General features: G+C 44.3%; 3 protein-coding genes, 1 long non-coding RNA gene and 1 pseudogene across 11 annotated transcripts; 2 read left to right on the top strand and 3 right to left on the bottom strand.

The window, feature by feature from the left end:
- Positions 1 to 33525: 33525 nt before the first annotated feature.
- LOC136480862 (uncharacterized) lies at positions 33526 to 71364 on the top strand. The gene is made up of 12 exons (XM_066478297.1): positions 33526 to 33593; positions 33904 to 33968; positions 36007 to 36196; positions 36285 to 36483; positions 41506 to 41565; positions 42047 to 42285; positions 44648 to 44723; positions 50633 to 50738; positions 51290 to 52627; positions 52829 to 53358; positions 70617 to 70915; positions 71343 to 71364. The coding sequence occupies exons 3-12, from the start codon at positions 36021 to 36023 to the stop codon at positions 71362 to 71364; spliced, it is 3045 nt and encodes a 1014-aa protein (XP_066334394.1). The 5' UTR covers positions 33526 to 33593; positions 33904 to 33968; positions 36007 to 36020.
- LOC136484233 (uncharacterized) lies at positions 62770 to 73776 on the bottom strand. Of its 2 annotated transcripts, XM_066481457.1 has the most exons (4): positions 73737 to 73776; positions 73375 to 73628; positions 65209 to 65280; positions 62770 to 63761 (listed from the first exon to the last, which is right to left on the bottom strand). In XM_066481457.1, the coding sequence occupies exon 4, from the start codon at positions 63759 to 63761 to the stop codon at positions 62913 to 62915; it is 849 nt and encodes a 282-aa protein (XP_066337554.1). In that variant the 5' UTR covers positions 65209 to 65280; positions 73375 to 73628; positions 73737 to 73776; the 3' UTR covers positions 62770 to 62912. The 2 variants fall into 2 exon arrangements, with proteins under 2 accessions (XP_066337554.1, XP_066337553.1); XM_066481456.1 differs by lacking the exon at positions 73737 to 73776 and having other exon boundaries at positions 73375 to 73691.
- An 11510-nt stretch (positions 73777 to 85286) lies between these two features.
- On the bottom strand, positions 85287 to 88368 carry LOC136480861 (uncharacterized; annotated as a pseudogene).
- Positions 88369 to 92399: 4031 nt separating this feature from the next.
- Positions 92400 to 92987, bottom strand: LOC136483181 (uncharacterized). Its single transcript, XM_066480255.1, has 2 exons — positions 92735 to 92987; positions 92400 to 92663 (listed from the first exon to the last, which is right to left on the bottom strand). The coding sequence occupies exons 1-2, from the start codon at positions 92873 to 92875 to the stop codon at positions 92400 to 92402; spliced, it is 405 nt and encodes a 134-aa protein (XP_066336352.1). The 5' UTR covers positions 92876 to 92987.
- A 19412-nt stretch (positions 92988 to 112399) lies between these two features.
- Positions 112400 to 116440, top strand: LOC136484234 (uncharacterized). Of its 7 annotated transcripts, XR_010765839.1 has the most exons (6): positions 112400 to 112539; positions 112621 to 113855; positions 114481 to 115443; positions 115595 to 115653; positions 115870 to 115967; positions 116090 to 116440. It is a non-coding gene; the product is annotated as an uncharacterized lncRNA (long non-coding RNA). The 7 variants fall into 7 exon arrangements; XR_010765838.1 differs by having other exon boundaries at positions 114481 to 115113; positions 115323 to 115967; XR_010765835.1 differs by having other exon boundaries at positions 115595 to 115967.
- The last annotated feature ends 27739 nt before the right edge of the window (positions 116441 to 144179 follow it).

The raw sequence follows: 144179 nt of genomic DNA, 5'->3' as shown, positions 1-144179 counted from the left end.
CTGTCTTGTGAAGACAGATTTCTGTTGTTAAGTGATTTCGACCTGGTAAAAGTTGGAATCATGCCTTGAGGTCTGAAAATGAATTTTATCCAATTTCATAATCTTTCCAAATTGTCTTGTTGTATGTCATTTGGATTTGTAAATCTCCAGTTATGATTAGTTTACTATGCTGCTGTTGCTCTCTTACTACTGCTACTACTCTGTACTATACTTCATTCCTCTCTTTTGCTTGCTTTGTTGTGCAGCTACTACTACCTAATTACTACTACTCTGCTTTACTATATTTACTACTCTGTTATGAGTTGTCTTTTTTTTAGTTTGGGGGAGGACCTAGTAGTCCTGGGCCAACTAAGAATGCAACCTGAGATTTTTCTGGAACCTTCCTCCCTCTCTCTCTCTCTCATGTGATGAATAATGTGACTTGAAATTTGAGGCAAAGGGCTTTCGTGCTATGATGCCTTGATGCTGATGATCAAGAACTTGTGAGGAACTTGGCATCATTAGCAGCCGCCCCTACATTACCTTCTCCTCTCTTCTCTGTTATGATGCCTTGACGCTCCAAGTTCAATATCAGATGATGATTGACATGTTTCCGAGGCCTCTACTACTGCTACGACTCATTTTTTGATATATTGTTGTTTTGTAGGACTACTTTGGTTTATAGACCTTTTTTATTTCTTATACCTTCTCGCGTACCTAAAGCACACTATCTTGCATCTATTAGAACAAAGAGCAAAATAATATCGCGGACACCAGACAGTGCAGCCCAATGCTCCAAGCATGATGAGCAACCAACCTATGAGGAGCAAGCACTAGAGGACTAGCTTACTTAGGAGCAGTTCGATAACGAGTTAGAAAAGGATCTAGAAGTGATGCTTACTCAGGAGCAGTGTGACGAGGAGGAATGGAAAGCAGAAGGAAGAGCAGGAGAGGCTGATGAAGGCGAAGAAGAAGAGGATGATGATGATGATGACTCAGAAGAGGGATATGTAAGTCCCAAGGATCCTTTCCCACATGAAGCCAGAAGGAGGCCAACGGAGGAAGATTTGGACAAGGATTTTGACCCGAACGAGGAGGTTGGGAAAAAGCCTTAGCTTGTAAATTTTGCAAAAGCTTTGGCTGTGTTACCTCTGCTAACACTTTGACCTGTCGTATATACAGGTCCCTCTTGAAACTCAGAAAAGACGACATCGACATCTGCAACATCTCGCTGGACAAGACAGAGTAGAGGAAAGGAGACCAGAAGCAACAGCCACAGAGACAGATCACGATGCCCTTGCTCCACAACCTCAAGACACAACCACGACTACCAAGCCTAAGAGGAAACAAGGGGATAGAAAAGGAAATTTATATCTAGATAAGGCATGCTATGTGATAACGGAGGTAGGGCCAGCAGGGGAGATCCTTAAGCCGAAGGAATTAAGAGGACGATTCCATAATATGATTGGGGCCCTAGTAAGAGATAAATTGAACCCAGTAATCCCTAACTAGAAAGAGATACCAGAGAACAAAAATAATGAACTATGGGATAGGCAGCTGAAGCTCAATTTTAGATTTCTGGAGGGTAAGCACGAACTAGTAAAAAAATGCTTTCAGGATGATGGGAGAGTCATTCCGACGTTGGAGGTCGGAGCTCAACATGAAGTATATCTAAAGGGGTTAACTCCCTTCAACGAGTTTGGCAAAATAACTCCTAGTCAATGGGAGGAGCTCATGGCTCAAAAGACTTCACCGGAGGCATTGGAGCTCAGTGCCCGTAACACCGAGCTGGCGAAGAGGAACAAACACCACCATTATCTAGGCCTCGGTGGCTACAATGCCAAGGAAGAGGAGTTTAGGAAGATGGACGAAGAGGTCGCATTTGCTGGGAATATCGATGTGACGAATTTGAAGGTACGCTCAAGGAATTGGATATATGCGAGGAGTACAGAATCATCCGGCGGTAATCTTAAGTTTGATAAGCCGGAGACCCAAGGATACTGAAATATGCTGAAGACAAGGAGAAGGGCTCATTTAATCCTTCCAGAGAGAGGGACGAGCTTAGCCTTGGCTTGGGAAACAAGGAGCACACATGCCGCACTAGGGGCTAGGGAAAAGGACGACCTAGAAGCAAGGATTCGAAGAGGACAGGCACATGTACAAGAAACATGGTAGAGACCGGGAGACTAATCTTGAGCTCCAAGTGAAAGCTCTAGTTGCGAAGGCACTGGAGGAGCCAGGACTGTCTACGGAGCCACGGATATTAGTGACGCCACTGGAAGAACTGGCATTAGTTGGCAGCCCTCCGAAAGTTCCTAGCAGCCAAGGTTCCACTGCAACCAGAACTCCGTCGATCGCATACGAGAACCAACTAGTTGCACCTTGGTGTATCTCAGCAGCTGGCAGAACACTATGATGGAGGTGGTAATGGGTGTGTCACATCCTCCCAGTGGCTTACACCACAATAATAAGATACCGCCGGACTACACTAGGGTCGAGGTGCATACCGTGAAGCCTGAGTTCATGCAGTGGAGGATAGACTATGCAACTCTCGAGGGGCTGGTGTTACTCGGAGACATTATTGGGCAGTTCATCCTCTGGCACAAACGGGGCATTATATTGACTGCTTCTTCGCTGCATCCTCCTCTCCAAAATTTGGAGCGAGTTGTTGAGGTCGGGAAGATATTTTCACCGTATCATGACCACCACATTCCTGAGATGCCACATTCTTCCCCACCTCCTAGCGAGCATGTGCATAATGAGATGCCACAACCTTCTCCAGCTCATACCGAGCAAGTGCATGATGAGATGCCACAGTCTTCTCAACAAGCACAGCCGATACATGAACAACGAGTGCCTCCTGAAGAAGGTGATGCACAAGAAGATGAGGACGTGCCTGAATGAGAACTTCGAAAGAAGCATCCAATCACCATAAGGCCAGTTTATGTTCTGATGAAAGATGTCTCATCGGTGTCCAAGTGGTAGTCCCATGACCAATTCAAGCCTGAGAACCAAGTTAAAAAAGTCCCATCACGGGGTTCTGAGGAGGCAGTCACTAGCAAACTCCACCAAATTACAAAGCAGTATCCAAATGTTGATGCCATCAAATGGTCAAAGGATTACCCAAAAACATATGAAAGAGGCAAGCCCTTCCTACCAAACTGGGCCATCCAGCGCCTACCACTTGGAATGAGAAGGTTCCATGATTGGTACTTGCGTGTTCTCCCAACGAGCATAGACCCCATACAAGCATGCTTCCCCACCGGCACATTTGGAAGCCCAGCCGAAAAAATTGTCTTTGACTTCAATGACATGCAGACATGCTTTCACCTGGGAGCAATGGAGATGAATCTAATTCGCACATGGTGCCTGTAAGTCCTTGTCCTTCCGATATGATATGAATGTAATCTTTGAATTTTGTTGTAACTAACCCACGCCATAATTTGTAGAATGCAAGTGCACATTATCAAACAAATGCCAAGTGTGAAAGCCAGGTATATAGACCCTCAAGCTATAGCCCAAACAAATTTTAATTACCCTAAACAGTGGAAACTGGATGCCAAAAAGCTAGCTGTTGCAAAGACTCTTCGGGAGAAAGAGCACATCCGTACGGCGAAACTAAGGGAAGAGTCCCTTAAGGTTGCAGCATACATTGCCCTGGTTTTCAAAATTCTCCAACAACACTCTACTATATGGCTACCATACAACTTCGAGTAAGTTCAACTCTATACTTAAAGCTTTGTTCGATATATTTTATTCGATGCAAAAGAGCTTATCTAGTTCTATGATTAAATCCATGCAGCAACCACTGGATTTGTATAGCCATCGATGTCGGGAGGAGCATGGCATGGGTCTTTGATTCAATAGATAGGGACCTGGTGACATACAAAGACTTCATATCGATTCTCAAGACGTATACATATCGACAATCCTCATTAGCTTATATGTTTGTATACATACTTGTAACGTTCACTTTTGGATACTAACAAGTTGTATTTGCTAAAATAATTCGAACAGGGCATTTAGGTTCTATGTCACTACACATCACGGAAGGCATGATCCAGCAAGGAAGGAAAAGCTGGCTATAAAAACACTATGTGCGGTAAGTGTAACTTACTTCTTCAGTACTCCATTACATGACTGTTAAAAGCATTACTTAACATTTTCATATGCAAAACACACAGTGCCCCAAGAAGAAGCCTGGGAGTGTACATTGTGGATACTATATATGTTCTATGATGAGTAACACCGGTGCCTATAGGAGACACCCCTTAAGGGTAAGTTTGAACCTCTTCACTCGTAGTATAAAAACTTCATACATGGTATGAAATACTAAACTAAAACTTAATCTCTTGTAGTGGAAAGAAGAGAGAGAAATGAAAAGAGACCCATACAAGGATGACCAACTCTTAGAGCTCGTCGGTGACCTTTGCAACTTCATATTGGACCAGATTGTATACGTCAAAGGCGTCTACCATGACCGAGAGTCTGACTTAGGTAGTAATCCTCAGTACCAACATCTTCGTGAGACTGAAATGCTAGCTCTAGGACGTTGATAACAATGTGTATATAATTTGACAATGGTTTTACCTTGTGAATTATGTCTATTTAATGATGGATTGTATATATTCTTGTGAATTAGACTTATAATTGTAGTTTATATAATACTCTTGTGCTTGTAGTCTAAGGGGTTCAGAACGCTGGTCACGGGGCGTTCGGCAACGTGAACGCAGTTTGGAACGTTGGTCACGGGGCGTTCGGCAACGTGAATGCGGTTCAGAACGTTGGTCGCGGGGCGTTCGGCAACACGAACGATGGATGGAATACATGGAAACAAACAATGTTCTCATCAAATTTGAATTGTAAATTTGAATTTTTTTATGGGAAAACGTACTGTAGGGGCGGTTTTAGACTGAACCGCCCCTACAAACAGATATTGTAGGGGCGGCTAGTACTACAGCCGCCCCTACAAATTGATTTATAAGGGCGGTCTGAGAACCGCCCCTACAAATGCATGATTTGTAGAGACGGTTTGGTAGGGGCGGTTGGCCAAACCGCCCCTACAAAGGGTTTCGAGCCGCCCTTAAAAAACGTTTTTGTAGTAGTGGAACATGGTAAAACCTCCCACATGCGTCTGACATCAATAGTGTTATGGGCACCTACAATCATCTTGTTCCCGACGATATGGGCAACAAGACCTAGTAGCATACGTATACACTCTCTCTCTTGTAAGGTTGTCCCCTTCATCTATAAAAGGGGATGCCTCTCTCCCAATAAGGATGATTCAGACGATTCGAACAACCAACGATGGATTCACTCTCTGCTAGCTTTAGACACTCTAAAGCTGCACAGAGCACACGCTCGAATACTTAGCGCACGCAGGAGCTCCCGTCACTCTCGGCCCTTCAGTCCAGAGTCCGACCGGATCTCTTGTACCCCACTGCAAACTTCGAGCACCTGGGCTCAGGAATAAAGTCACCGATCAACTCAAACTGGACGTATGGCACGTTGCCTGAACCAGTATAAACCCTGTGTCATTGAGTGTTAGGCCACATCCGATCACAACGTACGGCAAAACTACAAATATTTACTTGTTGGTCACTTTTCGCACCGACAAATGCGTATAGGACTCATATATATAATTTTTATTAGAATTTAGACATGTTTTGACAGTAATAAAGATAAAACAAAAAATATATTAAACTGAAGTTGTAGTCCAAAACATTTGATCGGCCCAGTATTGGCCGCCCATATGTTCATCCGATGGTTCAAATCTTCCTTGCTTCGCATATAAGCATCTGTCTCGCTAACCCTAACCACAATTCTCCTTTTCCCCTGCCTTCCTCTCTCGGCACTCAGCCGCCGCCGCCAGCTCCCTCCCTCTCCCCGGCGTGCCTGGCTGCATTGGTTCCCCTCCCTCTATGCCGACCGCCGACGGCAAGCACTACTGCCCGGCACACATGCCAAGGCCGGCGAATCTCGGCCTCGCATGCAGGGGGCAGATCTCGCCCGCCCGGGCCCGGACAACCCCTGGACGTGCCCACAACGAGAGGGAGGCACAGAGGCGGGCAGTGAGGGAGATGGAGAAAGGCACAACTCAGCTCCCTCGGTATGCTCTCGCAGCCATGGAGGGGTGAGGACTGAAGTCGCCATTCTCTTCCCAGCGCCATTCCGGTTGGTTTCAACGGCAGATTGGCCTGGCCCCTTGGAGCGATTCTTGGGTCGCAGCCGAAGAGGCACGCTCCGCGGGATTCAAACCTGCGATGGTTTCTTGCAACATGCCAGGTACGTCGTAATTCAGAGTTCTTCAGCACGGTACTGCGTACTGACTGCTAAAACAATTTTTAGGTACACATCTAGGTACGATGTGTAGTACTCTGTGTTTTTTTTGGTAGCCACAATACTGTTGCAGTAAAGAGAATGCACTGGAATTGCACTTTTTGTTAGTAGTAGTAGTTGAGCATTTCGAATTTCTACAAACTATGCGGCCACTATTACCTTAGGTTTATTGGTGTGCTACTGATTTCTGAAGTATACTGTACTAGAACTATTGATTTTGTACTTACGTTCACTGTCAAATAAACAAACAGCAACTTGAAAATCATGCAATGCAGTAGGTCAGGCATGTATAGCAACATGAAAATAGTATGTCACATTATTTGTGTTCGCCTGCCCTTCTTTTCCATGCGTGATTTTCCGCTGTTGTCATCGTCTCCATCACTGATGGGAGAATATTAATTTTCTGCTGTTCCAGTGCAAGGAGGAGCAACGTCAGATCAGAGGCGCTGCTCTCAAGGAGGAAGCCGACGGAGGCCCTGCTGTCGCAGCTCATCATTAAAGTTTTAATGACGCATTTTTCTGTGTTGTTGTTTGCCATCCAGCCACTTAGTTATATTTTGCTGCAGATGTTACGTTAGTAGTTTTAATAGAATATGATCATGCATCTGTTACTTTTGGTTTGGTCATTAGTGAATGTACTTGGATATATGTTAAGAATGCATGTCCTAATATTTAGTTTATTTGTTTTCAAATAGTATTGCTTGGAAGGCGAATCTGAAAATGAAATTGTGTCTTCTGGTTCTGTATAAGTAATGGTAATGTCATGTTTGGGCTAGCTTAATAAAATAGGCCCTAAAAAAAGTGGCGTAGGCTGGTCTAACTAAAATCTGTGTGGACCGGCCCAAATAAATTTTGCATGGGCTCAGCCTCAACAACGCATAAAAAATGTGGGCTAGCCCATTAACGTGGGCTGGTCCTAAAATATTTGTGGGCTCAGCATAAATAGGCTGGATTTGCCAAAATAAATATAATTGAGAAATAGGCTGAAAAAGCGTTGAAATAAGAAATGGGCCAGGCTAAAAGTGAGCTACAACAATGGGCTTGGCCCATTATAAGCCTAGCATGGTGTAACGAATTGTGACTTAAAATCAAATGTCATAAAATTTTTTGACTTCAAAACCAACGTCATAAATTTGTGACACCAACATCTAAACGACGTAAAACATGGTTTAAGACGCATGGTTTTTGACGCAAGCTTTTTCGTCAACCTGGTGTCATAAATGTTAACCTATGATATAAATTATAGATATTATGACATCAACAAAATGACATAAACCAAAACATCTCTTGTAGTGATTGGCTATCAAGGAGAGAGATCAAATAGCTAGCGACTCCTAAATAGCTAGTCTAGCTAGCACGATCTCCCATAAACAACTTTCTCACAGCTCACATAACTCTCCACTACAGTATTCTTTGTTTAATATTTCTGAGCCTCATCTAACTAGCTATTTGTTGTTGTAAAAAAACTAGCTATTTGTAATTTGCCATTGAGGACGCCCTAAGAGACTGAGACTACAAACATGTTGCACTAAATTAATACATGTTGCACTAAATTAATGCACATTTCCTGTACTTCAGTCGCCTGAATTTTGTATCTGATGTTCAGGCGATGTTCTATGATGTATTTTTCGATATTCACGTAGTATACATATGATGTTCTATGATATATTTTGTAATATTCATGTACATACGACAGTCGTCTGAATTTGTGTTTGTGTAACACCTCTGGTGTTACGAGCTCGCTATGCACTGGGATTATGGCCTAAGAGGTAGATATATAAATATAGTAAGTTAGTTACTTTAATGTGCTAATGAAAACATAACAAGGAAATAGGAAATGTAGTTTTAATGGTTCGGCACGAAAAGTAATTTTTATAAACAAGAATAAAACATAACTCGTATTTAGTACTTAAATAAAAATTGAAGTACAAGTTTAGTAGATGGAAATGCAACATTAACTTTTGGAAAATAGATGTTGTTAACTATTGTTGTGGGAGCTCTAAAATCTAACTTAACGTAAGATAAGCTCTTTTTGTTAAATCGGCAAACGCTTGAATTTATGTTGAAAGTACCATTTTTGGTGAATTATATGGAGCGAGTTAGTTAAATGGTGCTTAAATATTTTGCTCCCACGGGTTAGTATAAGGTATGGACTATGGCATGAAGTATTTGTTGGTTGAGGTTAGCAAGGTTTAGAGCAATTAAAAATTGCGACAAAAGAGTTAATGGTTACTTAGTCCTAACTGAATACCTTAACGTTTCTAAGTATGAAGGGTGGTAGACAATGCTATTTTGGCATTTAGTTTCTAACAAAAATGCCTAAACACTAACTTTATGTTTCCGCACAGTTGGTTGCACCAAGGTGATTACATGAGCATGGTGTAGGTCGGCATTGTGTTGAATGTCACGTGATCCGCTCTAAAATTACCCTAACATCGCTAGAACGCGTTGTGATCAGGTTTTGGCGCTCTGTTCGCGAACAGGCGTTCGGCGCGACGAGCTCATATTAGCATCCATCTATCTCCTTCCCTGGTTGCTCTCTGGTCATGACGATGGTGTTCCTAGGATGTTGGCAATGTGGACTTCACCATAGGAGAGTTATAGTTGGACTTCAACTGTGCTCGTTAGCAACTTTTGCTACACTTTAAAACATGTGCACGTCACCTAAGGCAGTCGTTCGGATGGTGTTTGCTATCACCGCGCGTGTGGGCACTGCTAGCACCGAGCTAAGGCCCTGGCCAGCTTGCGCGCTCAGGTGATGCCGCGCAGCGCCTACGGCCTGGCATTGGTAGGTCCCAACTGGCTGCGGCTGGTCCCACGCTGCACGCACGCCGCACTCGCACGGCTGGCCGCTGGCCGCATAGTGGATGCGACTATGTCGCGCGACGGACGTGGTGCTTGCCCCACCCCTCGTTCTACCTGCCCCGCCTGGTCCTCAGGCCAGAGCCTTGCCGATGTGACGAGTCAAGGGTCGAACACAGCGATGATGGACGTTTTCCCTGCCTCGCCCTGTTCCGCTAGCTGACGCCGGTGAGCTTCTCGGGTGTTGCCGCTTCATTCAAGCGCATCACGACAGGCCACCTGATCGCATCACCCATGTGCACGTGCTCTTAATACAACTATCGGTTGAAGCCACCGTCTTAACCCACTCGAGCTCACTCACGTACCTCTCCATGACACAACCTTGGCCAGAACACCGTGCCATCGCCAAGTGGTTCACCTAGTTTAGGTCCCCACAGTCCAATTCCTCACACCAGTAAGAGGCATAGGAGGTCAATTAGGTGCCCCATCTTCCCCATGCCTGGCCAGGCGTTCCCGACCGCCAATTTAGCATTTTGCCCGTCTGAAAGCTCTAGTTTGGTTTTGGTTAATTGATGAAACCCTAAGTGCTAACCTAGTTTATCAAAGTGATTATGAGATAGGTAGCACTATTCCAAGTAAGGAAGCAAAGGTGAAGATCATGATAATGGTGATGGCATGGTGATGATCAAATGCTTAAAACTTGGAAAAGAAGAAAGAGAAAAACAAAAGGCTCAAGGCAAAGGTATAAATTGTAGTAGCCATTTTGTTTTAGTGATCAAGACACTTAGTGAGTGTGATCACATTTAGGATAGATAGCCGTACTATTAAGAGGAGTGAAACTCGTATTGAAATGTGGTTATCAAAGTGCCACTAGATGCTCTAACTCATTGCATATGCATGTAGGATCTAGTGGAGTGCTAACACCCTTGAAAATATTTGTGAATATATGCTAACACATGTGCACAAAGTGATACACTTGGTGGTTGGCACATTTGAGCAAGGGTGAAGAAGATAAAGGAGAAATGGGGTCAGTACTACTGATTATACAGTGACCGGACGCTGGTCACAGGAGGATCGGAGCGTCCGGTGATAGGCAACAGTGAAGACGCCAGCGTCGGTCTTCGACCGGATGCTGGGTCACAAACTGACCGGACGCTGGCTAGCTACGTCCGGTCATGTCTAACATGGCAGCACAATGGTCAGGGTTACTGACCGAACACTGGCTGTGTCCGGTCAAGGTCGACCAGACATGTTCGATCAAGATTTGCGTCTCTAGGAGCTTACTGTAAACAACCAGACGCTGGGGGTTCAGCGTCCGATCACTTTTGCCGCAGCGTCCAGTCGTGTCTCGACCATTGAGATCGGCTGGCTGTGGTTGAACACAGAGGGACACATGGTCGTCATCGGGCGACCGGACGCTGAGGTCCAGCGTCCAGTCAGTATGACCAGAGCATCCGGTCACCCCGATAAGTGCCCAGTGAAGGGGTACAATGGCTCTATTTCATGGGGACTTCTATTTAAGGCCCATGGCCGGTTCAAGCTCTCGGTCTTGCACATTTTCATTGACAAAGCAACCTTGTGAGCTTAACCAAACACCTCCCACTCATCTTCATCATTGATTCATCATCATTGTCAGATTGAGAGAGAATCCAAGTGCATTGCTTGAGTGATTGCATCTAGAGGCACTTGGTATTCGTGTTTTGCTATGGATTTCGCTTGTTGGTCTTGGTGGTTGCCACCACCTAGATGGCTTGGTGCAGCGGTGGAGGCTCGGCACGAGTTGGTGATTGTTCATGGCCGTCTCCGATGATTATGAGGGGAGTTGTACCTTCCCCGGCAGAGTGTCGAAAGGTAACTCTAGTAAATTGCTCGTGTCATTGAGTTACCCCACTTGTGGGTAGGTTCTTGCGGTGTCCAATTGTGTGGATGAGGTTTGTGAAACACCTCTTAGCCATTGAACCATCAAGTGTTGGTCGACACAACAGGGACGTAGCGTGTTGGCAAGCACGTGAACCTCGGGAGAAAATTGGTTGTCTCTTGCCATTGGTATTTTCTCGGTGATTGGTTTTATATTCATCTTGTGATTGGTTCAATCCTCTACACAGCGGTATAACCATCCTACTCACTCATTTATATTCTTGCAAACTAGTTGTAGCAAGCTCTTTAGTGTAAATAGAATTGAGAGCTTGCTTTGCTATTTAAGTTCTTTTAGTGAAGCTCTTTAGAGTAGCAAGATTGAGAGCTCTTAGTGAGTAGTATCATAGCAAGTTGTATGTTTAGCAATCATCGCAACTAGAATTGTTAAATAGGTGGCTTGCAACCCTTGTAGAGCTAGAGCAAGTTTGCATTTAGCTATTTGTCATACTAATCAAATTGCTCTAGTTGATTTGTAGATTTTAAATAGGCTATTCACCCCCCTCTAGCCATATTAGGACCTTTCAAGTGGTATCAAAGCCGTGGTCACCGTTTGATTAAAGCCTTAACAACCTCGGTGTCAAACTATGGCTCAAGTTGTGTTCAACCATGTTGGGGGCAAACCACCGTTCTTTGATGGCACATGCTATGATTATTGGAAGAGAAAGATGAGGATGTATCTTGGTTCAATCAATAATCAAGAATGGGAAGTGACAGAGAATGACTATGCTATCATTGATCCCGATGATCCCACCAACCAAGACAAGATCAACAAGCAATGCAACACAATGCTCTCAACACTATATACAGTGCCATTGATTCCAAGGTGTTTGAGCAAATCAAGGATTGTGAAAGAGAAAATGAGGTGTAGAAGAGATTAGAGGAAACATATGAAGGCACACCGGCAGTGAAGAGTGCCAAGTTGTATATCCGCAAGGATAAATTGACAAGCTTTAAGATGAAGGAAGATGAGAGCATTCCGGAGATGTTCCATCGATTGCAAGTGATTGTCAATGATTTGAAGGCATTGGGAGAGAAGATCAAGGATGATGATGTCTCACATTGGTTCTTGATGTGCCTACCTCCAAGGTTTGAGATGTTGAGATTGCTTATCATAAGAGGAGGATTGAAGGAGATTACCCCCAACCAAGTACTAGGTGATGTCATGACCCAAGAGACATACCGTGTGGAAATGGAGGGGGATGACAAGGATGACAAGAAGGAAGAAGAAGAAAAGAAGAAGAAAAGCATAGCATTCAAGGCTAGCTCATCATCATCCAAGAACAAGGGCAAGTCCAAGAAAAAATCAAGTGATGATGATGATCTTAGTGATATTGATGATGAAGCTATGGCCCTCTTTGTCTGCAAAATGGGAAAATTCATGAAGAAGAAGGGCTATGGTGCAAGAAAGAGAAGAGATCACTCCAAGAGCAAGGAGTATGTGAGAAGATGCTACAATTGCAAGAGCCCCGATCATGTTGTAGCAAATTGTCCCTACAATAGTAACAATGATGAGGATGAGAAGAAGATGCACAAGAAGGACAAGAAAGAAAAGAAGGAGAAGGAGAAGAGAATGACCTTCCAAAAGAAGAAGAATGGTGGAGGCTATGTGGTCACTTGGGATAGTGATGGCTCATCAGATAGTGATGACTCTAGTGATGATGACAAGAAATCCATCAAGAGAGCACTAGCAAGCATCGCCATCAATGACAAGCTCTCCATCTTCAACACTCCATTGACATGCCTCATGGCAAAGCCTACAAAGGTAAAATATGATGAGAGTGATGATGATGAATGTGAAAGTGATGCTTGTAGGAATGATGATAATGATGATGATGATGATGATGATGATGATGATGAAGAGTACACCAAGGAGGAACTCTTGGACATGTGTGAGCAAGTGCATGCTTGCAATGAGATGAAGAGAAAGGAGTGCAAAGAATTGTGCAAGAAAGTAAAATTTCTTGAGCAATCCTTTGATGGGCTCAATGCCACTCATGAGAGGCTAATGGAAGCCTGTGAGAAGCTTGGCAAAGCTCACTCTAAGATTGAAAAGGCTCACTCCTCTCTCATTGAGCAAGTCAAAGTGGAGGAAGCCAAGAAGGAGCAAGTGATCATATCATGAGATGTGGGACTAACATGTGATCTTATTGATGAATCTTTTCATAAGTCCATTATAGTTGCTCCCACTAACACTTCTTGTAGCACCACCACTTCTACTTCACCTTTGAGTGATGGTCTCACTTGTGATACCTCACTAATGGTGGAAAATGAGACCCTCAAGAAGGAGGTGAATGAGCTCACTCGTGCCTTAGGCAATGCCTATGGTGGAGATGCCCGCATGCTAAAGTGCTTGGGTAGCCAAAGGTTTTCTCTCAACAAAGAGGGATTAGGCTATATCCCCAAGAAAGACAAGGCAGCCTTTGTCACTCCCAAAGCTAGCTTTGTGAAGGGCAATGGTCGGTTTTGCAATAGATGCAAGCAAGCTGGGCATGTAGAGAAACATTGCAAGATTAACAAGAACAAGCTACCTAATGTATCCTCAATCAAATTTGATTCTTGTTACATGCTTTATAAGGGTGCCAATGGTGTGAAGGCTAAGTTCATTGGTACACCAATTGTGGGCCCAAAGAAGAAGGCCATTTGGGTACCAAAGTCCTTGATAACTAACCTACAATGACCCAAGCAAGTTTGGGTACCTAAAAAGAATTGATCTTCTTTTGTAAGTAAATTATAAAGCCGAAGGAAGGCATTGGGTGCTTGATAGTGGGTGCACACAACACATGACCAGTGATCCAAGAATGTTCAATTCAATCAATGAAAACAAGAGCAATGGGATTGATAGTATCACATTTGGTGACAATGGAAAATGCAAGGTCAATGGGCTTGGTAAGATTACAATATCCAATGATTTGAGCATTTCCAATGTGCTACTTGTAGAGAGCTTGAACTTCAACCTATTGTCGGTAGCTCAATTGTGTGATCTTGGTTTCAAGTGCATATTTGGTGTGGATGATGTAGAAATCATAAGTGTAGATGGCTCTAATTTGATATTCAAAGGATTTAGATATGAGAATCTATACTTAGTTGATTTCAATGCTAGAGAAGCCCAATTGTCAACATGTTTGATCACTAAGTCTAGCATGGGTTGGTTATGGCATAGAAGGCTTGGTCATGTTGGAATGAAACAATTGAACAAGTTGATCAAGCATGACTTAGTTAGAGGCTTGAAAGATGTCACTTTTGAGAAGGATAAGCTATGTAGTGCATGTCAAGCCGGAAAGCAAGTTGATAACACACATCCTAAGAAGAGCATGATGAGCACATCTAAGGCATTTGAGTTGATGCACATGGACTTGTTTGGACCAACCACATACACTAGCATTGGTGGAAATAAATATGGATTTGTGATTGTGGATGACTTCACTAGATACACATGGGTGTTCTTTCTTGTTGGTAAGAGTGATATGTTTGCAACATTCAAATCATTTGTCAAGGGCATTCACAATGAGTTTGAAACAACCATCAAGAAAGTGAGAAGTGATAATGGAAGTGAGTTCAAGAACACAAGAATTGATGAGTTGTGCGATAAATTTGGAATTAGACATTAATTCTCGGCCAAGTATACTCCTCAATCAAATGGCTTAGTTGAAAGAAAGAATAGAACTTTGATTGACATGGCAAGATCAATGTAGAGTGAGTACAATGTGAGCCATTCATTTTGGGCTGAAGCAATCAACACGGCTTGCTATTATAGCAACCGACTCTATTGTCACCCCATGATGGAGAAGACCCCTTATGAGCTATTGAATGGAAGAAAGCCAAATATAGCATACTTTCGGGTCTTTGGTTGTAAATGCTACATATTGAAGAAAGGCACTAGATTGAGCAAGTTTGAAAAGAAATGTGATGAAGGTTTCTTGCTTGGTTACTCCACTACTAGCAAGGCTTATAGAGTTTAGAATGTGGCAAGTGGTACTCTTGAGGAGGTTCATGATGTGGAGTTTGATGAAATAAATGGTTCCCAAGAGGAAGATGAGAATCTAGATGATGTAAAAGGCACTCAATTGGTCAAAGCAATGAGAAACATGGACATTGGTGAGATAAGGCCTAGAGAAGTGATTGATATTGAAGATGACAAGAATCAAGTGGGCTCTAACTCAAATGTGCAAGCTAGTGGTTCTCATGATCAAATTCAAGCCAGTTCTAGTGATGGCAAAGTGCAAGATCAACAACAAATGACTAGTTCATCAACTAAACCAAGTGATCAATCAAATGCTAACAATCAAGTGCAAGTGCTTCAACCAACCAATGTTGTAAGAGATTATCCATTGGACACTATCATTGGTGATATTACAAGAGGTGTGCAAACTAGATCAAGATTGGCTTTATTTTGTGAGCATTTCTCTTTTGTGTCATCCATTGAACCTAAGAAGATAGATGAAGCTTTGAATGAGGTTGATTGGATTAATGCTATGCATGAAGAGCTTAACAACTTCACAAGAAACCAAGTATGGGAGTTAGTTGAGAGGTCTAAGGATCATAATGTGATTAAAACTAAGTGGGTCTTTCGGAACAAGCAAGATCAAGATGGGATAGTAATAAGGAACAAAGCAAGATTAGTGGCTCAAGGTTACACTCAAGTTGAAGGTCTTGACTTTGGAGAAACATATGCCCTAGTTGCAAGATTGGAAGCAATTTGGATCTTGCTAGCCTATGCTTGTGCCCACAACATCAAGTTGTACCAAATGGATGTGAAGAGTGTATTTCTCAATGGATACATCAATGAGCTTGTGTATGTTGAGCAACCTCCCGGTTTTGAAGATGAAAAGAAACCCAACCATGTTTACAAGTTGAGAAAGGCTTTGTATGGACTAAAAAAGCACCTAGAGCATGGTATGAGATTGAGGGATTTCCTACTCTCTAAGGGATTCAAGATGGGAAAGGTTGACACCACTCTCTTCACCAAGAAGCTTGGAAATGACTTGTTTGTAATGCAAATCTATGTTGATGATATTATCTTTGGATCAACAAATCAAGAATTTTGTGAAGAGTTTGGCAAGATGATGGCAAGTGAGTTTGAGATGTCTATGATTGGAGAGCTTAGTTACTTCCTTGGTCTTCAAATCAAGCAAATGAAAAATGACACATTTGTGAGTCAAGGCAAGTATATCAAGGACATGCTCAAGAAGTTTGGAATGGATGATGCTAAAGCTATTAGTACACCTATGGGGTCAAGTGGAAGCTTGGATAGTGATGCTAGTGGCAACATGGTGGATCAAAAGATGTATCGGTCTATGATTGGAAGCCTACTCTATGTGACCGCATCAAGGCCGGATGTGATGTTTAGTGTATGCATGTGTGCTAGATTTTAAGCCTCACCAAGAGAAAGTCACTTGAAAGCAACAAAGAGAATATTGAGGTACTTGAAGCATACACAAAATGTTGGATTGTGGTATCCCAAAGGAGCAAGATTTGAGTTGATTGGATATTCGAACTCCGATTATGCGGGATGCAAAGTTGAGAGAAAGAGCACATCGGACACATGTCAACTATTGGGAAGATCACTTATATCTTGGTCGTCAAAGAAGCAAAATAGTGTAGCACTTTCAACCACTGAAGCGGAGTACATTTTGGCCGGTAGTTGTTGTGCTCAATTACTTTGGATGAAGGCTACCTTGAGTGACTTTGGAATCAAGTTCAAGCAAGTGCCATTGTTATGTGACAATGAAAGTGCCATCAAGCTCACCAACAACCCAGTTCAACACTCAAGAACAAAGCATATTGATGTCTGCCATCATTTTATAAGAGATCACCAACAAAAAGGGGGACATTTGCATAGAGAGTGTGGGCACCGATGATCAACTTGCCGATATCTTCATCAAGCCACTTGATGAGAAGAGGTTTTGCAAGCTAAGGAATGAATTGAACATACTTGACTTCTCCAATATGTATTGATGCACCCCTATTATATGACATGCGCCTCCTTCAAGCAATTCAAGGTAAAATTGATTGGCATGGCATACATCCTTGCTAAGGACATGATTAGTGCATCTAGACATCTTTCACATTTAATAGGTTCATTCATAAAAATCAAATGAATTTGATGCTTGCATGGTACCACTATTGCTTATATGTGTGAAATGATCTAGTGGTAGCATATGACATGTTTGTGGGCTTGTAAACCTAGTGTTTAATCTAGAAAATGAGCTCTAAGTGTTTAACTCAACATGGTACAAGATAACCCTTATTTGGAGGTGTGAAGAAGCTTGTCCTTGGATCAAACTGAGCTAAATATCTTTTGCAAGTGATCTAGATTGAACCAAATTTAGAAAAATGATCCTCACTTCACATGGTTTCACCCCAACCTATCTATAATTTGAGCTCACCTTTTGTGCTAATTATTGACATTGATAATCCTAACTTATCTATACTTTAAGCCTTTGTGGTCATTGATGACAAAGGGGAGAAATTGTGTACAAAGATAGTGAAACGATAACAAAGGGGAGAGATAAGATATGACAAAGGAAGGGGATCAATTAAATATGACAAAGGAAGGGGATCTATTAAAATTTTGAGCACACAAGTAGGGGGAGCAAGCTCATAAACTTGCATGATGCATTTGAATGTGCATTTCATATATTTTCTTGCATGGTACAAGTTTTAAATTCCAATACCCATGCTTGTGTGGTGTATGCTAGTTGTAGACTTGAATAATGAAATGAAAATCTAGCATGCATAGGTTATCTAATGTTTTCATCTCAAGTGTTTCCAAGTGGTATTGAGCTAAAAAAGTAACTAGACTTAATGTTCATCTTATGGAAACTAGACCCTTACTTCTAATGTTGATCTCACGGGTTATTCTAGTTTTTGTGTATGTCTAGTTACTAATGGTGCTAAGGATGGTATATTGGTGCATTCTGATTGGTATCATGCTTCAAAGGTCCACCTCTTATACCTTAGCATCATTTGGTAGAAATTGTCTCCTATATTTCCTATCTAATCATATGTGCAAGCTACAATCCAAACTCTTAGCACATATGTAGGGGGAGCAATTGCTACCATATAGAGTTCATGAAACTTGTCCATATTCCCTTACATATGGTAAATATGCTTGGGCAAGCAACATGGATTCAATTGAACTTTAATTCATATCTTTGTACAAGGGTTGTCATCAATTACCAAAAAGGGGGAGATTGAAAGCTCAAGTCTAGTTTTGGTTAATTGATGAAACCCTAAGTGCTAACCTAGTTTATCAAAGTGATTATGAGATAGGTAGCACTATTCCAAGTAAGGAAGCAAAGGTGAAGATCATGACAATGGTGATGGCATGGTGATGATCAAATGCTTAAAACTTGGAAAAGAAGAAAGAGAAAAACAAAAGGATCAAGGCAAAGCTATAAATTGTAGGAGCCATTTTGTTTTAGTGATCAAGACACTTAGTGAGTGTGATCACATTTTGGATAGATAGCCATAATATTAAGAGGAGTGAAACTCGTATTGAAATGCGGTTATCAAAGTACCACTAGATGCTCTAACTCATTGCATATGCATGTAGGATCTAGTGGAGTGCTAACACCCTTGAAAATATTTGTGAAAATATGCTAACACATGTGCACAAAGTGATACACTTGGTGGTTGGCACATTTGAGCAAGGGTGATGAAGATAGAGGAGAAATGGGGTCAGTCCTGCTGATTATACAGTGACCGGACACTGGTCACAGGAGGACCGGAGCATCCGGTGATAGGCAACAGTGAAGACGTCAGCATCGGTCTTCGACCGGACGCTGGGTCACAAACTGACCGAACGCTGGCTGGCTACATCCGGTCATGTCTGACATGGCAGCACAGTGGTCAGGGTTACTGACCGAACGCTGGCTGCGTCCGGTCACGGTCGATTGGACACGTCTGGTCAAGATTTGCCATCTCTGGGAGCTTACTGTAAATGACCGAACGCTGGGGGTTCAGCGTTCGATCACTTTTGCCGCAGCGTCCGATCGTGTCTCGACCGTTGAGATCGGCTGGCTGAGATTGAATGCAAAGGGACACGTGGCCATCATCGGGCGACCGGACACTGAGGTCTAGCGTCCGGTCAGTATGACTAGAGCGTCTGGTCACCCCTATCAGTGCCCAGTGAAGGGGTACAACGGCTCTATTTCATGGGGGCTTCTATTTAAGCCCCATGGCCAGTTCAAGCTCATAGTCTTGCACATTTTCATTGACATAGCAACCTTGTGAGCTTAACCAAACACCTCCCACTCATCTCCATCATTGATTCATCATCATTGTGAGATTGGGAGAGAATCCAAGTGCATTGCTTGAGTGATTGCATCTAGAGGCACTTGGTATTCGTGTTTTGCTAAGGATTTCGCTTGTTGCTCTTGGTGGTTGCCACCACCTAGACGGCTTGGTGCAGCGGTAGAGGATCGTCACGAGTTGGTGATTGTTCGTGGCCGTCTCCGGTGATTGTGAGGGGAGTTGTACCTTCCCCGGTGGAGTGCCGAAAGGTAACTCTAGTAAATTGCTCATGTCATTGAGTTACCTCACTTGTGGGTAGGTTCTTGTGGTGTCCAATTGTGTGGACAAGGTTTGTGAAACACCTCTTAGCCACCGAACCATCAAGTGTTGGTCGACACAACGGGGACGTAGCGTGTTGGCAAGCACGTGAACGTCGGAAGGAAATTGGTTGTCTCTTTCCATTGGTATTTTCCCGGTGATTGGTTTTATATTCATCTTGTGATTGGTTCAATCCTCTACACGGCGGTATAACCATCCTACTCACTCATTTATATTCTTGCAAACTAGTTGTAGCAAGCTCTTTAGTGTAATTAGAATTGAGAGCTTGCTTTGCTATTTAAGTTCTTTTAGTGAAGCTCTTTAGAGTAGCAAGATTGAGAGCTCTTAGTGAGTAGTATCATAGCAAGTTGTATCTTTAGCAATCATCGCAACTAGAATTGTTAAATAAGTGGCTTGCAACCCTTGTAGAGCTAGAGCAAGTTTGCATTTAGCTATTTGTCATACTAATCAAATTGCTCTAGTTGATTTGTAGATTTTAAATAGGCTATTCACCCCTCCTCTAGTCATATTAGGACCTTTCACCGTCGTCAGCCATGGGCACCGCCGCAGCCCATGGATCGGGGGTAAGTCCTTATCCATGGGGAAAGAGCCCAATTGGTGGCGTTTCTGGACTCGTGTTGATACCCTCTAGCTGGTGCTCATGACAGGTTGGTTTGGTTTCCCGTCGTTGGCGCGGTGGCGCGTCGGTGCCACGCTCGGGGTGCCACCACGCAAATCGAGCGCACGTGGACAGCCTACACCAGCGCTCCCCTGCTTCAACCGTCGTTGGAGTATGCACCTAGGTGAGCTACTGAGCTCCACCGCCACCTCTACCCTTCCAAGAGTGTGTAGGTTCATTGGAATAGGCGTGCCACTGCCGCTGTTAGCCGCTCGCTGCTGCCGCTCCCGGCAGTACATCGCTAAGTTCCTAACCGCCACTCATGCTTGTGGATTTGGCCAGAGATGGTGGTCGGCCCGTTATTCCTATCGCAGCGGGTCTAGCTCGCCTGGCGTAACCTCCGTTGCCGCCAGTGTGCCGCGCTGTCACGCGTGGGTACACCGGGGACCGCCAAGTTGCGAAGGCAACATGTTCCAAGGTCCTTAATGTAAAGTACGTCTCCCGTGCAACAGTGATCTGAGGTGCTGCGTAATAACCGATTAGTCTGGGGTTCTTTTGTCAAATACGAGCACACGCGTGGGCCTTCCGGTCTTGGGCCACGCTGGGCCATCGCAACACGCGCGTGGCCGCACCCACGCTGGGTTGCTGGGCCAAATCGGTTACCGCCGGTCCTTTTCGATTTCTAGAGCATTTTCTAATTTAGCTTATATGGTAAATTTGTAAATTCAATATAAAATTTTGCGGTTAACCAAAAATTATGAAACTAATTTTGTTAGACTCCTAAAATCATAATCTATCTGCTAGTATATTTTGTTCACATAGTTTTATAATATTCTTAGAAGCTATATAATTAATTTGAGATACTTAATATTATCAAAATATAATCTTATAGGAATTGTTGTGGTAAATTTGTGATAGTGTTGGCTCTGAAATTTTTATAGTAGATTGCTAACAATATTAGGTGCTCACCGTATTTTTTGTAGCTCCATATGAATTAGTTTGATAAGGTAACTAAATGAGCCTAGTACAAAAATATATATTTAATCAATCAAATGTAAAAAATAATCGGGGGTTTGTAGAACGAAAACATTTTCCGAGAATGAGTCTTACTTGACGACGTGGATATGTAGACTAGCACGTTAGAGTTATCTCGTTAGCTTGTGAGGCGCGATCGAATTTCTAAGAGTTTCGGTTATCGTTGATTATTTTCATCTATGCGTTGCATCCACGTATATCATAATAGGAACAACGATGGATCGTGGAGATGATTGAAGTAGCAGAAAAGATGGTGCCTTGATGATCGTGTCACCATGATGAAAAGCTAACTTGGTTATATTTTTTCTAGGCAAGCCCCGGTGCATAACCCCTATTATTCTGCACTTTATTTTCTGCATGTGCATTAAGTTTAAGGAGTTGATTGAAATCTACTTGCATATATATATCCTTATCCTATGAGTCTTACTAGTATGACAGCATCATATAGATTGCTATGCTACAGGACTCTGGTAGAAGTCGAGTGATTGCTTGTCACTCGCGAGAGATAGGAAATATATTATTGTTGTTATTATATTACTATCTCAAGGAATATATATATGAATGATAATTGGAGACCGGGCGGAATGGTACTTTGGATCTGACTTGGTTTGGCAATCGAGCGAGGCTCGGAATACACTTGTTCCGCCTGTGTCGATTAAGGACCGATCGTTGCATTGGGTTCTAGGCAGGTCACAGACTTATTATCCTGAGCACATACTTATTTATGGGAGCAGAGAAGGCTCGTTGCTCTCTTATCATGGGTTCCAGCTCTTTTCAGAACGACTGATTGGAGGCGGGGATGGTGGAGGTCTAAGCTGTAGTAGAACCGCCTAATCTAATGCCTCATAGGAGTGCTTGTCTTCCATTAGACACTAAGCACTCGAGGGAGAACACTAAATTACTCAGTTCCGTCGGACACACCCCAGGGGAGAACCCGAAAATCCACATTTTTGCCATCAGGATCACAAATGAGAGAATAAAGCTTACATTATTCGTAACCATTTCTTACATCACTTTTAATACAACATCAGAGTATAATATTTATTAATATAACAGTGGAATGAAATCATATTATCAGAGTTATAAATAATTTAATTGAACAGCGGAATAGAAACATGTGAACAAAGTTACAGCGGAAATAAACATCTATTAATGACATGATGAAGTATTGATATATACACTATGACAACAGATTATGAACTTTCATTTATAAAAGCATTTGGTGAGAGTTATAAATAGCAACTATGATCGCAGCATAAAGGAAATCCTCTCTGAGCCCACCAGGAGGAATCCACACACAAAAGTCAGCTCAAGCCTCCACCTGTTACCTACAAACAGGGGGAATAAAACCCTGGGTACAGCAAGACTTACCCGATAGGAGAAAAGAAAAGACTCCAAGGATATGCAAGGTTATCTGGCTTGTGGGTTTATTGCATTTGCAGGAAGCATTACTAAGCATGTGTCCTTATATTGGATTTTTATTAATAGCCGCATTGGTTCATTAACTAACCATTCTATGTAAGCTCCTGTGCTACTTTCAAGCAGGTGGTAAGCAATCAGACTTCCTTTGTCCATCTTCCATCCTTCATCTTTCAGTTCTTACTACGATGCTAAACCGTAGACAAGCCGTACCGGATCGCCTGGCGATTTGCGAATCAATGCTCCCAGCTGGGTACCCCGAAAACACATGCCCCGCTTGTACCCTAGGCACAAGCAGGACCAACCCATCGCTCTCCTGTCTCGGGTGTCTAGGTCCCTGTCCAAACTAGGACTCCAAGCCCCCGCGCCTGAGTCCCAGACTCAATGCGGTGCAAGGACCTCCTCCACCAAAAACAAACCCTGACAGTCGGTCCGGAAAGAGCCGGATCCGCGACAAGAGAGCAACAAGTCTTCCAAGCGTCCATACACAAGTATGTGCTCGGGATAATAAGTCTGTGACCTGCCTAGAGTCATATGCAGCGATCGGTCCTTAACCGACCAGACAGGGAAAACCGGTGTAACCAAGCTATGACCCGCCTCCACGGTGACACAACTTCTTACACCCACCAATACCCAAACCATATCCCTGCCCGGTCACCATTTTCCTTTTCACCATTTATATTTTCCAAGTGATAATGATATAGTAACATATTTCCTATAGCTCGCGAGTGACAGGCAATCACTCGACTTCTACCGGAGTCCTGTAGCATAGCATTCTACACGATCCTGTCATACTAGTAAGACTCATAGGATAAAGATATATATGCAAGTGGTTTCATTCAACTCCTTAAAACTTAATGCACAATTATAATTTAAACTGCAGAAAAGTAGGGGTTATGCACCGGGGCTTGCCTGGGTAAAATATAATTAGAAGTTAGCTTTCCATCATGGCGACATGATCTCCAAAAGCACCATTTCTCCAGCAACTCCCGATGACTCCGTGATCCATCGACGTCCCTATCATGATATGCAATGTAATGAAATGCAAGGGTATGATCAACTGACTGCAATCGTGACTCGTATAAATACGCTTTACGCCTCTCAAGTGAACGAGCTAGTTTTAACGACGACTCTACTTAGACTACATATCCATGTTGTCGCATAAGACGTTATTTCTCAACCATTCTTTTAGTTATATAAACCAACGGTGTTTCTTTATTCGTAATAGGACATCATTATTTATCTAGCAACTAATTATTCTAGAGCTACAAAAATTACAGTGAGTACCTAATATTGCTAGGAGCCTACTGTAAAGATTTCAGATCCATTACTATTACCCATTTACCATAACAATTCCTACAAGTTTATATTTTTATAATGTCAAGTACCTAAGATTAATTATCTAGCTCCCAAAAATATTATCAAACTATGTGAACAAAATACACTATTAGGTAGATCATAATTTTAGGAACTCAACAAAACTAGCTTCACTATTTTTGGACAGCTACATAATTTTATATTGATTTTACAAATTTGTTCCTGAGCTAAATTAGCTAATCATTTTAGAAATAAAAAGGCCGACGGTCATCAGCTGGCCCAACGGCCCGTTCGGCCAGGCCCATCGGCGACAGGCGGTGGCCCAGGCGGATGGGCACGCGGAGGCCGTGGCCCAAGCGCAGGTCACAGCGTGGGCGGCCCAGTAGCCAGCCCACGCGGCCAATACTGCCTAGGCGGGTGACCAATCGGCCGGCCCAGCGCGGCGCAAGCCGGCCCACGCGCGGCCTGCTCCAAACCAGACTAGCGATTTTTGCAAAACGGACCTCGTGTTTTTCTCAAAAATAATCCGCAGGACCTTGGCACTATTTACTTGAGTCATGTATTTAGCAAAAAGGACCCCGTATAATTCTTTTGCTTGGATATATACCCTCCTCACCTTGCTTCTTCAATCTCAGAATAGAGCATTGTCAGGGGAGGAGCACCGGCCGGCCATGGCGTGCTCGCGTGCGGGCAGCTGGATGCACGGCGCGTGGCAACGGGTAGCAGCGGAACCGAGGGGCACGCGCACCGGGGAGGGCTACAGTACGGTGGCGTGGAGCTCGCGCGGAGGTGGGGTGACGCGGACGGCTCTGGGACGGTGTGGGTCCCGACGGGGCAGTAGATGCCGTGGCGGCTCGGTATCCGGGGCTACAGCACGGTGGCTCCGGCGCGGTACATGACGCGGACCAGGGTGAAGGGGCGCTCTCGCGCGTAGTGCGGCGTTCAAGGCGCGGTACGGCGACGGGCGCAGGCAAGCGGCCACGGTGGCCACGCACAGCCACGGCAGAGGAAGAAGAGGAGGGCTGTGGCGGTGGTGTGGCGCACAACTACGGTACCGAGGGACGTGGGCCAGCGCGGCGGGGCTCGCGCACTCGCGCACGGCGGCGAAAAATGGAGCCGCGCGCGGGCGACAGCTGGACGATCGCGGCGTAAATGGCGGCCATGGCGCCCTACGGTGGCGAACCGCCGAGGAAGAAGAGGACGTGGCCATGAACCGGCCCCCAGCGCAGTCAACCAACGAGGCACCGAGGCACGGTGCGGACGGAAACACGGTGCAAAGTTCTAGGCATGGGACTACGCTCCAGGCGCGGCGTGGAGCCACGGTGGGCACGGCAGGAGAACGAGGTCGGAGAATGGAGGCTCGGGAGTTGCTGCTCGCGCGCGTTGGTAGGGAAGAAGGAGGGGCACCGCAGTGCACCGAGGAGAGAAGGCGAGGCAGAGCCGTGCGCGCACCCGCGAAGAGAAAATGGGAAACGACGGACTGCACGGCTGTAGAAAAAGAAAGAGAAAGAGAGAGGAATCACGTTGCCGACAAGGAGGTGACCTGGCCAGACTTTCATTAGCGCACGGACAGCGCGACGTGTTCGGCAGAGTTGCAGAGCGACGGGACAATGGAGACAGACGGCGGAGAAAAGAACGAGCAAGCAAGAGAGCAGTTGGTCAACTATACAGTCTTGTTCAGAGAGGACAGTGCACTTAACGCCATAGTTACACTCAGAAGCATGTTTTGGCGTATAGTAGCGGAATAGAATACAACTCGCTGACATGACCCAAGGACAGACACCCAATGCACAAATGTTCCAGCTGCTCGGTGGATCACTGTGGCCACTTGCTCATGCATTCATGCGGCCCCTGCATGATGTGACTCTTCATTTCATCCCTACACTCTGGCCTGTTGAAGTACTGGTTACCGTACCCCATATATATATATATATATATATAATGGTTTACTAATTTATACAAATTGTAACATCTAGGCACAGAAAAATTTCAGTAAGTTCGAATTTAAATTTGATTCAAAAGCTATATATATATATATATATATATGTATGTATGTATATCGTGTTGTTTATTAATGGAGTTTATTTTATTTATAAATGTTGCTTTTCATGCTTAATCTAATAGACTGAACCGTTTGCTATCGATTGGCCCGTATTGTCGTTCGACATTCCTAAATATTTCTATGCCCAGCATGATTTAACTTGAGCGTTTACTTAAGTCCGCAAAAACTAAGTCACAGGATTCGTTTATCTTGTCGAGTACTCTTTAAATCAAAAATTCGAGCAACTTGTTTCGTAAATTTTTACTTAGGCCTAAATCACGGTACTAAATAAGCTCGTAACACCAGGGGTGTTACATAAGCACCACTCTAAGTTCGGGACTCAGGTGTGGGGGCTTGGAGTCTAAGTTTGGACGGGGACCTAGACCCCTTGATAGGAGAGTGGTGGGTTGGTCCTGCTTGTGCCTGGGGTACAAGCAGGGCGTGTGTTTCGGCGTACCCAGCTAGGCTCATTGATTCGCGAATCGTTGGGTAATCCAGTCCGACTTGTCTACAATCTGGCACCGTAGTAAGAACTGGAATATGAAAGATGTAAAACTGGTTCTGATTGCTTACCACCTGCTTGAAAGTAGTACAATGCTTACATAGAATGGTTAGTTAATGAATTAATTATGACTACTAATAAAATTGAATATAAGAACGCACGTTTAGTAATGCTCCTGCAGATGTAATAAACCCACAAGCCAGATATCCTTGCATACCATTGGAGTCTTTTGTTTCCTCCTGTCGGGTAAGTCTTGCTGAGTACAATTGAGTACTCAGGGTTTTATTTTCCCCTGTTGCAAGTGACAGGCGGATGCTAGAGCTGACCCTTGTGTGTGGATACGTCCTGGTGGGCTTAGAGAGGATTCCTTTACGCTGCGATCATAGTTTTTATTTATAACTCTCACTAAATATTTTTATAAATAGAAGTTTTATAATCTGTTGTCACAGCTTATATATCAATGCTTCGTCACGTCATGAATAGATATTTATTTCCGATGTAACTCTGATCACATGTTTATATTCCGCTGTTAAATTAAATTGTTCATAACTCTGATGTTGTATTAAAAGTAATGTAGAAAATGGTTAAGAATGATGTACACTTTATCCACTCATTTATGATCCTGGCGGAAAATGTGGATTTTTTGAGTTCTCCCGTTCGGTGTGCTCGACGGAACTGTGTGGTTTATTGTGCTCACTTGGGTACTTAGTGTCTAATAGAAGACGAATACCCTTGAAAGCGCATTAAATTAGGCGGTTCTGCCATAGTTTGCTGTTCAGGCGACGTGTGGTGATGTTCGCGTAGTGTACATGTAATGTTTTATGATGTATTTTGTGATGTACCATCTCCATATGTACTCTCCTAGACCATCATTTGCAGCTCTTTTCAGCAGGACTTATTAGTTCTGATTGATTTGTATGGCTGATTTATTATGAGAGAAAAATCATATTTTCTGACTGACCGATTCTGGTTAATAAACTCAAGCCAACATAGCCGTACACCCGCAGCCGAGGACAATAATGGAGGCATGGAGCCGACCAACAAGGCCCGCTGCCATCAATGGTGTACGGCCCTGTGGCCGAGGAGACCTTGACCTGCGCGACAGCTGAGTCAAGTCGTCGGCCCCCACTCACCAGCGGAGCAGAGTGCGTGGTGCATCTGATGGCACATGTGTTGTCGAATTAAACTCTGCAGTGTCCTCCTGTCCATCTTGTAAACTCATCTATGCAATAAAGATTATGGTCTGCTAATTAATGAGTTGGTAATCTCGTTCATCTGCTTCTGTCTTTGCTCCTCGTTTTGCACGCCTAGCTTTTGATTTTAGGCCATGTTTAGTTCCCTCAAATTCCAGAATTTGTATTGCATCTCAAGTTTTGCATGTATACGTAGATGTTTGCATTCTCTACCCATTTGTATTTTAGATGCAACTTTTTGTGTAACTATGTTAGGTGCTACCTTGTTTGGTGACACGGTAACACCGTATGGGCCGGTAACGTAGGATATGTTTTCGTATCCGTGTAGTGCAACGCATAGACCATTGCTCACCGTGTACTGGGCAGTTGTTTTTTTACTGCTCACGGGTACTAGCAAGGAGCAGCCAAGCAGGAAGGACGGTGGGATCAATCAACGATGGATCCCACTCTTGCCGTTCTGAGGTCTCAGTGTTCATTGTCCAGCTGCACCGCAGCTAGATTGGTGGCAGGACCGACGCGTCGCAGTCAGTTAGCACTACCACGGGAGTGGGGCCGATGCGTCTGCACCACCGAGGCACCGACGCCAAAGACAACTTTCAAGTGCCTGAGCCCCGCACGCCGTCCTGCCTCGTCCCATCGCTGCCCACTCTGTCGCCCACGCCTCTGCGCGGTATTGTAGCCTGACCACGCCATCAGACGAGCCTGACCACGCCGCGGACCGCTAGTGCCAGGGAGATGTATGGGAGAGAGAGAGAGAGGAGTGGAGGATGGCAGGCAGATGCACCAGCACTGCTCGGCCAACCAGTTTTGTGATGAGCACGGGAACCGAGGCAACGCGGCCGCCTAATCTGTCGGTCATCAGTGTGTCCGAGGTCGGCGCCAAGATCTGTGGCGCCGACCTCGGCGCCATGTATTATGACGCCGAGGTACCGGCCACGTAGAATTTTCTTCTGTGCACGGCCAGGTACCTCGGCGCCAAGATCTGTGGCGCCGAGACGTGTTACCTCAGCGCCATGACTCATGGCGCCAACCCTTAGATCTAAAAATGAGTTTAAGTCTCTCAGGGGATCAAATATAAATTTTATTAAAAAAAAGGGGTTAAATAGTAAAAAATTATGTAAAATGGAGCGCACACGGTCACGGCAGTTGCTCCGAGCAAACACAACCACAGCGGTGGCGGTGAGCGTGCGTGACCACATGCGGCAGCTTTGTGGAGGGAAGAACCGGACACTTGCAAGCAATGATGAAGGTGCTAACGATGAGTCCTACACTATTTTCCGATTAATTTGTATGACTAATTGATTACGGAAGAAAAACACTATTTTCTAGCTCTGATTCTGGTTGATAAGCCAACGTAGCCATACACCTGCAGCCGAGGACAATAATGGAGGCATGGAGCCGACCGACAAGGCCCGCTGCCATCAATGGTGTACGGCCTTGTGGCCGAGGAGACCTTGACCCGCGCGACAGCTGAGTCAAGTCGTCGGCCCCCACTCACCAGCGGAGCAGAGTGCGTGGTGCATCTGATGGCACATGTGTTGTCGAATTAAACTCTGCAGTGTCCTCCTGTCCATCTTGTAAACTCATCTATGCAATAAAGATTATGGTCTGCTAATTGATGATCGAGTTGGTAATCTCGTTCATCTGCTTCTGTCTTTGCTCCTCGTTTTGCACGCCTAGCTTTTGATTTTACATTGATTTCTTGTTCTCAAGCGTAGAATTATTTTGATCAATCTAAAATTGTGCTAGGGAATCGTGCTATTGTTCTGAGAAGTTTGACTGATTAATCTTTCATAGATTTTGCATAATCACGATTTTTGGGCTTGCTCCATTCTCATCACTTCCTCGATCAGTAAGCTTGTTATTTTTGTATATCTCGTGTTCTATACCTCCGATTGATGTGATTTCAGTTGGGTTAGTTCACAAATTTCATCTACTTTAATCTGTAAAATTTTGAGGTCACTTAGGGCTACGGTTTTTGGTCGAGATTATCTTTAGTGAAGTTGTAGTGTTCTGTCCAGAACTTTAAACGGGAGCTAATTAGGTTTTGTGTGTTAGGGGGAAGCGTTAAAATTTACTTTTGGCTTCCGCAGTCTTTCAACCCCCCGATTGCCTATCTAAGTGTGGATCAATCCTACAGGGATACTTTCAGTTGTACTCTATATGAGAAACATGTTTTAAAACCAAAAAAGATTGAAACCTGTAAAATGGAGCGCACACGGTCACGGCAGTGGCTCCGAGCAAACACGACCACAGCGGTGGCGGTGAGCGTGCGCGACCACATGCGGCAGCTCTGTGAAGGGAAGAACTGGACACTTGCAAGCAATGATGAAGGTGTTAACGATGAGTCCAACTAAGATCTCTGCCACGTGACGATGGCCACTCCTCAAAAAAGCACGCGTTCCATTTTATATCGATGGAGGAGCGTCTATTGGTTGCGCCATCAGTTTCACATACGTGAATGATGAGCCGTGGTGGTCTGCTGGATGCGCTACTTTCAGTTTGTGTTGGAGGCCATGAGGGTTGTGTCTCTTCTATTCGTTGGCTGGGATGTCTAGGTGCAGGCAGTTCTGGAATATGAAGCGGAGGGGTATGCTAGTGGAGGATCATGGATAATACATGGACGGATAGATTTGAGAGGACATGGATGATCTGTAATGGAAATAGAAGTAACGTGGCTTAACGTGGTTGCATCTTTATAGCAATCGACGGTAGCTAGTGGCCTCCATCTATATTGGTATATAGGATTATCTCGGTGCATCGTGTTGTCACTGCTGTCATGCCTGTTTTTTTTTTACGCAACCTAAAATCAGTGTGAATTTGATAAGATCTGGCGCAATTTCCCGGTATGAGTAGTGGGTATCACATGCGCTCTGAGTGCTCGTCGAATTTCTAGGAAAAAGGCTCACATGTGTACTAATTTAATTAACCAAAGTCGATGCCAATAAGCAGGAAAAAGCTAGGCTGCCGTCATAGTTTACTGTCTTTTAGGCAGTAAGTGCTTGCTACTTTCAAAGTACCCTGCTGCCTACTCCCCTCTGCTCAGCTCCTAGTATGCCGTTGGCAGCGTCTGGCTGTGGGTACTTGTTTCTTTTTGGCTCACATCGAATTAGTTCAAGTTTATCTTGTCTAGCTTTGTACATTTAAATTTTCCTAACATTTGGCAGCGTTTGGCTGTGGGTGCCGTACGTGTACAGTCCAGATTTAATCACTCTCTTTCCGGTATTTTGACTGCTTTCCAGCTGTGTTTGCTTCTTTCTCTTGACTCTAGCACATGGACTTTCTCGGTTACTTACGTTAATTAAATGGCTGCACTTGGCTAAGTGATTTGCCATTGGAAGCTTGTTTTATTTTCATGTTCACTTCGTACAAACAAAAATCAAATTAGAGAATTATGTATTTGGCACTAAAACAAATCGGTCTTTCATATTTGGCACTAGAAAATTTGAACTTCCTTATCTAGCACCGAGTTGAAATTTTCTTTCATAAATGGCACTACCGTCCATTTAGACCAGTAACGGTCTCAAGTGGCTAGCAAAATGACATAAATGCCCTTGATTGTAGCAAAAGTTCATGGTGCTAAATAGGGAAAAAAATAAATAGATAGGTTGTCAAATAAGAAAATTATAAAAATCATAAATATACTTTGAACTAAAATGTGGATTTTTGATAATTGAAGACTGCAAATAAATAATCAATAAATTTTAAATTGGTAATACCAGGTACAGATTATGCCCCTCACTCTTCCTTTCATCTCAGCCAGAGATCAAGGATGCATGGCTCAGGATGGCTGCTGGTTGAAATACGTAACTTATATTTTCAAGGTATTTATCTTTTAGTTTTCTAAAAGAAAAGGAGAGTATATGTCGTCATCATAACATCATGGCTCAAGAGCATAGCACACCGTGCATGGCTCGCCCGGCGTTTGACGCCGAGCGATTCAGCACCGGGCCGCGCGCCCACGAGTGCGCTCGAGTCGTGTTGCGCCATCTGGCATCGCTATCCTGCTCCACACCAGTGCAGGAGAGGCCACATTTTGCACAGCACAGCCGCCGCTCGTCCCACGTCCAGAGCCACATGACCGGTGCCGCGTCGAGCTCCAACGCCATCGCGTCATCTCTGCACAGAGAAGCTGCTCGGCGACCTCCTCCTCCTCGCCGAGATGCACGCTGCGCTGCACATGAACGGTCGTGGCGCATCCACCTCTTCATGGAAACCTGCCTTGAACCTTAACGAACCATACATCCAAGAGTTTCTGTACTCCATCTTTTACAACAACAGCAAAAAATATATATTAAAGAACTACTTATTCAGATATATATAAAAATAAATCAAATTAATAATTACTTAGGAATAATTATATATACTTCAGATATATATGAATATAAATCAAATATAATTACATGAAGCATACAAACATACCATGGTAGAGGAAAATTAATTAATGGCCTATTTATCCATAAATAATTAAAATACATATTTGTTGATTACAATAAACAATTTCAAAGACAATAATTAGCAACAATTAATATTTTACCCAATATCTTTCATGCAAACCCTAGTCCAATTTCATCAAATATAAATTTATAAAAACAAAATTAATAAAAAAAAATCAAACCCTAGATCTAGATCTAGATCTACATGCACATGAAACATCCATAAAACTAACTAATTGTTCACTAAAATCAAGAAACATGGACCAAATAAGAGTATGATCTTGTTTCCGTACCTAATTTACCGTAGTACATTCAAAACTTGGGTTTAATTTGCTTCATAAGTAGCTCAAGCACCATAGAAGAGAGAGAAAAGCAAAACTCTAATTACTCACTAACGAACCATTAAAACTTCAAAAAAAGTGTGGAATAGCATTTTCTTACCTTCTATAACCTCTCCATCAAAGGATTTGAGACCAAAACCTTTTTCCCTTAGTAGAACAATTTTTGAGAGGTGCCCAAGGCCTCTCTACCTTTTTTTCACGAATTGGAGTGAGTGACCCGAGGAGGAAGATGGGGCTGCAGGTTTTTATACGTGAGGCATTTGTAGGGGCGGTTGGTCATTGAGCCGCCTCTACAAATCGCAACACCGGGGGTGGCTGGTGAGTGAGCCGCCTCTATAAATCGACTCATTTGTAGGGGCGGCTCATATCACCAGCCATCTCTACTGTGCCATTTGTAGGGACGGCTGGTCTTATGGATCCCGAGCACGTCCACTATAGGGACGGCTCCATCACCGGTGGTCCCTAAAAAAAATATCCCGTTGCTACAAACGATTTTTTTTTAGTATTGAATGATGTACTTGTCTAAGCTAGTGGTTGCAGCAACAACCTGAACGTGCACAGGAAAGAACGAAGAAAAACAGAAACCCACGGAATGCAGCTTTACCCGTACTGCAAGGGCGGATGCCACCCCACTGAGTGCAGCTTTTCCTGAATTACGGGTAGAGTGCATGTGCCCCATGTTAATCTGGGCCCGGTTTAGTTCCACCAAATTTCCAACTTTGACACTATGCAAAAAGAAGATTCCTCGTCACATCAAATTTGCAGTACATGCATGGAGTACTAAATGTTGATGAAATCAAAAATTAATTGCACAGTTTGGTTGTACTTTCCGAGACGAACGTTTTGAGCCTAATTAGTCAACGATCGGACAATTATTACTAAATAAAAACAAAACGACACTGTAGCTACTAAACAGTGCTACTAAACAAGGGCCTGCTTGTAAAGTGCAAGTCAACCCGCTAAGTCTGCGTGCCATATATTAATTTTTTTTCCATCGGTCGACAGACATCCTACTTAAGGTCCCCCGCCACATCGCTCAAGATCATCCTCTACTACTCCAAGCATCTGGACCGGAGGACACTGATCGCCTTCCAACTAACGTAAGTACTGAAGTTCCCATGCCCATTTAATGCAACAATTTCTGTACATACTAGTCTAATAACCTTTGCTTCTTCTTGAACTATTAGTTTCAAGAGTATTATTAACTATTCAAAGTTTATTGGTAAGTTTTTAAGGCTAGCGACTAATTTAATTACTTACCTTTGCTTTATCTCGTTAGTCTATTTAGACGCTCTGTATACACTCGTGATAGATTTTGGTTGCTTTTCGATCCACATTTATATATACTAGCTAGTGTCTGGCATATGTCTAATTAAAACTTTAGCTTGAGTGTGGTAGCTCTTGTTTCAGCTATGTGTCAAGGCTTCATCTCCTGAGTCTACATTCCAAACTTCGAACCGTACCTACTACTATTTGTAAGAAAAATTGTCCCGCCTGCTAGATACTGAAACAATTGTTCTTGTTATAACTTTTATTCTAGACTCTCTCTCTCTCTCTCTCTCTCTGGATCGTATTAAGAATATATAATATGGATTTTTTGTCCAGGAATAATTACATGAATCATCATTTCAGCGTGCACCATGATGCCCAAGATATCAAATTTCATATATAAAAACAATTTCAGTGTGTAGTAGTATATCTTTAGGGAAAAAATAGGATCCCTAGAATTAAACTATCAGACAACATATATAGATCTACTTTTAGGTTTATCAATGATGGTCCTTAATGTAAATATAATAATGTTAGAGATGAGTAATTTAAATGAAGACTTATTGGTTATTTTACATTCTTTTCAAATGACCTATATGGGTAATTTAGATGCAAGTTTACATATTCTTAGGTTACTACCATAATGGAAAGGCAATTATTTTTTTTGGAAAAGAAGTTTATTCCCGTGTCTGCAAGAGTGTTTCATGTAACCAATTCTTATTACAGAAGTAGATTGGTGCTGTTATTTTTGAAGCTCTCAATAAACGAAACCAAACAAAGGGAAGATTGACTAAAAGCTAGGAAAGGCAATTAATTTAGAAGAAAATTAGATTTGATGGCAATAATCGGTCAGATATTTTACCATCGTTTGATAATCTGTACGATCTCTCTCTTTTCCTTGCATGTATCTTCACAAGAGTTATTAAAATCAGCCCACTCGCTTCTGCTACAAGCGGCTGTAGCTGCAGTTGCACATATACTAAGCTACAGTAGCATCCTGCTATGCAGTTATGCCGCTAGTATCAGCCAGCACGTGGCTTATAAGTCGTACTTTTCAGCCAACGAACAATATTTTTCTCTCATCATAAATCAGTCAACAGTACTTTCAGTCATGGCTTATCAGCCAAGCGAACAGGACAATGAGGGGTAAGGAAAAAACTTAGGGCCTATTTGGTTCCATGGGACTACTCACTAATGGTATGTAGTACAAAGTTATTGTTGATGGCAGCGACGAAGCTAGCGGGGGGGCTACCCGTGCTCCAGCACCCCCCTACGGCCATGATTTACATGGAGCCCGGGCTTAGCCCGGGCTATCGCCATGAGGAGGAAGAAGAAGGCAAGAAGGGGCTGGAGGAAGAAGAAGAGGAAGCCAGCCCTGGCTTCGTCGATTCCTGGCTTCGTCGCTGGTTGATGGATACAGAGTTTGGTCTTGATGAATCTACACTAGGAAACTGTGCATAACTGCATATAATCTGAGTCCCATATCATAGGTTCAATGCATGGAATAATTAACAGATTTGGTATCATATGCCGAACTCTAGTGTCACAGTTAAGATTGGGGTGGTGGCTGGAGAATGGGGACAATGGTGGCACGGGTGATTGGGGTGGCACCAGGGGATGGTGGGGTCGCCGTCGCAGGGGAGGATGCCGATGCGAGCTTTATTATGGTTCTTTTTTGAGCATGGTGTGGGTTTTTGGACTGAGCTATAAGCATCCTACTAGCACAGGGTGCACAAGGGCCAGCTTGACATTTAGCCCCAATTCTTGTGTCATGCGGAAATCGACAAGAAATAAATAGACCCGTTTCGTAAAGACATCAGGTATGTTCAGTTCCGGGTTTGTTTTTTATTTTGCAGGAACAGGGCAATGTTTTCAGGTCGCTTCTCTGTAATTTGTTTGTTGTTTTGCTGAAAACTGACAGACTAATGCTACATTCCCTGTCGATTGATGAATAACCGTAAAATGACTTATCTACGGACAGGGATATTTCATTTTTTTCAATAGTACTAGGTGGGTAAGTTCGAGAAACAGCCAAAATAATAGGAAAAAATAACCAAATTCCGATGAGATATGCTCAGTTCCCGACATACATAAATTTTCCTCTTTTGCAAGGAACATACATACTACTTCACACACACACAGACTATGCCTGTATTTTTTAGACCTTCACTTGGCTTGGAAGAAAGAAGGTATAGTTTTAACTCTGATTTCCCAAGTTCATTCTCGATTACATTGGCATTGCAGGTGGTGCAGCTTCTATGGCTACGACTTGGAGCTACACAAGACCAAATAAGGATTTGGAGTCGCCGTTTTCGGCGAAGCACTGGCACAGGCACCTGCCGTACCTTAGGCCAAACAATTTCAGTTTAGTGGAGGATTTGTATCAGTTGACCACGGATACAGCTAATGACCCTGCTGCGGAATCATCACGGAAGTAAGGCATTAGTACTTGAGCAGTACATATATCATCGTGTTTTTGTTTTATAAAATAAAATAAGTCTTAATAAGTAATCTCTTTGTAGAGAGCTGTGGGTGTTGTGTAATCTCCCGTTTGAACGCGCCTGCTTGAAGCTTCGAGAAATCCAAGACTCGGTGACACTAGGGAGTCCCCTGGGTGTGGACTGCTTCAACTTAGCTGTCAGGAACCTGGTGGCGGAGGATGCCGACAATTTTCGGGACACAAAGTGCATGGGCTGGAGGCACGTATATCAAGTTTGTATGGTGAGTACTTGTCGACTCATGTAAAAGCCTTTCTGCGGTGACTACTGGCGGGCATTGCAGCTAGCAGGACTCAACCGCATATATTTAGAGAATTTGAGGCATCATTCGGTCCAGGGATTCGTCCAATTTTTACGTATCATTGAATAATTCAACAAAAAATTTGGATTTAACTAATCTAGGTTTCGAATAAAGGGGAACAATACTTTCCTAGAAGTACAAGTACCAATCCAAGAACATACGATATGTTCTTTCTGATTTTTAATTTTTGAGAAATTTCTAGGATTTATCAGTTTTCATGTCCCACAAGAACTGACATGGAGGTTTGGTTGGAGACTTGGAATCATATTAACTAGTCCATCAACTCGTGCTCTAGCATAAGCTAGAATCATAGAAGACATAAGCATGAGATGCTTATGTTTAACAACTACAAAATAGTAAAAAATTCGTTCAAAACTTATCAGTCATTGGTATATACCTTTTTTATATATCTATAATTTTTCTCTTTTCACGAATCTTTAATATGCATTAAGTGGAAATCTTAGCTTTAGTTATGGTGGTTGTTTTTTTCTACCAATGTCATATGAGGATGTCATGAATCTAGAATTTTCTTTCCAAATTTTGATCTTATATTAGTGAAAACACTTAGTCTTATTATATATTTTATTAACTTTCTGTTAACTACTTCATTAAGTAGTATGATAGTATAAACGGTCATTTCAGCAACATCATGTTGATTAAAACTAGTGGTAACGCTTGAAGTGAGATTTAAGATGGGTTAGTGGAGCTAACCTCAAAAGGATATATTTGTATTAAAGCCTTATAATCACATCTTTACTCAGGAACCTCAAAGAACATGTAGGTCATAGCCACCTTTGGTCTGCACAAACTTACCCACTTAAAATCATATTTGCAGTAGTACTACTTAATTTATTATAAAAATAGAGTGCTTACCATTATACTATCAATATATAGATATGTCAAATATTTGGGCTAAAATGTATAAATTAGCTAAAATACAAACTTACATAAACTAAAATGTATAAATTAGCAATAGAAAAGTAGAGGCTCCCTACATACTCTAAAGGACTGAGGGTTTGACGGGTGGATTTGAAGGCCTCCTACATTTGAGCACCAGAGTAGTGGGCCTCCTGGAAAGAGCTTTTAACCTATGGCCATTCAAAAGTAGGTTAGAAGATTGAATAGGGGTCCTACTACAGTTGCTCTTAGTATTCAGCCTGTTTGTTTGGGCTTGGCTTGTCGTAAACGATCGTAAATTTCCAGCCGGAACAGTATTTTTCTCTCACATAAACCAGCCAGTAGTACTTCTTCACGAACCATCAACGATACGAACCAGCCAACCGAACAGGCTGATTATCGCTGACCACGGTAAAGGGTTGTCTAATAAAATAGGAATTATTTTGTGCACCAAACAAAATGCGCTGACCACATGAAGTGTTTTCAGAGGTGGGACGCAACATCAATGTTAATTCAAAGTACAGAGGTAGTGTACTCTGTCAACCTCTGAAAATTGAAACAACAGATGCGGACACCTTGAGATGCCTGCCTCCAAAAATAGGAACACTAGAGGCGGGTTTCTTATGTCACCAGCCTCTGTTAATCTATTAAAAAACAAAAAAACAAAATTCTCGTCACGGAGCTTCAGATTCACGCCATTCTCATCCATTCGCCTCCACACCATGCTCATCGTCCTTGCAATCCGCCTCGATGACACCGCCATTCTCAACCACACCCCGTTGTTGGACCTGCAGCGTGCCACCACGCTGACATGGATCTGCAAGAGAGAGGTTGAGAGATAGAGAGAGTAGAGGAGGAATAGAGATGGAGCAGGATCTATCCACCGGTCTTGCCTACCGCCTTGACTACACCCCACCGCCAGATTTGCACAGTCGCCGCCACCGTGGTCTAGGTGGATTTGCAAGAGTGAGAGAGATTGAGAGAGAACCGCGTGGATCTGCAGTGAGAGGTTGAGAGGGACAGCGCGAGTAGAGAGGACACCCGCTGAACCTGCAATGTCAAAGTATCTAGACCGTACGTATACATGCATAGACAAGACATCTGCCCCTCCGTACACAAGGAGACCCATGCACAGTCACCGAACTTGCCGCGACTATTGTGGGCATGGCGTCATGCAGGGTTGGGGGTGGCAGTAAGCAAGGTTAGATGGCGGTGGCGAGTGAGAGCGATGGGCGGTGCCATGAAGGTGAGGGAGAGAGAGATGAGCATCCACACTACGAATGTAAGGGAGAGAGAGATGGGTATCCGCGCCGTCAGGTTGAGGGAGAAGAAGGCAGGAGGTTGGGTAGACTCCGGGGATGGACTGGTTAGGTTCTTTTATGAGCCTTTGTCTTTTTGTGGGCTGATCGTATAAGTGGCCCACCTCTGAAAATTGATTTGGGACTCTTAAATGAGCCACCTCTAAGCTATTGACAAAGGTGGCCCATTTAGAGTCTGTTTGGAATGGAGGAATACAAAACATAGGGGCAGTTTGGCTGGTTTTCACTGTTCACTCTCTCACAAATTCCTCTAGATTCATCCAGATTCCTCCAAATTCCTCTCAGCGAACAGGGCCATAGAGACGGGAAAAAACAAAGGAACAAGAAAACACAAGAATTAATTGAATGGGTAAAACAGAGGATTGGAAAACACAGAAATTTCATAAGAGTTGTGTTTGGAACACAGGAATTGAAATATCTCAAGAATTTGAGGGAGCTAGAAATAAATCTAAGTGCTTAGACTAATGCATAGTATTCTTTCTTATAATTAGAGGTTAGTAGAGATCAAACCAAGTAGGTTCAACATATGGAGTGGACCCACATGCCAGTTGTCGTTTCGTTTGCTCTCATCCACTCATTTCTTGTCTTTTTTTAATGCCTCATTTCTTATCCTCGTGTCTCAGAGATGAGAATGAGATGGCAGCAAGCCAACGGCAAGTCCTTTTACTTCTCCATGATTGCTGCTCCTTTCTTGCATCTCTCTTCCCTTGAGCCTCTTACGCGTGAGTGACTGCTGCTGTTTGCAAGCCGTGGCCGTGGCCACTGCTCCTCCTGGCTTGTCCGTGAGCGGCGGCGGCACTGACGCTGTACAACCAGCGCGGGGAGATAATGTGGTCGGGCATCCAGCCAAGCGCGGGAAGGAGCTGCTGGCGTGCAGCGGTCTGCCGTTGGCTCCGGATGCGATTGGGGAAGAAGATGCAAGCAAACAAGGTACTGCTAATGAGGCTCCTCAAGTGCTATTAGCATGGTCGTAAGTCCATCCTTCACGCGTAGGAAATTTTCCAACGGATCGAGGTGGATGTTTTATTTCCTCTACTTTGCATAGGAAAGGAAGCCATCCCAGAGGAAAGGGATGACAGATTCCTCCATTCCAAACACAGGGTGACGTAAGCAAAATGAAGGTATCTCATTCCTTTGAAATTCCTATGGAAAAACTCCAATCCAAACAGGCCCTTAAGTGGCCCTTATTTTCTGGGCATCTGATCTGTTGAATCATTTACAGAGACAGACAGAGAAAGGTGCCGCCCCTGAAAAATAAAATCTCCTATCTGCTAAAATCATTTTTGTGCTAGTGATAATCTATTGGCCTAAGACCACATTGCGACTCCAAAGGGAGTTCCAGCATTTTGTGGGACTTGAACCTGTAACCTGCCTAGGGTCTCTAGGCATCTTTTTTTCTGAGACCACGACCATCGAATGCGTGAGGACTGGTCCCAGAATTTCAAGATTCAGAATGCAAAGATCACTGAACTGCAGTGGTCGTTGGGCTTTGTCATATTTTAGGAACTTGAGGTAAGCATAAACAATCATAGAGCTTAATGCAATTTTTCTGGGTCGCCACTAGATCAACAACCTCCTTGTCTACGAATCATTTGAATTGTACTAATTCTAAAGCAAGGGAAAAAAAACTGACCACCGAAACTGGTGAGTAGCATGGAATGATATTTATTCACAAACTTGCACCAATCAGGAGAATGCTAAAGAACTAAGACACTGACCGCTACCATTTGCGGGTAGATTCCCACTTACATCTCTAGGTAAGACCATGGAACACAATCTAATATTCTGGAAATATCAATGCAACTAAAGCATTTTAGTACGGACTGAAAGCAAATCCTTGTGCTACACACCTTCTTCATCAATCCATATCCCAAGGCCATTCCCACATCCATGGTCCACGGGCTGATACCATGGTGGCATTTGCTACGGCGCTACGAAATAACTTCAAATCATCGTTGTAGATGGTAATAGAAAAGATATATATTTAATCAGGAAAGCAGAGAAAATATCTTTATGTGGATCTAACTTCTATATTTGTCATATTGGATCTGACTTACAGGCGGTGGAACTTATGAGGTGCGTGACATTATCACACATGTACACATGTTAGACTTTTGTAGGCATGTTAAACTCTTTCTTTTTTTTTACATTGTAAGGTGCTAAAGTTGATCCCCAAATCTGGTCTAGGTCTGGTCTCCACGTGATAAACTAACTGACTTCATCTTTTAACCCTATTTTTTATGTAACAACTTTTTACTTGATAAATTAATTAACTAACGTGATTTCACCTTAAAAACAAGCATACCTTCATCCTATCAGGTGCAACATTTTGTATCTAACAAACTAACCTGGAACTACACGCGACAAACCAATGACTGCAAGTAACCAGTGCTGGGCGGTGAGAAAGGCCATGTGAGATCAGAATGTGTGAGTGGTGGATGCTAGTTTAATTCACGACAAGCGATGTGTATAGGCTGTGGGTAGATTGGCCTAAACGTTGGGCACCTTCGAATTAATAATAAAGAAAACAGATGGAAACATGTCAGGGCGAGGGACAGAACAAAATAGCGGGTTATTTTCTCCTTTATTTGGTTTATTATTATTTACAATTTCAGTTGTTTTAAAATTCAAGGGCTGTTATTTATTTGTAGAGATAGCCAGAATACCGTAGATAGCCCTACAATGGTCAGTCATGTTCTTACTGTGTTTACTTGTATATAAAATGCAGATGGATTCAACTGAGTTAACTACCTCTCGGTTTGCTTGTGATGTTTTTGGAGCACATTTGGTAAGGAAATTATCTACTAGTCCACCGTAGCTGAAACATATCACTAGGTTCTTAACTGGTAGTTATTAGCAAGTCCATAATTTATTTTCTCAGAGATTTCCAAAGTTATGTACTAGGTTCGGAAAAAAAAATGGGACAACAATGTTTATTAAGAAATGTTGAAAATGGTTGAAATGCTGTGGCAAAGTTGTTGAACTAGTTCCTAATTAGAAACCTTGTATGGTTTTCGATCACAACGGTTGATGGAAGTACTCATAACTTGATATTTATCTATTATATAAATTAACAAATGTTCACAGGATACAGAGCCACCAAATGTAATATAATCGTCAGAGGTACTTCTATATATGTACAATGATTTAATTACTATATATCCAATTATCAATTGTTACTGTTCCAGCACATTGTACTCCTGTGAATTATCACAGGCTGGTTACCTATATATTCTTACAGTTATTGTTATGGTATATTTATTTCCCAGGTGTTGATCCCAGTGGTGCATGATGGGGATTGGAGTTTGTATGCTTTCAACATGTGCGATCGGAAGCTCAGTATTCTTGACTCTAGCCCTCATCCCCATCCAGAGGTGCGTCATGGTGAAATTAGGCGCAAAATATCTGGTGTTCTTAATCAAACCTTGGCTACCCTGTCCGATGGATCCCAAAACGATATCTGCAGCTGGAAGTGTCAATTTCCAATGGTGCCTAGGCACCAAAACAGGTAAACAAACTGTGGCTGCTACTTCTTCTCTTGACCTGAGTTTTCCTGCCTGATCCAGTTATTGACTCAGGGTGTGTTTGGCAGTTCGAGCTCTGCTCCAAAACCTTTCAGAGCTGGTCATCCATTGCTCTAGAAATTCTTGAGAGCTTGAGCGCTGCGGCCAAATTTAGGTCTTAATTGATTTGTTTTATTCTTATTTTCTTTTAAATAAGATGCTTAAAAATTTTAATTTATATTACAACATAGCTCTATGTGCATGCATGGATCTCGAAGTTGAAGTTCTATAAAACAAAACATTTAAGTAACACATAACATCCTGAACTTTGTTTATAAGCCTGTTAACATAGACACACATCTCCTATATTTCAAGCGCTTAACTTTTCGTGTTCATAATATCGATGGGTTCAAAAGCTGTGTTTCTGGGCACAATGTGATAAATTATAGTTAGATCAATTCTCCAACTCAATCAATGTTGGATTGATCCAACAATTTCCCATCTGTCACACATTGGTGTCTGTCAGCACTCGACACTGATGACCAGCCCATCACACACACACTCGATCCACCAAGCCTTGGGCCTACACGACCCGTGCTTACTACTTGGAAAACATTGTGGCTGGCTAGTTCCTTTTTATAAAAGTTGTTGACCCAAACACCACCGAGTGTACCTTTCTAAACCTCAAATACTATTCTCACTACCAATGTTGGACTAGTCCAGCATAGTTCACCTATACCTAGGAATGACAAAGGGATAGGTCGGGCTAGATGGAGAGCCTGCACACCTGTAACGGACCGGTAGGAGATCGAGACCCGAGAGAGAGGATGTGAATTGGAACTTCTAAGATTTAACCTGTGGCTTGCTCAAATTATGCTACAAGAAAAACAACAAACTAGCTATCTAGATGTGGAAATGTTGTTTTTCCAGTGCTCTTTACTTAACCAACCCAAAGGAGGTTAGCAACATATAGCTAACTGTAACAACTAGCCTATGCTAAACTAGGAATAAAAATGTCACAACAATCAAGCACAAATGTAAAAGTTTAATGCGGTATGTAAAATATGAGCAAGGGAGGGCAAACTACCATAGATGATAATTTATCCCTTGGTATCGGTTGCCAAAATGCAATACTTAGTCCATGCTGAAATGCTACAACTAATATGCCGATATTCAGACTTGCCCCGGTCACAAGCGAATACTAAATAGGACACACAACACAAACTATATTTCACAGTATATCAATGTTAGAGATGCTGATTTCATGTGATCATTGAGAGAATATGGGATATAAAACACATGCATAATGATAATCAATCCCTTGTAGTGGAAGTCTATATCCAGCCCTAAACCTGATGGGTCCCCAGAACGTATCGTAGGACTCGAACCCCAAGGGTCCTAGGTCTAGAGCAGAGCAATTGGATTAGGGTCGGTGATACACTGACACTGAATGGGATCACTTAGATTGGAAGAGTGGTGAGTGTATCTTTGTATACAAAATAATTAAGGGTTCCTTAGGCCTAATTATTTGGATGCATGTGTATCCACGTTAATCAACATGTGTTGGAGTGGATTGGAATGTAACTTAGTTTAATTCAACAACAATCCAATTTGACACATGTGGATTGAGATTAATACCTGCGCATCCAAACAAGGCCTTATGTTGGCTTGGCAATCCACTTTGTGTCCTCATGTATGGAAGCAGGAGAGAGGGATTCGAAGCACACACCAACCCTAGGCTTTCCTGGTCCTAGGACCCACAACACTATAGGGGCCAATGCATACTTCCTCATGCTGCGTAGGGAACCTCTATATCCTAACTCGTTGCCATCCCTACCTGTGTCATTATTCCTAGGGATTACTGAGTCATGGAACAACTAGTAGTAAATGATGTTTAGTGGGTGCTGCAGATTTTGGGGAAGTAACATAGGTTAGGGCGATCAATGTAGATCCAGCAACGGGAGTGATGAAAATTGAAAGAGGCTAGTTGGGCAAGGAGCATCGGGCTATATATCTTGTGCTGAAGGCCTAAAGAGAAACCATTTTTATATTTGGAGGGGGAAGAAAATGTCATCTAGTAATGTAGATCCAATGAACCACCTTAGTAGACTGAGGGAGGGGTGATTTTTACGACCTTGAAGGGTACTAAATCCCATAGTTTCATGGCAATAATTTGTCTTAACCCTAGGCACGCAAGAGTGTACTCTCGAAACATATGATAGAAAAAGAAACCATCCCACATAACAGTGCTTGGAGTCTCTAGTTCCATCACTTCTAGGGCTGCCACATCAAGAATGTATATCTTGCAAGAGAAAGATGTGAGGTTAGCATGTGATTGACTAGTTTTTCTTTCATGTCCATATGCAGAAATGATTGTGGCTTCTTCGTATTCAATTTCATGCGCTTGTGGGATGGCCATCAACTTGCTCAGTCATTTCCTGAAGTAAGTTCCCTCCATATATTCAATATTTAAATATCAGTAATACTAGGGACACAAATCGATCAAACTTAAAGTTTATCCTAATATCAGTAGTTTTTTACTAGTATTCAATATTTAAATGATGCAAAGATATCCTAATATTAACAACTTTGAACTGCTAATCATTGTCCCTGAAATGTTGGTTTCAATCCCATTCACCTTTGGTTCCGATTATCTTGATGGATGTTTCTACTATGCTTTTTCTCATCATAATGCAATGGTCATAAGTGCCCCCAAAAATTGAAAATGTCAAAGAAAAATTGCGCCAAATCAAATTATGAATAATTAGATCTACAATTCTAAAAACAATACACAATATTAACCTAAGATAAGTAAGAACAAGAACAAATATATTGATTTAGTTTCATTTGTTTTCTATTCCTCGCCATTTTACATATATTTTATACGATAATCTTTGAATGCATATGATACACTACCTGACCAATTGTTTTTCGAGAAGATATTCAAATGGATTGCTTCAATTTATAATAAACTAGCCCATCAACGAGTGCCCTTGGATAGGAGAATACTATATTACTAGGAGATGAAAATATTAGTAATTCATGTTTAGTACACATAACTATTTTTTTTACCTTTGCTCTATCTCTTTTTTGATTTTCTAATTCAGTACTCATATAGATACTTTATATTCTCTATCTCACTGGTTGCAATAGACATATAAACTGCTGTATATCATTTTTGCATCAATATCCATATACTTTCTCCCTCATAATTGCCCTTCTAATGTCCTAAACAAATATTTAGTTGAAACTTCTCATGAAATGTGTTGTCTATAGTCGCAATCTGTATCTTGTAACATGATGAATGTAAAATTTTACCTCGAAATTTTATTTTATTATTTGCTAAAAGTTTTTATCTGCATGTTAAGCTAAGAGTCTTTGTGCCTATAGTACATTTTATTCAAAACTCATCTTTTGTATTTTATTAAATTAAGGAAGTTAGGTTCAAGACTGCACTCTTAATTAATATGATGGTACAATTGGTCAATTAAGGCTATGCCACCCTACTCCAGATCGATGGTGGAGCTTTAAGTTAGGTCTAGGATGGATTAACAAACGCTAACCCCAACAGGATATTACCCGGCCCCCCCCTTCTGCTCCGAATTATAGTTTATTGGTTTTAGCCTAAGTAAAACTTCTTTAATTGTGATCACTTTTTTATAAAAATATATTGATCTCTAAAGGCTTAAATAAAATCCCTATCAAAATAATGCATAAGGAATATATTGAAACAAATTTGATGTTCAAGATGTTGGTGGTTTTTTGTACAAACTTCGTAAATGTTAAAATGTTTGACTTTGGAAAACACCCAAAAGATTTTTTTGATTCAAGAAAACACACAAATTGAATTACAGTGTACAAGCTAGGGAGTATTGTTTAAGCCATATAACTACTACTTACTCCAAAGAAAATTCAAAAAAAATAGGGAGGCCCTGTGCAAAACCAGTTTCCTCCTACAAGCCTATTATTATGGAAAACTAGAAATTTTGGCAGCAACTCATTTGTAAATCGCATGAAGAACCAAACATACATTACGCAAGAGCATGAGAAAAAAAAACACCAACAGCAATATAGATAAATAAAATATAAACTCTGCATGATGGCACAATGAGATTAATAAAATATAAACTCTGCTTGGCACACCACATCCTTATAACATCCCGTTTGGCATAAAAACAAGACTAACATCACCAACATTAATAGAACTTAATCAGAATGCCACACTTCTAAACTGAACTAGTAAAGCATGAAACAAACTACAATTCTGGTGGTGGCCCTAGTGATGCATGCGCACATGCATCTAATTACCATGACCATCATGTTTGACAAAACAAATAAACACATATGAAAGAATTAAAGGGGTGAGACAAAACTCAACAACCAACAGCTACGGACACATAAATATCTCACATATGTCGAGTTATTAAATTTTAGACCATAGTGGATCTGCAATGATAAGAAAATAAATGACCAATTGAAATCCACATCTCCATTATATTGAAATTTCCCACCATTTAACACGGTACCAGTGTACCAAATTCTCCAAATGTTCATACTCTCCAAACAAATGATGTATGCATGCTATGAAGCAACTCCATTGAGAGTTTCATGTCAAATGGTGCCAACCTCTTATACAACTCTATGTACTAGTACTAGTCATACTGTGATACCAGTGACCAGCCTTATCTCCATACCATATGCATATTTATGCATATGAATGATCATGAATGCTAGCCCCATGTTGCGACAAATAGTACAATGAATCGCACTCGTCATCTCAAGGCAAACATGAAGGTACAATATTGTCACACACGATTTTAGGGACAAAATCAAATGTAGAATCCTATGTGTGCCCAGGAATCAGTCACACACATAAGATGAAAAATTACAATGTATCAAGCACAGAGTTTATTACATATCGAATAATGATCCATTCATAGAAGCAAATATTTCTCATAGTAGCGGAAACTCAAATTCTAGTCTTCAAGTGAAGCCTCCAAATGCCACAGGGACGGTTGACTGGTGAACCACAAGTCTAGAAAGCCTCAGGAAACTCAGCATAACCGCCATAATTTGTTATGCATCTGGGATTTTTGTCCAAGTAGTGAAAAGAAACAAGCATAAGTACATCACGTACTTAAGAATTATAACATGGGGTTTATGAGGCTCAAAAACGCTGAGACACATAGGCTTACAATGTTTAGCATTTTAATGAGTCAATTTTAGCATTAGTAGCAGCAAGTTGAGCCATGCCCCAATTAATCACATGAAACTGATAACATGAATGATGAAATAACATTTAAAAACATCGAGGATCATTTGTTATTATTTAATAAGGAATCCAGGCCGCTTGTAACCGTGAGCATAGTTGTTATAACAGTTTTACACTCTCTAGAGGTTGTACAACTTTACCCATGAGCCGTGATTTACCCTTTTGTCTGAGGCAGCCAACCTCTTGACCCACTTCCAAGGAAAGCCAGTAGGGTTCACTATGAAGTCTTTCAAAGGTTTCAAGTTAGTGGCCGCTAGGTTTCAATGACAAGGGGATATACAGCCCCCCTTTCGAATGGCACACTCACGGAGAAGTACTCATTGGAACAGAAGCCGCACTATACCCAGCTCGCGAAACCCCTTTTGCGCATTTCGATAACCACTAACAAGCTATAAAAGGTCCTTCTACTGAACTAAAGCCAGGCCATATAGAACTCATGGTTATACTATAAGTCCTTGGTGATCACTTACAGATAAGTCTTTAGGGAGGACAAGAGCATCATGTATAAGCCAAATGCTCTCACCCTTACGTTGCTAAAAAGCATCTTTTATTTTTCATTGCGTGTTCCATTGGTCAAGTTATAGTTCATGATCATAATTAATTGAGCACTAGCATTAGCTACCCATATGCAAGTTATTCCCAAGGTGACAAGGAATCAGTATATCAAATAACTTGGATAAATTTCTATGGGTATCAAGGTAGATACATGCATATGATTAAAGGTGATTAAGGTGAATAGGAGAACAAGGATGATCATTTGCTATACTTGGCTTGCTCAAAGTTTTCCATATGGTCCTGGTCATCAAAGTACTACTCATGCTCACCAACGAATTGCTCACCGTCAATACTTGATCACAATATAGCACCACACAAGCATCCACATAATCATGCACAGTGGCAGAGCCAGGAATTATATATAGCGTGGGCCGGACAATCAAATACATATAATATAGCATAAATTTCAATATATTAGGAACCCATCTTCCATCTTATTCCGTATCATTGCAAAAAAAGGCATGCTCTGTCGTTGCTGTGGAAACCGATAGAGTTAGCACAAGCCGAATCAACCTGCCAAAGAAAAATATTATCAGCAAATCAGCATGACTATGATTATTTAAAAAAAATCAACTAAATATTGTATAATGCAGACCCGTCGATCAAATAGTAGTCATCTGACTTTCTTGTTTCAGCAAATCGACGACAAAGCTCGGCAATGGTTGTCAATTTCTAAAATCTAGGATTTGTAGGTACATCAATATAAAAAATAGTTTAATTAGCCAATTAGGCATTAGCTCTAAACCGATGGAAATAAAAAATTAGAATAGAACAAAGAACTTAAGAACATACTGGCTACCTGCTGTCGTGTTGCGTGCTGCCTGGATGTGCCGATTGAATCGGAGACGGAGTCACGGATAGCCTGGAGCCCTGGACGGCTGGACCTAGGGACGTCGGACGGTGGTGCGGACTGGCGGACTGGAGAGGTGCCTTTAGGGACGGGCGGCGGGGCGGGTCTGGCGGCAGGATAGTGAATCGCGAATCGCGATCGGCCCTTGGACGGCCAGACTTCAGACGGTTGGGCTCTCTAGTTTGTACCGTATACGTATATACATACATCAGTACATGGGCTTGGACGCTTGGGCCATATGCATCACAGAAGTACTAGTGTTTTGCACCAAACATTGGGTGGGGCCATGGCCCCGGCTGGCCCCTGCCTCCGCCACTAATCATGCACGAAGCAAACAATAACTTTAATTAGAACAGTACACCAATAGTAGAAAAATAAGTTGAAAATCTTGTAAAACTGTTCTAAACATCGCTACGAACACATAGATGTGAGACTCACAGAAATCGGAGCTAAAACGGTGAAGATGTGATGATTTTAGGCTCTTGATGGCAAACCCGAAAATAACATGAACTAAATTATATGCGCCACGGTGTACAGATCTTTGCAAAGATATTGCAAGTATGACATAAGCTTGCACCATACTATGAACGACATAGTCGAATAGTGTAGAAAACCCTAGATGATGATTAAGCAACCACGACAAGAGATTATTAGGATTTTGTCGAAACCAACCGCAAATTTTATTAGCACAACTCTAAAAGAGTACAAGTGATTGTAGCTCTCTCACAACCCTACTTGACCCTCTAGGACCCACTGATTCTTGCGCTATGCAAGAATCTAGTGCAATAGCATTTCTAGCCTAATCCTCTTCAGGGCTCCTGATTTCTCCATGGAAGCCTTAGATGAGACCCTTGTATTGATTTGGTTGATGGCTATGGCCTCGACCACTTGTTTATATAGTACCGTCCAAGGCCCCTATACATATAAGTTGGAGTCCTACTTCATTTTTTCCACACTTCCTTTTTATTTTTTTATTTTTTCGTCTTACCATTACGGAATTAATTTCTAGTAGGATTCTATAATCAAGTCCTAGTAGAATTAGAGGTCCTAGTAGAATTAGATGCCCTAGTAGCACACCTCTATTTTATAAGTAGGATTTGAGTCACCACATAGCACATAAAATTCAGCCATGGCCTAAAGTTTCAACTAAACACATGTCAAACGGGATGAAAAGCATATATATGTGAAGTAATTGAACTCTACCACAACATGATAAATATTAAAAAGTATGCATCATAATATGAACAAACTAGAGGAAGCATAGATAAGCAATTTAAAATGAATGAACATAATAATTGCGGATTACTTTCTTTTTTCTTCCATTTTAAGTTTCCATATTAAATTGTAGTTTTCTTACTTAAATTTAATAATATTAATTTAATATGCCCATCGGTGTTCCAAAAGCAGCTTACGGATTCCAAAAGACGAAGAAGCGACTTGGGTTGAGTCATACAATATTTTGTAACGAGAAAGGACACTTTTTTGAATAGTTGTGTGTGTCAGTCTGACTCATGTTTCTTATAAATACCAGCTTGTAGCTGATAGACTAGCTATATTTTGGATGTAATTGGACCAGCTTTTTATTACTGCATTATGTTATCGCTTGCTTTACTTAATACAAAGAGGCGACATAGAACAAGACTTATTTCAGTTTATTATATGTACTTGTTGCCAGGGATCACGAGAGTTGCGAAAGGATTTCCTGGCATACCTGATGTGTTTCAAGGAAAATGAAGCTGCTCTGCCCCCGCGAGTTGCCACGTGCATCAGTAACCTTTCTGGTTAGTTTCCGTACAATCTGGCATGTTCTTTTAGAAGAGGAATTTCTGTGTTTGCTGGTTGGAAATATAGAAACGTAGAGTAATTCTTATATTATACGTGCAATTTTGTGTAATGTATCTACTCAGGGCCTGTTTGGGTGATGCGGTTTTCGAAAACTGTAGTATCACAAAACTATGGTTTTATAAGTTAAAGAGACACAAAACTATGATTTACAAAAAAGATGTCACGAGTGGAGTTTCTAAAACTCCAAAAAGACTACAGTTTTGACAAAATTGTGGTTTTAGAGACTACCAGATTTGTTGCATCCAAACACCAGTAGCTTTTAGAAACCAAAGTATTTCTCCAATACTTTAAAAATATTTTGCACCCCAAATTTGGGGGTCTGATCTATGTAGTTTGGAATATTATCGGAAGACGACATTCAACAGAGTAGTAGTATATATAATTTAGGATTTCAAGAACAGGGTGGGGGGGTGGGGGGGGGGATTCACTTGGAGCGCCAAAGCCAGAATGGAATCTCTAATTGTTGTTTCGATTGATTTCGATGCAGAGGGAAGGAAGATGGCGGGAAAACACCGTCAGACGTGGGCAATGTATCCAATGGACAGTAGGTTGCTGCAGGCTGCGAAACGTGACAATGTGGAGGAATTTAAGAATCTTCTTGATTCGGAGATAGCACCACGTTCTACTGCAGACGGGAGAGTCGATGTTGTTGTGGTGCCGAACGGTGTAACTGCACATACAACAGCTGGTCATCACGCAGCAGCCACTGACCATGGGGTGGCAGTGGCAAGCAGTGGAGAAGGCAATCAAGCTGGATCGCAGCCTATCCAGGAGGCAAATGAAAATGTGGGGCAAATTCCCATGTTCTTCCGAAGAGTCACTTGTGGAATAATGGATCGTATTGGTGCCAGGCATGGCGGACAGAGAGTTCAACAGCCTCCACAGAACGCAGCCGGAGGAGTGCAGGCAGAGACAACAGAAACACAGCAGCCTACTGAGAATGCAGCACACGGAGGAGTGGAAGCAAATGGGACAGTCACTGTTGTTGTGGTGCCGAACAATGTAGCTGCAGATACAACAGCTTGTCTTCATGCAGTAGCGACTGACCCTGGGGTGGCAACCAGTGGAGAACGAGAAACACGGCAGCCTACTGAGGATGATGAAGCACGAGGAGGAGGGGAGGCAGATACAAGGGTAGCAGAGCAGTCTCCAGTGAACGCAGCAGAAGGAAGAAGGGGGGCAGACACGTGGATAATAGAACTCCCAGCTCCGGACTGCGCTGGAAGTCGAGCCATCCCTCGGCTAAGTTCCATGCTCCTCCGAGGAGTCACATCTGCAGGGGATGGGGTGCTTCATATTGCAGCCAGGCATGGCAATCTAGACCTGGTGATTCAAATCTGCTCGAGGGCTGGAATTAGGGTACAGAGTGTACAACAGCCTCCGGAGAATGCTGCAGGAGGAGCAGGGGAGGCAGACACAGTGGGAGCACGGCAGCCTCCTGAGAATGGAGTACGAGGAGAGGCAGAAGAAACAAGTGAAACGCAACAGAATCCAGAGAACGTTGTGCAAGATACACTGCCATTTGCCGAATTCCTGAGGGCCAGTAACCACAAGGGCGAGACGTGCCTGCATGAGGCGGTCAGGTCGGGATGTACGGAGATGGTGCCCCTGCTCATCGCAGTAGATGCTGCACTGAACGACGAGGCCACCCCTCCGCTGGTGCAAGTTCTGGATGACAACGGCGTATCCCCGCTCTACCTGGCCGCCACGACTTCGCATAATAGCGTCAGGGCCCTTACAGTCAGGGACTACAACTACCAAGTGTCCCACGCTGGACCAGCCGGGAAGACTGCTTTGCATGCTGCCATTCTCTTCTGTAACGTGGGTATGGCCTCTGCCTATTCATGCAAACTATTTGCTGTCTTCATGGGTCACCATTATTTGTTTATTATTGTCTACATTGCCAAGTTTGACTTGTACATTAGCTTTTGTTTGTTATAATTGCCATGCCCCATTAAAATCAAACCAATCAAAAGAAAAAAAAATGGTATTGTACTAACAGTGCATGTGTCATCTTTTGTTGCAGAGAGATGTAAGGTGCTCCTTGATTGGAAAAGTAGCCTTGCAACAAAACAAGATCAATCTGGGAGAACACCACTCCACTATACAGGCATGCTAGGCATAGGTATGACACAACTCATATTGGAGAACGATGCGTCGTCAGGTTACATTGCAGATTCAGAGGGGTCACTGCCCATACACGCTGCAGCCACGATGGGCAGGCTTGATATCATCAAGAAATTACTGGACGTATGCCCAAACTGCGACTCAACATGCGACGGTGCTGGCCGAACCTTCCTCCATGTTGCTGTTGAAAACGGACATGATAATATAGTGAAGTACGTCTGCACCGACCCAAAGTTCAGGACAATTCTAAATATGAGGGATCACAATGGAGATACTGCCCTTCATATGGCCGTACAGAACGGAAGTTGGCTCATCTTTTGCTCGTTGTATAGGAACAATGAAGTATCTTTAGATTCGGTAAACAAGCAGGGTCGAACTCCTCTGGATCTTGCCTTCATAAATAATACAGGGATGCCGAACTTCAAACAGGTATGTTACATTGACTCAGTAATACTGAATCTAAGATCTTATAAACTCCAAACAAGAACTACCTAGAAAATTTCGTTGCTTGTCAAACAAAAAAAAGGGGGGAGGCTATACCGTCTAGGCTTGCAACATTATATTCTTTTTATTTATATTAGGTAGCACCTTATTTGGTTATGCAAATAGGAGTTCATGTATGCTATGAAGAGAGCCCTCAAGAATTCATGGTTTTCTTACAAAGGTTTTCAAAGACATGCATGGATTGAAATCTAGATAATTATTTTTTTGATGGCTTTAGGTAATTACATGTATGTATTCCTGGAATATACAATTTAGTTGGCCCTTTTAGATATTTTCTAATAGAAATAGTGGAAATATCATGAATTGTCCTTAAAGAGCTTATTCACTATTGATATTTTGTGATAGTTGCGTTCTCAATAAGCTTGAAGGCCAATTCAAGTAAAGGCAATAGTGAATAAGCTCTTTAATTATTAGTTAATAACCTTACACCTTGCTAGCGGCAGGGACATTAACCATATATTGATTCGTGCTATCCACATCATTGGAGGTCATGTGGATAGAAGGAACAGGAAGTTCACATGCATACGCAGGGGAGAGCACCAAACTAGCTAGATTGCCCCCACAAATGACTCGGGTTGCTACCTTCCTCCCTATAATACTAGTTTTTTTTACTTGAAAACACCTTTCAGAGCAGTTTAATTTGTTAATTTGTTTGACTGTAACGGTACTATCTCGATGCTTCCCCACCACAACAACCATTTGCACAAACTCGATATACATATCGTTTACCAACTCCTTGACTTGAAGACCTCTCCTCTTTCTTTTTATTCCACTCTTATGTCATTGTTGTGCAATTTCTGGCGAGGCCAGATCAAGCTAGCCTTTAGTTAACTGGTGCACTCCAAAAAGTCAATGTCCTGGTTCCTCACAAAATTTCCAATTCTTTAACCCTGTTCTAAATTTAAATTTTAAATCATCTTGGTACCTACAATTCCCTACGGATCAATGATTTCATTTTTTTGCCCTCATACATCTCCATATTAATCACAATGTTGCTTATCACACCATCTATTGGTGCAAGCCTTCAAAAACAAATTGCGGAGCCACTACCAATACCAATGAGCTACTCATCTCAAGCCTACTACCTATGCCACTCTACCCGCATTACTATGAACCATGCTATGACTGTGTTTGTTTTCACTTATGGCCAGCTTCTTGCCGAAAAAATCAAATTGTGTCCCTTGTGCCTGCTTGTGAGCTTCTCACGCATCCGCACCAAGGAATCGATGGACCAATAGCTCTTAAGACCAAAAGAGGATATGCTTTTCATTATTTTATTATAATCTAGGCCAATTCAACCTGTTTTTCTGTCACACCCAATTTTAAGGATAAAATTGAATGCACTAAACTCGTATGTGCCCAGGAATCAATCACACACACAAGCTGACAAATTACAATAGTATCATCACAGTGTCTCATACATCAGAGTTATAATAGAACATAGTCTCATACATCAGAGCGGAATAATAAAATAGAATGAACTCTCTCGAGGCCGTCATCACAGGGAAGGTCAACTGGTTGACCACAAGCCTAATAATCCTCCGGGAAATCCTCATACCCGTTGTCATCTGTTACCCATCCGGGATTTTTATCCAAGTAAAGAAAATAAACAAGTGTAAGTACATTCCGTACTTAGCAAGCTAACATGGGGTTATGAAGCTCAAAAGGATAGACTCTGGTTTACTGCGGTTAGCATTTTTAATAGGTCAAACTTTTATTCTCAAGTATTATCAAGTTATGCTTAAGCTCCCATTTAATTCCCATAAGAACAAATATCGGGGTCAGGTGTACCATATATCATCATTGAACAACTTTAAATGATCATCAACAATTAACCAGTTATTCTGTGAGTTTTCCGGGCCGCTCGTAACCGTGAGCACGGCTGTTATAACAGTTTGTTACCCTCTGCAGAGGTGGTGCACATTCACCGCGAGTCGTGATCCCCATATGCCCGGGTTAATTACTCCCATGTCACTACCAAGGTGAGCGGGCAGGGTACACTATGAAGCAATTTCATAGGTTTCCCTAACAAGTTAGGGCCGCTAGGTTTCCTTGGCAGGCAGATGTAGGGACCCCCCTTTCCTATGGCACAAATCCATCGCGGCTATACTCATAGGAACAGAGGCAGCCCTATACCCAAAGTGGCAAGCCCCATTTGCGCCAAAAAGGTAACCTCTAACCAGCTAGGAAAGGTCCTATTACTGAGCTAAAGTCAGAGCCATATGACTCTCCCGGTTGCACTGTCAGTCCCAGCTTTTGCCGACAGATAAGTCCTTATGGAGGGCCGGGAGCAACATGAACAAAGGTCATTTGCACTTTCGCCCTATGGAACAGTTGTTATAATTCATGTTACTCACTTTGTTCCATAGTATCATTCATCAATATGTATATCAAGTTCAGTTAGAGCACTAGCAATCTACCCATATGCATTTAACCCATAGGAGACAAGTAACAAGATAACAATCACTAGGATGTCCTTACGGGTATCAAAATTAGACACATGCAAATGAGTAATTGCTTATAGTGAAATAGGACATCAAGGAAGGCCCATGTTATACTTGCCTTGGTTCACAAACTCGTGCTGGTCCTGCTGGTCATCGAAGAGTTCTTGGTCTCCAACGTTTTCCTCACCGTCTGAACGCGACCAACACGGCAACATACAACATTCCAAAAGCATTCATGCGAAGCAAACACTCCTATCATTAGAACAGTACACCAACAGTATTGATATCAAAATAAAACATTTGTAAAACTAATCTATGTTTCGCTATGATCACGTCAACGCGAAGTTCACGAAAAACGGAGCTAAAATGCGAAAGTTATGATTAAAACGGGTTTTCCAATAGCCCTATATTTAATTAATTCTAATCATGAAATTAAAAAGTTCCAAACTTGACTAACAGTAGCTCCAACATGTAGCTTATGAAATTACGAAGCTAACGCGATTTGAATGGATCAATTCGGAGTTAAAACGACAATTATATAAGCGAAACAGTTCGAATGGCATTTCTGTAAATACTGAAAGCGTACTTTTGACTTAAACAGTGAAGTTTACGCTTTCTAAACGGGATTGCGCATTCGGGGAAATACGCTAAGGACGGCGGGTTAGGACTTAGAAAAGTCCAGGGGCTCTTTAGCAAATTTACCCCCGAAGGGGTATCTTCTATTTCGGGCCGTAGATCGCGCGATGGACGGTTCGGATTAGCCTGGGGGGTTTCGGCCGGCCGGAACAGTGACTCCGGCGAGGCATGCCATGGCCGGCGGCGTGAAGCTCACTGGCGCGCGCGGTAAGGGGCCTACGGGCCACGGTTCTAAGAACCAAAAGCACCGGGCGTACGAGGGGAAGCGAGCGAACACGTCCATGCCAAGAAATCGGCCGGAGGGGAAGGCCGGGGCGGCGGACACCATGACCGGCGGCTTGGAGCTCGCGGACGTCTGTGGAAAGGGCGCTAAAAGCCACGAAACGCGAAACGAAATGCATGGGGAGAGAGAGGGGACCACGGCGAGCTCACCACGGGCGAAAATCGGAGGCGGAGACGGCTCGGAGACGACGGCGACGCGGACGGCGAGGACGGTGGTCGGCGGGGCTCCTTCGTGCGGCAGTTGCGGCCGGGACAAGGCGAAATTGGAGCGGGGGCAGCAGGGGGCGCGCGAGAGAGGGCTCGGCTACCTTTTAACGAGGCCGAGGGCAACAGGAGGACGCGCCCACGACGCCAGGGCGCTGAACGGCGGTTCCACCTTGACCGGGAGCGGGCGCGGGATGCGGGAGGTTGGGGGCGGCGCCGACAGGCGGGGCCCGGGCGTCAGCGGCTGGGCGCGGGGCGAAGGCAGTTGCTGGGCCGCTCGTGGCTGGGCCGGCGGTTGCCTGGTGCGGGCGCAGGCTACGGTGCTGGGCTGGGCGCGGCTGGGCCGGCGCGGGGCGCGCGGCTGGGCCGAGCGGGAAAGGGTGGGCTGGGGCGCTGGCTGCGGTGCTGGGCCTCGAGAAAAAAAACAAATGGCCATGGGCCGAATGAGAGGAAGGGGAGGAATGGAAGGAAATTCCCTTTTTCTTTTTATAAATAAAATTTTCAAACTCATTTTCAAAAGGTTTTTAGAATCTTTTAGCATTTGAATAAAACACCCGTCACAGAAATAAATATGCAATAGCATGAATGCATCAACATGTTTCTATTCTTGCATTTTCTTTTAATTTTATAAAAGGAATATTACTTCCTAATTTGAATTGCACATATAATTGCATATTTAAATCAAATTTACTATTTTAAAAAGAATTCAAATTTTTGGGTGTTACAATTCTACCCCCCTTAAGATGAATCTCGTCCTCGAGATTCGGGTGATTGCTTACTCAAACAGTTGGGGATAGGTCTTTCTCAGATCCTCTTCTCTTTCCCAAGTAGCCTCATCCTCTGTGTAACGATTCCACTGCACCTTGCACATCTTTACTGTTCGGCTTCTCGTAACTCTTTCGGCAGTTTCCAAGATCTTTATCGGATACTCCTCATACGTAAGATCTTCCTTGACAACAAGTTCTTCCAAAGGAATTTGTTCTTCTGGTACCCTCAGACACTTTTTCAACTGGGAAACATGGAACACGTCGTGCACACCGGACAAGCTCTCAGGCAGTTCCAACTGATAAGCTACTTCTCCACGTCTCTCTAGGATCTTAAAAGGTCCTATATACCTTGGTGCTAACTTTCCCTTCATATTAAATCTTCTCACACTTCTCATTGGTGACACTTTCAGGTACACATAATCATCAATCTCGAAAGTCAGCTCTCTTCTGCGAGTATCAGCGTAACTCTTCTGTCGAGACTGAGCTACTCTCAAATTGTCTCTAATCATTCTCACTTGTTCTTCCGCGTCTCTAAGGACATCGGGACCAAACACTTGGGTTTCTCCAGTCTGATTCCAGAACAAAGGTGTTCTACACTTACGTCCATACAACGCCTCGAAAGGTGCCATCTTGAGGCTCTTTTGATAACTGTTGTTGTATGAGAACTCTGCGTAAGGCAGACTCTTATCCCAACTATCACCATACTGAAGTGCACAGGCTCTCAACATATCTTCCAAAATCTGGTTGATCCTTTCAGTCTGTCCATCAGTTTGCGGGTGGTAAGCAGAACTGAAATTCAACTTAGTTCCCAAAGATCTATGTACTTTATGCCAGAATTGCGATGTAAATTGGGTGCCTCTATCCGACATAATTTTCTTGGGAACACCATGTAAGCACACTATTCGTTCCATGTATAACTCTGCTAATCTTGCACCATTATATGTAGTCTTGACTGGTAAAAAGTGAGCGACCTTGGTGAGTCGATCCACTATTACCCATATTGAATCATAACCTCTTTGAGTGCGGGGTAATCCTACAATAAAATCCATGCCAACTTCTTCCCATTTCCATTCAGGGATCTTCATTGGTTGTAGTAACCCTGCAGGTCTTTGATGCTCAGCTTTCACTCTTTGACAAGTGTCACACAAAGCCACATATTCTGCCACATCTCTCTTCAAACCATACCACCAATACTTTTCTTTGAGATCCAAGTACATCTTGGTACTTCCGGGATGTATAGAATAAGCAGACTCATGGGCCTCTTGCAGAATTGCATCACGGATAGCTTTCACTTCCGGTACACATATCCTTTTCCCGAACCAAAGAGTTCCATTCTCATCCATTCTGAATCCGGGTGCCTTTCCAAGCACTACATTCTCTGCTATCTCTTTAAGTTTTTCATCCTCCAATTGACCTTTGCGTATCTCCTGTTCCAGTGTAGGCTCTATTACCAATTCCATTGCATTAGTGACCAGGCTCAAGTTGAGATACTCCATTTCAGCACACAACTCTGCTGACATAGGTGTTGTCTGAATTCCATTGGCATAGCTCTTTCTGCTAAGTGCATCAGCTACTACGTTTGCCTTTCCTGGGTGATAATGCACTTCCAAATCATAGTCTTTGATCAATTCCAACCAACGACGTTGTCTTAGATTCAGATCTGATTGGGTGAAGATATACTTCAAACTCTTATGATCAGTATAGATATCACTCTTATGTCCAATCAGATAATGTCTCCAGATCTTCAAAGCATGAACCACAGCTGCCAATTCCAAGTCATGAGTAGGATAATTCAACTCATGCTTCCTTAGTTGTCTGGATGCATATGCAACCACTCTTCCTTCTTGCATAAGCACACATCCCAGACCCAAACGGGATGCATCACAATATATAGAGAAGTTCTTGTTTAAATCGGGCAAAATTAATACTGGAGCTGTAGTCAATCTCTTCTTTAGCTCTTCAAAGTTTGCCTGACATTTATCTGACCATACATACTTAGCATTCTTTTCCAACAAAGCTGTCATAGGCTTGGCTAGCTTGGAAAAGCCTTCAATGAACCTTCGGTAATAACCAGCCAATCCCAAAAAGCTTCGAATCTCACTTACAGTGGTTGGTGGTTTCCAATTCAGTACATCTTGCACTTTGCCTGGATCCACTGCTATTCCACCATTGGAGACAACATGACCCAGAAAAGAGACTTCCTTTAACCAAAACTCACACTTGCTCCGCTTAGCGTACAACTTATGTTCTCTAAGCTTTTGCAAGACCATCCTTATGTGTTCCGCATGTTCTTCTTCAGTCTTGGAGAATATTAGTATGTCATCTATGAATACTACCACAAATTTATCCAGAAACTCCATGAACACCTTATTCATCAAATACATGAAGTATGCAGGTGCATTGGTCAATCCAAAAGACATAACGGTGTACTCCTATAATCCATACCGTGTAGTGAATGCTGTCTTAGGTATATCCGAGTTCCGAATCTTAAGCTGATGATAACCAGATCGGAGATCAATCTTGGAGAACACATGAGCTCCTCTCAACTGATCAAACAAATCATCTATCCTAGGCAAAGGGTATTTATTCTTGATGGTAACCTCATTAAGTGAGCAGTAATCCACACACATCCGTTGACTACCATCCTTCTTATCCACAAAGATCACAGGTGCCCCCCACGGGGAAGAACTGGGGCGTATGAAACCTTTTTCTTGCAACTCTTTTAGTTGTTTCTTAAGCTCTTCTAATTCATTAACTCCCATTCTATATGGACGTTTAGCTATTGGTGCAGTTCCAGGTAATAATTCAATAATGAATTCAATGTCTCGGTCAGGTGGCATACCTGGCAAGTCATCGGGGAAGACATCCGGAAATTCCTCCACGACACGATCTTGTTCATTGATTTCACCATCTAACTGATTCACTGTGGCTGTAGGCTGAGCTTGCACTACTACTTCTACACAGATTCTATCCCCATTGAGTGATGTCACAACCACAGATTTCTCCTGACACTGTATCACTGCCCGGTGTTGTTTCATCCAATCCATTCCCAGGATAAGGTCAATTCCCGCTGTTCTCAACACAATAGGCTTCACCTTGAAGTCTACCCCCCTTAAGGAAATGCTAGTTGAGGGGCTCCAATAAGAAGCGGGCATACTACCTCCCGGGGAATTCACTAGTATTGGGTTTTTCATGGCACACAAAGGTATGCTATGCATTCTAACAAAAGCTTGGGAGATAAAAGAATGCGAAGCACCAGAATCAAAAAGTACGGTAGCAGAAATAGAGTTGACACTGAACGTACCCAACATGACCTCAGGCGTCTCCTGAGCTGCATCAAATGACACATAGTTCACCTTCGCTGTGAGAGGTGGTCGGGCGTTGAACTTCTGATTGTTGGCCTGATTCTGAGGTGCTTGCTGGTTCTGCTTCTTAGGACACTGATGAGCATAGTGACCTACTTCTCCACATCGGTAACAGGCATTGGGATTGTTGGGTGCGCCACTCTTCATAGGAGCATTGTTAGGCGCTCCCTGGCGTGTTGCAGGATTGCTAGTCTGTTGCGGGGGACGCTGATTTCCAAACTGTTGCTGATACTGGGGGCGTTGTTGGAACTGGTTCCGCTGAGGATACTGACCACGGTTTCCCTGATGAGTTGGTCCTTGATTCCTCTGCTGGAAACCTTGCTGGGGATAAGCACGTGGGCGAGTGTTGCTTCCAGAAGCTTGCCCTTGGAGCCTTCTCTTCTTAGCTTCCATCTCCTTGCGCTTATCATCAATCACGATTGCGCGATTCACCAAAGACTGGAAGTTAGGATAAGTATTAGACATCAGCTGGAGCTGCAGTCCATCATAGAGTCCCTTGAGGAAACGGCGTTGCTTATCCTTGTCATCTGCCACATCATTAGGAGCGTAGCGAGATAGTTGTGCGAACTTGTCCCGATATTCCGCCACAGTCATTGATCCTTGCTTGAGAGATCTGAATTCTTCCTGCTTCAGTTCCACTAGTCCATCAGGAATATGGTATGATCTGAAACTGTCCTTAAATTCCTGCCAAGTGATATCAGGAGCATTGTTGGGACGTCCAAACTGGAATGATTCCCACCAATCCTGAGCAGCTCCTTGGAGTTGCCCGGAAGCATACAACACTTTCTCCAGGTCGTTGCATTGTGCTATGTTCAGTTGTTTCTCCACAGCACGCAACCAGTCATCGGCCTCCATAGGGTCTGTGGCATGTGTGAACACCGGTGGACGACCTTTCATAAACTCTCCACGCTTATCTCTAACCTGGACAGGCGGTGGACCTCTTGCAGGTTCATTGTCCAAACGCTGCATCATAGCTTGCATCAGCTGCGCTTGCATACCCAAGATCTGCTCCATGGTCACAGGTGGCGGTGGTGGATTCATAAGAGCATCATGCCCATGACCACGGCCTCTGCCTCTTCCTCCTCTTGCGGCCATCTGTTGTCCAACAAATGTGCAAAATTTAGAGATTTTTCCAATTATAGAGAACTTACAAGAGATATGAAACAATGCTGAAATTTTTCTGGGCAAGACTCAAATTCAGCAGTTCAGTAAAACTGTTATAACTCGAGTTTCAGAGATCCAATAGAGGTGCACCAAGATTAGTTAGAAAGCTTAGGACATCAGCTACAACTTTCATTTTGACCACTTTTACAGATTCGAACTCACACATAGTCAAAAATAGAGCTAAACCGAAACTGTTCTGAGTTCCAGACAGCGCAGGAACTTCAACTTGTGCCAATTAGATCTCCCAAACCTGAATAGCTATTGACGTGATTCCAAAGACACTTGAAAGATACAGAGGTCTAGTTATCTCCACACAAATTTCAGAATTTTTATCATCCCAGATTTCGAGTTACCAGATAAAGAACACAGGCTGCTCCAGAAATCAGCACAGCAGAGATAAGGTAAAATGATACTTCTGCATTAAGATTTCATTCTAAATTTAAAGTTCCAATCTAAAGAAGTTGTGGACATGCCCACAAACTTCCAGCAATCAAGCAAAATACCAACTCAACCAAGTTCACAAATCAAACATCTAATCAACCAAGTTCACAAGACCAACAAGACTAAATAAGGACACGAACTAACGACGTGATAATCTAGATCAAGGCACCTAACACCTATGGAGCGGTGTCAATCATGGTGAAGGAACGGCGCTTCTTCTTGTAGATGGAAGGCTGTCCCAGCTGTGCTCGAAGTTCATCCACTTGTTTCTGAAGACGTCTCTGCGCCCTCTGAGATGCACGTAGTTCTCCTTTGACCTCATCATCCACTCCCTGCATAGCGTGGACATGCTGCACCGTTGCCTCCAAAGTGGGGTCATTCTCTGGTGGAGCCAAAACCTGCCAAACACCCTCATGATCATTTCGAGGAAGGAACCTGAAGCGATCCTCCCTCATGGCCTCGAAGCGACGACCATGGTAGTGGATGTAGGCATTCTGTGCTGCATCCTCCATGCCATCCAAAGCATGGGCTCTCCTAGCAGGGGTACTGTGGACAGTCTCCACCTCATGTCCATTGATGATATCATTCCATGCGGTGACCACCAGCTCTACCTTCCAGAAGGTAGCCTCCAGTGGGTGCTTGTACTCGGCGCAGTGGTAGCTGATGGAGGCGTGCAAGTCGGGGAAGTAGTCGTCCAGCACGTGGGTGAGGAGAGTGTGGTAGTAGGCTGTCTTTGGAGCTGGCTTGAAGTAGTACTTGCACTTCCAGCCAATCTCATCGTCCTCCACAGGGGCAGCTGGGGAGGGTGCAGGTGTAGGGGAAGTAGCCGTCGACTCCTCAGGTGTAGCTACCACAGGGTAGACGGGCACAGCGACTAGTGTAGGAGTAGGTGTAGGCGTCGGTGTAGCCATCTCCTCGTCGTCGGAGATGATCACAATCTCCCTCTCCGCTGGTGGGGCACGCGGGGTGAACATGGCATGATAACCGGCGGTGCTGAGTCGAGCAGTCTTCGGATTATGAGACATCTATAGATTTAAAGTGAGATAGAAATTAGAATCAATAATTTTAAATAATAGATTAAGGTATGAAAAACATAAATGTTTTAATAAAATAACAAGGATAAGTCAGTAAGCAAGAAACCAGAGGAGCAAAGCTGCTAAAACGACCTTTTTCTAACTAGGCTTGCGTCCTATAGTCAACACGGCTCTGATACCAATTTGTCACACCCAATTTTAAGGATAAAATTGAATGCACTAAACTCGTGTGTGCCCAGGAATCAATCACACACACAAGCTGACAAATTACAATAGTATCATCACAGTGTCTCATACATCAGAGTTATAATAGAACATAGTCTCATACATCAGAGCGGAATAATAAAATAGAATGAACTCTCTCGAGGCCGTCATCACAGGGAAGGTCAACTGGTTGACCACAAGCCTAATAATCCTCCGGGAAATCCTCATACCCGTTGTCATCTGTTACCCGTCCGGGATTTTTATCCAAGTAAAGAAAATAAACAAGTGTAAGTACATTCCGTACTTAGCAAGCTAACATGGGGTTATGAAGCTCAAAAGGATAGACTCTGGTTTACTGCGGTTAGCATTTTTAATAGGTCAAACTTTTATTCTCAAGTATTATCAAGTTATGCTTAAGCTCCCATTTAATTCCCATAAGAACAAATATCGGGGTCAGGTGTACCATATATCATCATTGAACAACTTTAAATGATCATCAACAATTAACCAGTTATTCTGTGAGTTTTCCGGGCCGCTCGTAACCGTGAGCACGGCTGTTATAACAGTTTGTTACCCTCTGCAGAGGTGGTGCACATTCACCGCGAGTCGTGATCCCCATATGCCCGGGTTAATTACTCCCATGTCACTACCAAGGTGAGCGGGCAGGGTACACTATGAAGCCATTTCATAGGTTTCCCTAACAAGTTAGGGCCGCTAGGTTTCCTTGGCAGGCAGATGTAGGGACCCCCCTTTCCTATGGCACAAATCCATCGCGGCTATACTCATAGGAACAGAGGCAGCCCTATACCCAAAGTGGCAAGCCCCATTTGCGCCAAAAAGGTAACCTCTAACCAGCTAGGAAAGGTCCTATTACTGAGCTAAAGTCAGAGCCATATGACTCTCCCGGTTGCACTGTCAGTCCCAGCTTTTGCCGACAGATAAGTCCTTATGGAGGGCCGGGAGCAACATGAACAAAGGTCATTTGCACTTTCGCCCTATGGAACAGTTGTTATAATTCATGTTACTCACTTTGTTCCATAGTATCATTCATCAATATGTATATCAAGTTCAGTTAGAGCACTAGCAATCTACCCATATGCATTTAACCCATAGGAGACAAGTAACAAGATAACAATCACTAGGATGTCCTTACGGGTATCAAAATTAGACACATGCAAATGAGTAATTGCTTAAAGTGAAATAGGACATCAAGGAAGGCCCATGTTATACTTGCCTTGGTTCACAAACTCGTGCTGGTCCTGCTGGTCGTCGAAGAGTTCTTGGTCTCCAACGTTTTCCTCACCGTCTGAACGCGACCAACACGGCAACATACAACATTCCAAAAGCATTCATGCGAAGCAAACACTCCTATCATTAGAATAGTACACCAACAGTATTGATATCAAAATAAAACATTTGTAAAACTAATCTACATTTCGCTATGATCACGTCAACGCGAAGTTCACGAAAAACGGAGCTAAAATGCGAAAGTTATGATTAAAACGGGTTTTCCAATAGCCCTATATTTAATTAATTCTAATCATGAAATTAAAAAGTTCCAAACTTGACTAACAGTAGCTCCAACATGTAGCTTATGAAATTACGAAGCTAACGCGATTTGAATGGATCAATTCGGAGTTAAAACGACAATTATATAAGCGAAACAGTTCGAATGGCATTTCTGTAAATACTGAAAGCGTACTTTTGACTTAAACAGTGAAGTTTACGCTTTCTAAACGGGATTGCGCATTCGGGGAAATACGCTAAGGACGGCGGGTTAGGACTTAGAAAAGTCTAGGGGCTCTTTAGCAAATTTACCCCCGAAGGGGTATCTTCTATTTCGGGCCGTAGATCGCGCGATGGACGGTTCGGATTAGCCTGGGGGGTTTCGGCCGGCCGGAACAGTGACTCCGGCGAGGCAAGCCATGGCCGGCGGCGTGAAGCTCACTGGCGCGCGCGGTAAGGGGCCTACGGGCCACGGTTCTAAGAACCAAAAGCACCGGGCGTACGAGGGGAAGCGAGCGAACACGTCCATGCCAAGAAATCGGCCGGAGGGGAAGGCCGGGGCGGCGGACACCATGACCGGCGGCTTGGAGCTCGCGGACGTCTGTGGAAAGGGCGCTAAAAGCCACGAAACGCGAAACGAAACGCATGGGGAGAGAGAGGGGACCACGGCGAGCTCACCACGGGCGAAAATCGGAGGCGGAAACGGCTCGGAGACGACGGCGATGCGGACGGCGAGGACGGTGGTCGGCGGGGCTCCTTCGTGCGGCAGTTGCGGCCGGGACAAGGCGAAATTGGAGCGGGGGCAGCAGGGGGCGCGCGAGAGAGGGCTCGGCTGCCTTTTAACGAGGCCGAGGGCAACAGGAGGACGCGCCCACGACGCCAGGGCGCTGAACGGCGGTTCCACCTTGACCGGGAGCGGGCGCAGGATGCGGGAGGTTGGGGGCGGCGCCGACAGGCGGGGCCCGGGCGTCAGCGGCTGGGCGCGGGGCGAAGGCAGTTGCTGGGCCGCTCGTGGCTGGGCCGGCGGTTGCCTGGTGCGGGCGCAGGCTACGGTGCTGGGCTGGGCGCGGCTGGGCCGGCGCGGGGCGCGCGGCTGGGCCGAGCGGGAAAGGGTGGGCTGGGGCGCTGGCTGCGGTGCTGGGCCTCGGGAAAAAAACAAATGGCCATGGGCCGAATGAGAGGAAGGGGAGGAATGGAAGGAAATTCCCTTTTTCTTTTTATAAATAAAATTTTCAAACTCATTTTCAAAAGGTTTTTAGAATCTTTTAGCATTTGAATAAAACACCCGTCACAGAAATAAATATGCAATAGCATGAATGCATCAACATGTTTATATTCTTGCATTTTCTTTTAATTTTATAAAAGGAATATTACTTCCTAATTTGAATTGCACATATAATTGCATATTTAAATCAAATTTACTATTTTAAAAAGAATTCAAATTTTTGGGTGTTACATTTTCTACAATTGGTCATCTCCACGAAAGACGCCAACTTTTAGCCATGATAGTTGGAATTGACACATTTTAGGCTCTTTTGGTTGGGCTTCCCAACCTGCTTTGGCTTTAAAAAAGCCAAAAGCCAACTAAAGGTGTGGGAACTCATAAGTGCTTTGGCGAAAAAAAAGCTTCTCTCTAGTTCAAAACTCACAGCATCCCTCTCTCTGCTTTAACGGGCTGTGGAGGTGGGTAACTTTAATGAAACTACCCACCTACCATTGGTTAAGAAAAAACGATTCAATCTTTTTGTGCTTCCTTCCCGTCCTTGACCTTCCCACCCGCATTGCCATGACTCGCGAGGGACCACGGCTAGGGTTCCTTCCGTTGGCACAGCTCTAGGGTCGGCCGCCGCCCTCTGCTCAGACGTCGAGGCCGGCCGTAGCCCCAGGTCGCTGCCCCCATGCGGCGCTTACCCGTCCGCTCGTCCCAAGCCATGATAGCCGACCCAGCTCCTAGCGCCGCCAAAGTGGTCTAGTTCCTAGAGTGCATCTGCGACGCATGCGATGCCGTGCCTAGGAAGCCCCTGCATGACAAAGCGGTGGCCCCTGTCGCGCGCCAATTCTATAGGACACTGCAGATAGTGATGAGTTCAAGCTTCGGCATGGCTGACGCGGCACTTCCAAGAGCCTCTCTGCATGTGCAGGAGCCATCCAAACCGCTGTCCGCGAGAGAGCGCGTCGAGAGGGCCAGGGAGGGCGCGAGAGTGCGCTTCGGGGAGTCGTGCTAACAACCGGGGAAGAAGCAGATAGACAAGAAAATGAGAAGGGTGTTCTGGTGATTTCATTCCTTTTGCCTACAATGAGAAACCGTTTTGCCAAACGGGTCACCAAAACGGCTCCAGCTCCATCGATAGAGCTATTTTGTGGAACTGAAGCCAAAAAAAATGGCTTCACATATGTAGTGCAACCGTGCCAAACAGGGCCTTAGTTAGCTATTCCCAATTATCGATATTGATGATTCTAAAACTTTCTGGATAGGAATACATGGATAGATAGAATCAACGATCTTAGGGCTACAGAAGAATGGATAGTTTGAGATAGCGAGGCTTAGAGCAAGCCAGGGGAAGGAATGTCGTGGGGATTTAAAGTACTTAATGATTTTTATGGATGTGCCAAGACATTGATTGATGGATTATTTGGATATCTCTTGAGCATGCATGTTATCCCTCTCATAGAGGGTTCCCTATAGATTTCTTATATTTTATTACTATAGAAAAATATAATTGTGATGCTTTTCTTTACTTTCCATAGTTCATTTTTTATCGGATTCTTTTCCTATTTTGTTAAATATTTTGATAGATATAGACCTATATGATCAATGCTGTAATTTTTATCACTTGATAGTGAAAAGATGACGTTTTGACTTCACTTATAGTAATATGTTCACATTTATTTATAGTTTTTCCACATATCAAAATCAAACTTTAGTTTTCCCACATATGTTCACTTTATAATTTTTGTAATATTCAGTATTTAATTTATATAGTTTCTAGTTATTATTTATGTGGACTTTTTATTCAAGTAAATTTTTTAATTTATTTGGAAATAAAAGTATTCATTTTCATTGTTTTTGCTTGGAATTAACTTTAGTAATTTTGTTTACTTGGACTCTTTATTTAGGTATTTTTTCTTTCCGATCTCGTGTATAAATCTAATTGCCATTTTTTCCTTAATTTATTATTCCAATTTTACTATTTACCAATTGTATTATGGATTCTTTGGTTTAACCTAAGCCATTAATCATCATAATATCCAACAGTTTATGTACCTTTTCAATTAATGAGAGAATTCCTATACCCAGTCGGTGAACGTGTGACTCCTTTAAATAGTAAGATAATAATAAATTCATGTTAATCATGTGTGAAGCCTCCTTTTGACCTTGTGTACTTGGTCTCCTGTTCTTTGGTCCCGCAATCCTTCTAGTATATCATATTGCTTTCATGATTTATCTATGCATTAAATATTTTTGTTGAATACACGTACAATTTAGTTATAACTAGTTCATCAACCCATGCTCCTGCATGGACTAATTTGAATCTTATGAGACATAAGTATTAAAAGTCTACCAACAACTAATCATTATGCTCTCATTTTGGATTGTTCAATTTAGAATACATACTCTCTCATATCTATCCTGCTAGGATAAGCATTCCACTGTCTTTTTCCATTCATATGTATAGTTTTTTTTCTGTATGGCACTTCACATGTTTTAATATGCATAGTGGAATCCTTATCCTAAGTTATATACGGTGGTCTTTGTTGCAACCAGGTCTCCTGATGACAAAAGCCAATATTTTGACTATATATTTCAATCTTATCAGTTGCCATAATCTTTGTGTTGCACATTTTATGTTTCAACTCTTGTGGTCACCGTAACTTTTATTCAAACTCTTATTTTCTATTTCAACAAAAATAAGGATTTTAGGTCCTATACTATATTTTCAGTTACATTTTTAAGCCTAATAATCACTACTGTTTACTCCAAAAGGAGTCTCAAAACCCAGCCATGCCAGGGCCACGTTTGGTCTACACTAAACTCCTCCCTTCTCAAGATGTTGAATTTGATCTATCAAATAATTATATATATGTATAGTAGTGTTTATCTTTAGATAACAAACTACTTAAAATAATATCATCAATAAAGATGTATCATAATTTTTTATCACGATGTCTAAATTTATCTTAAGTGAATAACTTATTACCTTGTAATAATATAATTTTAAATGAATTGCATGTCGTTGGTACATGTATCCTTATATGAATATTTTTCATGCGTGGTTGCTGGAACATAAAAATGTATAAGAGCATGTATACTTTATTTGCATGTTGGCATCATTTACATATTAGTGTAAGTTGTTCTTTATGTTGTGCTAGATGTGGGTCATTTATATGCAAATTTAAGGGGTTACTTATATTAGCTATCATGTCTCGTAAGGATTAACCTGGAGACTCAGGTTCCTATAGGAGCTTCCGGTTACATTTTTTTTATCCGTAGCGCCTACAAATTAATGTGAGGGTACAAGGCTACCGTTGGAACCATTAGCGGTCTGGTTGGGGCGGTGGCAGCAGTCTGACTCTAGGGAAAAGCACCCTGTTGGATGTGAGACTAAGGGCGTCCCCAACGGCTGTCTAGCTAGGAGCAGCATCCTGCCCAATCACAAAGAGAACCAGAAATCACTAGCTAGCGCCGAGGCAAGAGCTCAGCTCGCACATCTCCCAAAAATTTCCATGTCACTGACATGCTTCCTGCTATCTGCCTTTTTATTTTTTAATTATTTTTAGTCTCCACATCAGCTAGCGATTCATAAATGCTGTTGGGGACGCCCTAAAGGATTGTGAGCCACAAGGCGGAATCATGTCAGAACATAATTATGGTGTGTTTTTTAATCTTTTGTGTGCTTATTCTTTCGGCGATTGGAGGCCCAAGGGAAGATGAAATTCTGGATGGTTTTCCAGCACTATCCACTAAATTGAAATCATAAAGTGAATGGATCAGATTCTGGTATAGCGTCAACATAATTAATTAGGCTATGTTACAATGACACTAAGGTTTATTAAGGCAGTGTAATGTTTGTCCTCTTCCATTTTGTTCGCTAGTCAGCACCTTAACGAAACTCATAAGAACGATTATTCGTGCAGGTTCACCGGGCCTGGATGCGTAACGACCTGCTGGCAGCCGGAGCAGGTTGGGGTCCTCGAGAAAGGGATGATTTCCAATTCAGGCGGAACTGCGTCATTTCAGAACTTGACAAGGAGAAAGAATCCAAGAGACTAAGCAGGTCTGCGGGACTCCTGGCTGCGGTCATTTTTCTCATTTTGACCATATCACTACAAGCGCCTTTCGACGTTGCAGAAAATCTTCACTCAGACAAAATTGGCTCAACATACTCAGAAAAAAATGAGAGCAAAAATATTTGGAGATTTTATGGTCAGCGATGGTATGGACCTTGGTTGTACTCAGTGGTGGCTATACTTTGTTTCACGGTCGCTGGATTTCCATACGCTTCCCTCGAGACTCGCAGGTTGTTTCTTATTAGCGGCGGACTCTTGCTCTGGTTCGCCGTCGAGTGGTTCCTTCTCTCCTTCAGAGAGGGGCTGTCAATAGTACTCAGTATATCCCAGGGGTATAGGGATGACCCTATTTCGCGTCATGGTTCCCGTGACCGCGTTATTCGGCTCCATGTTCTTCGCCGTCGCTGCAGGATCATTGCTTTGGCGAGTCCTTGTTCATGCTTTGGCACGATGGTACAGGCTTGGCTTCACAAGATGGCTCCGCAGCTTATTTCGGTGCCACCCTGTAGGATCATTGCTTCCGTTAGTGAGTGTTATTTTACTACTACTCCAATGTTCTCTTTTTCCGTTTAGCGTTATGATGTGCTTCGTCTAGGATTCCCTGTAAGAAATTTATATGCACACATGTGAACATTTGAAATTGTTGTGTTTGAATATTTTGGTTCCTCTAATAAGCAGATTTGTCCGGCTGGACGCAGCCTCATTGATGTCCTCTCTGGCTATATTTTTTCTCTGCATCCTCGCTGTACATCCTAAGGCAATATGTGTGGGTACTGAGTACTCTGTTTGCACATTTGTTGCCGGAGGAACGCTGCTCTACGTCAATTCACCGGTAGAATCTTATATTACTATTAGTAACGGGAGGCCACAACATAGCCTCCACGTTAATTCTCACTGGACACGTAAAAAAATACTATAATTTTTCACATTAATCGTCAACTATCTGACCATCAATTTAAAAGACTCTAACCATTCATAACCATTATGTTTACTAGTTCACCAACCCGTGCTTTCGCACGGGTTAGGATCTTATGAGACACTAACTAATAAGAATTACTTATATTAAATATCTTTTTCTCTTCACTAATGTTCTAAAACAATAGCTATAATAGGTACTCTATAGTCTATATTCAATTGTGATAATCTATCAAATATTGATTTATAAGTTTTTTTTCATCCATATCCATAGGGTTTTTTTTCTTTTCATAGCACCTCTGTGTATCTCCAATATACATTTAGTTGAAACATTTACTTAAACAATGATAGTTTTAGCTGCAGTCTATATTTTGATGAAGTGAACCTAAATTTTGATTCTTTTCCCCAAATTTTAAGCTTATTAATTCCTCAGATACATCAGCTATTATTTACAATGGTGATTATAGTCTACCAATTTGATGGCAAAATGTTTTAGATTTTTGTAAGAATTTTAGGATCTATCTTTTTTATTTCTACTGGTTTCGTGAGTAATAATTTCTACGATTAATCTTTTTTTAGCACCATATGTATTTAGTTGAAACATAAATAAACTTAAAGTGTATAAACTCTTATTTCATCCATTTATGTGATATCATGAAAATCTATACTTTAACCTTTAGCTTTTGATCTAGTTGTTTGTAATATTTTTTGCATGTATTAATTTGAAATTCTAATGCTTATTGTATCATTTATTCAAAATTTTCATGTTTTATTTTACTAAAAGAATATTCTAGGTCCGAGGCTACCCTCTTAGTTTTGACAATGTCATAAATAGTTGTTTCAGCATGCACCATGGCACTCAAGATGTTGAATTTATTGTATCCTATTAGTATTGTGCTATTAAACAAATAATTCTTAAAATTAAGTTACTAATATTCATATGATATAATGTTTCAATCAAAATGTTTGAACTTTTTTCAAGACAACGACTAACAAAATTTATTGTCATGAGTGTTAATATAACTTAAAGTGAGCTGTATGTGTCATTACTATGTGGTTTGCCAAGGATATATTTCCACGCTTGAAAAGCTTATAAAAATAAATATTTATAGTAATGTAAGTTTGAACTTATGGATGTTGAATTATTGTTCGTAATAGCTTATATTAGCATTTACATGTAGATTTGAGAGATTTTTGTTAATTTTTATAACGGTTGAGGTGGATAATTTAGGTACAAATTATATAGGTATATATTACTTTACATTATCTTTCATAATGCTATGTATGGGTAATTTGAATGCAAACTTAGGCGTCAAAGCATTATCTTTCATAATGATAGAGATGGATAATTTATAAAAAATATTATTGGATTTGTTTAATTATCTTTATAATTGTAGAGGTTTGAATTTTGCATATAGGCTTTATTGATAACTCCACGGATCATGGTCCCCTAATTTTTTAGCAACATTAGCATGTAATTCGAAGTAATTCAGTGACATTATTATTAAGTTAATAAAAAAATTATACCTGATGGTCAATAAGGATTATATCAAAACTTATTTGTGCGAAGTAATCCAAGGACATTAAAACTAAAATGTAAATTATACCTAATGGTCAATAAAGATCATATCATGTACGAGGCAGGAGACAAATTAAATTGTAATTATGGGATCTAGCAAGATGGCCATACCTTTAGTCTACAGGTGCGGCCGATGCCAGCATTGATGTAGATGCCGTGGACGCCGGACGTTGTGGCACCTGTGGCCTGCGTGTTCTCGCCTTCCCTTTCTTGACGTAGATCTCGCTCCTCGTTGTCCCCATGATGCTGGCACACGCCCGTCCTTCCGTCCCATCGATGCGGCTGGATCGAACGTCAGTGGTCGGTGCACGGCCGGATGTTGGTGCTTGGTGCATGGCCAGACGCCGGCTTCCTGCATGCGTACGCTGAAGTGCTGGATGGAAATTGTCACCTCGTTTGGTAGTCGATAAATTTTCTCGATGCCTGGATTTTAGGCTATTTTTGTTAGTGGCCGGGGCACAGATGTCGTCCACCTCATCAAGTCGACGCCGGCTGGTGTAGTGTCGAATTAGAAGAAGTAGGTGTGGCGTTGCCTGTCTCGTCGGTGTCCACCGGCACATAGTCGGTGTAGCGTCGCCAGCCTCATTGTTGTCGGCAGGCAGGTAGTCAGTGTCGGCAGCATCGTTGGGTAGGAGCCATTGCAGATGGTGTCCGTACTTGTCTCGACGTCGGCGGGTGCGGTGGTGTTGTTAATGTTGATGTGGAGCCGTTCTCGATGGCGTCCTTGCCGACTCCATGCATCCCGACGCTGATGGATCCTACTGGGAGCCGGGCGTCATCTCCGTCGGCTTGTTGTCCATCCTTACCATGTCGTGGCCAGAGCCACACAATATGAGCCAGCATACATGGAGCTGTGCAAGAATAGGGGGGGAAATCAGATTAGTTTCTCACCCATGGAGGACGACGTGCACGCCATCACCCTCCTCGCTTCTGGAACGCGCCGTCTTCGATCTCTACCGGACGGCGCAGACCGTGCGATGATCCGCGGGAGCTTCGGACGTTGATAGATGAAGTGTAGATGTACGTACGTGCCTGCGCTGTGTTGGCTTCCTCCTTGCTTGCTCTGCCCGGCGACCACAAGTCAGCTGCCCGGCGGCCGGTGCCGCGTGGAGCCGTCTTGAGGCGGCGTCCTCTTTTTTTCTCCTCCGTTGGAACGTCTCCTCAGGCAGGTGAATCGATACCTCGCGAGGATCCCTTCCGGCTTGTGGTAGGGAAAATAATGTATCTCTATCTTTTCCTTCTTTCTTGCTATACGTAGATTTTAAAATAATGGATTTATTTTTTTTCTTCTTTTTATCTATAAAATAATGGCAAATGTGGGTAATTTTCTAGAAAATAAAGTAGATCTAATGGTCACCGATTGCTAGAGTTTATAGATTTGATGGCTATATGTTTCTGATTAATGTGAGAATTTGTAACATTTATCTTTTTTTCTTAACGCGTCTGGTGAGAATTAACATGGAGTCTCCCCGGGCCTTCAATCAGTAATAGTAAGATTATGTACACACTACACAGTATGCTTGTAGTAGTAAAATGTGGCAATTATATATTAATAAACTGTATTCGTAGAATTGTGATGGCTATCAAATATGTAGGCAAAGGGAGCTGCGTATTGCCTTAACAGATAACCTGATGTGAAAATATACTTAGGTACCGTTTGCCTCAACTCCATTTTATGGGTGGAGTTGTTTTTTAGTTAAGCTCCATGAGCAATTCTAATGGGAACGGGGATCCCGATCTTCCGTCAGGTTGAAGATAAACAACGATTTGTTCGGAGAGCGATACACCGATCCGGCTTCAGATCATAAAGACCCAAACCCTGCCACCTTAGCACCACGTCTCCTCTGGTTATCAACCGTGTCACAATCCGGTTGACCTCGCCAAGAAGACTAATCTCTACTGTGAATCGAAGAACACAAGCAAGAACAAGATAAAAAGCAACTCAATTAAAGTGACAATTGCAGATGAATGATTAAGCACTCGAAGTTGGGGTCTTGCAAACCGATAACGGCGACTGTTCAACGACAGATTGATCTAAAACAAAACCCAAAACCTAATGTAGGTGGTGGCTACTGATTATATAGCCTAAGGGATGTCCAAGGATCCCTCTTCACGTCCTAAAGGTGTCCCAACACGTTATAAGGCCCAACGGCCCAAAAGACGACGACGCAGCGTCGTGACAGATTCTGGATGTCAACTTGTTTTGACAATTCCCATTGATTCTGATGGAATTTTGATGTGGGACCACTTCCATTGGTTTCCTTATGAAATTATCTTTCCATCAATATGTGGATCATAAAAAACGGAGTTCGGATGCGTCCTGGGCGTCCGTTTTATTGCAGACTGGTCCTGACGACCGAGGCAGACTCGAACTCGGATTGGACTGGGCCTCTGGCTTGGCTTGGACGTCCTTGCTGGCCTCCTAAGGTGGTGGCCAAGGAGGAGGACGTCCAAGGCCATCTCTTAGGCGTTCTCCATCTTCTTGGGGCGTGCTCCAACTTGGGTCTAGGGTCCCAAGGATGTCTAACAAGCCCATGACGACAGTGTAGCTCCCGCCAGAAATAGCGACAGAATATATTGGTGATTTGGAGCCCCTGCCGACGTGATATTGAGATGGAACCAGATCTATTTGAAAGCTTATCAAACAAGCTTTCCATCAAGTGCTCATTGACCTCGATCGCACTCCGGATGGATGAGTTATGGCCTTCCCAATGAGGCACTGTCGGGCTGCCGACGAACCAAAAGTTCAACTTTGATGAACTTCCATTATGAAACACATTTGAACCTACAATCAAATAGTGACATGTACATGTGGAACCAAGTGAATTATAACCAAAGCCACTATGCAAATGTAGGAACGAGCGCACCTTATAATCATTGTTCGTATCCGAAGGTGCCACGTCCTCATCATCCTCCCCTTCTTGACAACAAACCGTCCTCGGTTTGGGATTAGCTGAAGGAAGCGTTGTTGGTAGTAGCCAACATTGCTCCCCTTCTTGAAATTTAACATGTTTCTTTATAACAAAACTAGGGAAACTCGACATGACAAGATTATAGCAATTGGAATCCTTTGGTTGATCATACTTTTGCACAATATTAGGAGATTTCAGAGTTGAACAAATATAGACATGATGCATCATATACTCTCCTTTACACTTATATTTTCTAATAAAATGATATGTACAAGTAGACAACCATGGCAATTCAACACATTTAAGTTTCTCTTCTATACTACTAAGAGCATATAAAGTATCAAACTCAATATAACCCAAAGTATTTGAAGAATACAATAATTTCTTTTCTTTTTTTTCGGTAGCAATGAGAAGCAAACGTTTACGTTCAGCATAAGTAATTGGTTCCAAAACATGGAAAACTGAAGCATCATCAACTAATTCATCTTTATCACAAGGAACGTCAAGCAAATTATCATGGGACAAAGATAAATTAAGAGAGGGTTCCACTAACAATTGCTCTATGATAACATGGTTTGTAGAAAAATTTAGTACATTAAGACAATTTTCACCTTCCGTGAGTGTAGCACCATGGGCATTACCTGTGTTCTCAGCAGCAGTAATAGGTGCATTGTGAAGTGATGATTCTAAATTTGCATATAAGGTTGTGAGCTCCTCATTTTCTTCCATGTCATCCTCTCGCTTATGGATATTATCCTGCAGAAGGTTAGTCATAGCAAGAGAAATAACAACAGATTCTTCCTCCAAATGGTGCACCTCATCATATGAAATCAAAACAGGAGGTGGATTAACAAAGGTTTCTCGTATAAGAAGTTTTATATCATTCCAAGTTTGAGGTTTATCAGAAGGATTTAAAGACTCCCACCAAGATAAAGCAGAATGTCGCAAAACACTAGCTGTATTTTTTACCTTCCTCCTTAGACACATAAAGCGAGTAGCAAATATGTTGTCGATGGCAATTTCCCACCCCATGTACTCATCAGCACCTATACCATCATAAGTCGATAGATACAAACAACCTGTCATTGTTAGAAGATAGCAAAAGACAATACAAAAATATTATCCCTATCAAATGACTACGTGGTTGCAGTGGTGTCACTTTTGACTACAAGTGGAAGCGTCTTACCAAGCTCTTACAAGTTCTTATCAATGCAAGCAGTGGGCGGTACAACCGGCGGCTGGTTCGTGATACCTATGAGGTAGTGGTACTGAGATTGCAAGGACATTTTTTCTGTACTGATCTGAAGTATATATGTGGAGCTTGGGAGGCACGAAAAAAAACAAATATATATATGTGGCACACAAGTCAGTGACAGACAGCAATATTGAATAAATGTCTAGAGCACTTGTCCTAGTTGCTGGCCTATACGTGTTCCTATCACCAGTTGTGATAAACAAGAGAGGAAACAAGGATGAAAGGAAACAAGTATTAAAGGTAGCAACGGATATGAACAAGGCAAAAGGTACCACAAACAATAGAGCTATTGAGTGTTCCTTATGTGCTCCTTTTCAATATCTTCTATTCTCTTTTACTATTTTTTTCTTTTATTTTTTTTGTCCAATCTTTTTTTTTTTCTTTTGATCTTTTGATATTTTTTTCTCAACAAGGAGCACACAAGAATAAACCACAAAAAATTTGAGCTCAATTGAATAAAAGATGTGACCTATAGAAAATTAGGACTGTGCTCTAAAAAGCATACCAAAACTTGTGGGCCTAGAAACTCAATTTTCCTAATCGAATTTCGCAAATCTAATTTTTGCGAACCCAACAATGCTGGGATGAAATAGATCTAAAATTTTCTGGCGTTCTCCGTAGATATAAAATTTTCCCCGTTTCGAGTTCGGATGCAAAAGTTATGACTGTTTTTAGGAAGCTGCTCGAATAAGGGTTTTAGTGGACACAAGATGCAAACCGATGGTGATACGGAATAGTGGCGGATGGAGGGATCAACACAAACTAGAAAAGAACACAATCTAAACTAGCAACAAGACTTTGACCTAGGACACAAACTCAACAACGGAATCTAAAACTGAAATATGCAAAGGCTATGGCGCGGAAGGTTCTAGGATAGGAAATAAAAGTATGGCACTGGACTATAGAACAAATACGAAACTCTCAAACTAGGGAATAAAAGTGAACCTGACGGTATACCTTAGCTCTGATTACCACTTAATGGGAACGGGGATCCCAATCTTCCGTCAGGTTCAAGATAAACAACGAATTGTTCGAAGAGCGACACACCGATCTGGCTTCAGATCACAAAGACCCAAACCCTGCAACCTTAGCACCACGTCTCCTCTGGTTATCAACCGTGTCACAATCCGGTTGATCTCGCCAAGAAGGCTAATCCCTGCTGCGAATCGAAGAACACAAGCAAGAACAAGATAAAAAGCAACTCAATTAAAGTGACAATTGCAGATGAATGATTAAGCACTCGAAGTTGGGGTCTTGCAAACCGATAACGGCGACTGTTCAATGACAGATTGATCTAAAACAAAATCCAAAACCTAATGTAGGTGGTGGCTACTGATTATATAGCCTAAGGGATGTCCAAGGATCCCTCTTCACGTCCTAAAGGTGTCCCAACACGTTACAAGGTCCAACGGCCCAAAAGACGACGACGCAGCGCCGTGACAGATTCTGGACGTCAACTTATTTTGACAATTCCCATTGATTCTGATGGAATTTTGATGTGGGACCACTTCCATTGGTTTCCTTATGAAATTATCTTTCCATCCATATGTGGATCATAAAAAACAGAGTTCGAATGCGTCCTAGGCGTCCGTTTTATTGCAGACTGGTCCTGACGGCCGAGGCAGACTCGAACTCAGATTGGACTGGGCCTCTGGCTTGGCTTGGACGTCCTTGCTGGCCTCCTAAGGTGGTGGCCAAGGAGGAGGACGTCCAAGGCCATCTCGTAGGCGTTCTCCATCTTCTTGGGGCAGTGCTCCAACTTGGGCCTAGGGTCCCAAGGATGTCTAACAAGACCATGACGACAGTGTAGCTCCCGCTAGAAATAGCGACAGAATATATTGGTGATTTGGAGCCCTTGCTGACGTGATATTGAGATGGAACCAGCTCTATTTGAAAGCTTATCAAATAAGCTTTCCATCAAGTGCTCATTGACCTCGATCGCACTCCGGATAGATGAGTTATGGCCTTCCCAATGAGGCACTGTCGGGCTACCGACGAACCGAAAGTTCAACTTTGATGAACTTCCATTATGAAACACATTTGAACCTACAATCAAATAGTGACATGTACATGTGGAACCAAGTGAATTATAACCAAAGCCACTATGCAAATATAGGAACGAGCGCACCTTATAATCATTGTTCGTATCCGAAGGTGCCATGTCCTCATCAAAGGATCCCTCTTCACGTCCTAAAGGTGTCCCAACACGTTACAAGGCCCAACGGCCCAAAAGACGACGACGCAGCGCCGTGACAGATTCTGGACGTCAACTTATTTTGACAATTCCCATTGATTCTGATGGAATTTTGATGTGGGACCACTTCCATTGGTTTCCTTATGAAATTATCTTTCCATCCATATGTGGATCATAAAAAACAGAGTTCGGATGCGTCCTGGGCGTCCGTTTTATTGCAGACTGGTCCTGACGGCCGAGGCAGACTCGAACTCGGATTGGACTGGGCCTCTGGCTTGCTTGGACGTCCTTGCTGGCCTCCTAAGGTGGTGGCCAAGGAAGGAGGACGTCCAAGGCCATCTCTTAGGTGTTCTCCATCTTCTTGGGGCGTGCTCCAACTTGGGCCTGGGTCCCAAGGATGTCTAACAAGACCTATGACGACAGTGTAGCTCCCGCTAGAAATAGCGACTAGAATATATTGGTAATTTGGAGCCCTTGCCGACGTGATATTGAGATAGGAACCAGCTCTATTTGAAAGCTTATCAAATAAGCTTTCCATCAAGTGCTCATTGACCTCGATCGCACTCCGGATAGATGAGTTATGGCCTTCCCAATGAGGCACTGTCGGGCTACCGACGAACCGAAAGTTCAACTTTGATGAACTTCCATTATGAAACACATTTGAACCTACAATCAAATAGTGACATGTACATGTGGAACCAAGTGAATTATAACCAAAGCCACTATGCAAATATAGGAACGAGCGCACCTTATAATCATTGTTCGTATCCGAAGGTGCCATGTCCTCATCAAAGGATCCCTCTTCACAGTCCTAAAGGTGTCCCAACACGTTACAAGGCCCAACGGCCCAAAAGATGACGACGCAGCGCCGTGACAGATTCTGGACGTCAACTTGTTTCGACGATTCCCATTGATTCTGATGGAATTTTGATGTGGGACCACTTCCATTGGTTTCCTTATGAAATTATCTTTCCATCCATATGTGGATCATAAAAAACGGAGTTCGGATGCGTCCTGGGCGTCCGTTTTATTGCAGACTGGTCCTGACGACCGAGGTAGACTCGAACTCGGATTGGACTGGGCCTCTGGCTTGGCTTGGACGTCCTTGCTAGCCTCCTAAGGTGGTGGCCAAGGAGGAGGACGTCCAAGGCCATCTCTTAGGCGTTCTCCATCTTCTTGGGGCATGCTCCAACTTGGGCCTGGGTCCCAAGGATGTCTAACAAGCCCATGGCGACAGTGTAGCTCCCGCCAGAAATAGCGACATACTCCCTCCATCCCAAATTGTAAGTCATTCCAAGAATCTTGGAGAGTCAAAGCTTCTCAAGTTTGACCAAAATTATAAAAAAATTACAAAGATTTATGACATCAAATAGGTATACTATAAAAATATAATTAACAAAGAATCTATTGGTACTTAGTTGGTATCATAAATGTTATTATCTTATTATATAAACTTGGTTAAACTTGAGATGCTGTGACTCTCCAAGATTCTTGGAATGACTTACAATTTGGGATGGAGGAAGTAATATATTGGTGATTTGGAGGCCTTGCCGACGTGATATTGAGATGAAACCAGATCTATTTGAAAGCTTATCAAACAAGTTTTCCATCAAGTGCTCATTGACCTCGATCGCACTCCGAATGGATGAGTTATGGCCTTCCCAATAAGGCACTGTCGGGCTGCCGACGAACCGAAAGTTCAACTTTGATGAACTTCCATTATGAAACACATTTGAACCTACAATCAAATAGTGGCATGTACATGTGGAACCAAGTGAATTATAACCAAAGCCACTATGCAAATGTAGGAACGAGCGCACCTTATAATCATTGTTCGTATCCGAAGGTGTCATGTCCTCATCAAATTCGATCTATCGATAGAGCTAAAACTGTTTTGGTTAACCGTTTAGCAAAACAACTCATCTTGATGGGAAAAAATGAAATAACCATAATGTCCTTTTCTTAATTTTTTCTTTTCCTTTTCTCTTTTTTATTTCCTTCTTCCCTATCACGCTTGGTCCTTCACGATTCCGGCAGCCATGTGCCCAACCTCTTGCTCACGCCTCAGCAGCCACGTTGCGTGCGCCCGGCCCGGTGACGGCGCTTGCATGCAGCCCGGTGGCTGCGTCACGCATGGCCCAGTGGCCGCGCCCGATCTTTCCCGGCACGCCTTTTCTTCTCCGTGCCGTGTTTTCCTCTCACAACAAACCAGCATCAGCCTAGAAACCAACCAGCGAACACGCCGTATAGCAGCCTGCTACTATCATTCCAAGCATGTACATGTGGAACCAAGTGAATTATAACCAAAGCCACTATGCAAATATAGGAACGAGCGCACCTTATAATCATTGTTCGTATCCGAAGGTGCCATGTCCTCATCAAAGGATCCCTCTTCACGTCCTAAAGGTGTCCCAACACGTTACAAGGCCCAACGGCCCAAAAGACGACGACGCAGCGCCGTGACAGATTCTGGACGTCAACTTATTTTGACAATTCCCATTGATTCTGATGGAATTTTGATGTGGGACCACTTCCATTGGTTTCCTTATGAAATTATCTTTCCATCCATATGTGGATCATAAAAAACAGAGTTCGGATGCGTCCTGGGCGTCCGTTTTATTGCAGACTGGTCCTGACGGCCGAGGCAGACTCGAACTCGGATTGGACTGGGCCTCTGGCTTGGCTTGGACGTCCTTGCTGGCCTCCTAAGGTGGTGGCCAAGGAAGGAGGACGTCCAAGGCCATCTCTTAGGTGTTCTCCATCTTCTTGGGGCGTGCTCCAACTTGGGCCTGGGTCCCAAGGATGTCTAACAAGACCATGACGACAGTGTAGCTCCCGCTAGAAATAGCGACTAGAATATATTGGTAATTTGGAGCCCTTGCCGACGTGATATTGAGATGGAACCAGCTCTATTTGAAAGCTTATCAAATAAGCTTTCCATCAAGTGCTCATTGACCTCGATCGCACTCCGGATAGATGAGTTATGGCCTTCCCAATGAGGCACTGTCGGGCTACCGACGAACCGAAAGTTCAACTTTGATGAACTTCCATTATGAAACACATTTGAACCTACAATCAAATAGTGACATGTACATGTGGAACCAAGTGAATTATAACCAAAGCCACTATGCAAATATAGGAACGAGCGCACCTTATAATCATTGTTCGTATCCGAAGGTGCCATGTCCTCATCAAAGGATCCCTCTTCACGTCCTAAAGGTGTCCCAACACGTTACAAGGCCCAACGGCCCAAAAGATGACGACGCAGCGCCGTGACAGATTCTGGACGTCAACTTGTTTCGACGATTCCCATTGATTCTGATGGAATTTTGATGTGGGACCACTTCCATTGGTTTCCTTATGAAATTATCTTTCCATCCATATGTGGATCATAAAAAACGGAGTTCGGATGCGTCCTGGGCGTCCGTTTTATTGCAGACTGGTCCTGACGACCGAGGTAGACTCGAACTCGGATTGGACTGGGCCTCTGGCTTGGCTTGGACGTCCTTGCTAGCCTCCTAAGGTGGTGGCCAAGGAGGAGGACGTCCAAGGCCATCTCTTAGGCGTTCTCCATCTTCTTGGGGCATGCTCCAACTTGGGCCTGGGTCCCAAGGATGTCTAACAAGCCCATGGCGACAGTGTAGCTCCCGCCAGAAATAGCGACATACTCCCTCCATCCCAAATTGTAAGTCATTCCAAGAATCTTGGAGAGTCAAAGCTTCTCAAGTTTGACCAAAATTATAAAAAAATTACAAAGATTTATGACATCAAATAGGTATACTATAAAAATATAATTAACAAAGAATCTATTGGTACTTAGTTGGTATCATAAATGTTATTATCTTATTATATAAACTTGGTTAAACTTGAGATGCTGTGACTCTCCAAGATTCTTGGAATGACTTACAATTTGGGATGGAGGAAGTAATATATTGGTGATTTGGAGGCCTTGCCGACGTGATATTGAGATGAAACCAGATCTATTTGAAAGCTTATCAAACAAGTTTTCCATCAAGTGCTCATTGACCTCGATCGCACTCCGAATGGATGAGTTATGGCCTTCCCAATAAGGCACTGTCGGGCTGCCGACGAACCGAAAGTTCAACTTTGATGAACTTCCATTATGAAACACATTTGAACCTACAATCAAATAGTGGCATGTACATGTGGAACCAAGTGAATTATAACCAAAGCCACTATGCAAATGTAGGAACGAGCGCACCTTATAATCATTGTTCGTATCCGAAGGTGTCATGTCCTCATCAAATTCGATCTATCGATAGAGCTAAAACTGTTTTGGTTAACCGTTTAGCAAAACAACTCATCTTGATGGGAAAAAATGAAATAACCATAATGTCCTTTTCTTAATTTTTTCTTTTCCTTTTCTCTTTTTTATTTCCTTCTTCCCTATCACGCTTGGTCCTTCACGATTCCGGCAGCCATGTGCCCAACCTCTTGCTCACGCCTCAGCAGCCACGTTGCGTGCGCCCGGCCCGGTGACGGCGCTTGCATGCAGCCCGGTGGCTGCGTCACGCATGGCCCAGTGGCCGCGCCCGATCTTTCCCGGCACGCCTTTTCTTCTCCGTGCCGTGTTTTCCTCTCACAACAAACCAGCATCAGCCTAGAAACCAACCAGCGAACACGCCGTATAGCAGCCTGCTACTATCATTCCAAGGCGTGATTGGTACTTCGTAGCAACTAGGGTGCTCAAAGCATATTTTCCTAGGTAGCCATCAGCAAATTTCAGTATGTCCACGGCATTTTCCATGAGAACATACTTGGGCTTCAAGTACGCCACAATATCCATGAAAGTAACCATTTGCTTGTTTTTCTCATCTTTAAGTGGCTCATCACGGTTTTTGAACCGATTAAACCCACTGATACCTTGACATGGTGGGCCTCCACAAATGACATCAACATCACCCTTTTGAAAGAGTAGATATCACCCAAAAAAAAAATGGGGAGCTAAACAAACAGGGAGGAAAACCACACCCAACTAAATACTCACAGGCAGCGGGAGAATTTTTCTTCTGTGCCCTTCTTGTACAAATTCTCTAATTTTCAGTGGGCAGTCACAGGTTAGCTAGCTCATCTAGAAAGAAAAAAAGAAAGAAAGGTTAGCTCATGGCAGGTTATTGAATTTCTCTGTAAAACTGGATCTAAGTCTAATGGTAAAGCAAAACAAAATTACTTGTTTTTCTCTGCAATTTTTTTCCTAAGTTCAACATAAGAGGCAAATCAAATGCAAAACATGTGCAGAGGAGGGGAACCTTGGCCTTCTGCGATTGGAGCTCGACCGGATCCAGTTCAGAGAGTTCTCCATGGGGACGGGGTGGACGCTGACCTCCAGTCCAGAGAGTTCTCCACGGGGAGTGAGGCATGCTCGATCCATGCGCACGGGTGCTGCGACGACGGCAGGGGCCCAAACAATATGAATTCAATTTGTTTTTTTAATTCAATGCCAAAATCTTAATAAGAGTGTTATTTCAAATTTTGTTCAGTATATCCCGTTTCATTTATACCTGTCTTGTATCAAATTGAAATCATCTTATTCTGAATCTCTGTCAGCAAGGAAGATGGCCTAGTTCTTGCTTTAGTATTTTTCATTCATGTACATTTGTCCTAAAAGATAGAATGTAAACAATCTTATTTGCACAATCGATGACCCGTAATAGTGACATCACTAACTGGAGAAGTTACAGCAAACCAGGCCAACTTTCCTACTTTACTATATCAATGGCCCATAACAGTGGCATCAGTACATAGACGGCACGCCACATTTACTGAAACAACAAAAGCTCCTTCCAATGTGCAAAATTATAAGATATACCGGCATAACATTGCCATGACAAATCTGTAGTGGAATTGGCCACCAAATCTATCTCATTCTGTCGATATGAAGCAAGTGACTCCACAGTGGAAAAGGTGGACATCCTCTGGTTAGAGGTCTGAGAGATGGGAGTAAACATAAATCTGGTAGAAGGAATAAGGCCATCTTCATCTTACAACAAACTGATCGCCTCACAGCCTGGGTGGAATGCTGTTCTGAGTAAACAGAATGAATCTTGTACAGCAACCACTGTGGCCTCTAACTCTTCCCTGTCAGAAAAGACAACCTTCAGGTGCCTCTTTCGCCCCTTCTCACAAAATATGAGGACGCTATCACTGTCACAGCCCCGTCCTTAATTATCACACAACCACTACAGTAGGCATCTTCATCCTTCTTGTCAGCAATGATAACCACTGACTCTCTTAATATCTTAGAAAAATTGTTGACGTCATGTCTGATATCCTTTCCTGCACAAAATTAGAATGGTTTAGTCAAAAAAACAAAAAAGAAGACATTGTCAACCAAGTTACAGACCAGGTAACATGCTCCTAAAATTTGTATGATAAGATTAAGCAATCGAAACCAGTGGTCAGGTTTATGGGATGTGTGCTCATCCGAAATGTGTGTCAAAATCAAACCAGACTAGGTACTACTTGATGGTTAAAACTGGAAGTATGCGCAACTGCGCAGAGATCTTTATAAACTTTATAAGAAATGATCACACTACCAAGTCCACTATTTCACTTTCTGCGTGCTTTTACATTCCTTGACTTTGGTCTGGTTTTTCCATCAGCAATTGTTCGTTTTCAACTGGATTTAGATAAAAGACAGGAAACTTTCACTTGAAAGAAGACGTAAACTAGTCGATCTTAAAATAAGCAGGGGCTCTGCTTCTTTGTTAGATGGGTCAGTGAAGCTATGTTTTGCATAAACAAGGCTTACGGAAAAGACGTAAGTTGGCAACAAGTGATGGTTAGGTTGAGATCCAAAGTAAATATGACAACACAGTGCCAGAAAACTACCGAGTTCCTGAGCATACAGAGAATATGGGAGGCAATACAAAACTGAACGCACAAATTTGAATCTAACACAACATTCAAAGAACAGCAACTGTAGCAACCATTGGACGATCTAAACTTCAAGAAAGGCAGCAGATTCTGTCAAGGGGAAAATCTACTCAAAACACATTATGATACTAAACTTAAATCCAATGCCGCGTTATCAAACTTTCACCAAAAATATCCCTGAAAGCATTCATGCTTCAGAATGACAAAAAGAAAATGGGCGTGCAAAAATTGTACACAAGGAAACAGATTATGGGGCCTTTGCCTAAACAGTTCGACAGTATCTAGTTTCTTCTAACAAAACTAGCTGCAAAACCAAGAAATCAACAGCAAGGCAAATATTAGCAGCAAGTAGCTCTATGTCCTAATAAACTACTAGTCAGATAGCAGCTCCCTTCGTCATTAAAAAGAAAAAGAAAAAAAAAGATCAGATAGCTCCAAACTATGCTATGTCTCTGATTCTCAAAAACAGAGTGTACTGTTTTCAGTAGAACCTGCTAGCAGGGCACAATAATTACAATATGTGAAACAAGCAACCAAACTCGAACCAGTACTCAGTACATCCACAACCACAACCAAGCTGGACTGCTAGACTTAAGATAACCAAAACATCAACGAGGCATTGTAGAATACTCCCTCCATTCCAAATTATAAGTCATTCCAAAAATCTTGGAGAGTCAAAGCATCAAGTTTGACCAAAATTAATTAGAAAATTATAAAGATTTATGACATCAAATTGGTATACTATGAAAATATAATTGATGAAAAATCTAATGATACTTAGTTGGCATCATAAATGTTATTATATTATTATATAAGTTTGGTCAAACTTGAGATGCCTTGACTCTCCAAAATTCTTGGAATAACTTATAATTTGGGATGGAGGAAGTACTAGCAGCCCTAAATCACATATAGATCAGATAACAGGCACATTCAACAAGAGATCATCACAATCACAATAACGATAGAGTATTCTGGCAATAAAATGAAGCAATTGTTGGATAAATTCTCCATCTGCCGAACTCTATGAGCAGTGCATATCACCATCTTTACCCAGCATCGAATCGTACCACAAAACCATAACTAAGTAGATGCATCTGAAATTACTGAAGTAGTTCAATAGGCCACTAAGGCACTAACTAATTAGGGGAAAGAGACGATCCATTCACCGGGCGGCGTTAAGCCCGAGCAGCACTTGACGACGAATGCCGGGAGATGGGAGAAGACTGCGGCGACCCGGCAGCCCCAAGATCTAAAAAAAGACGGTGTAAGGAGAGGTGAAGACAGACCTAGAAGGGCAGGGTGAAGACAGACCTAGAAGGGCAGGGAGATGCGGTGCGCGGAGGTGCTGGCGCCACGGTGGAACTCGATGCGATGAGGAGACGCAGCGGAGGGGACGATGGAGGTGGAGATCCACGGTAGCGGCGGCGGCGGTCCCGGTCTCGTCACGGCAGAGTCGGGGGGAGAGATCGCCGCAGTCTCTGTAGGCCGGGCTGTTTCAGCGGGGAAACCCACCGATGACCGACGAGCGAGGGCGAGGGCGAGGCGGATGCCGCGGCGAGCTAGGGAGAGGGCAGGCCGGCCGCTGCGACGCCGTGCGAGGCCGCCGCCGCCGGCTAGAGCGAGGGAGAGAGCAGGGCAGCGGCGGCGGCGGCTAGTGCGAGGGAGAGAAGCAGCGTCACGTTAGGTGCGCCCATAGTCGCCCCAGACCGCTTCGCGCAATGACCATATTGGGAGGCTTTCAGCCGTGTACCCTTAAAAAAGACGCCACATTCTTGCGTACCTCTCAAAAGTTGGTCATCACCTACATGTCCTCGCTCGAACTTTTCTTTTTCCTCACGCCATTCCATCGGCATTCTGTTAGGTTTTGGCCATTTGGCGGCTCTGACATGTGGGACCAGGCTAGAAAAATATCCTCCTTGCCCTCTGGGTCACTGACATATTAGGCCGCCATCTCCTTCAGTCTCACCCGAGCCTCTCTCTCAGTCTCTCCCCATTCTCGTTCCTCACTCTCTCACCCGAGCGGCGGCGAACCCTAGCGGCGGCGGATCTGGAGACGGCGGCAGTTGGTGTTGGCGGCCCGCCCTCGAAATCCTAGCCCCGTGGAGCAAGACGGTCGGGCGAAGCAGGACATGCCGTGGAACGGACCCGGCGAGAGGCCGGATTGGTTCCGGGAAGGGTGAGTACCGCTCCTCCTCCCTCCTTGACTTCGCCCCTCCTTGTATTGATGTTGATTGCATTAGCGTATTGCGCTACCGGATCGTGTTTAGGGTTTATTGATTACGTGCTCCTTGTTCATCTGTAGGATGGACCTAAACAGTAGTTACAACCTAGAAATGCGGATTGTTGGTCCCAATTGTCGTGCAAAGTGGTTTTCTGTGAATGAAGTGGTGGATGCAGACAGAACTTTGTTAACTTGCCTTATGGAAGATTTGGTTGACAAGTATCCTCCTAGCTATGGTGATGTAGCCACATTGTTTTACTGGTGCATGCATAGTAAAGTTCACATACCTGTGCGCAATGACCAAGAGATGCTAGCAATGTTTAAAAAAATAGGGCAACCAGAACATGCTTGTTGACTGTTGCATATCATAATCCTGGTACTCAGCCTGTGCTTCCTGATTGGGAGTCTGGTAGCCCAAGGAAATCTGCTGAGCCCCCATTCACTCCTTCAATTGTTTCTCCAAGCATAGCAGAACCAAGCCTAGCCATCTATGTCTCAGCCACCCAAACCAAGCCAACTTGAGTTCCTGGCTAACCCAAATCCAATGAATGAGCATATGGGGATTGATGATGAAGGCTTGTATATTGATCTTGGTCCCAACCACCCTCCACCTCCTCCTACCAGTTCTCAGAGCCAAGGGGGGGAGTAAAGAAAGGGAAGAAGAAATAGATGAATCCTCTGATGAGGAAGTTGCTGATAGGGATGAGGAGTGTGCTGAGTCAGGTTCTGATGATGAAACCAGTGACGAGGAAGATGAGGAAGTAGAAATAGATGAATCCTCTGATGAGGAAGATGCTGATAGGGAGCCTGAGCAATTTCCTGATGTTGAATATGACAAAGATGACCCTCCTATGACAGTGGGAACTATCTACCCAGATATGGCTTCTTTTAAGATTGCTTTAGCTAGTCATGCTGTTAAACATGAGTTCAACTATGAAATTGACAAGAGTGATACAGGGAGGTATACGGTGCACTGTTCTCTGAGGAATGAGGGATGCCCGTGGAGACTGCATGCCTCAACTTCAGCTGATGGACATGGCATTCAGGTGATGTGTTAGTTCAATTTGTGGTATTGACTGCTACCTGTTTTCCTTGCATGTACCTAGCTGCTAACATGTGTTTCTTTTCAACTTTTTTCCAGGTGAAGGTGAACCCACATGAGCATGGAAATGGCTGCCAGAGCACTAGGAGACAAGGATCATGTGTTGGACTTAGTCAGTTTTGGGTGTGCAGCAAGGTAATTGATTGGTTGAAAGAGGATGGGAATGTTGGTGCAAAAGAGCTGCAAAGGAGGCTGAAGGATCTGTACAAGGTTCAGATCAGCTATAGGAAAGTGTACAAAGGTAAATACCTTGCAATGGATCAACTTTATGGGCCTTGGGGCAAGAGTTTCCACAATTTGTTTAGGTTTAAGGCCCAGTTAGAACAATCTAGTCCTGGTTCAGTTCTTGTCATTGATCATCACACCATCAATAATAAGGTAAGGTTTAACATGCTATTTTTTGCTCTGAAAGCATGTGTTGATGGATTTCTTAGGGGATGTAGACCATATCTTGCAGTAGATAGTACCTTTTTGATAGGGAGATTTAGGGGACAGTTGTGTGTTGCATGTGCAGTAGATGCCCACAACTAGATGTATCCAGTTGCTATTGGTGTGATTGACTATGAAACCAATGAAAATTGGATCTGGTTCATGGAGAGATTGAAGGAGGCAATAGGCACTCTAGAAGGCATGACATTCCATACAGACTGTGGGCAGGCAGTAATGAATGGAGTCAGTCAAGTTTTTCCAACAACTAAACATAGAGAATGTATGTATCACTTAGTACAAAATTTCAAGAAGATGTATAGTGGTAGAGTGTTTGATGATCACTTATGGGCTTCCTCATATTCATGGAGCCCATACATGTTTAAGAAGCATTATGAAGCAATGGCTACAGCCAAACCAGAAGCAATGAAGTACTTACAAGAGAATCATAAGAAGCTTTGGACCAGGAGCCAGTACACCACACTATCAAAGGTTGACTATGTGACAAATAATTTGGCTGAGTCCTTCAACAACTGGGTCAAACTTGAAAAGTGTAAGCACCTGGATGACTTGCTAGACACTATAAGATAGATGCTTTTGATCAAGTGGAACCATAGGAAGAGGGTAGCTGCTAAGCTCAATGGTAAAATTATGCCCCATATCATGCAGAGGCTTAGGGAAGACACTTACAACTTGGACATAGATGTCATCACAGCCTCACCTGAAGGTGTGGCAGAGCTATGTGCTAAAGGTCTGCAAGGAATTGGGTTCAGGTTTGTGGTCAACCTAGCAGACAGGACCTGTTCTTGTAGGGTTTGGCAGGGGTCAGGAATCCCATGCAAGCATGCCATTGCATACATTACCTCAATTCCTGGCGCAAAGCTTGAAGACTATGATGGATGAGTACTTCTCTATCAACAATTTTAGAGTTGCATATGACAGCTCCATCCCTAGCATACCTGACAAGAGCATGTGGCCAGAGGCAGAACCTAGGCTTTTTCTTGAACCCTCCTCTTCTAAAGTCCACAGGTGGAGGTAGGAGAAAGAATAGGATGAAATCTGCACTTGAGGGAGGCAGCAGCCAGAGGAAGTCAAAGAAACATGAATGCCCCATCTGTCATCAGTTGGGCCATCACTGGTACACTTGTAAGAATGGGAACCCAGAAGACATAGCTGCAATGGAGGACAGCAAGGTAATCTATTGTCCTATGCATATAGCTATCTTTGCATGTACATAGCTTTGCATACATAGAAGCTAATCTATTTCTCTTTGTAGGGGCACACCAAAGAAGAGGTTGAAGAAGGCTGCAGCAAGCAACACAGAGAGGAGTCTTGTGGTGGCCTAGCCATCCCAGATGCAGTTCCCATTCAATGAGGCAGTGGCAAATGCCATCCATAACAAAAGGAAGAGGAAGTCATCCTCTTCTTCAACCTCCTCACAAAAACACAAGGGTGCAGCACCAGCCACCACTAGTTCAACCTCAGCTCCTACTAGTGTGTCTACAAGGTACCTGTTCTTTGCCTCATCCTTTTCATTTCAACTAGGTGGAAATCTAATGCATACTGTTGACTGTCAGGTCTGGAACTGGTTCAAATGATCCTAGTCCCACTCTTATCTGTGCATCTGGTTCCTTTCAATGAGGACTCCATTACAGTGGACACCCAGCCCAGCCAGCCAGTTGATGACCTCCCACTTGAGCCTGTGGATCCACAATGCACACCAAGAAGAAATAAGGGAGCAGTGAAGAAGAAGTTGACACCAAAGAAGCTGCAGTAAGAAACTCTAGTGATGTTCTTTTTTTGGCCCTGACGCATGATCTTTTGGTACTTTGATGTTCTTTTGGGGCTGTCATGAAAAACCTTGTCTGAATTGATGGTTCATGTTAGTGATGTGAACAAACTCTAGTAATTTAGTTTCTATGTGTAAACTGTAAGTGATGTGATCAAACACCGTATGCTGTTGGTGATGAAACACTTTATGCTACCAGTTATGTGATGGATGAGTGAACTGTTAGTTTCTTTGTCTTAATGTTGTTATGAACCATGAGAAGCATTCATTCATTCATCTATTCATTCATGCATTGATTGATCCATACATCCATGAAAACTCACACACACACAACAACAGCCTACTTCTTGAAAATAGCATACAAAGCAAGCACCAAGCACAAATACACAAGTTTTTCAATCCTCCTAAGTTGCTGCTGCACCCTCTTGTCCATTGGTGCATGGCCTTCAACTACAGCTGCTTGGGAACCTTCCTGCAAGATGGCTAGAGGAGGAGCTGTGGGAAAACCACCAGGTGCTGCCACTGCCTGCAGTGGAACTGCTTGGATTGGTGTAGCTGTCTCCCCCATCTCATCCTCCCACTGATAGTACTGACATCCTCCAATCTGAAATCCAACATAGAGACTGAGCAAAGAGGGAAAGACAAACAATGTTGACCAAAGAGAGAAGCACAAACCGCGAAATAAGGGCACTTGTGAAAGGCCCGGTTGGGGTTGGCCCTGGTCGTCGAGATGAAGCGATTGGCGAGCACATTGCAGTTCGGGCAAAGCACACGCCGCCTTGGTGCACCACCATAGCTGCTGCTACCTTGTGACATGGCTGTCAAAGAGAGAGGGCTCAAGAGAGTGGCAACTCCCTGGCCTTTGGCGCCAATATATAGGAGGAGAAGGGCAGGCTCTTTGGCGCCAAATCCCTGTCCTTTGGCGCCAACAGCGGCGTCTCTGCCGCCAAAGCCAATTGGCCTAGCAATGGCACAGGGGAAACGAAAAAGTTCAGACGCCCATACAAGCCCAAGGGCAAATGAGTCATTCTCCAGAGCCGTTACTCACCGTTGGGAGCAAATGCCGACGGAATGGCGTGAGGGAAAAGAAAAGTTCGAGCGAGGGCATGTAGGTGACGACCAACTTTTGAGGGGTACGCAGGAGTGTGGCATCTTTTTTAAGGATACATAGGTAAAAGCCTCCCATATTGGGCTTGGACAAATAAAATCAATGAGAATGGCTATTTTGTGGAGGCGATACGATGCGATCCAAATACCTTGATGTCCGGCTGGACACAGCCTCATCTCCTTCCTCAGGCCTTGCTTAGATGGCAAGTTTTTTCACTATCTCTCCATCACATCAAATCTTTGGACACTATGCATGGAGTATTAAATGTAGATAAAAAAATAACTAATTACACAGTTTAATTGTAAATTACGAGACTGAATCTTTTGAGCCTAGTTAGGCCATGATTGGACAATAATTGTCAAATACAAACGAAAGTGCTACAGTACCTAATACTGATTCCTAACCCCAATCTAAACAAGGCCTCACTTCCTAAGGCAATCTTTGTGAGTACTGAGTACTCTGTTTGCACATTTGTTGTCGGAGAACCCTGCTTTACGTCAGCTCACTGGTAGAATCTTAACTTGCTATTAATAATTGGAGAACTCAACAAAACCTTCGCATTAACTATCACTAGACACGCAAGGAAAGCAACATATTGAAAATTGTCACATTAATTAGAAACTATATGGCCATCAAATAAGTAGACTCTAAGCATCCATGACCATTAGCATTATTTGATTTAATAGGAAATTTCCCAACTCTTCCATTATAGATAAAAAAGCCCTAAATCTCATTATTTGGGAGAAAAAAAATATGGCTAGATGGGAACAAATCTTTATTGGTCGCATCATGGTTAATAAAATACCAGGTCGAGCCTACTAGTCACGTTCGTAGTTTGTGATCACGTTCCTTCCATCTCACTCTCTCTTGTTATACGTTCGTAGTTTGTGATTCTTCAACACTTCATCGCGGTGAATCATCCACAACCGCTTACAACTTGAGTTGGATCATCCACAAGCTCCGTCGGATGATCACCAAACTCCCTAATCACCACCAAGCCATCTAGGTGATGGCGATCACCAAGAGTAACAAGCACGAACTCTCACTTGACCACGACAAGCCTAATGAGAAGAGTGGATGCACACTTTGCTACTCTTGCTTTCACTAATGAGGCCTCTCTCTTGGATTCTCAAATCTCAATCACCTCACTAGGACCTTGCTCTCCTTGGCACTCTAAAGGGTGTTTCTCAGCTGTTGGAATGAGCAAAAGTACTCCCTCACATGAATAGAGGAAGTATTTATACACCCTCATTTAAAACGAACCATTATGTGCCTCTGGTCAGACCCTGACCAGACGCTCTGGTCAGTTCACCCTGCCACCGAGCAGTTAAGTGGTGACCAGACCCTGAGCAGCATCCGGTCGTGAAAACCGCTCTCTGGAACCTTATTGGGGTCGATCGGACTCTGGCGCCCAGCGTCTGGTCACTCACCTCTCAGCGTCCGGTCACACCAGACGGCTTCTCCTTGATCAAATGAACTGATCGGACTCTGTGCCAGCGTCCTGGTCACACCGAAACCAGCGTCCGGTCAACATTTGACCCTCCATTCACTTCCAACTTGAAATCATATATGAATGAAGTTTGCTCCAATTGATCTTAGGGCTACTTAGGAGCTACCTAGTGCAAGATTTGACAAGTGTGCACCACACCTAACCCACTAGACTCACCTAGGTCAAGCTACCCGTCCATACCCCCCTTAATAGTACGGCTAAAGGAAAAACAAAGTCATAAACTACTCTAAGTGTCCCTTCAACACCAAACGACACTTAGAACCAGTCCATCCTTAACCTTAGTCGTCCATCCTTTGAAAACCGAAACTATTTCCATCGTAGGGGCATGACAACCATGATTGCCCAATCAATTTCCATTACCATGACCTAACTTAATTGCCTCTACAAAACACACGTTAGTCATAGTAATCACGTATTGTCATTAATCATCGAAATCCAACTAGGAGCCTAGATGCTTTCAGACCTCTTGGGGGTATAACCGTGAGATTTGGTGGGTCGGAAAAGGTCTTTCCTGATTCTGACCCCTACGGGGGTCTGATTGACCAACCATCGTTCTACGACCGCACGTTCGGTCTACTTGCGAGTCCAACTTTTCTCGAGACCCTGCATGTAGCAGGGGTCCAGTCGAGGGTCGGCTCATCTTTGTGATCATCTTCCCTCAAGCATTTTTTTCGATAAAACGGAGGGATTAAGCCATGCCATGATTTTCCTCTAGGGAAGAATCATGGTGCTCGGTGAGCTGTTAACGGACTAGTCCGAGTGGGGCCCCGACATCCCATTCATGGGGGTCCGGCTTAGGTCAGCTGGTGATCGACCCTAGATTCTCAGCGGCCAATCCATATTGTTCTCAGGGTCTATTCGATCGGTCCCGAGGGCTCTTTGCCTTTCTTCGAGGAAAAACCATGGATTGTATCTGGCCGAGACTCGAAACGCGGACCGGGATGCCTTTCTACCCTCTGACTCTAAGGGTGCCCTAAGTGGTTGTCGAACCCATTGGTGGGCCAACCTTCGAACTCCTGGGCCTAGACGAGCCGTAGGAGCATTTTTGGCTCCGTATCCCTCTTACCTGTGATGGGTCATACCCCGTTCGGGGAGGCCAAACATCTTGCGTGTTTTCTGAGGGGATGGCCAGAGGTTGCGTGCTGCATGCCCCACAATGAGATGTGGTGACAGGTCATGGCGGGCATGGAGATCTAGGCGGGCGGTTGGTTTCCTCGCACCCGTCGCCCCTATAAAACCAAAGGGTTAGCCCTCCGTGTTTCATATGCACGCTTGCATCCTTACCTCCATAGCCATGCTACCACCGCCAACGCTAGTGTTTCCTGCCTCTGCATCTCTACCACTATCAAGATAGGGTTTCCTGCCTCCACATCTCCGTTGTCGTTGAGCTCACATTCATCCGCCCCCGCTTTCAATAGGATCCGTGGTGCCGCTCTGACATCACCTTCTAGTGCATGGAGGTCGTCGTTCATCGCGGTCTTCTCCACACTGCAGACCGTGGTTCAAGGAGTGGTTGCTTCCTGGCAACGAGGATGCGTCGTCGCTACCCAACGGCTATGTGGTGTCATTCGCCCACTTCCACGAGCGCGGGCTCATGACCCCCGCCCACAAATTCCTCTAGGGGCTGCTGCACTTCTACAAGATTGAGTTGCAGCATCTCAATCCTAATGGGATTCAACACATGGCGGCATTCATCGCGCTGTGCGAAGGATTCCTAGGGATCGGCGCTCACTTCGACTTGTGGAGGTATTTCTTCACCGTCAACCTCTAGAAGAAGAGGGAGAAGGGCGACAAGCAGGAGCCGCACATGCCGATGGGGTGCGCCGGCATCTAGCTTTGGAACAATCAGGTCAGCGAGTACCCGCCCATGTGGGTCTCAACGTCCAACAAGGGGTGGCACTCATAGTGGTTCTACCTCAAGAACTGACGCCGCCGCCCCTTTGCCAGAGTTCATCGAGCGCCTGATCAAAGAGGCCCCGGAGCCATGGAGGAAGTGGGGCATCCCTGGAGAAGGATAAGAATAGGATCCGAGACCACATCACCACCATCCACATCCTGAAGGAGAATGGCCTGAAAGGGTCAGGCGTCATTAGGGCTTACGATGTGCGAAGGGTAGCGTCGTTGATGACGCGCGCGCTCCCGCTATAAGCGATGGCGCCCGAGGCATCGTTCGACGAAACGACGCTCGACGAGGGAACGCTCCCTAATTTTGAGATAGCACAACACATCAAGGAGGTGCTGGAGCCTTTGTGTGACGATGCGGGTGCCACCCTTGACTTCTTCTACCCGGTGCTGGGGCATCCCCCGATGCAACCGGATCTAGGCTACATCGTGTTTTATTAAGTTTCCCTTTCTCCTGCCTCTCCTTTAGTTGATTTCTCGACCCCGTGAGACTAACTTTGAGAGGGGCGGGACTAGCCGAGGGACCTCATTCTCATGGATCACCCAGTGCCACTACCGAGGGATTCATCTATGAGGGCGATGAATCGCACCGAGGGCGAGCGGCTAAGGAAGGTGAAGGAGGACAACAAGAGAAAGAAGCAGTGGAAGCTATGGGTGCGTGAACTGACGGGAGGACACTGACGATGATGATGATGGAAATGACGACGAGGTGATGGAGAAAGAAGAAACGGTAGCCGACTGATATCGAGTAGGACAACCTTGAGAACGAGGATGCGCTGACAGGCATCGATTTGTCCTTACAGGCGTTGGGACCCTTCCCATTCCATGAAGGGGAGGGCACATTTAGGGAGCCGACTAGAGGTGGGCTGTTCCAACGGTGCCCCCTAGGAACTGACGGAGGCTGGATGCACTGCTGGCCTACCCCAAGGAGCCAACAGAGGTGGGCGGCTCCATCGTTGCGCCCTAGGAACTAGTAGAGGCGGGCGGCTCTGCCGTCACGCCCCAGGAGCTATCAGGGGCGAGCCTCTCTACCCAGGAGCAGAGGGTAGGATCAAAATGGCCCCGAACCAACGATACGAAGTAGGGGTCGAGGGATTCATCCCCTAAACGCATTTGCCGCCCAACGGCACTAAGGTGAGCCATCAACTCCTCTGTTTTTCCTGTTTTAATCGGACTTCATCATGACTTATGTTTTCACTTCTTGTAGTCCTGGCAGGTATCAGAATCCTTTGGTGCTGGATGCCAAAGAAGAGCGTCGCCCTCTAATCGGGACGGCGACCATCGGCTGGGGTCATGCTTGGGTTAGGCGGGAGTGGCACCGGTCAGCGGGGAGGTGGCCGCAGGCGCACAAGGGGCAGCCGGTCATGACCGCGATTCCACCACCAACGATAGGGCGAATGGAGCTACCGACCACACTTGTTGTACCAACCATGGCGGGGGTGGTGTAGCCGGTCATGACCCCGCTGACGTCGGTGGAGGTGGCGATGCCCGTGACAGATGGGTCATAGCCGGGTGCGACCGCAGCATCGCCTGAGGTATCGGCATGACCTATGCCATCGGTGGCCCAAGCGATAGCGCCTGACGTGGGCTAAATGGAGGGGGACATGGCCGAGGGGTCCTCGGAAGTCGTGGTGCTAGGAGAGAGGCTCGCGTCTGCACCACTGACCCCTTTCGTCATTAGAGGGGGCATCCCGGTGGAGGCGTCACGACGAGAGGGATCGGCGACGCTTGGGGCTAGCGGGGAGTCATCCCTGACCCTAACCTCGATGGGCAGCGGCTCGCCTATGCGGAGCGCAACCCTGCTCTAGTGGACGGACCCACAGGATCTGGCGTCGATGCTTTTTACCCTCAACGATGTCGCAGAGAGCATGGAGCGGGAGAGCCTCAACGTAGGGATCGCGTCCATGCTCGAGGCCCTAGACAATGCCACGGGCGCATTGCGTGATGTTGTTGTTCCCTCTAGCTAGGTATTGCTCGGTCTTGCTTCTTAACCTTCTCTTCCTTTGTTTTTTTGTATCCTGGCCATCATCTCACTGCAGTCCCTTATAGCTCGCAGCTAGGAGAAATCCTAGTTCCTTTTGTCTACAGAAGGAAGCCTAGGACCACCTCGTTGAGGAGGCATGGTTATGCTGGGTAGGTGACAGCACAGCTCGCTGATGCGAGTAGAGGGTGGTTGAGCTCACTCCCATTGCCGAGAAGGCGACCAATCTTTGGATGCGAGTGGCCGAGGCCCGTCGGGATGCTGACAAGGCCGAGAAGGCATTCGAGGCCCTGTCGACAAGGTCACGCAAGGATGATGAAGAAGCCGCCAGGGTTAGGAAGGAGTGGGATGAACTGACTCCAAAAGGACGCCATAGCCCGCCAGCGGATCCTTGACTCCTAGGCGAGGTTGAGAGGGAAAGAGATCTGAAGCTGGGGGCTGAGGAGAAGCTCACGGCCCTAGAGAAAAGGGCAAGCTAGGATGCCGTGGTGGTCGCTCGGCTTGTGCAAGGAGCGGGATGAGCTATCCTAGACCATGGAGAGGCTTGGCTCAGAGCACCACATGGCTCATGAGGAGCACGACCAGGCTCTTCGAGAGCGTGACTAGGTCTACCGAGAGCATGACTATGTGCAGCAGAAGGTCGGCTCCCTCTAGGCCGAGCTCAAAAGGGAGACAAACTAGAAGCTGGAGGCCAAAAGTGTTTCTGCTAGGCTCGCTGCGGATCTAGCTCAGGGCCAGGCGGAGCTTGCTAATGTGAAGAGAAATCTCTAGGCAAAGTGTGATGAGCTTGGTATCCTGAGCGCTTGCCCTCAGGGTCATCTACGACAACCTTGAAGTGGTGCAGTTGGAGGGGACCAGCTCACTCGTGGCTCATGCTGTCGAGATCATGGCTCAAGCATGCCAGCTCGAGAGGAACGCCCTTTCGCACTAGCGTCAATCGGGCCCTCATGAATGCTTGTTCTCATTATGGGGACGGCCATCGTGTTGGTGAAGATTTGGCCATCGATGGTTTTTAGCTTGTAGGTGCCCGGTCGGAGCACCTTCGCGACAACTTATGGTCCTTCCCATGGTGGCGATAGCTTGTGGCGATCCTTGTTGCTCTGGACGAGGTGGAGTACCAAGTCTTCGATGTTGAAGGCTCGACTCGACACCCGACGGTTGTGGTACCAGCGCAACACTAGCTAGTACTTAGCTGAGCGAAGGAGGGCTACGTCACGCACTTCATCGAGCTGATCCATGGCATCTTTGAGGGACACTTTGGTTACCTGCTCATTGTACACCCTGACCCTTGGCGCCCCATACTCGAGGTTAGTCGGGAGGATGGCCTCGGAGCCATAGACCATGAAGAAGGGAGTGTAGCCGGTGGCCTGGCTAGGCGTTGTCCTTAGGCTCTAGAGCATCGCGGGGAGCTCCATGACCCATCGGCCACCGAACTTGTTTCAGCCGGTTGAAGATCCTAGGCTTGAGGCCTTATAGAACCATACTGTTCGCGCTCTCGGCCTACCCGTTCATACTGGGGGTGTGCCATGATAGCCCAAGTTGACGTGGATGTGATGCTCATCGGCAAACTGGAGGAACTTCTTTCCGGTGAACTATGTGACGTTGTCCATGCTGATGGAGTTTGGGACTCCAAAATGATGGATAATGTCGAGGAAAAATAGTACTGGCTTGCTCTAATTTGATCACGGAGATCGGCCTGAGCCTCTATCCACTTCGTGAACTTGTCTACGGCAACAAGTAAGTGCGTATAGCCCCCGGGCGCTTTTTAAGAGGCCCGACCATATCGAGCCCCCACACCGTGAACGACCATGTGATGGGGATGGTTTGAAGCACCTAGGCAAGTAGGTGGGTCTGCTGAGCATAGTATTGGCACCCTTCGTAGGTGCGCATACACATGCTTAGCGTCGGCTACTACTAGCTGGCTACTACGATCGGCCAGTAGAAGCCTTGTCGAACATGTTCCCGACCAAGGTTCTAGGCATGGCATGGTGCCCATAGACCCCACCTGTGGATGTCATCCAGCAGCTGCTTCCTTTGTTCGATCGGGATACAGCACTGGAGGATCTCGGTGTGGCTGTGCTTGTAGAGCTCTTCCTCGATGATGATAAACGACTTGGCACGGAGCGTGAGCCACCAAGCCAACGTCTTGTCCGCTGGTAGTCGCGGTAGGGCATTCTCCAATTGGCAAGAGGGTCGGGCTTCGATGTTGGGTTAGCGTCAAGCTCCATCATCGAATCTTCATGAACCTCCATTGCCTCGAGGTTGGATGGTGCCAATGGAGGGCCAATCCTCAAGCCTAGGGCGGGCAACGCATTGCTCGCCCCAGCCCCCTACCTAGGCCAGAGGGATTAGGAGGGGCCGATGGTTGCCCTAGCCCCCGAGCCCTTGGAGGAGGGGTTAGGTGAAGCTAACGGCTATCTAGCCCCTAGGCCCAAGATGGGGGCTCGTTACCAACCTGCTGCTGGTTCCTCATAGCGGACCGAAGGCTTGTGCTGATCATTGGAAAAGACGCTAGCTAGGACTAGCTCTCGGCCTGACGCCATCTTCGCCAGCTCGTTGGCTGCCTCGTTGATCCATCGGGGGATGTGGTTGAGCTCGAGGCCATTGAACTTATCCTCTAGCTTGTGGACCTCCTAGCAGTACGCAACCAACTTAGGGTTGTGGCAGCTTGACCCCTTCATGACCTGGTCAATGACTAGCTAGGAGTCACCATGGATATCGAGTCACCGGATGCCCAATTCTATCAGTGATGCACTAGGCCGTTGACTGAGAGCCTCGTACTCAGCCACGTTGTTTGAGGCAGATCATGTACCTCATGTGCACCCCAAGGGGCGAGACAAAAACTAGCCCTATGCTAGCACCCTTCTTCATTAGCTAACCGTCGAAGTACATGGTCCAGTACTCTTGATCAATGGCCACCTGGTGGCATTTGGATCTTGATCCATTCCGCCATGAAGTTAGCCAGCGACTAGGACTTGATGGCAGTCCATGAGACATACGAAATGCCTTGACTCATCAATTTGAGAGCCCACTTGGTGATTCTTCCTGTCGCATCCCGGTTTTGGACGACCTCGCTGAGAGGAAAGGATGTTACCACCGTCACTAGGTGCAACTCAAAGTAGTGGTGCAATTTTTGTTTGGTGATGAGGACGGCATAGAGGAGCTTTTGAATCTAGGGGTAGCGGGTCTTGGAGTCGAACAATACTTCACTGATGAAGTACACGGGACGTTGTACTTTGAGGGCATGCCCCTCTTCCTCTCGCTCCACCACTAGTGCGGCGCTGACCACCTGCGTGGTGGCTGCTGATGTAGAGCAGGAGTGGCTCCCCGACTGTCAATGGAACCAGGATCGAGACCTTCGTTAGGAGATCCTTGATCTTGTCAAGTGCCTCCTGGGCCTCAGGTGTCCACTCGAAGTGGTCGGCTTTCTTTAGAAGCCGATAAAGGGGGAGGCCTCGTTCGTCGAGATGTGAGATGAAGTGGCTGAGTGCGGTGAGGCACCCTGTGATCTGCTATACCCCCTTTATGTTCTGTATCGGGCCCATTCTCAGTGATGGCTGAGATTTTTTCTGGGTTGGCTTCGATGCCGCGCTCGGAAACAATGAATCTAAGCAGCATACCCCTCGAGACCCAAAGACGCATTTTTTGGGATTGAGTTTGATGCCGTTCGCTCAGAGCTTTGTGAAGGTCAGCACAAGGTCGATCACAAGCTCGTCGGTGTGTTTGGATTTGACTACAATGTCATCCACATAAGCCTCAACGGTCTGCCCGATGAGGTCACCGAAACACTTGAGCATGCAACACTGATATGTAGCCCCTGCATTTTTAGACCAAATGGCATCGTGACATAGCAGTATGATCCAAAGGGGGTGATGAAAGAAGTTGTGAGCTGGTCGGACTCTTTCATTGTGATATGATGGTACCCGGAGTACAAATCAAGGAAGTAGAGGGTTTCGCACCCTGAGGTCGAGTCGATTACTTGATCTAAAGGAAACGGATCCTTTGGGCATGCTTTGTTGAGACCCATGTAGTCAACACACATTCTCCATTTCCCTCTTTTTTTCTTACAAGAATGGGATTGGCTAACCACTGAGGATGATACACTTCCTTGATGAATCTGGCCGCCAAAAGCTTCTCAATCTCCTCGCCGATGGCTCCACGCTTCTCCTCGTCGAAGCAGTGTAGGCGTTGCTTCACCGGTTTGGAGTCCGACCTGATCTTCAAGGCATGCTCGGTGACTTCCCTCGGAATGCTCGGCATGCCTGAGGGTTTCCATGTAAAGATATCTCTATTAGCGTGGAGGAAATCGACGAGCGCACTTTCCTATTTAGAGGAAAGCATGGCACCAATGTGGAGCACCTTGCCATCGAGGCTACTGGGATCCATGAGGATCTCCTTGATGCCTTCAATAGGCTCAAAGGACCTAGCCAACCGCTTGGAGTCTAGAGGCTCCTTGGCGGTCCTCTCCTGGATAACCACAAGCTCGATGGAGGCGACGATTGCTAGTGGCGTGCTCGTAGCACTCCACCTCACACTCATAGGCACGCTAGAAGGAAGTGCCGATGGTGATGACCCCTCAGGGGCCTAGCATCTTCAACTTCAGGTAGGTGTAGTTAGGGACGGCCATAAACTTCACGTAGCATGGCCGTCTAAGGATAGCATGGTAAGTCCCATGGAACCCGACCACTTCGAACATAAGAGTCTCCATCCTGTAGTTGGTCAGACTCCTAAAGGTGATGAGCAGATCGATCTGCCCAAGCGACATGGCCTGCTTCCCAGGCACAATGATGTGGAAAGATGTCCTGGTCGGTCGAATGCGCGCTCAGTCGATGCCCATAGCGTCAAGCGTCTCAGCATATAGGATGTTGAGGCTGCTGCCGCCATCCATCAGCACCTTGGTAAGCCACTTGGTACCAACGATTGGGTCGACAACAAGCGGATACCTCCCCTAGTTGAGGGATGCTATTGGGGTGGTCGGTCCGATCAAAGGTGATGGCGGACTCCGACCACCGGAGGAAGGCGGGCGTGGTGGGCTCGGTCAGTGTAGACCTCGCGGCATGCCAGCTTCTGCCGACGCTTGGAGTCATAAGCCGCTGACCCCACAAAGATCATGAGGCAGCCATTGGGGGTCGAGAAGCCAGTCATCCTTCCTGTTGGTGTTGTCCGTCGTTGGCTTGGGGTCTCTTCTCGGCTCTCCTTTGTTGGCACTACTGGACAAGAACTGCTTCATAAGGGCACTAGTCCTTGTACAGATGCTTGATGGGGAAGGCATGGTTCGGGTATGGTCCTTCGAGTAGTTTCTCAAAGTGGTTAGGGGCACCCTCGGTGTGCTTTCAACCCCCTTTATGGTCGGCAGCTGGCCACAAGCGAGCTCTCACACCGCTGCTTGTTCTTCTTCTTGTGGGGACGGTTGGAGGCGCCCTCGCCACGGTGTCATCGTCCCTCTTTGCCTTGCCCTTAGAGCGGTAGAAGATAGCTCCGACCACCTCCTCGCCGGAGGCATGGTTGGTGGTGATGTCGAGGAGCTCCTTGGTGGTCCTTGGACCCTTGCGGCCCAACTTGTGGACCAGGAACTCGCAGGTGGTCCTAGACAAGAAGGCTCCGATGACGTTGGCATCGATGATGTCGGGCAGCTCATTGCACTGCTGGGAGAAGCACCAAATGTACCCGCGGAGTGTTTTTTTGGACTTCTATCGGTAGTTTTTGAGGCCCCATGGGTTTCTAGGGCGCGCATAGGTGCCCTAGAAGTTGCCCATGAAGATCTCCTTCAGGTCCGCCCAACTGTAGATGCGAGTGGGCGAAAGGTGCTCCAGCCATGTTGGCGCCGAGTCGGCAAGGAACAGGGGGAGATTGCGGATGATGAAGTTGTCATTATCCATGCCACCGGCCTAGCAAGCAAGCCAATAGTCCTTGAGCCATAGACAGATGTTTGTTTCCCCTGAGTACTTTAGGGACATTGGTCGGTGGCCGATATCGTGGCGAGAAGGGTGCATTGAGGATGTGCCGGCCAAAGGCCTGAGGCCCTGGTAGGTTGGGGCTCGGGCTTTGGTCATCGCCACTGTCGTAGCGTCCATCGTGACGAGGGTGGTAGCCATGGCTAGCCACCTCTCTCTCTCCATTGCGGGCACGCCGACGGGCATTCAGGGTGTCATGGGCGTTGCGATTGCGGTCGAGGCACTCGCGCACCAGGATCACAACCCATTGTCCATCATCGCACGGTGCCTGGTGGACGGAGACGTCCTTATCACGTTGCCCTGAGGGCACTGTGGCCAACAGTCAAGCTTGCATTGTCAGGACAATGAGCTCTCTGGTTGCTACACCGCGGCACGCTCGAGTAATGTGTGGATCTCTTGGTGAGCCCAACGGTCCTTGGGCGTTGTGGGCTCAGGGAGCCCTCGGAGCAAGGCTGCATCAGCTGCTATGTTCTGGCTCGCTCGGGCAAAATGTGGGAGGCCCCTATCATCCTCGACGATCCTCTGGTTCACCTCATAGGCCCTAGAGCATGCATGTCCGTAGTCTCCCCATTGTGTGATCTCCTACTTGAGCTCTGCACGTTCTTGCTCGAGTTGGTGCCACGCCTCCTCGAGCTCTAGGCATCGCGCTCGGAGCTGCTCCTCCCGCATGTGTGGAAAAGCCCTCGCGCCTTTGTCATCGTCATCATCGCGGGGTGGATCAGCCACCTCATGGATGCTCTTGGCGCGCCCTTCAGGGGTCCCTGCCGTGAAGCATTCCCACGAGGGGTGGTAACTCCTACTGCTGGAGTTAGAGTCAGAGAACGACTCATAGTCTCCCGCTGAGAAGGTCGTGTAATGACTTCGCGACATACTCTATCATCCCTACAAACTCGTTGTTCGCAAGGGGTGAGTGGACGTGTTGTGCCATGAGGTGGCCAGTGGTCCACGCAGCATTGTGTAGGCCGAACGGGAATGCCGTCGTGGTGCCCTGGGTGAGATGTTCCGGGGCAAGCGGCTCCCCTCTCGCGAGCTGCATCATGACGTTGACGAAGGAGACGGTGAGGCAGTGTAGGTCCTCCTGGGGTGGTCGGGGTCCTAGGAAGGTGTCGAACTGGCGCTCAAGCCTCCTATAGTCGAAGTCGAGGAGCTGATCGCTCCTGGGGGCACGGGCCTCTGGTGCATGTAGCCGTAGCTCCTCGAATGCCTCATCGATCGCGTCGAGGCTGGTGGAGTGGAGCGGCTAGGCGGCGGCGGGAGTCTGCGCTAGCTCTTCCTCTATCATGATGGTGAAGTCTAGGCTCCCGAAGCGCACGTGCGTGCCCTGGACCCAACTGATGCCGTGGCTAGCCATCCGAAGTTTGATGATGACGTCAAGATGCGCAAAAGGCCCCTACCTAGGCACGCCAACTGTCGGTGTTTCGAGTTACCAACTAGTAAATTTCTAGATTGCGTGTCTGGCTCAGGATGGTGTGCTGAGAGGATACGAGGTTTATACTGGTTCGAACAAAAAAGTCCCTACGTCTAGTTCGTCACTGCTGCTCGTGTTACTAGCACTTAAGGTTTGTAGTAGGGGTTACAAACGGGCGAGAGATGGAAATGGTCCCAAGTCTCTGGTGTGTGCGTGTGCTACTAAGGCATATCGGGCCGTGTTCAGTCGTATATAACCACGTGCTGCTAAGGCGTCCTGCTTCCCCTTTTATAGACAAAGGGGAAGAGCAGGTTACATAGAGAAAGTGGGAGAAAAGCCAAGCAGGAGGAGGCTTCCCAGACCACCGAGTCTTTCTTATCCTTTATGTGGGTCGACCGATACTATAGATGGTGACAGGGATGGCTCCATGTCGGGCTCCTGTTCACCACTGATGCCACGCCCTGGTGAATCAGCAGGTCGTGGCGTCCCGTCCCGTCTCGGCGGACGACGCGGTGTACCGGCAGTGCTAGTCAGCGGCCATGTGGGGAGTAGGCACCATAGTGACCATGCGTCCAGTCACTGTTGGCGATGTGAATTACCTAGAGTGACATGTCGTGGCCATAGGTCACGTTGAGACGTGCCTGCTCCCTGCACGGTGCCAGAAGTTTGACCTTAGGTTTTACCTTCGAGCCCGTAGTGGTTGGCGGTGGTACGGGCTTCCGTTGGGAGCCGCGCCTGAGAGGTTGGGCGAGGTAGAGCCCGCCCCTAGTGGTCGGGCAGGGTGGAGCCCCCGACCAAGAGGTCGGGCGAGGCGGAGCCCGCCCCTAGTGGCCGGGCAGGGCGGAGCCCCCGACCTAGAGGTCAGGCGAGGCGGAGCCCGCCCCTAGTGGTCGGGCGAGGCGGAGCCCCTGACCTAGAGGTCGGGCGAGACGGAGCCCACCCCCTAGTGGTCGGGCGAGCCGGAGCCCATGCCCTAGCGGTCGGGCGAGGTGGAACTTACGCACCTAGGGGTCGGTTGGAGCTATAGTCGCGCACTTGACTGCTTGGGTGAATCAATGTCGATGACCATTAGCTCCTCGTCTTCGGGTACCCTAGTATTGGTCCTCAAGATGTGGAAAAAATATAAATTCGACACTCGGTACTCACCGAGCGAATTGCTACACGATAGTTCTATGCGCTTGCGGAATCCTCCAATAGTCATTAAGAAATATCAACAATCTGAAGGCTGTGCGATGACATGGCGCACTGTGGGTATGGATAGAATCTATAGTGGGGACTAGTTTTATAGATAAAGATTGTTGTGCAGTGTGCACGAGACAAGCCGCACTATGGCCGCGCATCCCCGACCCCCTGATGCTCGCCATGTCATGATGTGGCCCCTGGGCAACATCAGGTCGCACCATCACCACCGTGGTGCTCCCACACTCTCATCGGCATGGCTTCTACCATGTTTGGCCTTGCCCGCATGGATCGTGAGCCGAAGCTGACACACTGGTCCACGTTGCCTTCACCGGCCACTATATCAGTCCAACCGATATGTCTGGCACTCATCAACTTGTAACCCATCGGATAGTTCAGGCCTCCTGCTTAGAGTGTCTGACACCACTGACCTGAGCACCACTAGCCCCCATGCTCCTCCTTCTAGGCATGATCCTCGAGTCTCCACCTATTCCCTCACCTCCTAAGATCCTCAAAACAATAGTACAACTCCGATACCAATTGTTGTGATACCGGTGCATAATGCCGAAGCGGCTGCTTTGGATCTACCTATAGGCGAGATGCTTAAGGGAGAGCACAAAACACATCAAAAACTCGATGTTTGGTAATGGGGTTCGGCCGAAGTCTACATCTCGGGGGCATGCTTATAGGGCTCGTCCCCATAACCACAACACCACCTGCCGCCCGGTGGCCCCAAAGCCGTCAGCACGTCCCGCAAGCATGTCACTTTGTATTCCTTCTCCCAAGTGATCAGATACGGTGTAGCCCCCTCCACCTTGTATGGAGGGACCGGGTTATAAAAGCCAACACCTAGCTCACCTAACCATATATTGCTAATTACAACACAAGGTTAATATAACCTCGTTAGTACAAATAAACATTCAGACACATTTCTAACCAAAAAAATATGGTGGCCATTCAAAGGTGGCAATATATCACTACCGGAGACGACTTCTTTGCCAAGTGTCCCAGACTTTGCCGAGTGCTTTTTATCGGGCACTCAGCAAAGAGGCTATTTGCCAAGTGCCAGAGAGAAAGGACTCGGCAAACAACTGGCACTCGGCAAAGAGGTGGTTTGCCGAGTGCCGAGCACTCGGCAAACAATAACACTCAGCAAAACTAGTCTTTGCTGAGTGTTATTCTCCTGACACTCGGCAAAGGGCCGCCGCCGTTAATCTTAATGTAGTTGTCTTCTTCTAATCGTGAGCACACATCAAGCATACCCAGTGACGATTTGGGTAAAGCCTGACGATGGTGTGCCCGAGTAGTCATGGTCGAGGCATTGCCGGTGGCAATGTGACCTACTCGGAGGAGCCTGACGACGGCACGCCCTGTATCGAGTGGAGAATCGATCTCTTATCTTGTATGCTCAAAGATTACAAAGACGCTGATTTGTTTGTCTAGCTGAGTATGCTAAGGTTTGATGGGATACTGATTAGGGGCTTCCCCGCCTCGCCTTATATAGTCCATGGTTGGGGTTAAGAGCAGCTCAAGAACGCTACAAGGCGTATACGGATGACCATAGAAGGAACTCAAGGCCTTAGTGTTTGTTAACTTCATTGTTCATACAGAAAACATAGTATTTTATATCCCTCGAAGTATTGAAAACCATGTATATAACCCATAGAAATGGCTTTGAAGACAATTTTGATGATGTGGTAAGTAGATGTCATGGATTTGAGTCTTTATTAATCATAATGAATAAAAAATGAGTGGATTTGTGTCGAGTGTAAAATGATTGGATAAAAGAAAAAAGTTCAATTTATCTTCCTCGAAGAGTCATTTGATTATTTCTCTCTAGTAGACTACAAACCCGTTTTTTACCTACCTCAACTTTTAATGCCGATTGTTTTTGCACTTTAGTTGGTTTTGATGGTGGTTTTGCTGATATGGCACCACGTCAGAGGAAGTAACTCGGACTAAGCTAAAAGTTCAGGAGGTAAATCAGACTAAAATATTTCTATATAAAATATCAAAAAATAACTTTCAATAATTTATCCAAATATTTTTACATGGAAAAATAATGCAATTAAAAATCCTAAAATCTAGTTTAATTTTAGAAAATTCATAGGAAAACTATTTTACCACAGAAATTTATGGAACCAATTTCAGTTTTTTTTTCTAAAATTATGCTGTATCTTATGGTGCCTAGCTTGAAATTGTTTGAATCTTAGTGGACTTATTTTGGTGCTTATTTGATAGTAGAAGCTCTCATTATCTATTATAATTAGTATTGTCCGACTTCGTAGAAACATCAGTGGAGTATCATCAAGACTACATATGAGCAACAGTGTGGGCGTTGGTCGCCTGCCCTGGATGATTTCCAATGTAGCAATGTTAGCCTATGGTTTTGAGGGCCTAGGGCAAAATTAAAGATGGAGCCCATAATATAAAGACAAGTAAAAAAATATTTATAGGTGCATAGCGATGATAACTACTACCTAAATCAATTTCCAGAGTTATGTTTAAGTTTAACTTATTTAAATTTAATCAAATTTATAGAACAATAAGATTAATGACACCAAATTAGTATTATTAGATACGCCATAACATATATTTTTGTAATATATTCAAATGATTTTTATAATTAAATTATAAAAGAAAACTGGTGCAAAGCAAAATCTACCTTTGTCACGGAGAATATGCAAATCCCAATAGCTAAGTCCGATCAATATGCTATCAATAACATGTCGTACGTGTCTCGAAAAAAAAAACATTTCGTACGTCCTAGATCTTTCGATCATATCGAATGGCGTCGAGTAGAACAACATTTCTCGGGCTAGGCCAGGCCGACTAAAAGCCCGGGTCCTCTGATCCGTAGACTTGAGTCCAAGCCCACCCACTAAGCTGGTCGGGCCAGGCCACGCCACGCCAAGTCCCACGATGAACTATTGGCCAAAGTCTACCTAACCCCAACTATTTAGGGTGAACTACTTCACCCTCAACTATAAAACCAGATTTTTTAACCCCTAAACTTTCTAAAACCGGTCAAATAACCCCCAAACAGTTTTGGACGGTGTTTTTGCTACAGTGATGGCGGTTTTGTCTTTTTCTTTTTTATTTATTTGTGCCGAATCTTTGAAAAATCATAGTAAATCATAGAAAAATTATAAAATGAAAAATTTAATTTTGTTGGACTCCATATGAGTAGATCTACACAGTGAACATATAGTATGATATTTTTAGTACAAAGTTTTTGCTGTAGCTTTAGATATATGCTTTTGTGTAATTAATTGGAATAATTCATAGCTGCAGCTTCTATGGTCCAATTGTGGTGAAATTTTTATGGTGGGCTAATTATTGTATGCTTGAATTATAGTAAAAATTTCATACTCATTGGATCATGTATAACTTAGTTATAGATAAATCATAGATTTAACAAGCATAAACCTAAATAACTCTATAATTAAGTTATACATGATCATTGAGTATGAAATTTTTTAATACAGTTCAAGCATATAAAAATTAGCCCGTCATAAAAATTTCACCACAGTTAGACCATAGAAGCTGCAGCTATAAATTATTCCAATTAATTATAGAAAAACATAGATCTCAAGCTACAACAAAAACTTTATACAAAAGAATATCATATTATATATGTTCACTGTGTAGATTTACTCATATGGAGTCCAACAAAATTATATTTTCCATTTTATGATTTACTATGCTTTTTCAAAGATTTAGCGAAAATAAATAAAAAAGAAAAAGATAAAATTATCGTCATTGTAGCAAAACCATCGTCCAAAATTGTTTTGGAGGTTATTTGACCGGTTTTAGGAAGTTTAGGGGTAGAAAATCTAGTTTTATAGTTTGAGGTAAAATCCACCCTAAATAGTTTATTGGGTTACGTAGACTTTTTTCATGAACTATTAAAGCCCAAGCCCGTCCCACTAGCCCAAGCAAACATGGCACTCGCAGCATGCCCTGTGACCCATTGTCGAGATCACGCACGCCTTAGCTACCACACCCGTCCTCACTGCCCATGGGTCCAAGCGCCCCTGGGGCCACTGGCCAGTGAAAATGCAATGCTGCACCCGACGCCCGGGCGCGTAGGGAGGTGGGAGGCCGGATGGCCGCGCGGTGTTGGGCCTGTTGGCTCACGCGCCCAGAACCTGCACTCTGCATGTGGGCTCTCACAATACCATGGTCCATCCGTCAGCGAGTCACGTTGGAATGCGGATGAATCCAGACCTTCGGTTGCCATCGAAGGCGTCGTCCGTCCATCTATTCGTCCCCGCTCTAGCGTATGGCGTCGGCGGCGATGCTCCGGTCTGCTGCCCGCTCGCTCCGGCTCCGGCAGCCCCAGGAGCAGCAGCGGTGCTTTCTGGCAAGGCAGTTCCTCAGCAGCTCCGTGCCCACCGAGGTAAGGAATCTCCTCCTCCAGCTTCCTCTTCCTCCTTGTATTGGGGCTCGACTGGTTAGGGTTCGTCGAGTTAGGCGACCTGACCTCAACTGAACACCATGGCTGCTGTATTGGGCCCAGGAATTACGGATCCGTGGAATTAATAGGGCATGCTTAAGAAAGTTGGTTCTTTTGGGGGTTTGCTAGAATTCCGTTTGACTGATTGCCCAATTTCTTTGGTCGAGTTTAACTGCACCTCAGATCCGTCTGGTCCTGTTTCTATTTGGCTGCAGCCCCGGTGTATTAGTTAGTTTTAGGGTTAGGATTGGGTTTGCCCAGGTCCGTTGTAGAGGGAGGGAAGCCTGCTGGGGCTGGCTGGCATGGCCACTGAGCTTTGATTTTACACGGTATCTTTTCTTCCTGTGATCAATTGCGAACTAAAAAAATATACTGTGAAACTCTTGTCTTGTTAAATAATTGATGGATGGAGTGACATCGATGTATACATACATGATTATAAACCTTAACCATTCAGAATATTCAAGTGCTTCACCTTCATGAATTGCAAACTAAAGAAAGATTTGGTGAAACTCCTGTCTTGCTTAAATGATAGATGGATACAGTGGCATAGGTGTAGAAACTATTATAAGGTCTTGAATATGCACAGATGGTTAGCCGGAATGTGCAAGTGCTAGATGAGTGTGAAAGGGATGAACATTACTGGTGCTCGTATATATGAAACTTATATTAATCAGACTTTTGTATTCTGAAACCGGGGGTTAGGGAGATAGGGCTTAATATGCATTGCAAAATGTGGTTATTGGTGCACACAAAGATTTGTAACAAATCCATTCATCATGCTCCTGCAGAGACACACATGTTCCCCCTCCTCGACTAAGCCTTTGAAAGGCTCCATGGAACAGAAAAGTCGCGTTAATGAGACGACGGGAGACATTTATAAACGACTATTGATGAAGATCGATAAGATTTCAGATGGCTTGGATGAACACTCTCGGTTACTTAAGCAGCTTGAGGTTCAGATAGAAGAAAATAACAAGTAAGCAACCACTTTTGTGGTCAACATATACATGCAAACCTTTTTTTATGTGGTTACCCTAACTATTATTCATTTGACTAGCAGGCATCGTGGAGCAATAGACCTGACACCATGGGTTGTGTCGATATCTTCTTCGTTCCTTTTGTTTGGCCTTTATAATTATGTTTATTAAGGCTGATTTACTCAGGAGGGGGAAATGTAGGTGCAAAACTCTATTTAGTGCGAACTCATGAATTCTCTGTTTCTTTTGTAAGAAATGGAGTGATGTACTGCCTCAGATGTTCTATGATATAAAATAATTTCTGATTTATGCTTGAACTCACTCTTCTATTGGTTGCTTGTTGTTTCTGCATTGATCTGAGTACCAATGAATGTTAATCAGGATTTGATCAAAAGTGTTGTTTTCTTGGTGAATTTGAAAGTTTAATGGCTGTGAACATACACCTATATTCAGGGTGGGCTTATGGGGCCTATGTAAATAGGTTGCAGGCCTCTTTGTGACCCCCTGGACTCCTGGTAGCATTTAGTGACAGCTACACCTGTTTCCTTCCCAGAACTTCACTTGATGAATTTGCAGCAGTTTTTTATTTCTAAAGTTAAAGAATATCTGGGCTGCAAGTAGAAAACCTGCAAGAGAAGTGATTCTACACTGGACTGTATTCGCTGGCTGCAATGAAGTGTACACTGTTACTATGCATCACACAGCTTAGGCATTCAGTCCTAGTGTCTGTCTTTGCAGGCCAGCCTATCCCATTGTATTTTACAAAGGTCTGAACCCTGATGCAGTCCCATACCCCCATCCATTCCATTCCATTTCACTACCACACTAGTCCGAGAGCCAGAGTGGCCCTAGCTGACAAGAAGCTGACCATGGCAATGGCTAATGAGCACACAGTGAGAGATCATCTCATCACGCAGCGAGAGATCATCTGATCTTTAGTTTTAGCCTTTTATTATTCGTTCTGTCTAGGTGATATCTGAACAAAATTCGACTGGTCAGATATCTAATGAGAACATGATAACTAGTGAAGAGAATATTGATGGTGTGATGGATATGGGACCTACTATGAAGTGGTTTTGACAGTCAAGCATCTTTGGTTGTTGTATCAACTAGAAAATGGCCTCAGGAATCAAATTCTGGTCTGAGCAAGGCAGTAGGCTTAGTGAAGAAGAAAGGGAAGGGAGTTACACATGGGTCCTATACTCCTTTCCAGGTGGACAGGAGACCTAAAGGATTTTCTGAGGATGGGAAGACAATGGTAGAAAGGGCACAAGCAGTTACAAAGAAAGCCAATCTGGAAGTGAAGTACCACAAGGTAACAATAAGAATTCTCTTGCTGTTTTATTAGTTTAAGAATTACTGATGTTTCTCATGTAGTTAGTGTTAGTATTGACAGTCCTATAGACGAAATTAATAGTGCTGCAAAGAATGCATAGGAATAGGGAGCAGAGGATTCTAAAAAAAAAAGGAATAGGGAGCAGAGTTTCTCTTTAGAGTAATTGTAATCCTAGTAAAGTGTGACAATGACATCGCTATGCCTTTAGAAGCAATGGTGGCTGCAGCATACTTAATGCTAAATCAACTTAGCAAACAATTAGAGGCTAGCTATAGTGGCATGGAATTTATTCTGATTATCTAACAAAAATAGAACTAACCTGGGAAGTCTGTATCTCCAGTTCTCCACGGTCGCTTTGTTGTGCCTTTAGCTATTTTCATTACATGCCACACCTATAGTCTTATATGCCAAAATTTTATTTTCATACAGTACATAAACCTCTGTCTAGATATGCTGGTAACTAAAGTTTCTAATCTGTTTATACATATCTTGTATGGTTTCATTCAATTTTCCTGACAATTTGATATTGTATTTTAGATATGACAACTATGTAGCCTAGTAATGCATTTGCAGTAAAAAATCTTGTGTTTTGTTGGTGATACAGTGTCATGTGGAGGCGCCGTAGGCGTGCATGGTGACCGCGTCCAGCGCGGGCAGGAAAAGGCCGCCGTGCATGGCTAGGATCTGCGCGGGATCTGGAGCACGCCTTGACTAGGCATGATCACTGCAAGGCTAGGAGCTTACTTGACTGCATGGCTAGTAGTCTGTTTGCTTGGCTAGGAGTTGTTTACTTCGTCAGTTTACTTCGCTGCATGGCTAGGAGTCTGTTGCTTGGCTAGGAGTTGTGTACTTCGTCATTTTAGGCCTAGCATCTAGGAGTTCCCATCTCTATTTAGTCCTGTAAGAACGGTCATCAGAATTAAGCAAGAACAATTACCCAATTTCCTTAGTCTTCCTTTGCTGCAACAATCGGCGCCGAGGGGTAAAATCTCGCCCCAAGCCCCCAACCCTATGGATTGAGGCTATGAAATGCATAGCCGAGGTCCAGCTACCCTAGGCCCAACGCCCACGACATACAGGATGTGACTTAGATCTTGGTGAATACATGATAGATTTTAACTAATCTTGTGTTTTGTTGGTGGTACAGGATGTGACTTATATCAGAATCAGATTGTTAGACAACTGTGCAATGCAAAGTGCTAGGCACTTCTCTTATAGTTCATAAAAGAGGGGCTAGGTAGATTGAAAAACTCATATTTAGCTTTGTCTGTTGCCATATGCAAACATAAATCTCCAGTATAAATTGTTACACTTACAAGCAAGTACAACTCTTATAACATTCATGGCTGCCATATACAAACATAGATCTTTTCAAAAGTCTCAGGTTAGACACAGTTTTCCTTTGTTTCAGTTCTTTGTTTAACAAATAGTTTTCTTTTGTTTCAGTTCTTTGTTTATCTGTACCGTAGTGCATGCTCCTCACATTTCGTACAGAAATATCTCAGGGTGGTCCAGATCACTTCATAGCCATTGTATTCCGAGGAAAGAGCTATATGTCACCTGCAAGGTTAAATGTGTTCATTATGTTGATGTAAATCTATTTCAAAGACAATTTCAAAATAAAGTACACACATCATCTGAATACTGTTTTTTGAAACATTCAAATTGTTTACTATGTGTAGGTGTCTAAGCCTTTGTTGACATGGATTGCATTTCAGGTACACAATCAACTTCCATGCCACTCGGGGGGACAAAGGTGAATCTGTTAATTTGTCAGGTACACAACTGAATTGAGTCTGAGGTCACAATATCAAATGTAGTTTAGTACAACAAAGAAGCTCTGGAGTTATTTGGTAGGACCAGTGGATCTGTTCTGCCTCACCCATGACAAAAGACAGTGTGAGGTTGAGATTAGGAATAAAACTATTAAAAGATTAAAATAAGATTCCTCCAGTTTCTGAAATTACTGATTGTGGAGAATGCATTATCATAGACAAGACAGTCCTGCGAGGACAGGCGCCCCAAGCTCCGTCCAGCCCACGTCGCTGACATGGACGGTCCAGGAAGGTGAAGAACAGTCTTAGACCTGAGGTTAGGATCTATTTTCTTGGTTAATTTGTGGATTTCCTCCTCTTCATCAGCAAACCTAGGGAACAGGGCTAATATTAGATTTTCACATGCAGTGCTTATTCTATGGATTTCTTGGTTTTCAGTTGGAGCAATCTAGGAGTAGCTGGGTAAACAATGTCAGCATGCATTGGCCTTGATTACTGCACAACAAACTGCTGATGCTGCTGTACAAGAACAAAATGCTGCTGTCCAGTAAGAGCTCCTGAACTGTCTATGAAGAGGAGGCTTAAGACCAACAGAATTGTTTATGAACCTTAAGACCTCAGACCTTGGGATATATGGTCTATGTATGAACTAGTGTCGTTTCATGTAACTGAGATGTAGACTCACTTTTATTTTATCCCTATCAACTTTTGTGTAACTGAGGAGCCAACTCAGATTTATTTCATCCCCATCAGCTGAGATGTGAACTAATATCCTTATGGTTTCATCAATATTCTTTTGTATGTTCTCTGCATGTTCACAGGTTCACCATTGTGTAGTGTTACTCTGGCTTCTTGTACGCACTCTGAAGATATTCTTGTGAACACTCGTGCAAACATCATGTCAAAATTTGTAACTAATATCCAAGATGCTGAAACATCAATTCCATTCCATAATGCATTAACAGTCATTACAAGGACATAATGCCTCACTTGTAGCCAGACAAAGTGCGCCAGGTCCTGATGGTTTTGGTCCTTCATTCTACAGAGCTTCTTGGTCTACCGTCAAACCGGAGGTAATGGCTTTCATGAACAGCTTTCACAGAGGAGATGCACAGCTCGAAAGAATTAACCGCTCCTACATGGTCCTCATACCAAAGACCCCGGGGGCAACTAAGGTGGACACTTTCAGGCCCATCTGTTTGCAGAACAGCTCAGTTAAAATCCTGGCCAAGACACTCACAACAAGGTTACAAAAAGAAATCGGTGACCTCATTGATTTGAACCAAACGGGGTTCCTGAAGGAAAGGTCAATTGCCGACACATTTGTGTATGCGGCCGAAGTTGTTCAGGCTTGCCACAAGAGAAAACACCGGCCTTGGTCATAAAACTGGATTTTGCCAAAGCGTTTGACACTGTCAGCTGGGTTGGTCTTGACTGCATTCTTCAGGCTAGAGGTTTCTCAAATGTTTGGAGAGATTGGATTCAATCCTTACTATCATCCTCTAAGTCTGCTGTGCTAGTAAATGGGTGTCCGGGACCTTGGATTACATGCAGAAGGGGGCTGCGACAGGGGGACCCGATGTCCCCTTATCTTTTCCTCATCGTGGCAGATACCCTTCAAGCGATGATCAGGGACAGTGCAGATGAAATCAAGCATCCAATTGACCAATCAGCAAGCTGTGCAATGTTTCAGTACGCGGATGACACATTGATAGTACTAAAAGGGGATCTCAGAGCTGTTCAGAAACTGAAAATCATACTAGACCTCTTTGCTGCAGCAACTGGCTTGACAATCAACTATAACAAGAGCTCTGCAGTCCTAATTCACATGAATGATGGCCTGATCCAGCAATGCATTGACACTTTGGGTTGCAAACGCGAGTCCTTTCCACAAAATTACTTGGGTATGCCACTGTCAGCACACAAACTACCTAAATTGGTCTTCAGCACTTACATTGAAAGGATTGAAAAATCACTCTCATCTTGGCAAGCTAGTCTCCTTAACACCATGGGAAGGGTTGTGCTCATCAATTCAGTCTTGGACAGTAAGCTTATCTATGTCATGTCATCCATGCAATTGCCTCCCGGGGTGCTGCAACAGGTGGACAAACTCCGAAGGGCGTTCTTGTGGGCCGGAGATCAGAACACCTCATCCTCCAAGTGTCTTGTTGCATTGCAAAATGTCTGCACAACAAAAGAATTAGGTGGACTGGGGATCAAAGACCTTGGGACTCACAACATCTGCCTTCTGCTCAAGTTGATTCATCGCCTGCACTGCGCTAACTATTCTGCTTGGGCGACATGGATCAGACAACGTGCAAACCAGACAAGCTTAAAGGGGGACTGCGAGGTCACCATTGGGAAATGCTGAGGACACTACTGCCACTCTATCAGGCCATCACAACTGTATCGTTAGGAAATGGAAAATCAACTTCTTTCTGGAATGACGTTTGGGTTGGTGATGATGCTTTAGCAGATCGTTTCCCAGCTCTCTTTTCTCACGGCACCCAAAAAGAAGCTTCAGTTAGCATGGCTATCACCTCAAACCTTCAGAATGCCTTTGTCAGCCGAATGACGGCGCAGGCTGCTGCTGAGCTTGGTCAGGTGCACATGCTCATCCAACAGACAACGCTTCAGGAAGCAAGTCAGGACACAAGGAATTCTCCTTTCAGCTCTGGCCTGGGGGCAATTTATAAGCTACTCAAAGCTAGAGGGCAGAACACTGACCCGGCGTCAGAGTTTGTTTGGAAGAATGCAGCGCCACCTAGGGTGCAAATGTTCATGTGGTTGGTCGTCAAAGGGAAAATTTAGTGCAGAGCAAATCTTTTCAGGAAACATGCTGTAGACAGCCCAGGATGCACAATTTGTGGTTCACCAGAGGAAACAACGGAACATCTGTTGTTTCAGTGCACGAAGGCTGCAGAATTTTGGGAGGTCTTAGGAGTTCCTGTTCCACATAATGGATTTGCTGCATATGACATCCACTCTAGCGTCAAGGTCAGCGCGGTTCCTCAGCAGCAGCATAACATGTTCATTGCACTATGCTGCCGGCAATTATGGAAAAGAAGAAATGGGGCTGTTTTCCAAGACGAGATGACTTCCCTAAGACAGTTACTCATTGCCTGTTCAACTGAAGCAAAGCTGTGGAAAGCAAGGCTGCCGAGGAGGCAAAAATCTATCGCTGATATCTGGTGTTGTGCTCGCTTTCAGGAAGCGATACAAAGAATTATGTAAACCCCTATGTGTAAATTCTTTTCCATTCTTCCCCTGTGCTCTAAACATCCAACTGATGTAGGCTGCCAAAATAAATTGCAATGATATGCCCCCCCCCCCCCCCCCCCCCCCCCCCCCCCCCCCCCCCCCCCCCCCCCCGCCCCCCCCCGCGTTGAATTTTCAAAAAAAAAAAACAGCAGGGTTGGAAGATTGGGAGCTTGACTAGAAGGCAGCGGCGCTCGGGTGAAGCCGGACTCCCCCCCCCGCGTTGAATTTTCAAAAAAAAAAAAACAGCAGGGTTGTAAGATTGGGAGTGGCCGGCCCGGGCCGCCGGTTTGGTGCAGCGCCGGCCTGCGGACGGACGGGGCGTAGCAGGCTTCGAGAGCCTGCGACGGGGCGTCGGGCCGGCTATGTCTAAGGCCTACAACATTGGTTGGAACATAGCCATGTGTAGTCTTGTTTTGTAGATATAATAAAATCAAAAGATACAACAGCGTGAACAAATTGAAAATCGAATGTTTGGTTTAATACTTAATAGATATGTGCATTTGAAGTTCCATATCATCCAAAAATCTCAATACATGCGCAACCAACCACAACTTGACACGTCATCATGTATACATGGGCATCCAACCGGCCAAAACGGGGCGGCCCAATTCTTAGACCGTGTCCGTGCCGAGGTTGCTCGTTTACTGCAGGTGGCGCATGACAAAACTATTTGGGCTAATTTTCAAAAAGAAACTATTCGTGCTAGTCAAATTTAGGTTGACAATTTGAGATCCAATGATGACCAATTTTTTTGGGCAAGCCAAGAATTGGTTTTGCTAAGCTTAGCCGACAACCAAACAAAAACCCTTAGTCATATGTAGAATAGAATATTCAAGTTAGGTCTCGTTTGGATACACATGTATCCATGTCAATCTATATGTAATGAGCTGGATTTGGCCCTGTTCGGCTTACTCAGAAACCGACTTGTTCGGCTTGTTTTTTTAGTCAGAACAGTGTTTTTCTCTCACAACAATTCAGCCAGAACAGTGTTTTTCAACCAGTTTCAGCCAAGTTTCAGCAAGCCGAACGAGTCATGTGGGAATTAGTTTAAATTCATCTCTAATCCATTTAAACACATGTTTAGTTTCTACCCCAAATTCTAAAAAAGTGCTATAGTAGCTATCACATCGAATTTTGTGATACATGCATGGAGCATTAAATATAGACGAAAAAAACTAATTGCACAGTTTGGTTAGAAATTGTGAGACGAACGTTTTGAGCCTAATTAGTCCATGATTGAATACTATTTGCCAAATAAAAACGAAAATGCTACAGTAGCCAAATTTCCAACTTTCACCCAACTAAACACGCGCAAAGTTATATGTCGGATTTGACAACTACGGTGGAGGGGCTGCATCTCTCAAACGAAATCTCTGTTGGCGATCGTCGCCGGGCTACACATTTGTTTTCATATTTCTGTCCGGATTTGGATTCGAATACGGATAGTGTCAACTATGTCGGATAGGATACGATTGGATATCGACATCATAAATATATGATTTGAGTATTCGGATACGGATACGGTATCGGATGTTAGATATCTGGACTCGGATACGGACAGATCTCAACCCCTCTAAACGGATTCGGTTTCGAATACGGTCGAAAAATATCCGTACTGTTTTCATCCCTACCCCCACGTACGTACGCATTCGCGGGGAGAGAAGTGTGTGAGCTCGCTACCGAGAGCGCTGCAGGCCCATTTTAAATAATAATAATAATAATAATAATAATAATAATAATAATAATAATAATAATAATAATAATAATAATAATACCTTCAGGGCCATCTATGTATGCAACTTCGTGCTCCGCGCCTGCTGCCTGTCCATGGATGCAGCATCGTGCTCTGCTTCACCTCGTGCTTCGCGCCTGCTGCCCAGCATGGATGCACCTTCGTGCTCCGCGCCTGGTGCCTGCCCATGGATGTAGCTTTGTGCTCCGCTTTGCCTCGTGGCCCGCGTCTGCTGTCCACCCATGGATGTAGCTTCGTGCTTCGCGTTTGCTGCCTGGCTATGGATGTAGCTTTGTGCTTTCAGCTTTGTCACATGTGGAGATGTCCTGGTTTGTAAGCATCGTACGTGACAACGTGCACCAAACCTTCTCAAATTTTTATCATAGCCTCCACATACGATATCACGACATCTCAACAAGTTTCATAATTTTCGGACTTCGTTTCCTTTTTATAGAATTTAAAAAGACTTCGCACACAAGTTCGCGGTCATGTTTCGTGAACAAGATGTCCCAAATTTCGGGTCCGTTTCTAGATACGGCTTCACACTACACTTAGTAACATGACCATCATTTTTTGAATCATTAAATTCCATTATTCGTACCACGTGCAGTTCAAATTTATATTTTTCGAAAAAATTCAAGTAAACGAAATAAAGTAACTAAATATATCAAAAAGCCACAAAAAATCCTCAAATTCTAACTAGGAGTTCCTGGTACCTTAAAAGGGCTGCACAAAAAATTTGGAGGCAAAAAAAAAATCTGGCACTCGGCAAAGGGGGGTCTTTGCCGAGTGCCAGGGCATGGCACTCGGCAAAGGGGGTCTTTGCCGAGTGCCAAGAATAAGGCACTCGGCAAAGAGGGTTTTGATTTTTTTTAAAAAAAAATTCCTCTTTGCCGAGTGTCTTCAAGGGGCACTCGGCAAAGACATTTCGAAAAAAATTTTCTTTGCCGAGCACCGTGTCAGGGACACTCGGCAAAGTATTTTGCAAAAAAAAAATCTTTGTCGAGTGCTAGATCTGGGACACTCGGCAAAGAATATTTTTTTTAAAAAAAACCCTTTGCCGAGTGCCAGATCGGGGGCACTCGACAAAGTATTTTCCAAAAAAAAAATCTTTGTCGATTGCCAGATCTAGGACACTCGGCAAATTTTTTTTTTTAAAAAAACTTCTTTGCCGAGTGCCTAACAGCAGGCACTCAACAAAGAAGGACGTGGCCGAAGACCGTTACGCGAGGCAGCCTGTGCCGAGTGCCGTGCTTTTGCCGAGAGCCTGGCACTCGGCAAAGAAGTCCTTTGCCGAGAGTCTTTTTTTGTCGAGTGTCCGGCACTCGGCAAAGAACTCTTTGCCGAGTACAATTCTTTGCCAAGTACGGCACTCGGCAAACAAGGTCTTTATCGAGTGCTCGATTTTTAACACTCGGCAAAGCAGTATGTAGTCGGCAAAGATACCGTTTCCAGTAGCGAAGGCGTGCAGCTAGCACGTGCGCAGTCCCGCTCCCGCGGCTTTGCCCTGCCCGTACCTGTCGCGCTGGGGCAGCGAACGGAAAGCGGCTGACGGGTGGGGCCCAGAAGACGTCGTTCTCCTGCTGCCCTGCTGGCGTTCGCGCAAGAGCATCATTGCCGAGTCCGTCCGTCACACCCACGAACTTGTACGGTACAAGTTGTACCGGTTTTCGCCTGGGCTGGGTGCCGCACAATCGATCGCGGGAGCCAGGACCGAGGATGAGCTACATTCCTACAACTACAACTGCAACCAGCAACAGGCGCCCGTGACAGGTATACAGTGATCCACGAGCTCCGGCCGGAAGCTTGTTTTCTTCTGCCACGGCTTTCATCACGGCTGAACTGCCAACCTGGAGAATAATTAGTGTGTGTGATGATACAGTACTACCTCCTGTAACGTTACTCACGTAGTACATCAATTTTATTATGTTGGCATGATCGAGGTTTGTCTGTGTGAATTGCGATACACACTACGGAAACGGGCACTTTGCCGAGTGTCTGCGGCACTCGGCAAAGCCTAAAATACACTCGGCAAAGCCCGAAATACACTCGGCAAAGGGTACTCAGCAAAAAATTAATCGGCAAAGAAGTCTTTGCCGAGTGCTTTTTGTCGGGCACTCGGCAAAGCCTTTGCCGAATGCCGGAAAAGCACTCGGCAAAGATTTACACTCGGCAAAATGAAAAAGCGAAAAAAACCCAAAAATAATAGCAAAATTTTTTCAAATTTTTTTTTTCGGGGGAGGCCGCCAACAGCCAGCGCCCGCCCGTCTTCATCTAAGTCGGTGCATTTTTTGCGCTAAATTCGCGGCTAACGTGACCGGCGGGATTCGAACTCAAGACCTCTCTCTCACTCGCGGCAAACGTGGCCGGCGGCATTCGAATTCAAGACCTCTCCCTCACGTGTCTGCTGCTCTACCACTGCACTATACTGTTACTTTGTCTAGATTCCGTTATCTATCCTCATATATTATACTAAATCGAGAGTAAATTACTTGTTTGAGGCCCTAAACGAATTCAAATAAAAAAGTGGTCAACTATAAAGTTTCATAACTTTTCGAGATCTACAATTTTTATTTAGGAAGTTTTTTCATCCGAGGTCGTTTGAAAAATTCGAATTTTAAATTTGAGAGATTCAAACGTAGTTTTGCATGATAAGATGATTTCAAATCAAAAAGTTGTCAACTACATAGTTTCATAATTTTTGGAGATCTACAATTTTCGTTTAGGAAGTTTTTCCATCCGAGGTCTTTTGAAAAATTCAAATTTTAAAATTTTCAAATTCAAACGCTGTTTTTGCATGACAAGATGATTTCAAATCAAAATGTTGCCAACTACAAAATTTCATAACTTCTCAAGATCTACAAAGTTTATTTTGGTTATTTGTTTATCCGACATAGTGGTAGTAACATTATTCACAAATCTTATATATCCCTCTTCTACTTTCATGAAACTAATATGAGACATGAGAGATGTAGATTTTATGAACAACGTTATTGTCGTTTTGTCAAATGAAGAAATGACCAAAATAAACTTTGTAGATCTTGAGAAGTTATGCAACTTTGTAGTTGAAAAGTTTTTCATTTGAATTCATTTCAGACCTCAAAAATTGCTTTGAAAAAATAATTTGTCGATGGCAAAAAAAAAAATGCACACGGTAAAATACCTCTTTGCCGAGTGCAAAAAAAAGGCACTCGGCAAAGACGCATTTTGCCGAGTGCAAAAAAATGGCACTCGGCAAAATGCCTCTTTGCCGAGTGCCAAAAAAAGGCACTCGGCAAAGACGTATTTTGCCGAGTGCCAAAAAATGGCACTCGGCAAAATACATCTTTGCCGAGTGCCAGAAAAAAGGCACTCGGCAAAGACGCATTTTGCCGAGTGCCGAAAAATGACACTCAGCAAAATACATCTTTGCCGAGTGCAAAAAAAAAAACACTCGGCAAAGCCATCTTTGCCGAGTGCCAAAAAAAAAACACTCGGCAAAGCCGTCTTTGCCGAGTGCCCGATAAAATACACTCGGCAAAGCTTCCGGCACTCGACAAAGTGTTGGTTTCCAATAGTGACACGGATGAAGGAAGATATATAAAGAGTTATATCATGCAGACAGACAATCTGGAAAATAAACAGATATGACAAGGTCCACTAATAACGACCATAATTACCAACGGTATTTCTGGGTTCCTTCGTTTTTTACCTTGATTGAGGGCAAGGATGTCTAACGGTTCTGAATTCTGCCAACTATGCGGGGTAATAAAAACTTCAAATAAACGGTAACAACATCTACAACGAAAGGCCTGACCATTTCTTAACTCTCTGCACTCTAGGGTCAGTGAAGTAATATAAACGGGGCTTTCTAGATCATCGTTCTTTAATCTGCAGAAGAAGCGAATGAGTCTTTCTGATCCGACTTGTCGACGGAGTTGAGCTCTCTCTTCAGAATCAGCGATCTCACCATGCAGAGCAAAATGTTCCCCCGCCTCAGGCTCGGGTTCGGACTCAGACCCACAAGTCCCCCAGCATGAGAGCTTGTGAATTGCAGCCTTGCGGTGTCGACAAACCACTCATCCATCCTCAGGAACAACACCGAAATCGTTTGCAGTGAAAAGGGGACAAAGGTGATGTTAAACACTAGGCAAGCATACAACCTAATAAAACATTGAGAATACTACAAATACCTCTGCGGATCAACAGCCCTTGCCGAAAAAGCTGCAACAACTGCTCTGGTTAATGTTTGCGGACACAAGTTGCTGAACTGGCCCATGTGGAAACCTTCCACATACAGCAATCTCAACAATGAAGTGCTTATCAAGAATAAGCCGCAAGGATCATTCAAGAAAAGAGAGTAAGAGACAGACAGCTCTGGTTACGATTGATAACTTCAGCATTTCCATCAAAGTAACGTGAGAATTCAAGAAAACATACCCTACCTGCTGCAGTCCCAAAGGCTGGAGTTGGATGGACAGACCGGTCCTCAAAGACACTGTCCCTGAACGGCTGAACTCTTGCTTATTGGAGAGCCACACTATAACACAACATACTTTTGCCGACACTTTCTATTGTAGGTAAAGGGCACCTTTGCTGACAGATAACCTCCCGTGAAAAGTTTTGCCGACAGTTTAGAAACAATCGCGCTAGAAGCCATCGGCGAAACTTTTGCCGACAGTTAACAGAATCCCCGACACTTTACGTGTAGGCAAACGGTCTACCTACGCCGACAGTTGAAACCTTTGCCGACAGTTAACCCTTTACCGACAGTTAAGACCTACGCCGACAGTTAAGACATTTGCCGACAGTTTGTATGTTGGCCAAACCATTTCCAAGGTATTTTACAAACCATACCCTGCCAAAAAACACTGTCGACAAAACTGCATAGATATAATTGCAATTAAAATAATTTGACAAATCCACTTTTGCTCATATAGAAGGCATCACATTGAACAAATTCACTTGATTTTTATATAAATAATATATTAGATCTTCCATACATACACCAACTTGATATATATATATATATATATATATATATATATATATATATATATATATATATATATATATATATATATATATATATATATATATATATATATATATATATATATAAGTGGCCGAGTTTTAACATGCATACAGTTGCCAGCCAAAAGATTACAGAAGCAATCCAGCACCCATCAAAACGATACTAAAAAAGACTGAATTCTGACAGACATCAACAACATCCTGAACTTCTGGGGACTGCATCTAAGTGGACACAATCCTCCTCCACCTGCCTCATGAGTCATCACCTCTAAGCTGCGTCTTCATCATGTTCAGTTACATCAGTATCTTGCAGAAGGAGTTGATTCACCTGTCGCGCGGTTTGAGACGCCAAGACTTCTTTCGCCACGCGCAGCATCCTATTGGCACCTTCCACCAACTGGTCCTGATCCATTTGAGTGACCAAAATTTCATTAGCGCATATGCATGGCAGATTATCTCTAAAGGATTTTTGATCAATTTCTTTTCAAAACATTCTTTATTCCTACTCTTCCAAATGGCCTAGCAGATAGCGCCAACACCCCATGGGTGGAACTTCTTACCAAATGGCAACCACTTCTCACACCAGAACCAACATTGTTGTAAGTTATAAGGAATGTTGTTTGCACCAAAACATTTCGCTACCACCATCCAGAGTGTAAGTTTCTATTCTTAAGCTGGCTAAATTAGCTAACTAGATAGACAATTACCAGATTACACAATTATCAGATCACTGGATGGAAATAAGAAATGGTTGACAAAGCAACCATTAGTAGTGTCCCAATGATCACTTTAGATAGAAGCAGTGTAAGTTTCTATTCTGGAGCTGTATAGATTTATTGCTTAAGAAACATTTTTTAATGGGACATTGACATGGTAGCATGGTGGAAATTTAAAGAGTACAAGTTATACTAACAGAATAGCAAACTAGACTATGCTTAAAACAGAGAAAAATAGTTCATGGGGCCATTGAGCTCCGGTTGTCACTAAGGCATTGAAAAAAAAATTAGTTCAGCACAAACCTTGGTTCAAGGGTCAGGTATAGAAAGGAAGAACTTGCACTTCTTCCTCTCTGCAAGTCACTCAACCAGGTATCTGCCAAACAAGAACCACCGTTACTACAAGAAAATTAGTTGTCCCCAAACCCTAGCACACAAACCTTGAATCTTTCTTGCTTTGTTATTGGGTGTAAATAGTTAAATAATATTACTGTACAGTGGGTAGCTATGATATCAACTATTTGGTGACATAGGCCCATTATATAATTCCATTCAATCTATTTAGCAATGACAGGTACCAGCAGCTTAATAATGGTACACATATATTAGAAATATCCAGCTACAACAAGTGGACCACATGAAACCAATTTAGAAAAAGAAGCATGCATGAACTGGTGTACTAACTTTTTATACCCCAATTAGAATTGCTAGCACACTCCCTGCACATTGCACATCTGTAGTTCTAAATCGTGCTGGTATACAAGTTAGTATGGGCACATTGCACATTAGCAGCGGAGTATTGCTCTACTATCATCCTGTACAAAATCTGTATCTAATGTTCACAGCAGCTACAAGCATTTAGGGTCTATGGTCTATGGCCTTAATAGCTCTTTGATTATACAAACGTATATTTTTGTTTGACTCAGACAGCAAGCTAAGACAGAGTTATGCAATAGAAAGTATTAGAAGAAGCAGGCAGGGCCTAAAATTTATGGGAGACACTATGCTGCAGTAAGAAAGAAGTGATATACAAATTAGTATACAATTGCATAGATGAGTAGAGTATGGGCACAAGAGGAGGTGACAGTGAAATTTTAATGAAGGTGGCGAAGTGCTTTGTGCAGTGTAAGAAAATACAGTTCAGCGAGGCAGAGTCTTTGGCAATGTAGAAAATCGCTTAGAGCCGATCAGCTCATTTTTTTAGTGTAAGGCAAGCTAATACATGAGTGTTTCAGTCAACAATGTAAAGCTCGACAGCAAGCTAAGACAAACTTTTTAATATGTATATGATATGAATTTTTTAAATATTTTTAGTATAAAGTTTTCAAACTACAGTCCCAAATCCACTCTATTTTACATATATATATTGGTCAACCCTTACTGAACACTAACTTGTTTCAACCTACGGACCCAAATTCAATACCAATGCAATATGGCCTAATTCAGCTTAGAGACGTAGCAAGAACACACAAATGAGATATATTAAGGAGATTAAAACATGCTTTTTTCAAAGCATTGTAGCTCATATTCGAGCAGGAGCATGAGAACCATATTTATCAGAATAAAGTAGAATAAGGCTTTGGGAAAAATAAGCAAAGAGCATCTGTCAGCATTAAGTAGGTTGAGCTAGAAAATAGTAAGATTAAAATAAATAGTTGCACACTACTGTAGAAGATTCTGTAACATTACCATGCTAGAATAGAACACATGCTGCACTTGCAAATCAAGCAAAAGGGACAAAACTAAACATTCAATGATTAGCTAAGGGCTTGACTAGTTGATTCACTATTTCAGTTTCACCACAAATTCACACAATTATCACACAGATATGACTATGAAAAAAATTGAGTCCATTCTAGTAAATATCTTATAACAGTCTTAATAAACAGATGATATCTGCACCAAATATAATTGCTGATTTTCACCAGAATAAGAATGTAGGGTGCAGCCTACTAAACAGACATATACGAGTCAATGTCCTAACACACAACTGCAATTCCAAAGCTGTCAATATAGAAAGTGGATACTTACTACTGTTTCAGGGTTCTGTTGTTCCTCAAATCCAATCAATGTTGCTGATGGTGCATGTCAAACAGATCATTGGCAAACAGCTCCTTAAATAAACCCCTCAAATTCAATCATTGTTGGTGCTGGTGCATCACATTTCCTCCAAAGATTCTTAGATCACCCCTGAAAAAATTATCACTCATTCAACTTGCTGAATTTTATAGCAAAGAATATAGGCAAAAGATGGATGGAAGTCTAAACTAGGCAAGAGATGTAGGTGAAAGGTGAACTATGACAACCTTTCCACAGAGCACTTCTCAAGGTTGGGCAACAGTAGATCCACAGAGCATACTTATTTAGCTAGTATGCGCTGAATTCTCTAAAACAGGGGAGATAGCAACCAAAAGAGCTTTAGTTTTAGTAACACTAATGGTGAACTTTTTCTAGGCACCTAACCTATTGGCAGGCATAGGCAACATCCTGAAATTCAGGTATAAGAATGTCTGAATGCATGTCAAATACATAGTTCAGTCAATGATCTCATATATCATTTCAGGCACAAATATCAGATTATTAACACTTCAACAGTATCTCCACTACCACTCCAAGAGCTAGCCCTACTGTGCTTGTTTCATATGCAGGAAAATAATGTAGATACACTATGTACATACACACATGTATCTTTCTGAATTGTTAGCCATATGAAAGGATCAAGATGCCCAAGAGGGGGGGGGTGAATTGGGCTAATTCTAAATTTTCTTGCAATAATCAAATCCTACGGATAGCCCAATTAACCCCTTGTGCCTAAAAAGGTGTTTCTATCAAATCAACGCACAAAAGACTTGCAACCTATGTTCCAAACTTACTCTAGCATAGCAATTCTATGAATGTAAAGACGAGTATTGAATTGCTCAAAGTAAATACTTAAAGTAAATGCTCAAAGTAAATGGAGAGAAGAACGCGGCGATGTTTTGCCGAGGTATCGGAGAGTCGCCACTCTCCACTAGTCCTCGTTGGAGCACCCGCGCAAGGGTGTAGCTCCCCCTTGATCCACGCAAGGATCAAGTGCTCTCTATGGGTTGATTCTTCGACACTCCGTCGCGGCGAATCACCCAAAACCGCTCACAACTTGAGTTGGGTCACCCACAAGCTCCGCCGGGTGATCACCAAGCTCCCAATCACCACCAAGCTGTCTAGGTGATGGCGATCACCAAGAGTAACAAGCACGAACTCTCACTTGACCACGTGAAGCCTAATGAGAAGATGGATGCACACTTGTCTACTCTTGATTCACTAATGAGGTTTCACTCTTGGATTCCCAAATCACAAACACCTCACTAGGACCTTGCTCTTCTTGGTACTCACAAACGTGTTTCTCAGCTGTTGGAATGAGCAAAAGTGACTCCACACTCGAGTGGAGCTTCTATTTATAAGGCAGCCTAAAAAATGAACCGTTATGAGCTTCTGCGGGATGATCAGACGCTCCGATCGTATTGACCGGACGCTCCGGTCAGTTCAATCCACGCAACAGTTTCCAAGTGATGACCGGACGCTGTTAGGGTCCGGTCAGTACTGACCGGACGTGTCCGGTCGCCCTTGGATGCTTACTGTAACCGACCGGACGCTGGATACTCAGGGTCTGGTCACCACTGACCGGACGCGTCCGGTCACACTTTCTCAAGTCTGGACCCTTACTGGAGTCGACCGGACGCTGGCCCTCATCGTCCGGTCACATTGACCTTCCAGCGTCCGGTCACACCAGACTTGTTCTCCTCAGTCAAATGAACTGACCGGACCCTGCGGCCAGCGTCCGGTCGCACCGGAGCCAGCGTCCGGTCAGTATTTGACCCTCCATTCACTTCCAACTCTCGATCATATGAGAATGAAGTTTGCTCCAAAGGATCTTAGGCATTCATAGGAGCTACCTAGAGCTAGTTTTAACAAGTGTGCACCACACCTAACTCACTAGACTCAACTAGGTCAAGCTACCCGTTCATACCCCCCTTAATAGTATGGCCAAAGGAAAAACAAAGTCCTAAACTATTCTAAGTGTCTCTCCAACTCCAATCGACACTTAGAACTAGTCATCCTTAACCTTGTCGTCAATCCTTTGAAAACCAAACAATTTCCATCGTAGGGGCATGACAACCTCGATTGCCCAATCGATCTCCATTACCATGACCTAACTTTATTTGCCTCTGCAAAACACACGTTAGTCATAGTAATCTTGTATTGACATTAATCACCGAAATCCAACTAGGGGCCTAGATTCTTTCAATCTCCCCCTTTTTGGTGATTGATGACAATACCACCTCGAGTATGTTAAAGAGTGAGGTTTTTGACGGGCTTGGTTCATATAAGCTTTTGTCGATAAGAACAAAAGTGTTAGGCAAGCTTATATGACCCAAGCCAACACAATGTACTCAAAGGATATGAATTGAGCATGAGTACAAATAACAAAGCTCATTTGCTTCGAAGTATAAATGCGGAAGCATAAGCAAATGAGCATAACACAAGTGATATGACATATAGATAATGCAAAGTAGAAGTCACACATGTCATATATCACAATCACGCAGAAAGCACTATCACATATATAATAGTATGCATGAAAGTAAAAACACGAATGCAAAAGTAATAGTGTATCACACAAATAAAACTCCAAATGTATATAATAAGCTAATACTATATAACTAGCTCCCCCTTAATGTAACTCCCCCTGAGACTACATACTCGAACACCCTCTCCCCCTTTGGCGTCAAACACCAAAACCTAGGGGTTGGTCGGCGGGGCAGCAGCGGACGAGCCGGGCGCTGAAGAACGTGGGGCAAGCTAGAACTGGGCACCATCATCATCTGACCCTGAGCTCTGAACTGACTGACCCTCTGTGGCAGGAAGTGTCGCTAAAGCGGTCTGGGTCTGAGCTGGGGCTGGTGCTGCCTGTGAAGCTGCTAGTATGTCTGTCATAGGATCTGATGAGGCGACAGACGAGGGGAGCCTCTGAGTAGTCACAGCGCCTGGGGCTACTGTAGACGGACCGGCAGTATGCATATGAGGCGGAGTAGGCATGCCGGTCAACTCGCTGAAGGATGCTCCAAGACTCCTGGAGACTGACGTGTTAGGCACGAATAGCGAGGAGGACTGCTCTAGTGTGAAGCCCGTCTGAAGTGGAGTGAACTGCGGGGCTACCACGGGTGAGGCCAACCACTGGGACACCTGTACAAGAGGTGAAGCAAATTGAGCTGGAGGCTGTCCCTGACCCTGAAGCCCACTGGGCTGTATAGCTGGAGTCGTCGTGGTGGAAGCTAGCTGAGCAAGCTGGGGCGAAGTCTGTGGCTATGGGGCCCCAAGAGCTATCACTACGTGCTGCATGAAACCCATAAGCTGCTGCTGCAAGAGTATCTGCTGCTGATGCATCTGCTGCTGCTGCTGCATGGCCTGCTGCTGCCTCTGGAACTCATCCTGTCGAGTCTGAAACTGGGCAAAAGTAGCAGCTGTCTCCTGTGCCTGTCTATCCTGGGTCTGCTGCATCTGCTCAAGAATAGCAATGAGAGCGGGGTCTGTCTACGGAGCAGGTGGAGCAGAACTAGAGCTACCGGCCTCTGCATCGTGTCTGCGTGGAGGCATCTGAGGAATAGGCAGGTAGTCATCGTCAGAACTGTCACTGTACTCGCTCACTTCCTGCTATGCCTCTAGCTCCTCCTCCTCAGTGGCTACAATCCCTCTGATGATCTCATCCTACTGAGCTGCGGACTCTGGCACGTCGGGACGACGGCTAGGCTGTCTAGGTGCCTGAGGAGTGGTGTGTCTGATCCTCTGTGACAGGTTGTAAGCTGGGAACTCTGTGGTGGCACCTATATACTCATCCATCATACCAGGGGGCTTATCAAGCACTACTCTGCGGATAAGAAACGTGATCCAGTGAGCATAGGGAAGCTACCTACGACCCTTGAATCCCTCAGCTATAGTATCCTCCATCTCTGAGAGAAGGAGGTCCCAGATATCAAATACTGTCTGCTGCATCAGGGCATTAAGAAGCCAGAGCTGTAAGCGAGTCAGGCCCTCTCTATATCCCAACCTGGGAAGCAATATCCTCCTGATAATGGCCTCTAGCACTCTCGCTATAGGAGTCAAGTCACTGGGGTTCCTGCTCGACCCTTCTCCAAAAGGCTCCTTGAAGCAATGTCGCACCAAATCTGTAGGAGGCACCAACCCTCCATGAGGACGCCTGGGAGGCTCCTGCTGTCCATAATAGACCTCATGCATCTTGACAGGCTGCTCCTGTAGCCTCAGTATCTCTCTGACCTTGCCACTCGTCACTCTGTAGTCTTTGCCTCTGAAAGCAAAGTGAATAAACCTATGATGTGGATCGATGAAGAGTGAAGCATAAAACTGACGAACCCAAGATGGTACATATATCCCCATCCGTTCAATCAAATCTGTCAGTCCTAGCAAATATGACAAGTATGGCCGAATGCTCTCTCCGGCTGCTGCCACAATAGACTCTATCTGACAGACTCTCTGAGATCTGAACACTGCCCCACTGTTGAGATAAGCATTATAGAAATCCTCCTACAGTGGCGTGTAGAAACCCTCAGCTACTCTCTCATCCCTCCTCGGAGGAAACCAAACCTCAAACTCAACAAAACGCAGCTGCTGAACCTACCTGGCGGTAGCGGCCCTCAAGTCGAGGTGTACCACTGGAGGTGGACCCTGTGATCTAGGTAGAGGACGTGATCCCCTCTGCTGTGTCGGCGGCCTCGGCGAGACTGGTACACGGGTCCGTCCAGAGCGGCGAAGCTGGGGTGCCAGCTCTGTCTCCTCAGCCTCCTGGGTCTGCTGAGGCTCTGCTGGTGGGGGCTGCTGTTGTGCTGATGGACCCTCCTCAATGGCAACCCGTCGTCCTGCAAACGTGGCAGTCCCAGCTGGACTACCATGACGATGCTCAACCTCCTCAATCGCAGCTCTGACTGCTGGTGAAACTGGCTGATCTGCAATGACAACTTCGTTGCGGGCACCACCTCTCTCGGCACGCTCTGCGGCCTCTGCAACAGCTGCTGCTCTTGCTGTCTCTGCATCGGGGTACTTCCGCTTCTTGGATGTCACATGCTTGGTTGACTTGCCCTTAGATCCGGCTGGCTGGCGAGGCGGGGCCTCCGATCATCATCACCTAGGCCACCACCAACGTTCTTGGTGCGAGCCATCTGAACTGACAAGATGGTGAACTGCCGCTGATGAAGATCAACTGTCAAACTGCCGCTTTTGAGGCTTGGCCTCGATCCTTACTCGCGAGCTTGGCTCCGAGTTGACTGCCAACTGCCAGAAGCACCACAACGGAACCGACTCGCTGCACGATAGAATAGATGGATATACAAATAAATACCATATGTCTAATAGATGCGAAACCCTAATAGAGAAAGCAATGTAGATGCGAATTTGAATCGAATGGCTTTCTACCTGATGATCAGCGATCCGAGAAAAGATAAGATGTCGCACGGGGAATCTCAGAACCGGCTAGGGTTAGGTCAAAAGCCCTGAATGCAATGGGGAATCAGTGCATTGAAAATTTGATCTAGGTCACAATTGTAGAGATCAAGATTGAAAAATAAATCTTGCCTTACCCATCAAGGAGTAGGGCTAGGGCACACGGCGTGATGACCAGCAGCCTCGGCAACAGCGTCCAAGAACTCAGCGGGCTCGGCTTGGGCGGCGAGGTGGCGAGAGGGCCGGGCGAGCGCGGTGATGCACGAGCTGTGGTGGCGCGGGCTGTGCAGGCGCGGTGGCGCGTGGGAAGGCTCGGGCATAGTGGCACAGCGAGGCTGGAGCACGGCGGCGTGCGCGCGAGGTGGCCGGCGCAGGGTCGCGGTGATACGGTTAAATATCCCCCCAAACACGACAGAAAAGAAAACGGAGAAAGGAGTCCTGAAGCCGCGCGAGATCCACTGACCGGACGCTCCGGTGGTAGCGACCGGACGCTACCACCCAGCGTCCGGTCGATTCCAGAGAGGTCCAAATCCTCTGGAATCGGGACCGGACGCGTCCGGTGGACCATGACCGGACGCAGGTAGGGTCCGGTCAGTACAACTTGTCCTTCCTTCGATCGACCGGACGCTGAACCCTTCCTGACCGGACGCACAGACGCAGCGTCCGATCACTCCTTCACTCCTTCACCAGCAGTTCACCTCCTGTGAACAGACCGGACGCTGGACAGCAGCATCCGGTGCAGCGTCCGATGCACCTTTTCCAGCAAATCTTCAAACTTCCTTCACGCTGCCTATTCCCAATCAAGTCCCAACATAAAAAAGATCCAAATAAACACCAATTGGGACTGATGTGAGTGACCTCTCTCAAACCCTCATATTTTTCAAACTATTTTGCTTTAGGCTATAATTCTTTTTAAGAAAATAGGCAACAAGAGGGAAAATGGAACAAAACGACAAAACAACATTCATGCATCTGCACTACTTGTAAGTAAATCTAGTTGCTTGTCAAGTTTGATCCAAGGTTAAGCTTCTTCACACGCTTTTGGGCGGTTATCTTAACCATGTTAGACAAGCCCTATATGCATTGCCACAAATTAAACATGTTGTATATTACAATGAATGCAAGGGACAACACATGCTCAATTTTTAGTGAAGTTACTAAAATCAAGTACATTGAGCTCATTCCGCAATCTACAAAATGTAGCCTCATCTAGCGGTTTAGTGAAGATATCCGCTAATTGATCTTCGGATCTTACACCTTCTAGTGATATATCATTTTTAGCCACATGATCTCCTAGAAAGTGATGGCGGATATCTATATGCTTGGTGCGAGAGTGTTGAACCGGATTATTTGCAAGTTTTACCGCACTTTCATTGTCGCACAAAAGAGGTACTTTCTCTAGAACTACTCCATAGTCTAGCAAAGTTTGTTTCATGTATAATATTTGTGCACAACAAGCACCCGCGGCAATGTATTCCGCTTTGGCGGTGGACAAAGCCACACTATTTTGTTTCTTGGAGAACCAAGACACAAGTGATCTACCAAGCAAATGGCACCCTCCGGATGTGCTCTTTCTATCAACTTTGCATCCGGCGTAATCGGAATCGGAGTAGCCAATTAATTCAAATAAAGCTCCTTTGGGATACCAAAGACCAATGCTTGGTGTGTGCTTAAGATACCTAAGGATTCTTTTTACGGCAATTAAATGTGTTTCCTTAGGACTAGCTTGAAATCTAGCACACATACACACACTAAACATGATGTCGGGCCTAGATGCGGTTAAATATAACAAGCTACCAATCATAGAACGGTAGAGAGTTTGATCAACCGGGTTACCTCCCTCATCTAGGTCGAGATGTCCATTTGTAGGCATTGGTGTCTTGACTGGCTTACATTCATCCATCTTGAATCTCTTGAGAAGATCTTTTGTGTATTTCTCTTGAGAGATGAAGATGCCTTCTTTCATTTGCTTGACTTGAAAACCAAGAAAGAATGTAAGCTCACCAATCATTGACATCTCGAACTCCTTCGACATCAATTCACCAAATTCTTTGCATGAGTCTTCATTTGATGATCCAAAGATGATATCATCAACATATACTTGACAAATGAAGATATGCCCATCAAGCTTCTTGGTGAATAGTGTGGTGTCGACCTTCCCAATGGTGAAGCCCTTCTCAATGAGGAAGTCCCGAAGGCGTTCATACCAAGCTCTTGGGGCTTGCTTAAGCCCATATAGTGCCTTGGACAACCTATAAACATGATTAGGATATCTAGGGTCTTCAAACCCGGGAGGTTGATCAACATAGACTAGTTCATTTATAAAGCCATTTAAAAAAGCACTTTTCACATCCATTTGATATAGTTTCATTTCATGATGTGATGCATATGCAAGAAGGATACGGATGGCTTCTAATCTTGCAACCGGTGCAAAGGTCTCTCCAAAATCCAAACCTTCAACTTGAGAGAACCCCTTTGCAACTAGTCTTGCCTTGTTCCTCACAACAACACCTTGATCATCTTGCTTGTTGCGGAACACCCACTTCGTTCCAATGACTCTTGCACCTTTTGGTCGTTCTTCAAGAGTCCAAACTTCATTGCGAGTGAAGTTGTTCAACTCTTCATGCATGGCATTGATCCAATCTGGATCTTTAAGAGCTTCTTCTACCTTGGTAGGCTCATAGCAAGAGACAAAAGAGTGATGAGCAATAAATGAAGTAAGTTTTTGAGATCGAGTCATCACACCCTTTGATGGACTCCCTATGATGAGTTCTTGTGGATGATCTTGTAGGAGAGGTGTGTTTCTTCTATTGACCACTTGAGGAGGAGGTTGTGGAGCATCAACATCTTGTGCTTGTACCACCATTTGCTCATGAGAGATATGAGTATCTTCATTTTCTATTCTCCCATCTTTTTCCCCATCTTGTGGTACATTTGATGAAGAAGGTTGGTTAATGACTTGTACATCATCTTCATCATCTTTTGTCTTGATGTCTCCCACCGGAATATTCTTCATAGCCTCCCTCAATGGTTCATCACCTACATCATTAAGATTCTCATGTGCTCCTTGGGAGCCGTTAGATTCATCAAATTCCACATCATATGTTTCTTCAACCAAGCCGGTGGCATGATTAAATACTCTATATGCTTTGGACTTCAATGAGTAACCAACAAGAAAACCTATATCACAACGTCTTTGAAACTTCCCTAGGTGTTGCCGCTTCTTGTAGATGTAGCACTTGCAACCAAACACCCTAAAGAAGGAGACGTCCGGCTTCTTCCCATTGAGCAACTCATATGGTGTCTTGACAAGGAACTTTTGAAGAAATAGGCGGTTGGATGCATAACATGCGGTGTTGATTGCTTCCGCCCATAGAGCTTCGGGGGTGTTGTACTCATCTAGCATTGTCCTTGCAAGGGTGATCAAAGTCTGATTCTTCCTCTCAACTACACCATTTTGTTGAGGAGTATAGGTTGCGGAGACTTCATGTTTGATTCCAACTTCATCACAATAGGATTCAATATTTGTGTTGTCAAACTCTTTGCCATTGTCACTTCTTATCTTCTTGAGCTTCACTTCAAATTCATTTTGAGCTCTCTTGGCAAACTTCTTGAAACAAGATGCAACTTCGGATTTGTCATGAAGGAAGAACACCCATGTATACCTTGAATAGTCATCCACAATCACAAGACAATAGAGATTTCCTCCCAAACTCTTATATGTTGTTGGTCCAAATAAATCCATGTGTAGGAGTTCTAGCACTCTTGTGGTTGACATGAAAGCTTTGGTTGGATGAGTGTTTGCAACTTGCTTGCCGGCTTGACATGCACTATAAAGCTTGTCCTTCTCAAACTTCACATCCTTCAACCCTCTCACCAAATCATTCTTCATAAGCTTCTTGAGTGAGCTCATCCCAACATGAGCAAGTCTTCTATGCCATAGCCACCCAAGTGTTGTTTTGGTGAATAGACAAGTCTTTAAGTTTGCATCTTCGGAGGTGAAGTCAACTAGATATAAGTTGTTGTATCTAAATCCATTGAATATCACTTGCTTGTCATCTACTTTGGATACAACAACCTCCTTCTCGGTGAATAAGCATTGGAAACCAAGATCACACAATTGCCCAACGGATAACAAGTTGAAGCTCAATGAGGCAACATAGAGCACATTGGAGATGGAATGATCATTTGATATTGCCACTTTGCCCAATCCTTTAACCTTGCCCTTTGAATTATCTCCAAATGTTATTTTCTCTTGTCCATCTACCTCTTCATCTAGTGAGGTGAACATACAAGGATCACCGGTCATATGTTGAGTGCAACCACTATCAATAACCTAATGACTTCCACCGGTCTTGTAGTTCACCTACACACAAGAGATTCAAGCTTTAGGGATCCAAACTTGTTGAGGGCCCTTCACCTTCTCAACAAGTGACTTAGCCACCCAAATCTTCTTAGGCCTACTCTTGTTGGGGGGTCCTAAGAACATGACTTTTATCTTTCCACTAGAATCTTTTCTAAGCATATAGTGAGCATTGAAAGCAAAGGGTCTAGCATGCTTGGGCAAGGGTTGTGGTGGTGGAGTTTGACACTCATGAGCAAAGTGGCCTTCTTGTCCACACTCAAAACATCTCTTTGGCTTTAGCTTTAGCTTTGATTGTTGGTGTTGAGCTTGAGCCTTCTTCTTCTCTGCACTTGCCATATATCCAATGCCACTTCTATCCATCTTCATGATGGTATTCATGAGTAGCTCACTTTGGAGATGCTTGCCTCTAGCAAACTTGCTCAATCCCACCTTGAGATGCTCTTTCTCCATCTTGAGCTTCTTGTTCTCTTCCTTGAGAATATCATTGTTCTTCTCTTCCTTGAGTTTCTTGTTTTCTTCTTTGAGCTTCTCATTCTCAAGGATCAACTCTTTGTCATGATCAAGAGTTTCTAGCACAATGGTGTTGTGACTTTTCATCTCTTCAAGATCTTTCATGAGCTTCTCATGGTCACTCTTGAGCTTGACATACTCATCATAGTCATTGCACTCAACCACTTGCTTGCCTTTGCTACTAGATCCATGCTCAATGCTCTCATCAATTAAATCATCACATGAGGTAGCTATATCAATCTTAACAACATGGTTAGTAGCAACATGTGGCTCATTTGGTAAGAATTCTTGTGCAATAACAAGGGTATCATAATTGATCTTTAGAGTTGTATATTCATCTTTTAGCTTGTTGTGACTAATGATAAGCTCATTGTGCACCCACTCAAGTTTATCATGTTTGTCTTTAAGCTCTTTCTTAGAAGATTTGAACTCCTTGAGTTTGGATGATATAGAGTCATTTGTTTCTTTGAGCTCATCATTAGACTTTTCCAATGTATCACACTTAGCTAAGAGTGAATCATTTTTAGCATCAAGTTTTTTATTTGTAGCTCTACTCTTTCTAATGATCTTAGTGTATTTTCTTAATATTTTGACAAGATCATCATATGTGGGTGACTCATCATCGCTATCACTATCATCATCACTAGCTTGCTCATCATCACTACTATCATCACTCTTAGTTACCTTGCGTTCACCCTTGGCCATAAGGCATAGGTGTGTAGAGGATGATGGCGATGGTGGCGGTGAGGATGCAAGATCAATAGCAATGGTGGCCACCTTCTCATTGTCACTCTCATCATCGGATGATCCACTTGATGAATCAATGTCCGTGAGCCAATCACCGACAATATAGGCTTTGCCACTCTTCTTCTTCTTGTAGAAGTCTCTCTTTTTGCCATCTCTCTTCTTGTATGGCTTGTTCTTTTTCTTTTCATCTTCATCACTTGAATCATCTTTGTTGCCCTTGTTCTTGAACTTGTCTTTCTTGGGCTTTGTGCATTGATGAGCTAGGTGGCCAAGTTCGCCACAATTGTAGCAATCCATCTCGGAGATTGGCTTTCTTCTTGAGCTAGTGAAGAACTTCTTCTTGCCGTCAAACTTGATGCCACTCTTGTTTAGCTTCTTTAGCATCTTGGCGGTCTTCTTCACCTTGAGAGCAAGACTTTCTTCATCATCTTCATCACTTGAGCTCTCATACTCAAGTCTTGCCTTGCCCTTATCTTGGCTAGCTTTGAATGCTAAGTCCTTCTCTTTCTTTTTTGTAGAGGATGAGCCATCTTGTGGCGTGATGTGCATGTACATCTCATGAGCATTGATCTTTCCCAAGATTTGTGTCGGTGTAGCGGCGGAAAGATCACCTTGATATAGCACGGTCACAATATGCCCATATTTGTCAATGGGGAGAACACTTAAGATCTTTCTCACAACGTCGGATGGTGACATTTGAGTAAGTCCAAGCCCATTGACTTCCTCTACAAGAACATTTAAATGAGAATACATTTCATTAGCACTTTCTTTGGGAAGCATCTCAAAAGAATTTAGCTTTTTAATCACAAGATGATAGCATTCCTCACGCTCACTCTTGGTTCCCTCATGGAGCGCACAAACGTCCGACCATAGTGCATGGGCGTCTTTGTGGTTCCTTACACGATTGAACACATCTTTGCAAAGGCCTCTAAAGATGGTGTTGCGAGCCTTTGCATTCCATTTTTCATAGTTTACTTCATCGCCTTGAAGTTGTGCGGCATTCTTAGGTGTTGGGAACCCTTGAGAGACGGCTCTAAGAATTCCAACATCTAGAGCTTCTAGGTAAGCCTCCATGCGAATTTTCCAATATGGGAAATCATCCCCCTCGAAGATAGGAGGAGGTCCATCCCCATGAGACATCTTGCTCTAAGCGGTTAGGCTTAAAAACGTGAGCACGAGGCTCTGATACCAATTGAAAGGATCAAGATGCCCAAGAGGGGGGGTGAATTGGGCTAATTCTAAATTTTCTTGCAATAATCAAATCCTACGGATAGCCCAATTAACCCCTTGTGCCTAAAAAGGTGTTTCTATCAAATCAACGCACAAAAGACTTGCAACCTATGTTCCAAACTTACTCTAGCATAGCAATTCTATGAATGTAAAGACGAGTATTGAATTGCTCAAAGTAAATACTTAAAGTAAATGCTCAAAGTAAATGGAGAGAAGAACGCGGCGATGTTTTGCCGAGGTATCGGAGAGTCGCCACTCTCCACTAGTCCTCGTTGGAGCACCCGCGCAAGGGTGTAGCTCCCCCTTGATCCACGCAAGGATCAAGTGCTCTCTACGGGTTGATTCTTCGATACTCCGTCGCGGCGAATCACCCAAAACCACTCACAACTTGAGTTGGGTCACCCACAAGCTCCGCCGGGTGATCACCAAGCTCCCAATCACCACCAAGCCGTCTAGGTGATGGCGATCACCAAGAGTAACAAGCACGAACTCTCACTTGACCATGCGAAGCCTAATGAGAAGATGGATGCACACTTGTCTACTCTTGATTCACTAATGAGGTTTCACTCTTGGATTCCCAAATCACAAACACCTCACTAGGACCTTGCTCTTCTTGGTACTCACAAACGTGTTTCTCAGCTATTGGAATGAGCAAAAGTGACTCCACACTCGAGTGGAGCTTCTATTTATAAGGCAGCCTAAAAAACGAACCGTTATGAGCTTCTGCGGGATGACCGGACGCTTCGATCGTATTGACCGGACGCTCCGATCAGTTCAATCCGCGCACCAGTTTCCAAGTGATGACCGGACGCTGTCAGGGTCCGGTCACTACTGACCAGATGCGTCCGGTCGCCCTTGGATGCTTACTGTAACCGACCGGACGCTGGATACTCAGGGTCTGGTCACCACTGACCGGACGCGTCCGGTCACACTTTCTCAAGTCTAGACCCTTACTGGAGTCGACCGGACGCTGGCCCTCATCGTCCGGTCACATTGACCTTCCAGCGTCCGGTCACACCAGACTTGTTCTCCTCGGTCAAATGAACTGACCGGACCCTGCGGCCAGCGTCCGGTCGCACCGGAGCCAGCGTCCGGTCAGTATTTGACCCTCCATTCACTTCCAACTCTCGATCATATGAGAATGAAGTTTGCTTCAAAGGATCTTAGGCATTCATAGGAGCTACCTAGAGCTAGTTTTAACAAGTGTGCACCACACCTAACTCACTAGACTCAACTAGGTCAAGCTACCCATTCATACCCCCCTTAATAGTACGGCCAAAGGAAAAACAAAGTCCTAAACTATTCTAAGTGTCTCTCCAACTCCAATCGACACTTAGAACTAGTCATCCTTAACCTTGTCGTCAATCCTTTGAAAACGAAACAATTTCCATCGTAGGGGCATGACAACCTCGATTGCCCAATCGATCTCCATTACCATGACCTAACTTTATTTGCCTCTGCAAAACACACGTTAGTCATAGTAATCTTGTATTGACATTAATCACCGAAATCCAACTAGGGGCCTAGATGCTTTCACCATATTCTGTACATGTCTGTGCAAAGATGCATGTCGTCATGGCTTCATGCCAAGGAGCATGCTTTGTTCTTCCTCAGTAACTCACAGCTTCCTCTCCTCTCATATAGAGCTTTCTGGAGTAGGGGTAGAACTAGCACTACTCCTCCAAACACTACGACTATTATTAGTTGATGCCCTACTTTAGTTTCCTAGTACATGAACAGACCTGTACTAATAGCAGACCCGATTCAATCACGATGTAGAGACTAGATAAACAATATTTTTTTCTTCAGCTATATGGAAAATTAGAGAGCTTCTAGAAATTAGGAACCAGATAAACAATCATAATATCTAGCATTGCAAGTAGCATCAAGATCACAACCTTCACAAGATCACATCTAAATCGAGCCTTCTCCAAAGAGTGGAAGAGAGGGTGGATCTAGACTGAATGAAAGTTTGGCAGGAGAAGTAACCCAAACCTTGAATCTTTCTAGCCTTTCTCACCTTCGTCTACTCCTTTCTGCAACGAAGAAAAAATACAAGAAATTAAGTTGTGCCGAAACCCTAGCACTTAGGGGAATGGGGATGAGAGGACGGGGATGCGGAGATGACACACCTGAATGCGGAGAGGAATGGGGAGGCACCGCTCTTGCTGGCCAGCGGTGGGATAGGGCGACGGCGGGCTTGGGGGTGGCAGGCTTGGGCGGTGGTATGATAGGGCGACTAGGGGATGGGGCGACGGCGTCCGTTGGATTCGGCGATGGGGGCTAGGGCTGTAGGCTGCGGGGCTCCGGCCAAGGACGACTTCAGCGCCGGTGGGATTGGGAGGCGGCGATTTGGGCGGGCGTCAGGGGCGGCGGCCACGCCGGGTGCTAGCCTCCGGCACCGGCTCCTGGAGGCGCCCGGCAGCGGAGCCCTAGCAATGTTTTTCTTTTTTTTTCTAAAGTCTATGTGAGTGGGCCTCCTGTTTTAGTGGCTTAGCCTTTTTCCAATAGCGCACGGTTTTGTTTCGGCGCGCTGTCCTTCGCCGACACTTGGACAGTGGTTTAGGTAGGCTACAACGACACTTTTTTTTGTCTAAAAACTTTCGCCGACACTTTATGTGTTGGAAGGAGAAACGCCGACATATAAGCTGTAGCCTTATATTACTATTGCCGACAGTTTAAGTGACGCTAAAAAGGTAAAGAATTGCCAACACATTATGTGTTTCCAAAACCCTTGATTTACCAACACATAATTGTAGGGAAAGGTGGGTTGTGGTGTAGCGCCACATGGTAACTGTTTTAGTTAGCCTTGAGAGTAATTAAGACCTTTTGTATCTTATCTTTTCCCAGTAGAACATCACCGGCGACACTAAGCTACTGTTGCAATCTTCCAAACATCATGCCGCATGCCGCGCCATGATGTATCTTGATCTTTTGTGTACTATATATAGTACGGCTTGCCACATGCCGCGCCATGCCTGGGGTGCAGCCGTGCGGCGCAAGGCTGAGGCCTGGGGAAGATGTTGTTGGGCTTGGGCCGAGGCCTGTGTGTGCTGTCGAGTTGGTTTGGCGCAAGAGAGAAGGGGGATGGGCTGGGCCGATAACGAATAGAACTCCGGGGAGGGGTATACCAGGCCGAATTAGGCCTGTTGGCCAGTACGCTTGGGATTTCAAACAAAAATTCATTCCGAGGGGTGTGTACCTCAAAACCAACGCGACGCTACCTATTAGGGTTCTGGCGTCGCACATTTTTTGGATTTTTTATAGAAAAAATAGGATACACGTACGCATTTGCGTTCGGTGGTACTGCGTGTTTACCGCGTACTTGGAGGCTAGAGAGCCTCTCAATCTCTTCTTTGCGTGTTTATGGATGCGCACGTCTGTGTACGTGTGGTGTGAATGTGGAGTGTGTGGGTTCTGTGCTTCCATGTTATACCTGATCAAAAAAGAACCAACACCACG

Source organism: Miscanthus floridulus, chromosome 9 (assembly GCF_019320115.1).
Source record: "Miscanthus floridulus cultivar M001 chromosome 9, ASM1932011v1, whole genome shotgun sequence".
Classification (NCBI taxonomy): Eukaryota; Viridiplantae; Streptophyta; class Magnoliopsida; order Poales; family Poaceae; genus Miscanthus; species Miscanthus floridulus.
The sequence above is the reverse complement of the archived record's forward strand: the minus strand, read 5'-3'. Positions and strand labels throughout refer to the sequence as shown.

What these genes read in the sequence shown, in the direction of transcription:
- LOC136480862 (XM_066478297.1), top strand. Translation starts at nt 36,021, where the DNA reads ATGGCTACGACTTGGAGCTACACAAGACCAAATAAGGATTTGGAGTCG. An exon ending in CATTCTCTTCTGTAACGTGG is followed by an intron (nt 52,628 to 52,828) that starts GTATGGCCTCTG and finishes CTTTTGTTGCAG; the next exon opens with AGAGATGTAAGGTGCTCCTT. An exon ending in AGATTTTATGGTCAGCGATG is followed by an intron (nt 70,916 to 71,342) that starts GTATGGACCTTG and finishes TTTTCCGTTTAG; the next exon opens with CGTTATGATGTGCTTCGTCT.
- LOC136484233 (XM_066481457.1), bottom strand. Translation starts at nt 63,761, where the DNA reads ATGTCTCATAATCCGAAGACTGCTCGACTCAGCACCGCCGGTTATCAT.
- LOC136483181 (XM_066480255.1), bottom strand. Translation starts at nt 92,875, where the DNA reads ATGTCACAAGGTAGCAGCAGCTATGGTGGTGCACCAAGGCGGCGTGTG. An exon ending in ACAAGTGCCCTTATTTCGCG is followed by an intron (nt 92,664 to 92,734) that starts GTTTGTGCTTCT and finishes GTTGGATTTCAG; the next exon opens with ATTGGAGGATGTCAGTACTA.